Source organism: Cherax quadricarinatus, chromosome 50 (genome assembly GCF_038502225.1).
Source record: "Cherax quadricarinatus isolate ZL_2023a chromosome 50, ASM3850222v1, whole genome shotgun sequence".
In the NCBI taxonomy this organism is placed as follows: Eukaryota; Metazoa; Arthropoda; class Malacostraca; order Decapoda; family Parastacidae; genus Cherax; species Cherax quadricarinatus.
Window position 1 is genome coordinate 1,060,203 of NC_091341.1, and position 144,179 is coordinate 1,204,381.

At 40.0% G+C, this 144,179-nt stretch overlaps 2 protein-coding genes across 2 annotated transcripts; one reads left to right on the forward strand and one right to left on the reverse strand.

Annotated features, from left to right (window-relative positions):
• Window positions 1-25,383: 25,383 nt before the first annotated feature.
• On the forward strand, window positions 25,384-53,452 carry LOC128695352 (moesin/ezrin/radixin homolog 1). Its single transcript, XM_053785869.2, has 5 exons — window positions 25,384-25,550; window positions 26,411-26,671; window positions 28,778-29,135; window positions 37,069-37,438; window positions 50,799-53,452. The coding sequence occupies exons 1-5, from the start codon at window positions 25,414-25,416 to the stop codon at window positions 50,957-50,959; spliced, it is 1,287 nt and encodes a 428-aa protein (XP_053641844.2). The 5' UTR covers window positions 25,384-25,413; the 3' UTR covers window positions 50,960-53,452.
• A 12,358-nt stretch (window positions 53,453-65,810) lies between these two features.
• LOC128695354 (prostamide/prostaglandin F synthase) lies at window positions 65,811-91,729 on the reverse strand. Its single transcript, XM_070095331.1, has 6 exons — window positions 91,500-91,729; window positions 88,137-88,261; window positions 86,783-86,898; window positions 80,220-80,315; window positions 79,082-79,231; window positions 65,811-68,379 (listed from the first exon to the last, which is right to left on the reverse strand). The coding sequence occupies exons 1-6, from the start codon at window positions 91,727-91,729 to the stop codon at window positions 68,275-68,277; spliced, it is 822 nt and encodes a 273-aa protein (XP_069951432.1). The 3' UTR covers window positions 65,811-68,274.
• Between the last annotated feature and the right edge of the window lie 52,450 nt (window positions 91,730-144,179).

Below are 144,179 nucleotides of genomic sequence, written 5' to 3' on the forward strand. Positions count from 1 at the left end.
AGATGTTGTGTGTGCCACTAACAACAATTTTCAACACATCCAATGAAACTGGACAACTACCTAAAGGTATAGAAGACGGCAAATGTAGTCCCCATTTTTAAGAAAGGAGACAAACACGAGGCACTAAACTACAGACCAGTGTCACTGACGTGTATAGTACGCAAAGTCATGGAGATTATCAGGAGGAGAGTGGAGCACCTAGAACGGAACAAGCTTATAAACGACAACCAGCACGAATTCAAGGAAGGAAAATCCTGTGTCACAAACCTACTTGAGTTTTATGACAAGGTAACGGAAGTAAGACACAAGAGAGAGGGGTGGGTACATTGCATTTTCTTGGATACAGTTCCTCACAACAGATTAGTGTAAAAGCTAGAGGATCAGGCACACATAACAGGAAGGGCACTGCAATGGATCAGAGAATACCTGACAGGGAGGCAACAACAAATCATGGTACGCGACGAGGTGTCAGAGCGGGCGCCTGTGACGAGCGGGGTTCCACAGGGGTCAGTCGTAGGACCAGTGCTATTTTTGGTATATGTGAATGACATGATGGAAGGGATAGACTTTGAAGTGTCCCTGTTTGCAGATGATGTGAAGTTAATGAGGAGCATTAAATGGGATGAGGATCAGGCAGGACTACAAAGACTTGGACAGGCTGGAAGCCTGGTCCAGCAACTGGCTTCTCGAATTTAACCCCGCCAAATGTATAGTAATGAAGATCGGGGAAGGGCAAAGAAGACCGCAGACAGAGTATAGGCTAGGTAGCCAAAGACTGCAAACCTCACTCAAGGAAAAGGATCTTGGGGTGAGTATAATACCGAGCACATCTGAGGCACACATCTGAGGCGCACACCAACCAGACAAGTGCTGCAGCATATGGTCTCCTGGCAAACCTGAAAATAACGTTTCGATACCTCAGTAAGGAATCGTTCAAGACTCCGTACACCGTGTACGTCAAGCCCATACTGGAGTATGCAACACCAGTTTGGAATCCACACCTGGTCAAGCACGTCAAGAAATTTGAGAAAGTGCAAAGGTTTGCAACAAAACTAGTTCCAAAGCTAAGGAGAATGGCCTACGAAGCAAGGTTATGGGAAATCGGCCTGACGACACTGGAGGACAGGAGGGTTGGGGAAAACATGATAACGACATACAAAATACTGTGAGGAATTTACAAGGTGGAGAGAGACAGGATGTTCCAGAGATGGGACACAAAAACAAGGGGCCACAATTGGAAGTTGAAGACTCAGATGAATTAAAGGGATGTTAGGAAGCATTTCTTTAGTCATAGAAATGTCAGGAAGTGGAATAGTCTGGCAAGTGACATAGTGGAGGCAGGAACCATACATAGTTTTAAGGTGAGATTTGATAAAGCTCATGGAGCAGGGAGAGAGAGGACCTAGTGGTGATCAGTGAAGAGGCGGGGCCAGGAGTTATGACTCGATCCCTGCAACCACAAATAGGTGAGTACACGAAGTGTCTGTCGACAAGTGTCTTGGACAACTGGTAACTAAATATCGATGCTTGTCCCAATGTTTCCAATTTATATAAATTACTTGCCAAAGGAAACGATATTATGTAAATGTCTGTGAATGATAAATTTATTACATTTAAAATAAGTTGAGGGAGAATGTAAGGAAATCTAAAATCTTTGTGTTGGATAATGGGGAAGCAGGAGTGGAAGTGCTCATTTGTTAAGGGGAAAGCAAGGTCGGTGAAAATTTGTGGCATTTTGTAAAGCTAATGATAGGCGTCTTCGTGTGTAGTTAATTCGGTATATGTTCAAGGTTTAGGCCTTTTCCGGCAACATTATCCCTTCAGCAAAAGTTGACTGAATACTCTACTGTATAAGAGGTTCTTTTATGCATATGTATATTATCTTACGGGGCAAGTGGTAAAGCAAATCCAGGTGTGGGTGAAACTTCGTAAACTAAATGTTCTACATCTACAAGCATAAAATTTCTCTGCATTATCAAATTTAGGTAACGGAGTTGAAATTTTTATGTAAAACGCAGTATTGGTAGGGGTGGGTACATTGCCAACGAGGGAGCAATGGGGGTGGGGTTGATAACTAGATTTCTGGAAGCTGGCGTTGTATTTCTATAGATACTGGTGGTTCAGAATGGGGAATCTTCGAGGACAAGTATGTATTTAGAGTGGGGTGTATGGAAAGTTGTGCTTCCTATACATTGGAGAACTGGCAAGACTTCGCAGTTTTTGAAGGTGCTTCTAACGCTACCCCCTCATGGGAGGTTCCTTGACGCTGGTATTGGCTCTTTGATATAGGGAATTGGATCTGTGCTCAGGTTCCCTGAATTGAGCGTGAATACCTTCCATCCCCCACATGCGCTGTATATTATTATAATCAAGGGGAAGCGCTAAACCCGGAGGATTATACAGCGCCTGGGGGGGGATGGGGAAGGCATTCAGGCTTAATTCGGGGAACTGGAGCACAGATCCAATTCCCTAAATCAAGAGCCCCTCACCAACATCAAGGAACCTTCCTTGAGGGAATGCACTGTATAATCCTACGGGTTTAGCGCTCCCCCACGAGTTAGTTTAGCTTAAAATGTTTATTATGCACCCCATACCCATCCTGTGGGCGGTAGTCAAAAGATTACAGAGGGACATAATGGGTCCAGGGACAGGGCCCCAAAGTTTTTATACCTGAACAAGGTACAAAAGGTAATGAACTCATGATTACAATAATTATAACGCTACCAGAGCTAAGGTCCTGATTAAAAGCGGTGAATCATAATTGTTTAAGTTATTATATTCCATTTTTGCTGGTGAGAGCTGTTTTCTTGTACTGGAAGAGCGTTTCCTTGGCGGCGTTATGAGTATGGTGGAAGGGGAGGGAAGAGATGTAGAAGAGAATACGAAGTATCATTTGTACTTTTGTCACAGATTTTTTTGAAATACATCAATGAATAACCAGGGTGTTACCATGTACAAAGAATGGTTGCATTCATTTTAGGGGGCATTTCTACTGTAGCTGCCAAGGGAGCGGCGTATATTAAATGGAGTATATAGAGACTATGCAAGTCCTTGACAGAGTTCATTACTCGCAAATGATTAGCAGCAACCAAATTCTGCAGTAACTGGATGGTGCATGAAGGACTTCCAAGTTTCCGCGCCCTTACCAGGCAGGCGATGTGCGAGACATTTAGTAGCAGCATGACTTAGTGCCATGGGTGTGGCTTATGGTTATGGTTTCCGGTTAATGTCATGCGTGGCTCGGTAGCCTACTTAACGGTAGATGCGATGGGAAGTACTATTTATATCCCTTCATCTAGTGTCACTATTATGAGTGATTTATTGTCTTAAGGTAGCCTCTAATTTTGATGGAATGGGAGCCTCCTGGACCTATGGAATATATTTGCTTTCTTTTATTGATATTCAGCAACTATTATGTTAATGCAAGTGAGGTATAATTGTATTAGAGTTGTGGTGAAGCAAACCATACCACGGGCGGGGGAAGAACCCGCGATCGGTCTGGAGTTTGTGGTCACAGTGGTGCCTATGCTAACCTTCATATGGTATATAAATATACCTAGTTGGACGAATCTTGTAGCCACCTGGCCCAATGGCTAGCGCTTCCGTCAGGAGTTTTATGACTGATCGTGGGTTCTATCCCCGCCCGTGGTATGATTTGTTTCCAATCATGTTATTACGATTTCGTGAGTTTTAGAGGAGCAGTATGAAGGTTTTCGGTTTGTGTCCGTTCAGTATCCAATTTGTTATGCGCATTATGTAAATGACAGTCGATGTTGTGGATGGATCCATTTGAGTTTTATATTCTGTAATATGTATTTATCATACTTTATTCTATCATTTTATATTGTATTGTCTTCGGCAGTATCGAATGTTGGTGCGTGCCTGGTGAATTTCCGACACCAAAAATATTTTCTGAGAAATATGGACTCGATAGTCTGGGCCTAAGGCAGAGTGCATGGGCATATTATAATTGGCTTCATCAGTCAAATAGGACTGGGGTTATATTATAAATACTGGAGATATAGCAAAATTTTGAATCGTGCAAAATCAATTAGATTGTTGAAGCCAAAATATCCTAACCACCACCAAAACTTACCTAACACTTTTTTTATATTTTATTTAAAACTTTACGTACAAATGATATACATAGGTAGGTACATATGTTAATATGTAACAATGGTACTAGTTATAAGCAATAAATCAACACTGTTACTGCTCGGTAGACTAACTACACCAGACATAATGACACTTAAAATTAACCAAACACTCTACACCCTGCTTCTAAGTACAGTGCTACGCAGGCACAAAGACTTTTATAATATGATGATGCGAACACAGTATATCTTACAATCCTACACTCCACAAGTGAAAACTGTCCACTTTCACGTGGCTATACACAATATCAAAAACTCGTTCACTTAAACATGAATAATGAACGTATCATTACAGTCCTTTAATGGTAACTGAGGATGAGGCCATCCAGTCTACCACAGCCAGATCTGAGACTGAACCTCTGCAAAGTGTGCAAGAACCCCACCTCACTGCAAAGGATTCTGGTGATACCAGAATGCCATCACACACACCAGCTGTGGAGGAGCTAGCCATCCCTGCTAGCACATGTGGAACTACTGGTCTGCCACTGATACCTATGGCTACACCTGAATATGAGGATGAGTTTGTCATTTTTCCCAATACACACAACTACAACAGTCAGACGGACACCACACAGGTAACCCCCCCTGGAAATTGGAGATGAGTCAGATGCACAGGACCTACGTGCAATGAATGATGAAACAGACTTGCCACAGGCACCATCAGAGAACACTAATGTAACCATGGTACCTGTTAAGGTGATAGGTGTTAAAGAAAGCACTAACTCAGAAGTGCCATCCTCCGGAGAGGCATTGGATTCGCCTGACCTTCCTCATATTATAACAAATTTCCAGAAAAAAAATTGAGCATCTTGAACAGATCCTGACACGTTTAATAAATATATGTAATCAGGATGATGCTCTTGAGCATGGTGATGATGTCAAAAGTGCAGCAATCCCCGTTCAGTTTCCAGCAATTTGTAAGAAAGAAGCCCATGACTCTTGCCTTCAAAACTTGCCTTTTAACTGGCTGTCAAGATGCCGAAAAATGCTTAAAAATAAAGGTCCTGAAGATAAAGACGTACAAACTATGCTATTTGCTCTTAAGTGCCTGCACACTGTAGTCAAAGCCTAATAGTTTTACCATCTTATGAGCAAGAGATTGTAATAACTCACTACAATGGATACATACAAATCTTTTCATGGAACATTGCTTCCATCAGGAAGCTGTTGCCTGACTTACATCATATTAGTGCAATCAAGAATACTGATATCATCTGTTTGCAGGAATGTAGATTCAAAGATGGAGCACCTCCACCAACTTGCCTGGATATGCAGCCTATAACCTAAGGTCAACCAACTGTTGTGTGATGTATGTCAGAAAGAACTTGCCACATTTACTCCTTTCCTTGCAGAGTCGAGTTAACTTGCAGTATCATGGTGTCAAAGTATATGCAGGCGATTTTTCCATAAACATTTTTAATCTCTATGCCCCAGCGAACCAGCTTCGACCTGATGCTTTACCAAATCGCATCAATAGTGAACCTACCATCATTCTTGGAGATTTTAATGCCAGACATAAGAATATAACAAACACCAATAACAAACACCAATGGAACTAAACTAGTGAAATTGCTAAATGAGCATGATAATGTTCAAATTGTGGGCACTACTGAGCCTACTCACATATATGGTGGCATACTAGATCTGTGTCTTGGATTTAGTACATCATATACGATGCATGACTGTCATAGTTCATGATCTATCTGACCACTTCCCAAGACTAACAACTGTCAATCTTGATCACATCTCCAGCAATCAAGGAGCTAAATACAGAAGGAGGAAACTTATTCTCAAACCAGAACACAGAGACAACTTTATTAACCACTTGGATCAATGGTATAAGAATTACGAGCCCATTGGCACACAAAAATTTAATGATGATTTAATTACCACTATTGAGAGTGTTCTCACAGATCAAGTGGGCAGGAATAGGAAACAAAGACCCTCCACTATAAATAACAATAAAAACCAATGTAAATACTATAATGATCCACAGCTACGCAATCTAACACATGCAGCAGCTAGGAGGAGTGGTAAAGCATACCGTGAATGTAGAACCCCAGACCTGCTCAGAACGTTCCAAGCTGCACTAAGTAAGTAAGTAAATTTATTCAGGTATACACAATACAGTTACATAGAATATAAAGCAAGAACTTAGGCAACAGGAATGGGAACAGTTTGTTAGTTGATTAAATAGGTCCACCCCTTTAAGTTTGGCTTGGAAAGGTATAAATAAAATAACCAGGAAAAAGACTGGCAATGTTGCTCATCCCTTTCCTCATGAAAAAGCAAATGACCTCATAAATGACTGGTCCAAAACATCCAGGCATGAAAACCTTCCATCTCATATTAGAAAAAATTTAGAGAGTACTTCTGAAGAAATGTTGAAACTGATTAATTTTATGAGCCAAAATATTGATGAGAGTGATTGCCTCTTTACTGAGTATGAATTAGATAATGCATTAACTAAAGGTCGATCAACTGCTCCTGGAGAGGATGGTATAACCTATGATATTCTCAGAACTCTAGGCACGTGCCTGATAACCCTTTGTTGGCACTGTATAATCTCAGTTACATTGAGGACGTTCTTCCTACTTCCTGGACAAGTAGTCTCATTGTGCCTATCCCTAAGCCCCAACAGCCTGATACATTTAGACCGATCTCCTTAACTAGTTGTATTTGTAAAACTTTTGAAAGAATGATACTTAACAGACTGTACTACAGAATCAGACATCAACTTTCCCCCTACCTCTATGGGTTCATGAAAGGTAAAAGTGTGCAGAACTGTATTTCCACCTTTCTCACTGCACACACCTCTACTAGTTTTACCACTTTTCTTGATCTTAAATCTGCATTTGATAATGCGAACAGAACCGTTATACTACATGAACTAGCTAAAATGAATATTGGTGGTAGCTTACTCTGCTGGATAATAGGATACCTGTCAAATAGAGTATCCTCTGTCCTTTACCAAGGCTTCAGAAGTGATTCTAAAGAAATGTCTTTAGGTACACCGCAGGGAGGGGTTCTTAGTCCCATGCTATTTAATATTCTGATTAATGCTCTCCTAAATGCTCTACCTGCCTCACCTAAATATATAGCTATAAGCTATGCTGATGATATCATGATCCATACAACAGGGCATAAGAAGATGAATACCATTCTTAATGAAGTTCAAGCAATTTGTAATCGACTAGGCCTCATAATATCTTCTTCTAAAACAAAGATATTAACAAGCAAACGACATCCCCCACCCATCTATTTGCAGGGTGAAATCATTAGCTACGTTAAAACTTACAGATATCTTGGTGTAGATGCACCCTTTAACAAATCCACTATACCACAACTAAACAAGAAATGCAAAGCTAGGCTGAATGCTCTCAAAGCTATTGCTGACTACAACCCCAACTATGGTGCTAATGTTAGAATCGTGAGAATGATGTGCATAGCCTATGTTAGGTCCTTAATTGATTATGCTGCTCCCATGTTGATATTAGCTTGAGAAAGTTCTCTCCGACACTTGGAGTTAATGCAAAATGAAGCTCTCAGGATTATTCTTGGCTGTCCCAGATCTACAAAAGTTCTTAACATGAGGAAGGAGCTTGGTATTTCTAGTATCAGTGATAGGATTATTGAGATTAACACTGTACTAGGTATTAGAATGTTGAGAAACGAACCAGTCAAAATGAATCTTACCAAGTGTCTAGAGGTAAATACACACAGATCTAAATGGATTGTGAAAACGTGCAATTACATTAAGTTTTATAACCTGCATGAACTGTATCACTGTAGGCAACAAGAGCATTTCACCCCTCCGTGGAAGATGTGTTCATTTAATATCACATACCTGCAAGTCCCTCCCAAGAAGCTCATTGCTAGTAATCCCTTCCTTAAATCTCTTGTTAGAGCAACTGCTCAAGAAGAAATTTCTCACCTAGCTGGTAGTAATAAATTATCACAAGTTATATACACTGATGGATCTAAACAGGAGTCTTCTGGCAGGGCTGCATCTGCTCTTGTTGCCACCTCCCTTCTTAAAAACGATAATAAATTTGTTGAGTTAGGCATAAGAATTAACATCAAAATGGTATACAATACCGACAGGTTGTTAGGTAAGACACATATGCAACAGTTAGACAACTTTATTCCGAAACGTTTCGCCGAGGGACTGACAACCTCAAATTCTACGACTTCAAGGGTGATGGACTGATTACATCGTCTTCACATCTCTACTGTTCCTGCCTACTTTCTGTATTCGACTGAAGAAGCCTACTGTGTAGGCGAAACGTTTCGGAATAAAGTTGTCTAACTGTTGCATATGTGTCTTACCTAACAATAAGAATTAACAGTTACTAAAAGCAACAGACATAGCCCCACTCCACAAAGGGGGCAGTAAAGCAACAGCAAAGAACTACAGACCGATAGCACTAACATCCCATATCATAAAAATCTTTGAAAGGGTCCTAAGAAGCAAGATCACCACCCATCTAGAAACCCATCAGTTACACAACCCAGGGCAACATGGGTTTATAACGGGTCGCTCCTGTCTGTCTCAACTATTGGATCACTACAAGGTCCTAGATGCACTAGAAGACAAAAAGAATGCAGATGTAATATATACAGACTTTGCAAAAGCCTTCGACAAGTGTGACCATGGCGTAATAGCGCACAAAATGCGTGCTAAAGGAATAACAGGAAAAGTCGGTCGATGGATCTATAGTTTCCTCACTAACAGAACACAGAGAGTAGTAGTCAACAGAGTAAAGTCCGAGGCAGCTACGGTGAAAAGCTCTGTTCCACAAGGCACAGTACTTGCTCCCATCTTGTTCCTCATCCTCATATCTGACATAGACAAGGATGTCAGCCACAGCACTGTGTCTTCCTTTGCAGACGACACCCGAATCTGCATGACAGTGTCTTCCATTGCAGACACTGCAAGGCTCCAGGCGGACATCAACCAAATCTTTCAGTGGGCTGCAGAAAACAATATGAAGTTCAACGATGAGAAATTTCAATTACTCAGATATGGTAAACACGAGGAAATTAAATCTTCATCAGAGTACAAAACAAATTCTGGCCACAAAATAGAGCGAAACACCAACGTCAAAGACCTGGGAGTGATCATGTCGGAGGATCTCACCTTCAAGGACCATAACATTGTATCAATCGCATCTGCTAGAAAAATGACAGGATGGATAATGAGAACCTTCAAAACTAGGGAGGCCAAGCCCATGATGACACTCTTCAGGTCACTTGTTCTATCTAGGCTGGAATATTGCTGCACACTAACAGCACCTTTCAAGGCAGGTAAAATTGCTGACCTAGAAAATGTACAGAGAACCTTCACGGCGCGCATAACAGAGATAAAACACCTCAATTACTGGGAGCGCTTGAGGTTCCTAAACCTGTATTCCCTGGAACGCAGGCGGGAGAGATACATGATTATATACACCTGGAAAATCCTAGAGGGACTAGTACCGAACTTACACACGAAAATCACTCGCTACGAAAGCAAAAGACTTGGCAGACGATGCAACATCCCCCCAATGAAAAGCAGGGGTGTCACTAGCACGTTAAGAGACCATACAATAAGTGTCAGGGGTCCAAGACTGTTCAACTGCCTCCCAGCATACATAAGGGGGATTACCAACAGACCCCTGGCAGTCTTCAAGCAGTCACTGGACAAGCACCTAAAGTCGGTTCCTGACCAGCCGGGCTGTGGCTCGTACGTTGGTTTGCGTGCAGCCAGCAGTAACAGCCTGGTTGATCAGGCTCTGATCCACCAGGAGGCCTGGTCACAGACCGGGCCGCGGGGGCGTTGACCCCCGGAACTCTCTCCAGGTAAACCCCAGGGCGTCTACACTGCAAACTGAATTGTTTGCCATCCTAATGGCACTAAAGTTAACCTATGACACTGAGCTTGACTATCATCATTACTGATTCTATGTCATCATTGAAGGCTCTTGACTCATATAATGACTCCAACAACATGCTCATTGGAGAAGCCAGGTATAGATACTCAAAAATTAGGGACAAAGGAATTAATGTACAATTGCTATGGATCCCATCACACATTGGATTACTCTTTCATGATAAAGTTGATATGTTAGCCAAGAAGAGTACCCAGAAGGAGAATGTAGAATATAACTTTGGTATAACTGTGTCTAGCATTAAGAATAATATTAGGAGAGAAGTAAATAATGAAAATGATTGTTATAGGAATGCAGTTAGAAGCCTGAGTAGATCTATAACCCACTATGATAACATGAACGTAGATAAGTATGTTTATGGAGCAACGTGCAATGTGAACAGACTGACTGATGTTGTAGTGGCCAGGCTTAGTCTTGGTTACAAGTACATCTGGTAGTTTGGGAGACACACAGATGATGATCAAACTAAATGTAAATTATGTGATCAGGCTTAATTGTCCACTTATTGAGGAATACAGAGACAGACAGTATAATAACCTATGTGACATGTCAAGATATTAATGAAAATAAGATACCAGATATACTAAGCAAATTTCCTAAATTTGCTTGTAACAGATAAGTGAACTATAGATATGTAGATATAAATCCATATGTATTCCTGTTAACCCTTTGGGGCCTAGTTCCTAGGCCTTTTGTGTATCCATATGCTCTTGCACTACCGTCCACAGGATGGATATAGGGTGCACAATAAACTAGCCACTTCGGTGGCAAAATCTAATCTAAATCTATACACAATATCAAAAACTCGTTCACTTAAACATGAATAATGATCGTATCATTAAAACACCTGTAATACAATATATTAACAAGAAACTGCCTGGCATTACACAAGACATACCGTTACTCGAAAATAGTTAAAAATACCTCACTAATGTTACAATGATACATTTTTCATTTAAAATAAATCTACAAAACACATATATAGGTATTGTGTTAAATACTGTATATATTTTCCGGAAATACGGTAATTTATAGATAAATAGATGCCCTATATTGTATTTTTAAAAGAAGTATGTTATCGAAAATGGGAAACCTGTGGCTGGGGGGGCAGTCGCCGTTTTGTTTGAATTTGAATTAGAAACGTTGTTGTAATGGGAAGAATTTTTCGTGCTCTAGAGGTTAAAATTGGGCTGACACCTCTCAAATAGGAGGCGAAATTGGTGGATATGTATTCCTTCATAACTTGAGATATCAGGCGACTGGACAAGACCTCTCCAGGAACCTCAGATAAGCTCTCTAGATTTGTGTGTAATTCTGGCCAGCATTATTTTCATAGATTTAGTTAGAGTGAGGTTTTTTGAGTATGATACACATTAATCTCCAGTCAAATTGGTGAGTGATATGATTTTAAGATATTCTCCTTCTGTTATATAAATGTGTATATATATAATTCTTTATTAATTTAATATACAGTCCACAAATTTATATATTTACCAGCATTCCTGGTGATGTATTTTATTTATAATTAATAGGTCCAGCGCAACTTGTGGATATGACAGTGGTAGGTATCGAAGGGGGACATTTTTTGCGACCTAGGTGTCCCACATTCCTACTTGTCTAACTGATAAATAATAATTATCTTTGTTCATTTACTGTTATGTATATAATGATACATTCAGATAAATGCAATTTTCCACAGGTATAAACGTATAGTAACATGGAACAAGGATCTCCAGTGGCGCGATCCCAGTCCAGCAAATACATAAACCATATATAATGGCGCTATGCCAATCCCAACAACACAATCCACACCCTACTTCTAATACCCTATGCTACAGAGTCAAGATGTTCATGTTGCTGGTGCTAACACAATATAGCTCACACTTCTACCCTCCCCCCCCCCCACTCACACACGAACAGAAAATTAAGTCGACTGTCACCAACTGTGGAAAATTGCATTTACTTGGATGTATCATTATATACATAACAGTAAATGAACAATGATAATTATTATTTATCAGTTAGACAAGTAGGAATTTGGGACACCTAGGTCGCAAAAAATGTCCCTCTTCGATATCTACCACTGTCATATCCACAAGTTGCTCTGGACCTATTAATTAAATGAAATATACATCACCAGGAATGCTGGTAAATATATAAATTTGTGGACTGTATATTAAAATTAAAAAAGGATTATAGTATATACACACATTTACATAACAGAAGGAGAATATATCTTAATCATAACACTCACCAATTTGACTGGAGATTAATGTGTATCATACTCAGAAAACCTCACTGTCTATGAAAATAACACTGGCTAGGTTACTACATAAGACTTATCTGAGGTTCCTGGAGCTGTCTTGTCCAGTCGCCTGATATCTCAAGTTATGCAGGAATGCACATCCAACAATTTCGTCTCCTATTTGAGAGGTGTCAGCCCAATTTTAACCTCTAGAGCACGAAAAATTCTTCCCATTACACCAACATTTCTAATCCAAATTCAAACAAAATGGCGACTGTTCCTTCTCCCCAGGCTCAGTTTCCCATTTTCTATATGTTATTAAATACAGTATGGCCATCTATATACATATAAATACTGAATTTCTGGAAAATATATACAGTATTTTCCACACCAACCTTAACAAGCAAAACAATAATTAAACGTTAATCCAATAACGTATCCCGAATACGTTAACAACTTAAGTAATAAATACTGACAAGCATTGTAGTAAAATAAGACCATAGACAAGACATACATAAACATACCAATAACAAAAAGTATACCTAACACTATTATGATTAATTAGGGCTGATTTATACTACTTACCTTTTCTCGGTGGACTGCCGAGCCACAACGAATTCCATTGTTTACGCTGCACTAGTTACATGACTGCGTCTTGATCCACCAATATTCGTATATCACTTTTGAGTCCAGTTATTTCTGACTTTATATTTTCACACGTCTCCTTGAGAAAGGTGGCTGACCTATTGATGCATGGACACTGACGAGGATATGTGGTCATCCAACCAGTACTACTGTGACACCAAAACGGAAGCCATACTCTGGCACGAAACAAACTGAGAAGTGTAAATAATTTTATTGTTCGGTGTAATGGGGAACCCATTACTTCAGTTTCCTCCGTAAAATATCTGGGAATCTCTTGACCCATGCATGTCAGGAGAATTGATAGGAAACAGCGTAGTCAAGAAAGCGAATGCTAGACTGAAGTTCCTCTACAGACAAGTACAGTGTCTACCTACTGAGGCTCGCAGGACCCTATGTCTATCTCTCATACAATGTCATCTGGACTAAGCTTGCTATTCACAGTACTCTGCTTTAAGAGAAAAAAAAACTGAAAGAAACTGCAAATCACCCATAACAAAATGGTAAGATTCATCCTGGACCTGGGTCCAAGAAAACATACAGGCCAGGATGAATTACAATTCGATATGCTGAGTATTGAAGACAGTAAATTATTATAATCAAAAAGAAGCGCTAAGCCACAAGGGCTATACAGCGCTGATGAAGACAGTAAAACAACTGAAGTTTAATAAAGTTTGTAAAATTACTCAGTATCCAGAATATCTCGCTGCTAATTTTGTCAAGGCTGGGAACCAAAATAATCATAGTACTAGGGGAAGAGAGTACAACTTTGTAGTACCCACAGTCAGTGGCCAGGCTTCAAACACCTTTTATTGTACAGCAATAAAGGAGTGGAAAAGTTTGCCTCCACATGTCAAAGCCAATCACAGCATGAACCAGTTCAAGAAGAGAGCCACAAGGTACCTAATAAGTGTAGCGACAGAGAGGGAGGAGAATGATTTTTTTTTTTTTAGTAAACACATGTAAATGTAGATAACTTTTTTTTACCTTATTATACTATAAAGGATATGTGCAAGGAATAAGATATCCCCTACATTGTATAATAATAATGTATTAAGAGGACCCCAGTGGAAATAAGTCACTGATGTTTTTTGGGTGAGCCTAGGTTCTCTACACATATGCTGCTATGTATGATAATGTATGTAACTGTATTTGTGTATACCTAAATAAACTTAGTAAATAACCCTACGAGTGTTATTGTAACACTGGGGCAGGTAATAATTATACGGGTATTACTGTAACACTGGGGCAAGTAGTGACCCTACGAGTTATTGTAACAGACAGGTGGTAACCCTACGTGTGGTACTGTAACAGACAGGTGGTAACCCTACGTGTGGTACTGTAACAGACAGGTGGTAACCCTACGTGTGGTACTGTAACAGACAGGTGGTAACCCTACGTGTGGTACTGTAACACAGACAGGTGGTAACCCTACGTGTGGTACTGTAACACAGACAGGTGGTAACCCTACGTGTGGTACTGTAACACAGACAGGTGGTAACCCTACGTGTGGTACTGTAACATTAGACAGGTGGTAACCCTACGTGTGGTACTGTAACACAGACAGGTGGTAACCCTACGTGTGGTACTGTAACATTAGACAGGTGGTAACCCTACGTGTGGTACTGTAACACAGACAGGTGGTAACCCTACGTGTGGTACTGTAACACAGACAGGTGGTAACCCTACGTGTGGTACTGTAACAGGTGGTAACCCTACGTGTGGTACTGTAATAGACAGGTGGTAACCCTACGTGTGGTATTGTAACACCGAGACAGGTGGTCACCCCCATGAATGTCATAATAGACTGTGGGCATATTTTCCCCAACAGATATTACTGCAGCACCAACATCTTGACCCGTCATACTGGTCGGGATTAGCAGACGGAGGATCGAGCTTCTACCCTTCCATACTCTTAACGTCCCATACAAGTTTAACGCTTCGTTCACTGTAATAAATGCTAGTGACGTCGACTACAAGCTCACCCCGCCGAGGTTGTCAAGACACTGCCCTCCCCTCCCCGAACACTGACAATGTCAACTGTCAATATAACTTTTCCCGCCTATTTTATTTTGTTGTAATATTTCCTAAAATAGCCTTGTTTTCTCTACATCTTCAGCAATACCTGGCCATCTCCAAGTATAAAATATGAATCAAAAGAGCTACATTGGCTTGCCCGAAATGCATTACATATTAGTGACTTTCTTTTGTGGCTACTAAACTTTTATTGTGTGTAAACTACATTGTTTTTGTACCACAAAGAAATAAAAATTTGTATTGTTTTTCGTAAACGTAAACATTTTATTTTATTGTCTTGAATGTTTCATTCGTTATATTCTTTGAGTCTCTTCGTGTAGGTGAAGAGCTCTTCATCCAAGAAATTGGAGTTTTGATCAAACCTGATTATTACTTGTGTCCCAGACGCTGTAATAACAATTGCTTCTTGTCTTAAATTTTAAATAAGGTCAAATATATTTTAACTAATTTCAATATTTTGTTATTATTCTTGTATAAGACCCAAACACTACATATATTAGACATCCCTGTAGGGGTACCCTTAGTAGTTAACTTATTATCAGTATTATAATATTACTGTTTAAGGAAAAGCGCTAAAGCCGTAAGGTTCGTACAACACCTGGGGAATGGGAAGAAATCAAGTTTGATCCATGGACGGGAAGGACAGATCCAATTCTTTGCATCAAGAGCCCCTCACCGACATCAATTACTGCAACATCCCTCAAGGGAGGTTCCTCGACGCTGGTGAGGATTATTATTATAATCAAAAAGAAGCGCTAAGCCACAAGGACTATACAGCACGCTGGTGAGCTCTTGATCTAGGGAATTGGATCTGTGCTCTGGTTACCTGAATTGAGCCTGAATAATTTCCATCCCCGCCTACGTGCGCTGTATAATCCTACGAGTTTAGCGCTCCTCATGATTATAATAATAATTACAACAACAATTAAAACTAAACAAGGGCCATACAGCAGTACTCACCGACATAAGGAACCTCTCGAGGGGCAGTGTCTGCCTATTTACTTCTTCCTACAAGGCTTCTGATTTAGATTATATATTTAGGGGGAGAGTTAAACCTTTATCACAGGGAAGCGCTAAACCCGTAGGATTATACAGCGCATATGGGGGGATGGAAGGTATTCAGGCTCAATTCAGGGAACCGGAACACAGATCCAATTCCCTTGATCAAGAGCCCCTCACCAGCGCTAAACCCATAGGGGGTCATAAAATGCCAGGGGAATAACTTTATTAAGCGCGTCTTCAGATCAAAATCAAATTTCCAACGTTTGTTTATTACGAAAAGTTCGTGGAACTTTAAAACTTACAAAGCCTCTTCTGATCAACATCAGACTTGCAGCAGTAGTTAGCTGGTGATTGTAATTGTTAATGGAATATGTGGGTGTAAATTTGCTGATTTTATTTTTATAGTGTGGTATGACCCTTCTGAACAGCTTCAAACTTTAATGGCTGGTAGCCTGGTACATCTTATAACATGGATGATATCTTTCGGGCTTAGGCTGTATAGGTGATTATTATTATAATCAAAAAGAAGCGCTAAACCACAAGGGCTATACAGCTGTATAGGTGAAAATTTGTAAATTCAACAAAAACAAGAAGCACTAACTACTACTATTACCATCACCAAACCAACAGCAACAAAAACAACAGCCCTAAACTCATACAGGACATATTGGGTTGCATTATAATAAACTTAGAATTGTTGAATTCTGTGCGATAACTAAAGAACGCCTCTTCCAATTAGTTTCAATCTTAAACGCTGGTATATCTTGTAGGAAGATTTGAAGTGATTTTGGTCTGTGCCAATTTGAAGAACTATTTATTCATTATCATGTGATAATTTGCAAGTGCCTCAACTGATCAGCATCAATTATTATTATAATCAAAAAGAAGTGCTAAACCTACAAGGGTCATACAGCACAGAGATCAGCTTCAAAACTGATACCTTAAGAATGCAACCTTACCTAGTACTGGTGCACTGTGCAATATATTACTCTGATAACTAGATTATTGTTATTATTACATTCTCTATTATTATTGTAATCATTATTATTGTAATCAAAAAGAAGCGCTAAGCCACAAGGGCTATACAGCTATTACATTCTCTAGTTATCCTTATAACTAGAGAATGCCTTTTCTGATAGGCTTTAAATTTTAATTAGAAGATTTGAATAGGTTTTGGGTTGTTTAAGTGCCAGTTCTCCATTTTTTATTGAAGAGAACACGAAAAACACAGATACGCCACCTTTAGAAGGCAAATTAGCACTCTGAGGTGAAGTTCGAGAGATTACAACAGAAATCAATGGTGGGGTTGAAGGAAAGCATCAGGGTGAAGGGTTCAGAGGTTAAGGAAAGAGTTCAGGGGTGAAGGAAAGGGTTCAGGGGTGAAGGAAAGAGTTTAGGGGTGAAGGAGAGAGTTTAGGGGTGAAGGAAAGGGTTCTGGGGTGAAGGAAATGCATCAGCAGTGAAAGGGTTCAGGGGTGAAGTCAGGTGAGGGGGCCAGGAATGAGTATATATCATTTATAGTATGAGAATCATTGATGATATGAGCAGTGGGTTCAGTTAACATATACACTCCATTGTTCTACCTAATGATCTCAGCAAGATAAACAGAGCAGTGGAATGAACATCTTGGCTGAACCCACAGATCATCACATATTCAATTCTTAAAATAAAATTTTGACCCATTCTTGGTGCCTCACCCCTTACCCTACCTTTGACCTCCCTAGGGCAAATTTATCAATCCTATTTAAGAAAAATGTAATTTTTAAGGTGATAATTCAAGAATTCTTTCTCCAAACAGTGCCAAATTTGATACATCTAAAATTCTAAATCAAAGTTAGGTACATGAAGTTTTAGGTAGCCTAGGTCCAAATTTGATACTTTTATAAATTATAAATGTGGGGGACTATTGTTTGTGCACCATAACTGGAAATCTCTCTTGGTTGGCTTTAGTTATTATAATCACAACTAGGTAGTAGGTTGGTAGACAGCAACCACCCAGGGAAGTACTACCGTCCTGCCAGATGACTGTGAAACAAAAACCTGTAACTGTTTTGCATGATGGTAGGATTGCTGGTTTCTTTTTCTGTCTCATAAACACGCTAAGATAACAGGGATATCTTGCTACTCCTACTTACACTTTGGTCACACTTCACAGACACGCACATGCATATATATATATATACATACATCTAGGTTTTTCTCCTTTTTCTGAATAGCTCTTGTTCTTTTTTATTTCTTCTATTGTCCATGGGGAAGTGGAAAAGAATCTTTCCTCCGTAAGCCATGCGTGTCGTATGAGGCGACTAAAATGCCGGGAGCAATGGGCTAGTAACCCCTTCTCCTGTATACAATTACTAAAAAAGAGAAGAAGAAAAACTTTATAAAACTGGGTTGCTTAAATGTGCGTGGATGTAGTGCGGATGACAAGAAACAGATGATTGCTGATGTTATGAATGAAAAGAAGTTGGATGTCCTGGCCCTAAGCGAAACAAAGCTGAAGGGGGTAGGAGAGTTTCAGTGGGGGGAAATAAATGGGATTAAATCTGGAGTATCTGAGAGAGTTAGAGCAAAGGAAGGGGTAGCAGTAATGTTAAATGATCAGTTATGGAAGGAGAAAAGAGAATATGAATGTGTAAATTCAAGAATTATGTGGATTAAAGTAAAGGTTGGATGCGAGAAGTGGGTCATAATAAGCGTGTATGCACCTGGAGAAGAGAGGAATGCAGAGGAGAGAGAGAGATTTTGGGAGATGTTAAGTGAATGTATAGGAGCCTTTGAACCAAGTGAGAGAGTAATTGTGGTAGGGGACTTGAATGCTAAAGTAGGAGAAACTTTTAGAGAGGGTGTGGTAGGTAAGTTTGGGGTGCCAGGTGTAAATGATAATGGGAGCCCTTTGATTGAACTTTGTATAGAAAGGGGTTTAGTTATAGGTAATACATATTTTAAGAAAAAGAGGATAAATAAGTATACACGATATGATGTAGGGCGAAATGACAGTAGTTTGTTGGATTATGTATTGGTAGATAAAAGACTGTTGAGTAGACTTCAGGATGTACATGTTTATAGAGGGGCCACAGATATATCAGATCACTTTCTAGTTGTAGCTACACTGAGAGTAAAAGGTAGATGGGATACAAGGAGAATAGAAGCATCAGGGAAGAGAGAGGTGAAGGTTTATAAACTAAAAGAGGAGGCAGTTAGGGTAAGATATAAACAGCTATTGGAGGATAGATGGGCTAATGAGAGCATAGGCAATGGGGTCGAAGAGGTATGGGGTAGGTTTAAAAATGTAGTGTTAGAGTGTTCAGCAGAAGTTTGTGGTTACAGGAAAGTGGGTGCAGGAGGGAAGAGGAGCGATTGGTGGAATGATGATGTAAAGAGAGTAGTAAGGGAGAAAAAGTTAGCATATGAGAAGTTTTTACAAAGTAGAAGTGATGCAAGGAGGGAAGAGTATATGGAGAAAAAGAGAGAAGTTAAGAGAGTGGTGAAGCAATGTAAAAAGAGAGCAAATGAGAGAGTGGGTGAGATGTTATCAACAAATTTTGTTGAAAATAAGAAAAAGTTTTGGAGTGAGATTAACAAGTTAAGAAAGCCTAGAGAACAAATGGATTTGTCAGTTAAAAATAGGAGAGGAGAGTTATTAAATGGAGAGGTAGAGGTATTGGGAAGATGGAAGGAATATTTTGAGGAATTGTTAAATGTTGATGAAGATAGGGAAGCTGTGATTTCGTGTATAGGGCAAGGAGGAATAACATCTTGTAGGAGTGAGGAAGAGCCAGTTGTGAGTGTGGGGGAAGTTCGTGAGGCAGTAGGTAAAATGAAAGGGGGTAAGGCAGCCGGGATTGATGGGATAAAGATAGAAATGTTAAAAGCAGGTGGGGATATAGTTTTGGAGTGGTTGGTGCAATTATTTAATAAATGTATGGAAGAGGGTAAGGTACCTAGGGATTGGCAGAGAGCATGCATAGTTCCTTTGTATAAAGGCAAAGGGGATAAAAGAGAGTGCAAAAATTATAGGGGGATAAGTCTGTTGAGTGTACCTGGTAAAGTGTATGGTAGAGTTATAATTGAAAGAATTAAGAGTAAGACGGAGAATAGGATAGCAGATGAACAAGGAGGCTTTAGGAAAGGTAGGGGGTGTGTGGACCAGGTGTTTACAGTGAAACATATAAGTGAACAGTATTTAGATAAGGCTAAAGAGGTCTTTGTGGCATTTATGGATTTGGAAAAGGCGTATGACAGGGTGGATAGGGGGGCAATGTGGCAGATGTTGCAAGTGTATGGTGTAGGAGGTAGGTTACTGAAAGCAGTGAAGAGTTTTTACGAGGATAGTGAGGCTCAAGTTAGAGTATGTAGGAAAGAGGGAAATTTTTTCCCAGTAAAAGTAGGCCTTAGACAAGGATGTGTGATGTCACCGTGGTTGTTTAATATATTTATAGATGGGGTTGTAAGAGAAGTAAATGCGAGGGTCTTGGCAAGAGGCGTGGAGTTAAAAGATAAAGAATCACACACAAAGTGGGAGTTGTCACAGCTGCTCTTTGCTGATGACACTGTGCTCTTGGGAGATTCTGAAGAGAAGTTGCAGAGATTGGTGGATGAATTTGGTAGGGTGTGCAAAAGAAGAAAATTAAAGGTGAATACAGGAAAGAGTAAGGTTATGAGGATAACAAAAAGATTAGGTGATGAAAGATTGAATATCAGATTGGAGGGAGAGAGTATGGAGGAGGTGAATGTATTCAGATATTTGGGAGTGGACGTGTCAGCGGATGGGTCTATGAAAGATGAGGTGAATCATAGAATTGATGAGGGAAAAAGAGTGAGTGGTGCACTTAGGAGTCTGTGGAGACAAAGAACTTTGTCCTTGGAGGCAAAGAGGGGAATGTATGAGAGTATAGTTTTACCAACGCTCTTATATGGGTGTGAAGCGTGGGTGATGAATGTTGCAGCGAGGAGAAGGCTGGAGGCAGTGGAGATGTCATGTCTGAGGGCAATGTGTGGTGTGAATATAATGCAGAGAATTCGTAGTTTGGAAGTTAGGAGGAGGTGCGGGATTACCAAAACTGTTGTCCAGAGGGCTGAGGAAGGGTTGTTGAGGTGGTTCGGACATGTAGAGAGAATGGAGCGAAACAGAATGACTTCAAGAGTGTATCAGTCTGTAGTGGAAGGAAGGCGGGGTAGGGGTCGGCCTAGGAAGGGTTGGAGGGAGGGGGTAAAGGAGGTTTTGTGTGCGAGGGGCTTGGACTTCCAGCAGGCATGCGTGAGCGTGTTTGATAGGAGTGAATGGAGACAAATGGTTTTTAATACTTGACGTGCTGTTGGAGTGTGAGCAAAGTAACATTTATGAAGGGATTCAGGGAAACCGGCAGGCCGGACTTGAGTCCTGGAGATGGGAAGTACAGTGCCTGCACTCTGAAGGAGGGGTGTTAATGTTGCAGTTTAAAAACTGTAGTGTAAAGCACCCTTCTGGCAAGACAGTGATGGAGTGAATGATGGTGAAAGTTTTTCTTTTTCGGGCCACCCTGCCTTGGTGGGAATCGGCCGGTGTGATAATAATAAAATAAAAAAATCACAACTAAGCTTATGTAAACCCACAGGGGTCAGGTCGGCTTCAAACTTTCAGCTCTGGTGTACTTTTCTTAAAGAATTGATTTACTGGGTTGTGCAAGTCTCAATTTGTTAGTTTTATTAAAGTGTGATATTGATTTCCATATAATCACTGGAGATTATTATAAGCAAAACCGAGTGCTAAACCACCAGGGTCATACAGCTCAACAATCACTGGAGAATACCTCTTCTGATCCATTTCAAAGTCTAACATCATGCATCATATTAAGTGGAGATTTAGAGTGGTTTTGTCCTGTGTATGTTTTAATTTGACAATTTATTGAACAAAATGTAACACTGACTAATGTATAATTTCTCGAGTGCTGCTGTACATCGCCTTCAAACTTTCAGTGTCGGTGTGTCTTAAGTGAAGATTTTTGATGGGCTTTGAAGGTTTTGACTGGGTTGAGCTTCAGCTCCTGGTCCTCTGAATGGAGCTGATCTTCATCTGGACATCTTAGGAAGGTTTAATTATAGCTCTTGGATCTCTTGAAGGAGCTGCAGCTCTTCTACCTCTTCCGAGTTGAGCTTCCAGATTACAGTGGGCCCTCGTTTTTCGTAATTAATCCATTCCTGGAATTGTGACTATTATCGAAATCAACGATTTTCGAACCCATTTTCCCCATAAGAAAATGCATTAAAACAAAAAATTTTTTTACATGAAATATAGATGTAGTACATACACAATACAATGGGACATGACGAATGAAACATTAACAGCATAACACTTACCTTTATTGGTGATTCTTCTTAGTGTATGGAAGACTGGAGGAGGAGAGAGACCGGATTAGTTACTGTTTGGAAGGAAAATCCCCTTCCATCAACACCTCAAGTACCAAGTCCTTTTCTGGGGTTACTTCTCTTCTCTTTGTTTCTTAATGCCACTAGGACCAACTTGAGAGTCACTGTACACCTGTGGCAGTAAATACTTGTCCAGAGACCTCTGTTTCTGGCATCTCTTTAAAACTTCCCTAAAATGGGCCAAGACTTTGTCACTGTACAAGTTGCCAATATGGCTTGCAACAGCCTTGTCAGGGTGATGTTTCTCCATAAATCTTTCCATCCTACCCCACATTTCAAAAACCTCCTTAATTTCTGAAGGCAACTTCTTCCATCTCTCTTCCTCCTCTGCAGCAATATTCTGAGCTGTGGTCTGTTGCTGTTCCTGCTGAAGCTCTTGCAGCTCTTCAGTAGTTAGCTCTTCTTTGTGGTCCTCCACCAACTCTTCCACATCCTCCAAACTCACATCCAACCCCATGGAACTCCCCAATGCCACAATAGATTTCACAACTGTCATAGGCTCATCAGAGGTCAGCCCCCAAACCCTTCAAAATCCCTCGTGGACACAATCTGGCCACAATTTTCTCCAAGCAGAGTTCAAAGTCCTGGTAGTCAATCCCTCCAAACCCTTACCTATAAGGCTTATGCAATGGAGGATACTGAAGTGATCTTTCCGAAACTCTCTTAGGGTCAAGCGAGTGTCTGAGGTCACATTAAAGCACCTTTGAAACATTGCTTTGGTGTAGAGTTTTTTAAAGTTTGAAATGATCTGCTGGTCCATGAGCTGGAGGAGAGGAGTGGTATTAGGGGGCAAGAACTTTACTGTGATGAACCCAAACTCCTCCAGAATTAGGTCATCCAAGTTTGGAGGATGAACAGGTGCATCGGCCATCAGCAGGAGGCACCTGAGATCCAATTTCTTTTCCAGGAGGTAATTCACACTAGGGCCAAACACTTCGTTGAACCACTCGACGAAAATTTCCCTCGTGACCCATGCCTTATTATTAGCTTTCCAAAACATAACATTGTTTTTCCTGAACAGTCTGGGATTTTCAGAATGGTACACTAGTAACGGCTTCACTTTGAAATCCCCACTAGCATTAGCACAGAACATGAGCGTCAGCCTGTCTTTCATAGGCTTGTGTCCTGGCAGTCCCTTTTCCTCCTGAGTAATGTAGGTCCTCTTTGGCATTTTCTTCCAAAAGAGGCCTGTTTCGTCACAATTGAACACTTGTTCAGGTTTCAATCCTTCAGCCTCAATGTACTCCTTGAATTCACTTAGGAATTTTGTAGCTGCAATTTTGTCCGAATTGGCAGCCTTGCCATGCCTTATCACACTGTGTATGCCACTACGGTTCTTAAATCTCTCAAACCAGCCTTTGCTGGCCTTAAATTCAAACATCAGTACTCGTTTCAGGCAATTTCTTTACGAGATCATCATGCAACTGCCTAGCTTTTTCACAAATAAGCGACTGCATAAGACTATCTCCTGCTAATTGTTTCTCATTTATCCACACCAATAATAACTTCTCAACATCTTCGAGATGCTGCCTGCATCTCCACCACGCTGCCTGCATCTCCACCATGCTGCCTGCATCTCCACCATGCTGCCTGCATCTCCACCATGCTGCCTGCATCTCCACCATGCTGCCTGCATCTCCACCATGCTGCCTGCATCTCCACCATGCTGCCTGCATCTCCACCATGCTGCCTGCATCTCCACCATGCTGCCTGCATCTCCACCATGCTGCCTGCATCTCCACCATGCTGCCTGCATCTCCACCATGCTGCCTGCATCTCCACCATGCTGCCTGCATCTCCACCATGCTGCCTGCATCTTCATCATGCTGCCGGCATCTCATTTTTGTCAGCATATTTACCTCCTTTGCAACAACAGCTTCCTTGATTTCCTTTTTCTTGGCCACGATGGAAGCTATGGCTGTATGGGGGTTTCTCATACATCCTGGCCAGTTCAGCCACACGTATGCCACTTTCATATTGCTCAATGATGTTTTTCTTGAATTCAATCGTATTTCTCACCTTCTTTACCAAAGGCCTGGCACTAGGAGCTTTCTTTGGAGCCATGGTAGCTTATTTAGCAGTTGCAAGCACTAAAATGAATGGAATATTATGAAATATTTCGTATAAACAAGTGAGGGGACCGTCACTCACTGGTAAACAATGGCACACTGGCTGGGAAGGGAGAGCAAGGTGGCTTGGAGCCATGTGTACGCGTCCAGGACGAACGACTATTTGCGAGTCAAACGATGATTCGCGAGCCAATGTTTTGACGAAAATAATGTTACTATTTCCGAAAATTACGACTATCGAGCCTTACGATTATTGAGGATCCACTGCATTACAATTAAAGAAAGCGCTAAACCGACAAGGGTCATACAGCGCTACAGGGCAGAAAATAATGCTGATTCTATAACTAGGTGGAGAGGGGATCAGAGGCGAAGGGAGAAAAGGGCTGGTAGGGACACTAAGGGCTGTGTGTCAAAGTTCGTACAGTAAAGCAGTTACTGAAAAAAAGTCAAACAGTGAATATAAGTCAAAGGCTGGGCGTCTGCAAGAAGGGAAGATAAAGTAAGAGTGGCAGGTCGGTGGCGACGCTGGAGGTAATTCCTGAGAGCTCGCTGGTAAACCGGGCAATTGACAAAAATTGAGCTTCCAGAGTGCCAGGTTTATGATACAGGTTACAATGTAGCATAAATCATATGGATACCGAAGCAAGTCTAATATGAAGACTGAGACGCTTATGCAACACATGGGAATTTTTCTTGAGGAAACGTTTCACCACACAAAGATTCCCATTATGTTGCACAAGTGTCTCATTCTTCAACTTGTCGGTTTTCTAAACCATTTATCACAAGTGTAATATAAATAGTATTTTGGGTACCCTTACCACTTTATTCACTGCCTTAACTGCTCTCTTTTCTTCCACAAGTGTATACTATTTTTTTGCCAGTCAGGTTTTTCCTAAGTTTATGTTGGTGTTTCTTGCAGAGAGGAAGCCATGATGGAGTACCTGAAGCTGGCTCAAGACACTGAGATGTATGGTGTCAACTACTTTGATATTGAGAACAAGAAGGGCACAAAACTTACCTTGGGTATTGATGCACTTGGAATTAACGTCTATGACAGAGAGGACAAGTAAGTTACACATTAAATTGTTTTTGGAAACCTTTGATTTAGAGGTTAACACAATGTGGCTTCATGTAGTTAGGTAAAAAGGACACGTGCAACTAATGCAAAAATTTTTTGTGGCAATGTTTCGCTCTTCAGGAGCTCTGTCAATCCATTATGGCTTGACAAAACTCCTGGAAAGCAAAATGTTGCCACAATAAAATATCACATTAGTTGCACATGTGTCCTTTTACCTGACATATTGTTGGTAATTCTACCAACATTATTATATCTATATTGCTAATCTTCATCTTCATTAAAATATGCATTTAACTGAAGAGAAACAAATATTTTGACCTAAATTCACCTTAAATACTGTAATACACTTCCTTAGATTACATGTATTTTGTTTTATTTTCTTCAGCGGGAAGCACTATACCCGTAGGGGCCATATAGCACCTGGGGAATGGGAGGCATTCAGATTTGACCCAAAGAAAGGAAAAATATATCCACTTCCTTGGATCTACAGCCTCTCACTAGCATCAAGGCATAAAGGGTACAAAACACTGAGAGAGGGGGGACAAAGGGTGGAGAAGGGGCAGAGGGGGGAAAAAGAGAGAGAGAGAGAGAGAGAGAGAGAGAGAGAGAGAGAGAGAGAGAAAATGAGAATAAGATCAAAGTGGAGATAAATTCTCTTTGATATTTATCATGTTGTCAAAGTATAAGTATAGCATCACCTCACCTTTGAACAGATCCAAGAAACTAGTTAGCTGGATCTGTGGTTTACAAATGTGAGATTCAGTGACATCACTAATAAGTCTGGTAATACTGCTGCAGTTTGGTTGGTCATGCCTAACATAATACTCACAGTTTAATCTGTTTTATAGATTAACTCCCAAGATTGGCTTCCCTTGGTCTGAGATTCGCAACATCACATTCAACAACAGAAAATTCCTCATCAAACCTATTGAAAAGAAGTCCCCAGACTTCGTTTTCTTGGCATCCCACGTAAAAGTAAACAAACTCATTCTGAACTTGTGTATGGGTAACCATGACCTTTACATTCGTCGTCGCAAACCTGACTCTATTGATGTGCAGCAGATGAAAATTCAAGCCCGAGAAGAAAAAAATGCCAAGAAAAATGCCACGTAAGTGCTAATTTAAAAGTTGTATCATATAAATTTATATTTTTACACCCAAGTCAAAACTTGCAGAATCCTCAAGATAGTGACTGAAATTTCACCGAGACATTATTTTCTTTCAATAATAAAACTATTTTGGATTGTAAAGGTGTGCGAGATTTCAGCTCACACCATACAGCTACAATTTATTCCTTAAAATACACAGTGTATAGTACACACTTTTTCCAGTTTGAAGTGAATAAGTCATCCAAACAAAAGAAAGTATCTTTAATAAATTGCTCTTCAGCAAGTTACACTATGCATGTAAACCCTTGATTGAACAAACTTTTGGAAATGTGGACAAAATCTGCTGGGTCAACTGATTCAGAAACAATGGACAAAACAATTCCCTATTAGTCTACTAAATCAAGGTTGTGCTGTATGTACAGTTGACTCTGACTTAGTGACCTAGCTTGGGACCAGAAGAATGATTCATTAAGTGAATCTGATTTTTCCATAATAAACAGAACAATAACTAGGTAGTAGGTTGGTAGACAGCAACCGCCCAGGGAGATACTACCGTCCTGCCAGGTGAGTGTAAAACTGAAGCCTGTAATTGTTTTACATGATGGTAGGATTGCTGGTGTCTTTTTTTTTTTGTGTCTCATACACATGCAAGATTTCAGGTACGTCTTGCTACTTCTACTTACACTTAGGTCACACTACACATACATGTACAAGCATATATATACACACCCCTTTGGGTTTTCTTCTATTTTCTTTCTAGTTCTTGTTCTTGTTTATTTCCTCTTACCTTCAAGGGGAAGTGGAACAATTCTTCCTCCGTAAGCCATGCGTGTTGTAAGAGGTGACTAAAATGCCAGGAGCAAGGGGCTAGTAACCCCTTCTCCTGTATATATTACTAAATGTAAAAGGAGAAACCTTCGTTTTTCCTTTTGGGCCACCCCGCCTTGGTGGGATACGGCCAGTGTGTTGAAAGAAGAAGAAAGAGAACAATAATTTTCTGTATCTAATTCCTATTATTGTCTTGTTCTTGAAGAATGTTTACCTAAAAAAATATGAGCTAACCACACATACATACAAGAAATGAACTGGTCCCACAATGACTGAGGAAAAATAAAATACAAAATTCAGGTATGCATTATGTTTTTACCTGATGCAAGTTACTCAAACTGAGCAGCCAACCATAGGATTTTTTCAAAATATCCTCACTGAATTTCCATGCCCAAACCTGTTTTCACTTATTTAAGTTTTTCTTATGACCAGTTATAGCAATATTGATTCCACATTTTCTGAGAAATGTTTACCTTAAAATATAAGTTTACCACACACACATATATACCATGTCATCATAAAAAGTGAATGAATTTGGTCCAAAAAAAAAAAATTATTATAAAATTCAGTATTATATCCATTGATTAAGTATGATACCATATAATAAAAAAGTGCTAAGGCCATCCTGTTTTTTTTCTCAATATTTATCTCAATGACTGACCTAAGGTCTTGATGAAAAACTAGTACAGCATAATCATCCTTCCTCAGAAATCAGAAAAAGTAAGATCAGCTGAATCATTATCCTGGTATTCAGATATGTATACCCTAAAATTGTCTCTAATCTTGGTAGGCACTAAATATTACATGGGACACAATACTTGTGTAATATGATAGGGGTGCCCCATCCCAGTAACAAAGAAAAATAGCAGAAATTCCATATGAGTGACAAAGTCATTCATTTGTTTGCAACTCTGCTGCTTCTACTGGCTGTCATTAGTAACAGGGACTTATTAGGTACTTGTTCTGCTCACTTAGTTTCCTGAGAAACAGCATTCACATATTAAAATTTGAACACACTCGTACTGTTTTTAATGTGAAAATTTGCAAAATGTTGAAATCCTTAAACATATTTGGAAAGAGAATTAGACTTACATATTCTAGTGCTATAACAAGATGTATGTGAGAAGAGATTATTTGCTGAGATATATCAGCTCAGTTGATTTACAATGTAATTTTTAATGTATTAAAAATAAAGTTGAATGTTTGGCTAGTTATTTTTTAAGTGATAATTGTTACTGTTGAATGTGAACACTGCTAAATACAGTAGTTATTCAACAGGCAAAAGCTTGCTCGTGAGATGTCTTTACGAGAAGAAGCAGAAAAAAAGCAGAAAGAATATTTAGAACACCTTGAGGAAATGAAAAAAGAAATGGAGAAACGCCAGTCACAACTTCATGAAGCTCAGTACACAATACAGCGCTTAGAAGAACAACTTAAAGAACTGAAAGCTGCCAAGGTTGAGTTAGAACAAAATCAGCAAGAATTACATACAATGATGGTGCGCTTGGAGGAGGCTAAAGAGATGGAAGCTGGAGCAAAGGCAAGACTAGAAGAAGAAATACGTTCCAAGCAAGAGGAGGTTCTGCGTATTCAAGAGGAAGTCAATATTAAAGATGAAGAAACTAGGAAGCTCCAGGTATATATCTCTTGCTTTTATAAGACCTCTCAGTTGCAGTAACAAAAAAATCCAAATTATTCATCCAGTTAGTCATAACATCCAGGAAGTCATAACATCTTATAATAGGTATTGTAGTTTAAATCAACAACATAACTGGAATATGATATTAGCATTCTTTGCAGCAAAACATTAATCATTTAATGATATAGAAAACAAGCTTGTACGAGAAATGTCCAAGTCATGATATGTAGTAATATGGTGTGAAAAAGTATGAATATATATAGTGAAATGCATTTCCACATTATAACACACTTTTGGAATAACATAAATCTAAAAACAAACAATGGAGGTATTAAGTACCCATCATACAGTACCGGTAGTTCCAGTTCCTTTGGTTAAAAGCCCTTTTTCCAGTATAATGGCACTCCCCTTAAAGGGTATTTTGAAAATCTGAAATTGATGTTTTACAATCTAGAGACAGAGAGAGACAGACAGAGAAAGACAGAGAGAGAGACAGAGAGACACAGAGAGAGAGAGAGACAGAGAGAGAGAGACAGAGAGAGAGAGACACAGAGACAGACAGACAGAGAGACAGAGACAGAGACAGAGAGAGAGAGAGACAGAGAGAGACAACAGTTCACCAGTGTTTGCAAGTAGCACAAGTGGGTGTAGCATAAATCCTGGATATCATCAAACGTACTTTACATGTGGGAACAAAGCAATGTTCATTCTCATTAATAAATCTGCTGTGTGCTTCATTTTGACTACCGTTCAAACATGGAAACCAAACCTGCAGGCAAGGATTGCCCGCTCCCCTTTTTTTTAATACACTGGCTGTCTCCCACCACATAAGGGTAGCCCAAAATAGAGGAAACATTTTCACCGTTACTCATTCAATCACTGTCTTGCCAGAAGCATACTGATATTGCAGTTCAGATGGCCCTCTGAACTGTAACATTCACACCCCTCCTCCTGAGTGCAGGTACTGTACTTACCACCTCCTGGATTTAAAAAGCTGAAAACTGGAAAAAAAAAAATGAACCAAAGGAAAAATCTTTCATAAGCAACAGATTATATGCTTATTAAATTACATTGTGTGTTGACCATCAGAGTTCCTGGGACCCCCAAACTTGTACTACATTAAAAAAAATAAAAAATATATATACGCATACACACGTATATAATTTTGACAAAGTGCTACATCTGTATTTGACATTCAACGTTGAATGCTTGATGGGGTATCTAACACTAGTGTCTAAAAAGGCAGGAGTAAAGTGTGAGGCAGAGCAAGTATGGCAAAGTGCCCAAGGAGTAACAAATAGGATGAATGTGCCACACTTGGATATCATCATTTCTAATAATGTTGGTAGAATTACCGACAATATGTAAAGTAAAAGGACAAATGCAACTAATGTGACATTTTATTCTGGCAACATTTCGCTCTCCAGGAGCTTTGTCAAGCCGTTACAAACAGTACATGGACACAGAGGGTATATATAGGCTCAGAGTGAGGTGCAATACTAGAGGTAGTAGTGACACAAGTTGTAGTAGTAAATAACAATAAAGGCACAATACCGTGACTGGAACGACACACAAACAACCCGCACATAAAAGAGAAGCCCACGACGACGTTTCGGTCCGACTTGGACCATTGACAAAGTCACACTACCACCACCTCTTCCTGCCTATATATAGCCGTCCTGCTCCACCTCTGGTTAGTGTGACTGTCAATGGTCCAAGTCGGACCGAAACGTCGTCGTGGGCTTCTCTCTTTTATGTGCGGGTTGTTTGTGTGTGTTGTAGCAGTAGTAATAATACAATATGGTAGAGCAATTAACTCATACATGAGTAAAAGGATATAAAAGCTATTTGTCTAACTTATTTTATGTTACCCAAATAATAGCTTTTATATCCTTTTACTCATATACGAGTTAATTGCTCTACCATATTGTATTAGTACTACTACTACAACTTATGTCACTACTACTACTACTATCTCTAGTATTGCACCTCACTCTGAGCCTATATATACCCTCTGTGTCTATGTACTGTTTGTAACGGCTTGACAAAGCTCCTGGAGAGCGAAACGTTGCCAGAATAAAATGTCACATTAGTTGCACTTGTGTCCTTTTACTTTACATCATTTCTGCAAGTGAATATACCCAACTGCACCAAATGTCTTATTCATCAATTTTTGGGTGTTGTATATCAAACAGTATGATGCTCAAGAAGTGGTTGAAAGTGCCAGCAAACCCACTATTAAACAGGGAAATCTGTCAGAAGGTTGGACTATCATTACAAACTGGATAAGTCTTCAAGAATAGCTCATAGCCTCCCATAAGATGACCATGGATAAGCTAAGCATGACCTGTTATAAATCACAAGAACACTACTTTCTATATGGATAACCATAAACTCTGCATCATTTATTTAAAATAATTACCAATTCAGACAGACAAAATTGTTAACACCGGGCAATTTCAAAGTTTGAATAGGAAAACCACATAATACATGTTGTTAGGTCTTGAATTATGAATCTTACATTATTATTACATTCATGGAGAATACTAAACCTGTATGGATCATAATGCACCTAAGGAAATGATCAAAAAAAAAAAAAAAAAAAATCATGTGTAATTCCTTGGTCCATAAGCCTCTTGCTGACAGCAAAGAACTTCCCTTAAAGGAGAATCATTCAGAGGAATCAAAGTTTACTGCCCTGTTCACCATTATAGCTAAGGACCCAACATGCAGTGTGTTTACTGTTCATTTGACACAGCCAATGGTGAAAGCTAGTTTAATTGTGAACATTCTTGTACCTGGTTTGACATAATTTACTATCCTGATAGTGTCCAATATTAGATGAAAATAAGCATCCTAAGAACATGGTTTGCTGTCAGTTGCTTCTTGCCAGAATATTTGTACCTCATGCAAAATTGTGTTGGTTGCAGTCCTCATACGGCAATTCCAGATATGGTAATGTATCTATGTTGCGGAGCATTTTTCTGTGTTGTAGTTACCCTGGTATATCAGAGGTGTTCATGCTAATGTTAGTACATTTAGCATGAGAGTAATGTAGTTAGCATACACTTGACAGGGGTGCTTGTGTTATGAGCTCAGCCCAAGTCCAGTGGCAACATATACATGCAGTACAGCCTCTCCTCACTTAGCAACGTGCTTGTTTACCGACGACTCAGACTTACAACGGGCTCTCTGACCTGTGTGCATATCTATATAATGTATATTAGAGCTGATTTCCTCTATTCTGTTTATTAGAATACATAGTACACTACTGTATAAACATTTAAAAATATACTATCAGAAATGTTATAAATTGTGCAAAGGTGACATTAAAACAATATCAAGAAGGTTGACACAAACCCACTACCATTAGCGACGAATCTGTTTACCAACGTGGTCTTAGGAATGGAACTCCATCGTTAAGTGAGGAAAGGCTGCACAATATTTTAATAATTGTTTCAATTAAGACGATCAGCAGATGACTAACATACATCCTTTTCATATGCCACAGTTTTCTAGGCTGTGCTGTTTCTTTGGTATTAAATCATGATCCTTGTGATGTTGCATATTACAGAATTTCAGTTATTGGTGATTTGAAGTCTTCTCTGATTTCAACACATTCAAACCTCAGTTCAATTGAGTCTGCTGAAACTAAGCCAAAGGCATCAGTGTAGAGTATATCCATGTAGACCTTTGTGTCTTTACATCGAGTTTCATCCCTAAAGTATTGCCGAAGCAGTTAGTTGTACAGCACAACTCATTTAGCATTATTATTATAATCGAAAAGAAGCGCTAAACCAACTCGGGTCATACAGTGCTGGTATCTTATTTTGAGGCTTGTGTGGAGGCACTGTGAAGAATACAATAAATTATAGCCTGAGATAGGTTGGAAAACAGCCGAGTGTAATTTTGGTTCTTGTAAGCAAGCACCAACAGGGGAAAACCTGGAAAGCAACATCTGAAGCTCACCCCGATTACCCCTGAGGCCGCGGCTATTCCACTGTAAATAGGCCATGATTGGCGATGAAGAAAATATCAGGAATCTGTAGGTAAAGGCACCTACGGACTAGAGGGGTTAGAAAAGTCAACGTGTGGTGGCATTGGAAGACGTTCAAGTAGCGAAGGAACGGAGCGTTGCGAAGAATGGGGTTGTGAAGATGGAGGAGAGGGAAGAGAAGGAACAGGAAGTGAATCAGTGTCCATTGAAGGTTTAGTCTCTGCAATATATTCTGAAATGGCTTCAAGTGTTTCTGAATTCAAAGATGTATGGGAGACCATATTGGAGATAGAAGGAGGAGGGTGAGTAAAGATTGGGACAGTAATGGACTGTACCAAAGTAGAGGGGGAGGGAAGAGTGTAAGGGACTGGAGATGAAGTGTGGGGGGGGACAGAAGAGGCAGAAACCTGGGAGGTGGCAGAAGAGGGAGAAACTTGGGAGGGGACGGGGGTGGAAGGCATAGTACGAGGAGGAGGGTGAATCTCCACACTTGTAATAAAGCCAGAGAGAGGGGAAGAACTAGGTACAGAGACTGGAAAGGTAAAGTGTGGAGGTGGAAGAAGGGAAGGAAGGGGCAAAGAAGATTTGAGCAATGTGGATTTTTTGGACTTCTGAGTAGAGGGGCGATTGGTATTAGGTGCCGTACGAGGTCTTGTCGATACTGGGGCTTGTGAGGAAGGACGCGAAGATGTGAGAACAGACTGAGTTGTAGTCGGGATGTCAGAGCCAAGGACAGCAAAAGGATTAGATGCCGTAGTGGCTATGGGAGGGGTAACAACAGAGGAGGCTGCAGAAGATGGGACCCCAGAAGTGGGGGGATGTTTGGAAACACGAGAATAAGAAACACGGGGTAGTCTCCCTTGGAGGAGGAGATGAGTAACTGCCATAGCATGAGGGAGACCTTCTGCCTCTTTGAGGCAACGGATTTCACGTTCATTTAAATAGACCTGGCAACGGCGGGAGTACGAAGGGTGAGCTTCATTACAATTAAGGCAAGATGGAGGTTGACTGCAAGATGTATTAGAATGGTCGTCGGCACCACAGACTGGGCATTCGGCCATAGATCTGCAATATTTCGCTGGGTGACCAAAACGCCAGCAATTTCTACATTGTTGCGGTGTAGGTATCACCTTTCGAACTTGTAACCGATGTCCCGCGACACATACAGAGGAGTTCTCGGCTGTCAAAAGTTAAACGAGCCACATTGCAAGGGTAACGTCTCCGCCCCCGGGCAGGAAGGACATAAGTGTCTACTTTGAGGATTGGGAGATCCTGGAGTTCCAGCTGTTCAAAAATGTCATTGCCACATGACTGAAAATTCTGTTGGACTATGGTATGGGGCAGAATGACAGTACCACTACAAGAATTGAGAGAAAGATGTTTTTCAATAGTGACAGGAGTAGTATCAATATTCAAAAGGAGAGAAAGATCATGAGCTTGGGCAGCATTCTGGACAGTGACAATGCGCATACCGCTCTTGAGAGCATGAAATGAAATATCTCTACCAACATGACGCAGGAGCGCTTTGCCAATACTATGGTCAGAAAGGTAGGCAGAAGAAGAAGTCGGTCTTAAAGTAAAGAATTTAGTCCATTGTGTAGTCCGAAACTGAGCATGGAGAGGGAGTGCTTGACGTGTCGGTCTTTTCCGAGTAGAATGGGAAGGTAACGAAGGAGCATCATCAGGAGATTGACGTTGGCGTTTAGGAGTAGGACCGGAGTTGGTCCGGCGTGAAACGGGCGGGCGATTCGAAAATTGCCGTACCGTAGAGGGAGAAGCCGGAAGCATAGTCAAAGGAGAGCGGAGTTCAGACAAATCGAAGGAGTCAGTCGAAGCCCTGGTACCTGAAGCGGGTGAGGAAACAGCACCAGCAAGAGGTACAGGGGCATCAGGAGTGTCCGAAGAGTGGTCTAAACACAAGGCAGGGTCAGAATGGGGTGCGGTATCAAGAAGGGGCCCGGGGGTAGTGGGTTCATGGACTAGGGCTGCCATGGTTAGGTTACTCCTTTGCTTTTTGTTTTTAAGAAAAAAAAAGAAAGAAGAAAAGAAAATAAAAATAAAAAAAAGAATAAAAAAAGGGGGGAGCGGGGAGGAATAGTTCCCAGGAGGAATGAAAGGGCCGGAAATCTCCCTCCGCGCCCAAGAGGACCTCAACACCGCTAGTAGCGCAGATGCAGCATGGAACCCGTGCCATACCCTACCCTTCATGCCAGTAAACCAGCAATCCGGGATAGCAACCTCACATCTGCCGAGCTACCTCGGTGGACAAAAGAGAGGGCGGCCGGAAATCCGCCACAAAGCATACCTCCTTCGGCCACCACCCCCGGAATCCGAAAGGTGGCTTCCAGAGATATACCCGTCGCCCGAAAGACACCCAAAGCTACTCCGGGATACCGGAGAGGGATTGGGACATCCCCAGGCAATCCAGATTCCACGGCAAACTACGCCACCGCCAAGAACCTCAACGGAATGGGATGGATCCCGGTGTCCTTTCCCCTACCTAGGAACTAGCGCGCCTGTGGGAGAAATCCCAAAGGCCAAAAAGAGGAAGGGCAAAAGGGAGGGGTGAGGAGGAGGAGGAGGAATGGAGGATGGGATAGGGGAGGGGAGAATGGGGGGTAATTAGGTTCGGTCTAAGGAAGAAGACCGACAGGGCTAATTCCTCAGACCAAGAGCCTCTTCACCACGCCAAGGAGCCCCCCTTGAAGATGAGCAATATTCCAGCCTTGAGAGAGCAAGCGATTTGAAAAGAATCATCACTGGCTTGGCATCCCTAGTTTTGAAGGCTCTGATTATCCATCCTATCATTTTCCTAGCAGATGCGGTAGATACATTGTTGTGATCTTTGAAAGTGAGATCCTCTGACATTATCACTCCCTGGTGGATAGTCTTGTAGAATAAGAATAGTATTAGTAGTGCTTGATCTCTTACCATGTTACATTGTGCTTGCACATGCATATTTTTTTTTTTTTTTTTTTTACTTCAAGTCTGAAGTTAAATTTCCTAGGGGTTAGGGCAAAGGTCACAAGGTGCATAAAATAATTCATTTTCTAAAACTCATTACTTGCCACAATTCACAAGTTGGTCAAATATCCTTGGGTAAAAAAGGGGTATGGGGTGTTAAAGATATGATTCAAGGAGAGGACTAAAATATGCATTTTCCTCATATCAAGAGCCCTTCACCAAAATCAAGGGCATATGACATTAGGTGCGAAAGTCTTTCTATAACATTTTTGCACTCCAGCCTGTATTAAATGTTAAAAAAAAAAAAAAAAAAAAAAAAACTAACAAAATTTTAACATGGGATGTGTGAATTGAAAATGCTTTACTATACAGTATAAACTCATCAACCTCAAATAAGGTAGCTTGACCTGTGATATGAATTAATCGATATCTATTATAGGTAGAATAGATAACTCATTACTATTTATTATTACAGGAGTAGAAATACATTAGTGTTTCCTGTAATTTCCGACATGTACAGTACAGTACTTTTTTTTCTCAAGTCTGCGTGACTGTTGTACATACTGTATATACTATCTCCTCTTAGAGCCCATGCTGCCTCACCACCTCTATAGGTCAGGCAACAACTCTTATTGTCTTTTCTGCACTATTTTCATATCTAAAATAACACCATTGTTGCTGGTTTCAAATGATCTTCCCAGTACAAAACCATTTATGAATTTACATGTGGTTATTATTCTTCATATTTTTGTCTTCCACTAAGGGTACTTCCAGTGTCTTCAATTTCCCACAGTTGTAAAATTATCAAATATCTGTAATCTGAATGATGATTGTAAAATACTGCTAGTGCCAGCAGACTGACAAACCGCAAAGGAGAAGTGAAATATAAAAGCTTAAAATTTTTAACGAATCCTCAATCTCAACATATGTTCAGTGCAGTACCTCATACACTTTTTTTGCAACTTACAGGCAGAAGTGGAGGAAGCACGGCGTAAGGAAGAAGAAGCAACACTGGCTCTTCTTACTGCTTCAACTGTACGCAGGCTTTCGAAACAGTCGTCATCATCATCATCATCATCATCTGAGAGTGAACACGAAGCAAGGAGGAAGGATTTTCCAAGAATGGAAACCGCTGTGCAGCAGAGTTCGTACAATGGAGGGATAGGAACCATATATGATTATGAAGGGAAAGATAAAAGTCTCTCCAGCACCAACACTTCCAGGAGTGCAACCCCCAGTGCTGCATCCCATGCCATGGAAACAATTAGTGTGAATTCAGAAATTTTGGAACCAAAACAAGACAATTCTGCCTTTCGGAGGATGAAATTACTTGAGGCAAGTGCTTTATTGTTCATTCATGTCTATATTTATTAAAACTACTGCTGGTGAGGAGCTCTTGGTCTAGAGAAGTGGAATTATCCATCCCTTCTTTGGGTTGCCTTCAGCTGCCCTATAATTCCAATGACACTGTATAACCCCTGTTGCTTTTAGTACTTCCCCCAAGAAAATAATAATTAGATAGGTAGTAGATTGGTAGACAGCAACCACCCAGGGAGGTTCTACCGTCCAGCCAATTGAAGCACAAACCTGTAACTGTTTTACATGATGGTAGGATTGCTGGTGTCCCTCTTTTCTATCTCGTAAACATGCTGGATAACAGGATCACACTACACAGGCATGCACATGCATATATACAATGGTACCTTGACTTACAAGTTTAATTTGTTCTGTGACCGAGCTTGTAACTCAATTTGCTTGTATATCAAATCAATTTTCCTCACTGAAATTAACTGAAATGCCATTAATCTGTGTCAGCCCCCAAAAAACCTGAACCTCGAGGGGCAGGAGAAAATACTTCAATATAATGCTAATATCAACTCTACAGCTTATTTATCTATCAGAAGTGATCTAATATGACATAATAAACACCATAAGTAACAGAAACATATATACTCTAGAATGAATAAAATAGGTCACAATATGGCGAGTGTCCAGGACCAGTCCAAGCATATAAAATCATTACTGCTCCTTCCTGTAACATTCTTTGGTCCTGGGTAAGAGAAAACAGAGTTTTTGAGAGGCTAACTGTACTAGATCACTTGTTTCATAAGGAAAACACTGAAACAAAAGCGATTTTCTCGGAAAAAATGTGTGTGGATGATAAGAAAGAGATGACTGCTAATGTTATGAACGAAAAGAAGTTGGATGTCCTAGCACTCAGCAAAACAAAGCTGAAGCGGGTAGGCGAGTTTCAGTGGGGAGAAATAAACGGGATTAAGTTAGGAGTATCTGAGTGAGAACTAAGGAAGGGGTAGTAATAATGTTGAAGGATCAGTTATGGAAGGAGAAGAGGGAATATAAATGTATAAATTCGAGGATTATGTGGACTAAAATAAGGGTCGGATGCAAAAAGTGGGTTATAATAAGTGTGTATGCCCCTGGAGAAGAGAGGAGTGTAGAGGCGAGAGATTTTGGGAGACGTTAAGAGAGTGTGCAGGAACTTTTGAACCAAATGAGAGAGTAATTGTGGTAGGGGCCCTAAATATTAAAGTATGAGAAACATTTAGAGAGGGTGTGGTAGGTAAGTTCAGGGTGCCAGGTGTAAATGACAATGGGGGCCCTTTGATTGAACTTTGTATAGGAAGGGGTTTGGTTATAGGTAATACATATTTTAAGAAAAAGAGGATAAATAAGTATACAAGATATGATGTAGGGCATACTGAAAGTAGTTTGTTGGACTACATATTTGTAGATAAAAGACTTCAGGATGTACATGTTTAGAGAGGGGCCACAGATATATCAGATCACTTTTTAGTTGTAGCTACAGTGAGAATAAAAGGTAGATGGGAAACAAGGAAAATAGAAGCAGCAAGTAAGAAAGAGTTGAAGGTTTATAAACTAGAGGAGGAGGAGGCAGTTAGGGTAAGATATAAACAGCTATTGGAGGATAGATGGGCTAGTGAGAGTATGGGCAATGGGGTCAAAGACGTATGGGCTAGGTTTAAGAATGTACAGCAGAAGTTTGTGGTTACAGGAAAATAAGTCTAAGAGGGAAGAAGAGTTATTGGTGGAATGATTATGTAAAAATAGTAGTAAGGGAGAAAATGTTAGCATATGACAGGTTTTTACAAAGTAAAAGTGATGCAAGGAGGGAGGAGTATATGGAGAAAAAGAGAGAGGTTAAGAGAGTGGTGAAGCAATGTAAAAAGAGAGCAAATGAGAGAGTGGGTGAGATGTTATCAACAAATTTTGTTGAAAATAAGAAAGTTTTGGAATGAGAATAATAAGCTGAGGAAGCCGAGGGAATAAATGGATTTGATAGTTAAAAATAGGAGAGGAGAGTTATTAAATGGAGAGTTAGAGGTATCGGGAAGATGGAGGGAATATTTTGAGGAATTGTTAAATGTTGATGAAGATCGGGAAGCTGTGATTTCGTGTATAAGGAAAGGAGGAATAACATCTTGTAGGAGTAAGGAAGAGCCAGTTGTGAGTGTGAGAGAAGTTTGTGAGGCAGTGGGAATAATGAAAGGGGTAAGGCAGCTGAGATTGATGGGATAAAGACAGAAATGTTAAAAGCAGGTGGGAATATAGTTTTGGAGTGGTTGGTGCTTTTATTTAATAAATGTATGGAATTGGCAGAGACAATGCATAGTTCCTTTGTTTAAAGGCAAAGGGGACAAAAGAAAGTGCAAAAATTATAGGGGAATAAGTCTGTTGAGTATACCTGGTAAAGTGTATGGTAGAGTTGTTATTGAAAGAATCAAGAGTAAGACGGAGAGTAGGATAGCAGATGAACAAGGAGGCTTTAGGAATGATAGGGGAGTATGTAGACCAAGTGTATACAGTGAAACATATATGTGAACAGTGTTTAGATAAGGGTAAAGAGGTTTTTGTGGCATTTATGGATTTGGAAAAGGCGTATGACAGGGTGGATAGGGGGGCAATGTGGCAGATGTTGCAAATGTATGGAATAGGAGGTAGGTTACTTAAAGCAGTGAAGAGTTTTTACGAGGATAGTAAGGCTCAGGTTAGAGTATGTAGGAGAGAAGGAGATTATTTCCCAGTAAAATTAGGCCTTAGACAAGGTTGTGTGATGTCACCATGATTGTTCAATATATTTATAGATGGGATTGTATGAGAAGTGAATGCTCGGGTATTGGCAAAAGGTATGTGGTTAAAAGATAAAGAATCTAACAAAGTGGGAGTTGTCACAGTTGCTCTTTGCTGATGACACTGTGCTTTTGAGAGATTCTGAAGAGAATTTGCAAAGGTTGGTTGATGAGTTTGGTAGGGTATGTAAAAGAAGAAAATTAAAAGTGAATATAGGAAAGAATAAGGTGATGAGGATAATAAAAAAATTAGGTAACAAGAGATTGGATATCAGATTGGAGGGAGAGAGTATGGAGAAGGTGAATGTATTAAGATATTTAGGAGTGGACATATCAGCAGATGGGTCTATGAAAGATAAGGTGAATCATAGATTGGCGAGTTGAAAAAGGCAGGTGGTGCACTTAGGAATCTGTGGAGACCAAGAACTTTGTCCATAGGAGCAGAGGGGAATATATGAGAGTATAGTTATACCAACACTCTCATAAGGGTGTGAAGCATGGGTAGTGTATGTTGCAACAAGGAAAAGGCTGGAGGAGTGGAGATGTCATGTCTGATGAAAATGTGTGGTGTGAATATAATGCAGAGAATTTATAGTTTGGAAATTAGGAGGAGGTGCAGGATTACCAAAACCATTATCCAGAGGGCTGAGGAGGGGTTGTTGAGGTGGTTTGGACATATAGAGAGGATTGAAGAAAATAGAATGACTGAGAGTGTATAAATCTGTATTGGAGGAAAGATGGGGTAGGGGTAGGGGTAGAGTCCCCCATGGGAGGTTTTGCGTGCAAAGGGCTTGGATTTCCAGCAAGCATGTGTGAGCACGTTAGGAGTAAATGGAGGCAAATGGTTTTTATGGAGGGATTCACGGAAACCGGCAGGCCAGACTCGAGTCCTGGAGATGGAAGGGGGGTTGTTAATGTTGCAGTTTTATAACTGTAGTGTAAGCGCACCTCTGGCAAGACAGTGATGGAGTGAATGATGATGAAATTTTTCTTTTTCGGGCCTCCCTGCCTTAGTGGGATATGGCTGAAATAATTATTATAATTGAAAAAACTAAGCCCAAATAATCAGAGATGCAAGACATCAATAAAGTCAAATCAGGGAAAGGATTAGCAGCTAAAGGATGCAAATTATAAGCACAAAATAGGCCTAATCTATAGGATGCAAAGTACACTAAGGAATAACATTATTTAACTAGGCATACACTTCGCACTTCAGTGCACCATACAGACATAATGCCTCTATTTTCTAGTTATCTTTTCATGGTTAAGTTTTTGACACTCTACAAGATTATAATAACCAGAGTGAAGGTATAAAAAAAAGGGACCAGAAATGGATTTTTCAAAAAATTTCTTACATTCACCTTGAATATTGTAATAAAATAGAGCATGTATTTGCTCCTAAAATTAATTTGCACAAATGAAAGGAAAACTTTGCAACAGTTCAGTCCATTCTGGATGGACAAACTTTTACTGTTTTTCAAATCTGTGGGTGACTTGCAACATATATTACCCATAGTGTTACAACTAGTACTTTATTCGGAGAAAACAAGTTTAACCCTTTGACTGTTTTGGTTATATATATATACAGTGGAACCTCTACTTGCGAGCGCATCCACCTGTGAGTTTTTCCAAATACGAGCAGTCGATGGGTTGATTTTTTGCTTCCATACGCGAGCAAAATTTCCATAAGTGAGCAGACCTCAAGGGAGGTTCCTTGATGCTCGTGAGGAGCTCTTGTTCTTGATCTAGGGAATTGTATCTCATTTGTTTGTTGGACTAGCTTATTGAAACTTGGGCAATGTATGACAGAAAGACGCTTCTTAACGTTCACCAAAAATGAATTAAATCGGAGCATAAATAATGGAGTTCACTTCTCAACAATTAGCCACCCCTTAGCGGTATTTTCGTATGGTTTTTATGGTTGTATTCTCGTTTTTTTTTTGGTCTCATTTGATATAATGGAAGATACATTACAGAAATAGATATGATTTTGATTGCTTTCACGACAAAATGCACCTTGAAACTGAGCTCAACGAGGGAGAAATGCTCGTTTGCTTGACCATGTTCAGTTGAGTTGTGAATGGGTTGACATTATAGAATTATTGCAATAAGGCATAACAGTAAATCTTATATTTTTTGTGTGAATAAAAATTACGAATTATTTATATTGTAATAATAATAACAGTAATAATAATAATAATAATAATACGTATAATTATAATAATACAATAATAATACGTTTAATTATAATAATACAATAATAATAATAATACATATATAGGGGAAGGAAGGCGGGGTAGGGGTCGTCCTCGAAAGGGTTGGAGAGAGGGGGTAAAGGAGGTTTTGTGGGTAAGGAGCTTGGACTTCCAGCAAGCGTGCGTGAGCGTGTTAGATAGGAGTGAATGGAGACAAATGGTACTTGGGACCTGACGATCTGTTGGAGTGTGAGCAGGGTAATATTTAGTGAAGGGATTCAGGGAAACCGGTTATTTTCATATAGTCGGACTTGAGTCCTGGAAATGGGAAGTACAATGCCTGCACTTTAAAGGAGGGGTTTGGGATATTGGCAGTTTGGAGGGATATGTTGTGTATCTTTATATGTGTATGCTTCTAGACTGTTGTATTTTGAGCACCTCTGCAAAAACAGTGATAATGTGCGAGTGTGGTGAAAGTGTTGAATGATGATGAAAGTATTTTCTTTTTGGGGATTTTCTTTCTTTTTTGGGTCACCCTGCCTCGGTGGGAGACGGCCAACTTGTTGAAAAAAAAAAAAAAAAAAAAACATATAATAACACATATAATAATAATGTACTACATAATAATAATTATAATAATAAATGGCTTCAAAAGGCTGTCACTAGATGGCAGTGGCAGTTGTGGCCACATCCACCTGTTACATAATGACATATTTTATTCATTCTAGAGTATATATCAGGTTTCTATGTTATTTATATTGTTTATTATGTAATATTAGATCAAGTGAGATAGATAAATAAGCCGTGAAGTTGATATTAGCGAAATTGAAGGACAGAATTCCACTGGAACGGATTAATTGCATTTCAATTAATTTAAATGATAAAAATTGACTCTGCAAACGAGCAACTCCAGTTGCGAGCAAGGTCATGGAATGGATTAAACTCGCAAGCAGAGGTTCCACTGTACATCTTACGAGCCACCATGTTTGACGTATACATACTCAAAAATTCTAGCGGCTTCAAATCAAGCAGGAGAAAGCATGTGAGAGAATGGGTCTGTGTGGTCAAAGTGCACCATATAAAAAAATCCTGCAGCACGCAGTGCATAATGAGAAAAAAAAAAGAACTCCGACCATGTTTTTGAATTAAAACGCCGACTTTGTGGTGTATTTTCGTATAGTATTTATGGTTGTATTCTTGTTTTCTTGGTCTCATTTGACAGAATGGAAAACATATTATAGAAATAGAGGTGATTTTCATTGGTTTTACTAGGAAAAGAACTTGAAAATGGAGCTCAAACTAGGGGAAATGTTTGATTTTTGCCTATGTTCAAAAGTAAACAAATGATGTCATTGTCCAATAAATGTCCAACTAACCATTCTAATATGCAGTCATGAATGTGTTGACATTATTTATACAATTATTACAATATTGCAGTAGTCTGCATAACAGTAAATCTTCTATTTTTTGTTTGAATAAAAATTCAAAATAGAAAGCAAGAGTAATACCAGACGGACCTGGAGACGTGACTGATGAACAAAGAAAATGTTATTTTAGAGCCAGGAATGTCTGCATTGTTCATTCTAGACCCTATTTTGAAATTGGCATATTTTTTAATTTGCGTGAAATTGGCCAAATTGCAAATATCTGACCACGTTATTGGGTAGATGAAATCGGTAAATGGGCAGTTTCTTGTACTCAATCGATAAAACAAATCGTGTCCTAAAGAAATAGCTATAAGTTTGGAAGACTTGAACAATGAAATTAGCCGAAAATAGGGCTCAAAGTGGGTGAAATCTCCAATTCGTAAATATCGGCATGGTCACTAACTTCACGTGAGTGTAATTCCGTAAGTTTTCCATCAAATTTCATTCTTTTGGTGTCATTACCATCGGGAAAAGATTCTCTATCATTTTCTAAGAATTTTTTTCTTTTTTTTTCAAAAATTTTTCGACACCAAGAGACACCTCAGGATTTGGGGTTCCGACAGTCAAAGGGTTAAGTACAATGCAGTGTATAGTACTATATTTTCCATCACCTAAGAAATACCTCTGCATGAAATTCTCCCTAATTTGGGAAAAAAAAAATCAGCATATTTGTAGAGGCATCCCTACAAATTTGTGGGGTCTTGTATGTATTCCAAGAGCCACCTCAGAAGTTGAAATTACAAATAATATATTTAGTCTACATAAATTTTGTTTCAGATTTAGGTCCATTTTGAGTCAATATATCCAATACATCACTAGTTAATACTGACATTAACATGCAATAATAACCAAAATATTATTTAACCCCTTGACTGTCGCAACCCTCAATCCTGAGGTGTCTCCTGGTGTCGAAAAATTAAAAAAAAAAATTTATTTTTTCTTATGAAATGATAGCAAATCTTTTCCCGATTGTAATGACACCAAAAAAACGAAATTTGATGGAAAACTGACGGAATTACGCTCTCACGAAGTTAGTGACCTTGGCGATATTTACAAGTCGGTGTTTTCACCCACTTTGAGCCCTATTTTTGGCTAATTCCATTGTTCCAGTCGACCAGACTCATAGCTATTTCTTTAGAACTCCATTTGTTCTATTGATTGCCTATAAAGTTAGGAATCCTTAACCTGTAAATAGCTTGTCAATAAAGCTAGGGATCCTTAACCTTGTCAAACTGTGCATAAAAAAAAGGGAGGAGGGAAGAGAGGGAGGGGGGAAGAGAGGGAGGGGGGAAGAGTGGGAGGGGGGAAGAGTGGGAGGGGGGAAGAGAGGGAGGGGGGAAGAGAGGGAGGGGGGAAGAGAGGGAGGGGGGAAGAGAGGGAGGGAGGGGAAGAGAGGGAGGGAGGGAAAGAGGGAGGGAGGGGAAAGAGGGAGGGAGGGGAAAGAGGGAGGGAGGGGAAAGAGGGAGGGAGGGGAAAGAGGGAGGGAGGGGAAAGAGGGAGGGAGGGGAAAGAGGGAGGGAGGGGAAAGAGGGAGGGAGGGGAAAGAGGGAGGGAGGGGAAAGAGGGAGGTAGGGGAAAGAGGGAGGTAGGGGGAGAGGGAGGTAGGGGGAGAGGGAGGTAGGGGGAGAGGGAGGTAGGGGGAGAGGGAGGTAGGGGGAGAGAGAGGGGTAGAGAGAGAGGTAGAGAGAGAGAGAGAGGTAGAGAGAGAGAGAGAGAGAGAGAGAGAGAGAGAGAGAGAGAGAGAGAGAGAGAGAGAGAGGTAGAGAGAGAGAGAGAGAGAGAGAGAGGTAGAGAGAGAGAGAGGTAGAGAGAGAGAGAGAGAGAGAGGTAGAGAGAGAGAGAGAGAGAGAGAGAGAGAGAGAGAGGTAGAGAGAGGTAGAGAGAGAGAGAGAGAGAGAGAGAGAGAGAGAGAGAGAGAGAGAGAGAAAGAGAGAGGAAGAGAGAGGTAGAGAGAGAGAGAGAGAGAGAGAGAGAGAGAGAGAGAGAGAGAGAGAGAGAGAGAGAGAGAGAGAGAGAGAGAGAGAGAGAGAGAGAGAGAGAGAGATATATATATATATATATATATATATATATATATATATATATAGATATATATATATATATATATATATATATATACAGATATAGATATAGATATATATATATATATATGGTGTATGGTGTAGGAGGTAGGTTACTGAAAGCAGTGAAGAGTTTTACGAGGATAGTGAGGCTCAAGTTAGAGTATGTAGGAAAGAGGGAAATTTTTTCCCAGTAAAAGTAGGCCTTAGACAAGGATGTGTGATGTCACCGTGGTTGTTTAATATATTTATAGATGGGGTTGTAAGAGAAGTAAATGCGAGGGTCTTGGCAAGAGGCGTGGAGTTAAAAGATAAAGAATCACACACAAAGTGGGAGTTGTCACAGCTGCTCTTTGCCGATGACACTGTGCTCTTGGGAGATTCTGAAGAGAAGTTGCAGAGATTGGTGGATGAATTTGGTAGGGTGTGCAAAAGAAGAAAATTAAAGGTGAATACAGGAAAGAGTAAGGTTATGAGGATAACAAAAAGATTAGGTGATGAAAGATTGAATATCAGATTGGAGGGAGAGAGTATGGAGGAGGTGAACGTATTCAGATATTTGGGAGTGGACGTGTCAGCGGATGGGTCTATGAAAGATGAGGTGAATCATAGAATTGATGAGGAGGGAAAAAGAGTGAGTGGTGCACTTAGGAGTCTGTGGAGACAAAGAACTTTGTCCTTGGAGGCAAAGAGGGGAATGTATGAGAGTATAGTTTACCAACGCTCTTATATGGGTGTGAAGCGTGGGTGATGAATGTTGCAGCGAGGAGAAGGCTGGAGGCAGTGGAGATGTCATGTCTGAGGGCAATGTGTGGTGTGAATATAATGCAGAGAATTCGTAGTTTGGAAGTTAGGAGGACGTGCGGGATTACCAAAACTGTTGTCCAGAGGGCTGAGGAAGGGTTGTTGAGGTGGTTCGGACATGTAGAGAGAATGGAGCGAAACAGAATGACTTCAAGAGTGTATCAGTCTGTAGTGGAAGGAAGGCGGGGTAGGGGTCGGCCTAGGAAGGGTTGGAGGGAGGGGGTAAAGGAGGTTTTGTGTGCGAGGGGCTTGGACTTCCAGCAGGCATGCGTGAGCGTGTTTGATAGGAGTGAATGGAGACAAATGGTTTTTAATACTTGACGTGCTGTTGGAGTGTGAGCAAAGTAACATTTATGAAGGGATTCAGGGAAACCGGCAGGCCGGACTTGAGTCCTGGAGATGGGAAGTACAGTGCCTGCACTCTGAAGGAGGGGTGTTAATGTTGCAGTTTAAAAACTGTAGTGTAAAGCACCTTCTGGCAAGACAGTGATGGAGTGAATGATGGTGAGGGTTTTTCTTTTTCGGGCCACCCTGCCTTGGTGGGAATCGGCCGGTGTGATAATAAAAAAATAAATATAAAGGGAGAATTTTTTTTTTTTTTTTTTAAGTCGGCCGTCTCCCACCGAGGCAGGGTGACCCAAAAAGAAAGAAAAAATCCCCAAAAAGAAAATACTTTCATCATTATTCAACACTTTCACCTCACGCACACATAATCACTGTTTTTGCAGAGGTGATCAGAACACAACAGTTTAGAAGCATATACGTATAGAGAGAATCATCATATCCCTCCAAACTGCTAATATCCCGAAACCCCTCCTTTAGAGTGCAGGCATTGTACTTCCCATTTCCAGGACTCAAGTCCGGCTATATAAAAATAACCGGTTTCCCTGAATCCCTTCACTAAATATTACCCTGCTCACACTCCAACAGATCGTCAGGTCCCAAATACAATTTGTCTCCATTCAGTCCTATCTAACACGCTCATGCACGCCTGTTGGAAGTCCAAGCCCCTCGCCCACAAAACCTCTCTTACCCCTTTCTTCCAACTTTTTCGAGGACAGCCCCTACCCCGCCTTCCTTCTCCTACAGATTTAAATGCTCTCCATGTCATTCTACTTTGATCCATTCTCTCTAAATGACCAAACCACCTCAACAACCCCTCTTCAGCCCTCTGACTAATACTTTTATTAACTCCACACCTTCTCCTAATTTCCACACACTGAATTTTCTACATAATATTTACACCACACATTGCCCTTAGACAGGACATCCCCACTGTCTCCAACTGCCTCCTCACTGCTGCATTCACAACCCAAGCTTCACACCCATATAAGAGTGTTGGTACTACTATACTTTCATACATTCCCTTCTTTGCCTCCATAGATAATATTTTTTGTCTCCACATATGCCTCAACGCACCACTCGCCTTTTTTCCCTCATCAATTCTATGATTAACCTCATCCTTCATAAATCCATCCGCTGACACGTCAACTCCCAAGTATCTGAAAACATTCACTTCTTCCATACTCCTCCTCCCCAATTTGACATCCAATCTTTCTTTATCTAAATCATTTGATACCCTCATCACCTTACTCTTTTCTATGATCACTTTCAACTTTCTATCTTTACACACACTCCCAAACTCATCCACTAACCTTTGCAATTTTTCTTTAGAATCTCCCATAAGCATAGTATCATCAGCAAAAAGCAACTGTGTCAATTCCCATTTTGTATTCGATTCCCCATGATTTAATCCCACCCCACTCCCGAACACCCTAGCATTTACTTCTTTTACAACCCCATCTATAAATATATTAAACCATGGTGACATTACACATCCCTATCTAAGACCTACTTTTACCGGGAAGTAGTCTCCTCTCTTCTACACACCCTAACCTGAGCCTCACTATCCTCATAAAAACTCTTTACAGCATTTAGTAACTTACCACCTCCTATTTTTTTTTTTTTTGTGAATATTTTTGTCTTGAACAGATTAAATGTTTTTATTTTATTATCACACTGGCCGATTCCCACCAAGGCAGGGTGGCCCAAAAACGAAAAACTTTCACCATCATTCACTCCATCACTGTCTTGCCAGAAGGGTGCTTTACACTACAGCTTTTAAACTGCAACATTAACACCCCTCCTTCAGAGTGCAGGCACTGTACTTCCCATCTCCAGGACTCAAGTCCGGCCTGCCGGTTTCCCTGAACCCCTTCATAAATGTTACTTTGCTCACACTCCAACAGCACGTCAAGTATTAAAAACCACTTGTCTCCATTCACTCCTATCAAACACGCTCACGCATGCCTGCTGGAAGTCCAAGTCCCTCGCACACAAAACCTCCTTTACCCCCTCTCTCCAACCTTTCCTAGGCCGACCCCTACCCCGCCTTCCTTCCACTACAGACTGATACAGTCTTGAAGTCATTCTGTTTCGCTCCATTCTCTCTACATGTCCGAACCACCTCAACAACCCTTCCTCAGCCCTCTGGACAACAGTTTTGGTAATCCCGCACCTCCTCCTAACTTCCAAACTACGAATTCTCTGCATTATATTCACACCACACATTGCCCTCAGACATGACATCTCCACTGCCTCCAGCCTTCTCCTCGCTGCAACATTCATCACCCATGCTTCACACCCATATAAGAGCGTTGGTAAAACTATACTCTCATACATTCCCCTCTTTGCCTCCAAGGACAAAGTTCTTTGTCTCCACAGACTCCTAAATGCACCACTCACCCTTTTCCCCTCATCAATTCTATGATTCACCTCATCTTTCATAGACCCAAAGATTAAATGTCTTTACATTAATTCTTATGGGAAATATTATTTCGGTTTTTAGCCGACCGTCTGGAACGGATTATGGCCGATAACTGAGGGTCCACTGTATGCAGTTTTCTATTTCTACATTCACTTATTTTCCTTCTTTTACGCACCCTCCCAAATTCGTCCACCAGCCTTTGCAACTTCTCTTCAGAAACCCCCAAATTCAGTGTTGTTGGCAATAAGAAACTGTAATAGAAAGTGAGATGTCAGATTTTTTTTTTTTTGCTGATGACACTGTGCTATTGGGATGTTCTGAAGAGAAATTACAAAGGTTCTGAAGAGAAGTTGCAAAGGTTGGTAGATGTATTTGGGAGGCTGTGTGAAAGGAGGCAATTAAGTGAACATAGGAAAGAGCAAGGTGATGAGGGTAATAATCAATTTTGAAAATGGATATTTGGATACCAGATTTGAAGGAAGGAGTATGGATGAAGTGTGTGTGTTCAGATATTTGAGAGTGGACTTGTCAGCAGATGGGTCTTCATATATGAAAGATAAGGTGAACCACAGAATTGATGAGGGGTAAAAAAAAATGGGTGGTGCATTGAGAAGTCTGTGGAGACAAAACATTATCCATGGGGAAGGTATGAGAATATAGTGGTACCAACACTCTTATATGAGTGTGAAGCATGGGTTGTGAATGTTGCAACAATAAGGAAGTTGGAGGCAGTAGAGATGATGTGTCTGAGGACAATGTGTGGTGTAAATATTATGCAGAGAATTTGTAGCTTGGAGATTAGGAGGTACAATTCCTAAAAGTATTACCCAGAGGGGTGAGGGGGTTGAGGTGGTTTGAACATTTAAAAAGGGTGAAGCAAAATAGGATGACTTGGAGTGTGTATAAATCTGTAGTGAAGGAAAAGCAGGGTAGGGGTCATCCTAGGAAAGGTTAGCAGGGTGTAAAGTTTTGTGTGCGAGAGGCTTGGACATCCAGCAGGCATGCGTGAGCATGCCTGCTGTTAGATAGTAATGGAGGCAAATGGTTTTTGGGACTTGAGCTGTTGGAGTGTGAGCACTAACATTTTGTGTAAAGATTCAGGAAAACCAGTCAACTGGACTCAAATCTGTACTTTGAAGGAGGGGTGGGGATATCTGTAGTTTGGAGGGGCATGTGAACTGCAGTATCTGTGCACCTCTGGCAAGACAGTGATAGAGTGAATGATCATGAAGGTTTCTTCTTTTTCAGATTACTACCTCGGTGGGTGACAGCCAGTGTTAAAAAAAAAGTGTACTTGACGAGAAATACAGTAATTAATATTTGTTGTTCACAGGAAGTGAAGATGTCTTTAGCAATGGACCGAATGCCACGAGAAATGACCAACTTGGACAGGATTTACAACAGAAACATTAATGAAGGCAACACTAAGTACAAGACACTGCGAGAGGTGCGCAAAGGAAACACAAAACGAAGAGTTGATCAGTTTGAGAACTGGTAGAGCAACTTGTTCTTAGGGGTAAACTGCTTAGGTAGTAATAACTGCTAACTAAAAATTATTGCAATTTTTAACTATATTTGCACAACTGAACTTCATTTTATAGTGCTTGCAATGATTTACACAAATTGCTAAATGCACATTACTGTATAATACTGTATTTACAAAGGAACTAAACATGTATATAGGTGATTTAGTTTAAAAAATCTTTTGAATTATATTAATCAGTATAAAACTAATTATCTATGATACATAACTCAATATTTTGTAAGTATCCAAGAAAAACCCAAGTTCCTGGGAAATCTAAAGTGATTTAGAATTGAAGACTCTTGTAACATTTCACATGTATGAAAAGCAAGTGGTAAACCAGTATGGATCATATGGTGCATATGCTTTAACCCTTTGACTGTCACAACCCCCAATCCTGAGGTGTCTCCTGGTGTCGCAAAATTTAAAAAAAAAAAAAATTATTTTTTCTTATGAAATGATAGAAAATCGTTTCCCGATTGTAATGACACCAAAAAAACGAAATTTGATGGAAAACTGACGGAGTTATGCTCTCGCGAAGTTAGCGACCTCGGCGATGTTTACAAATCGGCGATTTCGCCCATTTTGAGCCCTATTTTCGGCTAATTCCATTGTTCCAGTCGACCAAACTCATAGCTATTTCTTTAGAACTCCATTTTTTCGATCGATTGAGTACAAGAAACTGCCCATTTACCGATTTCAACTACCCAATAACATGGTCAGAAATTTGCAATTTGGCCAATTTCACGAAAATTAAAAAACATGACAATTTCAAAATAAGGTCCAGAATGAACAATGCAGACATTCCTGGCTCTAAAATAACATTTTCTTTGTTCATCAGTCATGTCTCCAGGCCCCTCTGATATTACTCTTGCTTTCTATTTTGAATTTTTATTCAAACAAAAAATAGAAGACTTACTATTATGCAGACTACTGCAATACTGTAATAATTGTATAAATAACATCAACCCATTCATGACTGCATATTAGAATGGCTAGTTGGACATTTATTGGACAATGACATCATTTGTTTACTTTTGAACATTGGCAAAAATCAAACATTTTCCCTATTTTGAGCTCCATTTCCAGGTTCTTTTTATAGTAAAATCAATCAAAATCACCTCTATTTCCATAATATGTTTTCCATTCTATCAAATGAGACCAAGAAAATGAGAATACAACCATAAATACTATACGAAAATAGACCACAAAGTCGGCATTTTAATTAAAAAAATGGTCGGAGTTTTTTTTTCTCATTATGCACTGCGTGCTCCAGGATTTTTTTTATATGGTGCACACTGACCACACAGACCCATTCTCTCACATGTGGGCCTACCAGCTTTCTCCTGCTTGATTTGAAGCCGCTAGAATTTATGAGTATATATACGTCAAACACGGTACCTCGTAAGACGTATATATACGGCCGCGACAGTCAAAGGGTTAAAGGAATCTTAATGTTGCCACAACAATTTGTCATTAAGATGACATGAAACCTAAAAAGAATATGAAGCCCAGTGTTCCATGAAAAAGTAATAAAAATTTAATAAGATACGTAAAATTGCAGCAGGACTGGATCCAAATGACATGCTAATAACAACAGTGAAAAAATGCATGAATTTCACAAGCTTACAGTGCTTCCCATTAATAAAAAAAAAAATGAAGAGGGTGTATAAATTTGGGGTAGAAGGGTAAGAGTTCATCCCAGGAATGGTTGGAATGGGGGGTACAAGAGGCTTTGAGTTGAAGGGGCTTGAGCATCCAGCAGATTTGTATTGTATTAGCATCGTACCTAAGGGGTATTACCAAAAGACCCCTAACTGTCTTTAAGAGGGAAGTGGATAAGATGCTACTGTTGGAATGTGTAGGGCCAGCTCTAACAGCTTGGTTAATCAGACCCTGATTCACCAGAAGGCCTGGTCAGGACTAGGCTGTGGGGACATTAACCTTCAGAACACTCATCAGCCAGACTTCAGGTAGATTGGCCAAATTGAAAGCCCCCTTTTTTGTCCACAAGTATGATAAAATATAAAACAATTTAATCTTTTAGAAAAACATTCTCTATCATTTTAAAATGGCAAGATTTAATGTGATACGGTACCTAATTACAGAGGAGCAGAGTTGAAGGTCTGAGCCCACTTTGAGACTCAGACCGACCCAATTCCTGGCTATTTTACTAGTATGCTTTCCGTACTATCCATTTAATGAAAAGAACTGCCCATTCAATCATCAAAGCTATCCTATTAAGTACTTAAAAATTAGAAATGTACACTATTTACTACATATTCCAATTCAAAGAGGGTCCAAAACAGTGTTGGCACTCCAGCCACTTAAAAAAAATCTTCCCTCTGTTCATTAATCACATTCCCGAGCCTCTCCTATATAACACTTGCCTTCCACTTTGAATCCACCATAACACAAAGAAATTGTCTTTTACCCTATTTCTTAACTAATAAACTATAGCCAAGACTACCTGATTGTGGTTTATGCCATCCCAATAACTGATGCAGATGTAGTAAAAATACAAACTGGGGGAGGAAGAAGGACCCCTACCCTTTCCCAGGAACATCCAATACTCCTGCCACTTTGAGGCCTATTGCAGGTCACTTCCAGTGTTAAACCAACCAAAATTTTCTCCACATCGCTAATATGCATTCCAGTCTATTGCCACTAAGAAACAGCCAATAAAACCATGAAAACCATCCTAAAGAACTCTCCAAAGTTGTTATTTTAACTCACACACAGAGGTCAGAGATTAGTGGTTTCCCTCATGCACTTTGTGGGGCAGAATTTTTTTTTTTTTCATATATACTGCTCATAGCAAATCTGAGGACACTGTTAATTATGAGCATATATTAGTATGTCATTGACAATAATCGCTCTACTAGTGTGTGATGGACAGCCCATGGGTTTGTATTAATTAAAAAAGTAAACAAGAAAATACATTAGCAGGTGTAGGTTAAATATACAAATTGACAATTATAATCATACAGCACTGTACAAATTTACAGGGAAGGTTCCCTACCTAATTGGTCACAGGTACAAACTTAAGACTTCTCAAAAGAACACTAAGAGGTTTTCTTCATAAACAGTGGTAGATCATTGAAATAAAGTACAAGAGGCAGTGAGTGTTACAACCACTGGAGGTTTTAAAACCTTTACCACAGACAAAATACTGAAGATAGAACACCACAGGCCTACCTTAGCTTTTGTAACAACAAATAGGTAATAATAATGTATCTGGCATTTCATGAAGATTAGAAGTGGCATAAAGTTCTCGTTCTGTGATACATAGCTGGCTGGGTTTCAACGCATCATGAACATCTATATGCAGTACTGTGCAGTAGGGCCCTGCTTTACAGCATTCCGCTAATATGGACATTGCAAATTATGACCAAAACTAGCTATATGGCTCCTCCACCTGGCTTCCTAATACGGTCACTGCGCCCCTCCCGGTTTGTTTACATTCTCTGTAAGCTCTGCATCTCTCTATTATGTCTGGAAACTTTCCAAAATTTCAAGTGTTTTAAAGTTATTTCAATTTTATATATACTTTGATAATTGTATGTACTTATGTGTACCTGTACCTAAGTGAACTTACACACTGTGCTGGTGTGCAGGTACACAATAAAATTAGTAAGTGTGTCTTATGTCTTGAGGACGCCATATTAATAATGATAATACTCAATAATTCTAGGTAGTAGGTTGGTAGACAGCAACTGCCCAGGGAGATACTACCGTCCTGCCAAGTGAGTGCAAAACGAAAGCCTGTAATTGTTTTACATGATGGTAGGATTGCTGGTGTCCTTTTTTCTGTCTCATAAACATGCAAGATTTCAGGTACGTCTTGCTACTTCTACTTACACTTAGGTCACACTACACATACATGTACAAGCATATATATACACACCCCTCTGGGGTTTCTTCTATTTTCTTTCTAGTTCTTATTCTTGTTTATTTCCTCTTATCTCCATGGGGAAGTGGAACAGAATTCTTCCTCCATAAGCCATGTGTGTTGTAAGAGGTGACTAAAATGCTGGGAGCAAGGGGCTAGTAACCCTTTCTCCCGTATAAATTACTAAATTTAAAAAGAGAAACTTTCGTTTTTCTTTTTGGGCCACCCTGCCTTGGTGGGATACGGCCAGTTTGTTGAAAAAAAAAAATACTCAATAATAATCACTGAGGCCCATTAAATGTCACATATTACATTAATATACACATTTTTGTTAATCCATTATGATATTTTTTCAAAATTATATAAACACACTACGTAACATATCAACATGATAAATACACCCCACAGTAGAATAATTTAACAAATATGAGATGTTTTTCCAGTCATCTTTTCGGAAAGAAAAATGTCTTCTATAGTTCAACACCAAAGAAAATGTGTGCACAATAATATTACTGGGGGTAATTAGAAAATTATTCCTTTCATATGCCTTCAGAGTGTGTCTTCTTCTAAAAATGGTGTTACATGAGAATGGGAGTGTTGCTCTTTATTCTACTGTACCAGTGTGGAGACTACTTGTACACAATATAAAGTGTTTGTATTATGGTATAATATGAACTTGTATGAACCAAAACCAGACACGTTCATCTGTTTGTTTACGTACTCCTTGTCCCTGTCCTCTCTCATATACTCATTCTCATATTCACACACACACACACACACACACACACACACACACACACGAGCTTGGACTCGACCCCTGCAACCTCAACTAGGGGAGTACACACGTACGTACACACACACACACACACACACACACACACACACACACACACACACACACACACACACACACACACACACACACACACACACACACACACACACACTCTCGTTTATTTGTTTTATCTCATTTACTCACCTCTCACCCTATATTAAGACTACAAATATTTTAAGGTAAGTAATGAGTGAACTGTATATGCATTTTATCGCTCTGGGATGCTTTAAAAGTTGTAGTATATTACGTTTGGGTGGGGTGGCCTTGCTGGGTACCATACCTACCACACCTGATTTCTTAAAATAAATACTACTTATCTTACCCTACATTAAGACTACAAATATTTTAAGGTAAGTAATGAGTGTACTATATGTGTATTTTACTTTTTTATTATTGTTTTTTAATGCCTAGTCCTATTGCTAACTTAATATATGTTAGTGTAAACAGATCTAGCAATTATATGTGGGGAAAAAAAAGGGGTTCCATTTTACGGTGGTAGCCTGGGAACCTAACTTGCCGTATAAGTGGGGCCCGACTGTAGTAGTACAGTATTGTGCACAAAAGAATGAAAGAGCATGTGTATATTACAGAGTAAATTTACCTTACTTTAATTGAAAAACCTGTGTAGTATAGTATAGTAGTAACCTTTCTGAAAATTTTTGAACTACATTTCTCATACTATGCAGTATAGTGTGTATACTGCACTGAACACAATTGGCAACATTCCAGATATTGTGCACTGGTAAGCAATTATGTTGTATTAATCCGTAAACGGTCCAAACGTATATATACATTCACTACCGTACTGCCCCAACTTTTTTGAGAGAGAAAAAAAAAAGTGTTGTTTTTTAATAGGAAAAAAGAGCATATGGTACCCAGGCATCCCCAATTATTTTAATATGGTGCACATTGAGTGCTCACACCCATTTTCACATGTCTAGGCAACTCAGGCTTATCGTGGCAATGTTAAATGTAGGACACACAAAACGTACATATACGCTTGGGGCACTAGCGGTAAAAACGTATATATACATTTGGACCGTTTACAGGTTAAATATACATGCGACTTCTTATTTTGTTTGTTTACAGTATTTATGGATTGAAAGTTCATATTCCAGTAAATATGATTGATACAACAATTAATCCTTTCACTGTTCAGACCCCTGAAATGAAACTCTCTCAATAAAAAAAAAAAAAAAAAAAAAAAAAAAAAATCATCTGAAATGGTAGAGAATCTTTTTCTGGAGGTAATGACACCAAAAGTATGAAGTTTGATGGAAAATTACTGAATTACGCAGATGCAAGTTAGCTGTATCAGCGAAATTTGCACAATGGTAATTTCGCCCACTTTTGAGTCCTATTTTAAGCAAATTCCATTGTTCCAGTCGACCAAATTCTTACCTATTTCACTAGTATGCCTTCCAGTCTATCGACTGAGCACAAGAAACTGCCCATTGAACTATTGCAGCTAACCTGTAATCAATTTGGTAATTTGGCCAATTTCACCCAAAATTAAGAAAAAAAGAGCAATTTAAAAAGTGAGTCCATAATAAACAACAGACATTCCTGGCCATAAAACAATTTTTCTTTGTTAGTCACATCCCCAAGCCTCTCCTTTATTACACTTGCTTTCCTTTTTGAATTCTTATTCAAACAAAAATAGAAAATTTACTCTTTTATAATAAAATATAACCAGGAACGATTGGTCATAGTTTAAAAGCATCCCAATAATTGAATCAGACCATTAAAACTCCATAAAATAGACTGGAGGATGTAGGGGAGGCCTTACCAGTCCTCTGGAATATTGGGAAAAACAAATATTTCTACTACTTTAAGCTCAATTTCAAGCTACTTCCATTACTGAAACTTATCTAAATCATCTCTATTTCGGTAATGTCTTCCATTCTATGTAATGATACCAAGAGACAGCCAATAAAACCAGTCAAGAAAACACTGCAAATTCACTACGTTTTGTCTTCCCAATCATGCACCACGTGGGGCAGGATTTTTTTTATATAGTGTACAATCACACAGACCCAGTCTCGCATATCTAAGCCAAAATTTACCAATTGTTGTACATCATGAGCCAAGCTCATGACGTATAACAACTTCAGGGACCCTGGCCTCAATGACATAGTTCTAAGTGACGGACAGCGAAAAGGTTAAAGGAACAGGTTCTAATAAATATAAAAGGCATTTATTATAGCAATGCTGTAATGAATTTTTTATAAAATTTGTTAGAGCATTTGCATACCTACATATGCCATGCATTTCTTTGCTTTTAAAATAAAAATACATACACCCTCTCCACACTTGACGACGGAGTTCCATTCCAAAGACCACGACGGTCAACATATTCGTCGCTAAGTGAGAAAAATACTATAATGGTAGTGGGTTTGTGTCAACCATTTTTGATATTGTTTTAATGTCACCTTTGTCACATTTGATGTATCTTTTCTTGATTGTAATGACACCAAAAGAACGAAATTTGATGGAAAACTGATGGAATTATGCTCTCACAAAGTTAGTGACCTCGGCGATATTTACGAATCGGCGATTTCGCCCACTTTGAGCCCTATTTTCGGCTAATTCCATTGTTGCAGTTGACCAAACTCATAGCTATTTCTTTAGAACTCCATTTTTTCTATCAATTGTGTACAAGAACCTGCCCATTTACCGATTTCAACTACCCAATAACGTGGTCAGAAATTTGCAATTTGGCCAATTTCACTTATTAAAAAATATGAATTTCAAAAAAGGGTCCAAAATGAACAATGCAGATATTCCTGGCTCTAAAATAACATTGTCTTTGTTCATCAGTCACGTTTCCAGGCCCCTCTGATATTACTCTTGCTTTCTATTTTGAATTTTAATTCAAACAAAAAATAGAAGATTTACTGTTATGCAGATTACTGCAATATTGTAATAATTGTATAAATAATGTCAACCCATTCATAACTGCATATTAGAATGGCTACTTGGACATTTATTGGAAAATAACATCATTTGTTTACTTTTGAACATCGGCAAAAATCAAACATTTCCCCTACTTTGAGCTCCATTTCAAGGTTCTTTTCATAGTAAAACCAATCAAAATCACCTCTATTTCTATAATATGTTTTCCATTCTATAAAATGAGACCAAGAAAATGAGAATACAACCATAAATACTATACGAAAATAGACCACAAGTCGGCATTTTAATTAAAAAAAAAAAAAAACACCGGTCGGAGTTTTTTTTTCTCATTATGCACTGCGTGCTGCAGGATTTTTTTTATATGGTGCACACTGACTACACAGACCCATTCTCTCACATGTGGGCCTACCAGCTTTCTCCTACTTGATTTGAAGTCGCTAGAATTTACAAATATATATACGTCAAACACAATGGCTCGTAAGATGTATGTATATATACGACCGAAACAGTCAAAGGGTTAAGAGTAACTATAGTTTTTACACACAAAACAATGAAAACTAAATAACATGACTAATGAAATGGATAAACGAACATTTAACATCACATTTACCTTTATTAACCCTTTCAAGGTCGCCAGGCCTTCTCCGAGACTTGTTCTCAGGGTCGCCCAAATTCCAAAAAAAAAATTCTCATGAAAAAATAGAGAATTTTTTCCCGATCATAATGACACCAAAAGTATGAAATTTGATGAATAACTTACGGAATTATGCTCTCACGAAGTTAATGGTCTCGACGATTTTGGCGATTTTGCCCACTTTGAGCTCTATTTCTGAATAGAGCTCAATAGAGTTCTGAAGCTTGGGAGTGCCCATAACCCTAGTACTTATAAGTTAAATGATGTAGAACTTAGCCATACAGATTGCAAAAAGGACTTGGGGGTTATGGTGAGCAGCAACCTTAAACCAAGACAGCAATGCCTAAGCGTACGTAATAAGGCAAATAGATTACTGGGATTTATATCAAGAAGTGTAAGCAACAGAAGTCCAGAGGTCATACTGCAGCTTTACACATCATTAGTAAGGCCTCACCTAGATTATGCAGCTCAGTTCTGGTCTCCATATTACAGAATGGACATAAATTCGTTAGAAAACATTCAGCGTAGGATGACTAAATTAATACATAGCATTAGAAATCTTCCTTATGAAGAAAGATTGAAGACTCTTAAGTTACATTCACTTGTTAGACGAAGAATAAGGGGAGACCTGATCGAAGTGTTTAAGTGGAAGATAGGTATTAATAAAGGGGATATTAATAAGGTCTTGAGGATGTCTCTCCAAGAGAGAACCCGCAGTAATGGATTTAAATTAGATAAGTTTAGATTTAGAAAGGACATAGGAAAGTATTGGTTTGGAAATAGGGTAGCAGATGAGTGGAACAGTCTACCTAGTTGGGTTATTGAGGCTGGGACTTTGGGTAGTTTCAAATTTAGGTTGGATAAATACACGAGTGGGAGGGGTTGGATTTGAGTGGGACTGTCACATCAGAGCTTATTTCTTGGGTGGCATTGAAAATTGGGTTGGGCAAATGTTTTGTTAGTGGGATGAATTGTAAAGGACCTGCCTAGTATGGGCCAACAGGCCTCCTGCAGTGTTCCTCCTTTCTTATGTTCTTATGTTCTATTTTTGGCCAATTCCCATGTACTAGTCGACAAAAATTATAACTATTTCGCTAGAACTCCATTTTTTCTATCGAATGAGTACAAGAAACCACCCATTTACTGATTTCAACTATCCAATAAAGTGGTCAGAATTTAGCAATTCTACCAATTTCACACAAACTTCAAAAGATGCCAATTACCGAATAGGGTCCAGAATAAACAAGAAAGACATTCCTGGCACTAAAATAACAAGTTCTCTGCTCGTTATTCACATCCCCAGGCCCCTCTTGTATTTCTTTGGCTTTCCACTTTGAATTTTTATTCTTACAAAAAGTAGATGATTTACTGTTATGCAGACTACTGCATTAGTGTAAAAAATGGTATAAATAATATCAGCGCACTTATGAAAGAATATTAGACTCACCAGTTGACGTGTATTGGACGCTTGGCATGATTTGTTTACTTTTGAACTTTGGTAAAAATCGAGCATTTCTGCTACTTTGAGCTCAATTTCAAAGTACTTTTCATTGTAAAACCAGTCAAAATCATCTCAATTTCTGTAATATGTCTTCCATTCTATAAAATGAGACCAGGAAAACTAAAATACAACCATAAATACCATACGAAAATGCAGTGCAAAGTTGCTGTTTTAATCCAAAAACACGGTCAGTTTTTTTTTTCTCATTACACAATGTCTGCTGCAGGATTTTTTTTATACTGCACACACTGACCACATAAACCCATTCTTTTATATGTAGGCCTACCAGCTTTCTCACTAGATTTGAGGGCGCTAGAATTTAGGCATACTAGTACGTCAAAAACCCTGGGGCGTAAGCCGTACTAGTACGTCCGAAACCCTGAAAGGGTTAAAGATTCTTGTTGGCATATGCCTTTTTACAAACGAGAGACTCCACAGCATTATCTCCTGCTAACTGTTTATCGTTGGTCCACACTAACAACTTTCCCACATCTTCGAATGTTTGCGATCTTTGTTTCGTTATCTTATTTACCCCTTTCGCAACATTAGCTTCCTTGATTTCCACTTTCTTTGCCAGGATGGAAGTGATTGATTTTAAGATGGCTACGAATTGCTTTGGCAATTGATTCCATAAATTTTCCCACTATGGAGGTAAGGCTTATTGGTCTATAGTTCAAAGCTAAGGACCTGTCACCTGCCTGTAAATAGGTATTACATTTGCCATTTTCCACTGATCTGGCACTATGCCAGTTTGTAGTGATATGTTGAAAAGTTTTGCTAAGTTCCTCTACATTCCTTTAAAATTCTTCCAAACAATTCATCAGGGCCTAGGGATTTGTTAGGTTTTAATTTCTCTACTTGTCTGAGGACCATGTCACTAGTTACCCCAATCGTGCAGAGTTTATTATCGTCCTGTTCTACATAATTTATTATTTCTGGAATTTCGTTAGTACAGTGGACCCTCGGGTAACATCATCGGATAATGAAAAAATTGGATAGCGACACTTTTTGCGTCAAAATATTGGCTTGGTTACTGAAAAAGAACTCGGTTAAGGACATTCATCTTGAATGTGTCAGCGCGGAGTGAGTGGCCTGGACACTCCATGTACAGCCAGTGTGCCATTGTTTACAAGCCAGTGAGGACGATTCCACAAGTACATGTGATATACTTTGTATTATTCCGTTGTTTTTAGTGCTTGTAACTGCTAAATAAGCCACCATGGGCCCAAAGAAAGCTAGTGCCAGCCCTGTGGTAAAGAGGATGAGAAATACTATAGAATTCAAGAAAAAGTTCGTAAAAAGATACAAAAGTGGTAGTGATAGAGGGTGGTAGTGATGGTGGTAGTATGGGCCAACAGATCTGCTGCAGTGTTCCTGCTTTCTTACATACACCAGCGAGGGTGCTTCACACACACCAGCCAGGGTACTTCCCCACATATCAGACAGGGTACTTCTCCCCCACACTCGCCTTGATTTGATTGAGACTTGCACTTGACTGAACAGAATTATCAAAGCTTATTGCTTGGGAAGCATTGAAAATTGGGTTGGACAAATACAATTCTGTTAGTGGGATGGTATGTGAAGGCCCTGCCTAGTATGGGCCAACAGGCCTGCTGCAGTGTTCCTGCTTTATGTGCAAATATTTATGGATGAGCTAGGTAGTAGGTTGGTAGACAGCAGCCACCCAGGGAGGTACTACCATCCTGCCAAGTGAATGTAAAATGAAAGCCTGTAATTGTTTTACATGATGGTAGGATTGCTGGTGTTTTTTGTCTCAAACATGCAAGGTTTCAGGTACATCTTGCTACTTCTACTTACACTTAGGTCACACTACACATGCATGTACAAGCATATATATACACACCACTCTGGGTTTGCTTCTATTTTCTTACTAGTTCTTGTTTATTTCCTCTTATCTCCATGGGGAAGTGGAACAGAATTCTTCCTCCGTAAGCTATGCGTGTTGTAAGAGGCGACTAAAATGCCAGGAGCAAGGGGCTAGTAACCCCTTCTCCTATATATATTACTAAATGTGAAAGGAGAAACTTGTGTTTTTCCTTTTGGGCCACCCCGCCTCGGTGGGATATGGCTGGTGTGTTGAAAGAAAGAAAGATTTATAGATGAATATCACCCTGACACAGCTGTTGCAGGCCATGCTGGCAATACAGTGGACCCCCGCATAACGATGGCATCACATAGCGATTTTTCCGCATACCGCTTACTTTTATCGCAAAATTTTTGCCGCGCATACCGATTAAAAACCCGCTCACTGATTTTCGTCCGAGACGCGTCCAATGTGCCCTCACATGTGCCGCCCGTCCCATTGTTTACCAGCCAGCCTCCGCGGTAACATCCAAGCATACACTCGGAATATTTCGTATTATTACAGTGTTTTCGGTGCTGTTTCTGGAAAATAAGTGACCATGGGCCCCAAGAAAGCTTCTAGTGCCAACCCTGTGGTAAAAAGGGTGAGAATTAGTATGGAAATTAAGAAAGATTTTGAAGGGTTTGGGGCTAACCCTGAGAAGCCTATGCCAGTTGTGGAATCCATTGTGCCTACTTCAAAGATTAAGGAAATGTGTGCACAGTGGGTTGAACTGCAAACCTTTATAGATGAAAATCACCCTGACACAGCTGTTGCAAGCCGTGCTGGTGACTATTTCAATGACAATGTTGTGGCCCATTTTAGACAAATCGTAAAGGAACGGGAGGTACAGAGCTCTATGGACAGATTTGTTGTGCAACAGAGGTCCAGTGACTCTCAAGCTGGTCCTAGTGGCATTAAAAGAAGAAGGGAAGTAACCCCGGAAAAGGACTTGCTACCTCAAGTCGTAATGGAAGGGGATTCCCCTTCTAAACAGTAAGAAGATAATGCTCTCCCCTCCTCCCATCCCATCAATCATCACCAGATCTTCAATAAAAGTAAGTGTCATGTAATTGTGCATGCCTTTTTCAGTTTGTGTGTATTAAAATTAACATTTCATGTGGTAAAAAAAAAATTTTTTCATACTTTTGGGCGTCTTGCACGGATTAATTTTATTTCCATTATTTCTTATGGGGAAAATTCATTCGCATAACGATTATTTCGCATAACAATTATCCCTCTTGCACGGATTAAAATCGTTAACCGGGGGTCCACTGTATCTACAATGACAATGTTGTGCCCTATTTTGGGGAAATCTTGAAGAGACGCCAGAAACAGGGCTCTCTAGACAGATTTTTGGTGTGACAGGGGTCCAATGACAAGCTGGTCCTAGTGGCATTAAAAAAAAAAAAAAAAGGGAGGTAACCCCAGAAAAGGACTTGTTAGCTGAAGTCTTTGTAGATGAATGGTTCAGAGAACCGACATGTTGAATTAGACACATGTGCAACTCTTGGGTATCTTCATTGTGTCTAATTCAACAGCTGAAGTCTTTATGGAAGGGGATTCCCCTTCCAAACAATTGCAAACTCCTCCATCCTCTGCCCTCCTCCCATCTCATCACTCATCAATACATCTTCAATAAAGGTAAGTGTCATTTCAGTATTGTTTATTCTGCATGTCTCATTGTTTTCTGTGTAGGGAAATGTATATTTCAAGTAAAAAATTATTTTATTTAATACTTTGGGTGTCTGGAATGGATTAATTGGATTTCTGTTATTTCTCATGGGGAAAATTAATTCGGATAACGAAAAAATCAGTTAACCCTTTGAGGGTTTCGGCCGTACTAGTACGGCTTACGACCCAGGGTTTTTGACGTACTAGTATGCCTAAATTCTAGCGCCCTCAAATCTAGTGGAAGAAAGCTGGTAGGCCTACATATGAAAGAATGGGTCTATGTGGTCAGTGTGCACAGTATAAAAAAATCCTTCAGCACACAGTGCATAATGAGAAAAAAAAACTTTGACCGTGTTTTTGGAATAAAGCAGCGACTTTGCACTGTATTTTCGTATGGTATTTATTGTTGTATTCTAGTTTTCTTGGTCTCATTTCATAGAATGGAAGACATATTACAGAAACTGGGATGATTTTGACTGGTTTTACAATGAAAAGTACCTTGAATTGTTCGATTTTTACCAAAGTTCAAAAGTAAACAAATCATGCCAAGCGTCCAATACACGTCAACTGGCAAGTCTAATATTCTTTTGCAAGTGCGCCAATATTATTTATACCATTTTTTACACTAATGCAGTAGTCTGCATAACAGTAAATCTTCTATTTTTTGAGAATAAAAATTCAAAGTGGAAAGCAAAAGAATGCAAGAGGGGCCTTGAGATGTGACTAATGAACAAAGGAAATGTCATTTTAGGGCCAGGAATGTCTTTCTTGTTTATTCTGGACCCTATTCGGAAATTGGCATCTTTTGAAATTTGTGTGAAATTGGCAAAATTGCTAAATTCTGACCACTGTACTGGATAGTTGCAATTGGTAAATGGGTGGTTTCTTGCACTCATTCGATAGAAAAAAATGGAGTTCTAGCGAAATATTCATGTTTTTTGTCGACTAGTGCAGTGGAATTGGCTGAAAATGGGGCTCAAAGTGGGCAAAATTGCCGATGCGTAAACATCGCTGAGACCGCTAACTTCGCAAGAGCATAATTCTGTAAGTTTTCCATCAAAATTCATAATTTTGGTGTCATTATGATCGGGAAAAGATTCTCTATCTTTTCTTAAGAGAAAATGAGTTTTTTTTTTTTTTTAAATTTGGCCGACCCTGAGAACGAGTCTCGGAAAGGGCCTGTCAACCCTCAAAGGGTTAAAGACAAGCTTTCTGGAACTAAATGTTGTTACCTGAGGGTCCACTGTATCTTCCTGGGTAAGAACTGAGAGGAAGTAAGTATTGAAAATTTCACACATCTTTATCAGGTTTGATCCAATGGAAGGGAAGAACAGACAATTCCTCTGAACAAAAGCCTCACCATCATCAAGCAATCTCCCCTGAGGGATCATGAACACACAATTTCTTAATTCAAAGGCCTTCTGAAAGGCTGGAATTGAGATGCAATAGTAACTCAGCTCCTCTACTATCTATTTGTTTATGAACTCACCACTGTATAATAAAATAAAATGGTTTCAATGCACATTTATTCTTCCATTAATTTTAATTTACAGTGGAGTAACATTCACCTGACACAGTAGCTTCATAACATCCATCTTGTAGCCTGTCAAAACATTTTATAACAAGACTTCATAAAGGTGAACTATTTATGTTCAAGTGAATATTACCACAAGAAATATTTAAACTCAAATAATGATAATTGGCAATATAAAGAAAAATAGTGCTTACAAATCATTCATTTTTGCATTTATGTTGACATATACCAGTAGCCATTCTCCAAAATATTTGTGCCAAAACTCCTATTTTTTTTTTTTTTTTTTTTTTTTTTTTTCAAGAGAAAGTATGCCAAACAGAGTTCGATTTTTTTTTTTTCATAACCAGAGATAGAGGACTTGTCAATATTAATTTATACCAGTCATCTCACAACCTCAATACATCACCCATATAAATATGAAGTATATAATTAAAACACAGCTACCAATTAGTCTCCATCAGATTGACTGTACTTCACAATTAGTACATTAACAGCTTTCTCTAACCAAATAATTTTTACACGTATTTTACACAGCATGGTCTATCCCAAATTTGTTTCTGTTCTTTATCTCTTAACCAATTACCCATGCTGTAATGATTAAGAAGAATCCCCTATGGAGGAATGCCAAGTACACATTCTTTTAGCAACTGTTATCGTTCCCCCCCCCCCCCACACACCGAAATACATAATTTGCATCGTTTTGAAGTACACCTTTGTGCCATGCATTAATCACATTCAACAATTTAATTGATTTCAACATTGCAACCACATTAAGAAACTAATGCTATTTTATCCACATATACCATTTCTAAACATTTCTTAGTTCTCTCAGATGAATAAACAAAGATGCACAGCTGACTAGCACACTTCATTGTATGACACCATATTCAGGAATATTATATGCCTTATAAGTACTCAAATCTTGCACAACTTCAGAAAATATATACTTTCTACCTTAGACCTAATGTTACAGGTGTCATTCCTGACTGACTTGGCTGAAGCTTCGAAATGTGTTTACGTGCAATACAGTCTTAGGGACGGGGCTTGAAGTAGCCTTAACATTTGCTGTGTAAGATCATCAGAAGCTAAATCATCATAGGAATCAACCAGGGTTAGCCAGAAGATCCAGAGGATATATTAGAAACCACATGCTCTCTTCATGATTACCCTTGAAAGATTGTACGTAAATGGTTCAGAGAACCAACAATTTTGATGAATTAAACATGTGCAATACTTGGGTATCTATTGTGTAAATGTTTCACCACACAGTGGCTTCATCAGTCCAATACAAAGAATAGTAAAGATCAGAAAGGGTTTGAGGTAATCAGTCCCTAAGCCTAGAGTCAATGTAATCAGTCCATCAATCTTGACTGATGGCATGGGACATCTGGTTCTGATTGACTGATTGTGTCGACTCTAGGCTGAGGGACTGATTATTTACCTCAAACTTTTTCTGATCTTTACCATTCTTTGCACTGAACTGATAAAGCCACAGTGTGGCAAAACATTTCCACAAAGATACTCAAGCACTGCACACATGCCTAATTTAACCACCCTTGAAAGAGCATGAATAATGTGGTTCTTAATATATTCTCTCTATCTGGCTAACCCTGGTTGCTTCCTCCAATGATCTAACTTCTGATGACAGTCTTGTGCTACAAGCACCTAAGCTACTTTAATCTCCCTCTCCACGGTTGTACTGCACATAGTACTCTCTTCCATGTTGAAATATTTTTGCATAGAGCAATATAAGATCTTTCATAGACAAGTCTCGTTAATAAATTTAAGATGCTCACTATGGAAGACTTCCTGCAAGATACAATATTTACATATTTGCTAATAATGTACAGTATATATCCACTAAAAATGCTCTTTCTTAAAGTTGATTTTATACAGTATTAAAATAATATATATAGTACATATATTGTACAAAGATAAAAATGTTACTACATTCTATACTCCTCCATATATAAACATATACATACAGTATATAGAAAAATGATTAAATTGTTATGCAGATTTTGTTAGGCTGTAGTTTTTACAACTCCAACATTCTTCTACCTAAGTATATACTCTATATAAATACTAGTACAGGTATCCCTCACTTTAAGTGGATTTGCTTTATGAGTGTGCTTTATGCAGATTTGCTATTACGCTGCTTTATTTCTATCAGCCATTCAATGCGTAATAATTAGCAATGTGCGATCAGTGCTATTTGTAAAGCCTGTTGATTCTCATTATATGGAATTTAGTGTTTATGATCTGAATTCGTTCAATACAGCTGCCAAAGGCGTGGAACACAACTACAAAATCAAGCGAGGGACACCTGTACTCTGCATTTATTCATTGAATGTTGAAGACAGACTGCTGAACAAGTTTAAAGATAACATACACAGATGCCAACAAAAGAAACTAGCAACATTTGGGGACACTTACACAAATTACTTTTTGGATGGCATGGCACAAACTTCTTCACATTCCAGGTCAGTTAGATTCGTGCCATCTGCTACTTTACCAGCTTCTGGAGTTATTTCTAATCCCAGAGCCTAAAAAATAAATATATGTAAGCCAAATTACTAAAAGTGCTTCTGTATTATAGCTGTTAATAGCAATGAAACCATGGAAGATGAAACATATACAGTTATAACATTTATTAAAGGAAACTTTTCGCCTCTAGTGTTTTCCTCAAAATAAGCCACTCAAGGTGAAACATTTTCCAAAATAAATGTCATAACTGTACTTACGAGTCTTTCATATCTTGTTGGTATCAACATGTCAGTACACACAGCAATAAAGTCCTAAAAGAATAGGGATCTTAAACTATTAAATAATTTATTTATTTATTTCTTATTTGGACATGATACATAGTTGTACAAAGAAATATACTGATTGGGTGTACATGCCAAAATCCCCTTGTATGCAGAGCATTGTGGGCAGGCTTAAAATTAAATTAAGATTAACTAAGCAATGATACATTCAGTGGTAAAAATTACAGTAAGCAAAGTTTTACAAATTTGTAGCATAACAATGTATAATAGAATCAAATCAAGTAAAATCAACGATTTGTAGTGCAGAAACAGGTCATATAGTCATTAGATGAGTTACTGTGCATTCAAGAGAATGGAGTATTCTATTAGGTAATTATTTTTTTTTTTTTTTATTATCACACCGGCCGATTCCCACCAAGGCAGGGTGGCCCGAAAAAGAAAAACTTTCACCATCATTCACTCCATCACTGTCTTGCCAGAAGGGTGCTTTACACTACAGTTTTTAAACTGCAACATTAACACCCCTCCTTCAGAGTGCAGGCACTGTACTTCCCATCTCCAGGACTCAAGTCCGGCCTGCCGGTTTCCCTGAATCCCTTCATAAATGTTACTTTGCTCACACTCCAACAGCACGTCAAGTATTAAAAACCATTTGTCTCCATTCACTCCTATCAAACACGCTCACGCATGCCTGCTGGAAGTCCAAGCCCCTCGCACACAAAACCTCCTTTACCCCCTCCCTCCAACCCTCCCTAGGCCGACCCCTACCCCGCCTTCCTTCCACTACAGACTGATACACTCTTGAAGTCATTCTGTTTCGCTCCATTCTCTCTACATGTCCGAACCACCTCAACAACCCTTCCTCAGCCCTCTGGACAACAGTTTTGGTAATCCCGCACCTCCTCCTAACTTCCAAACTACGAATTCTCTGCATTATATTCACACCACACATTGCCCTCAGACATGACATCTCCACTGCCTCCAGCCTTCTCCTCGCTGCAACATTCATCACCCACGCTTCACACCCATATAAGAGCGTTGGTAAAACTATACTCTCATACATTCCCCTCTTTGCCTCCAAGGACAAAGTTCTTTGTCTCCACAGACTCCTAAGTGCACCACTCACTCTTTTTCCCTCATCAATTCTATGATTCACCTCATCTTTCATAGACCCATCCGCTGACACGTCCACTCCCAAATATCTGAATACGTTCACCTCCTCCATACTCTCTCCCTCCAATCTGATATTCAATCTTTCATCACCTAATCTTTTTGTTATCCTCATAACCTTACTCTTTCCTGTATTCACCTTTAATTTTCTTCTTTCGCACACCCTACCAAATTCATCCACCAATCTCTGCAACTTCTCTTCAGAATCTCCCAAGAGCACAGTGTCATCAGCAAAGAGCAGCTGTGACAACTCCCACTTTGTGTGTGATTCTTTATCTTTTAACTCCACGCCTCTTGCCAAGACCCTCGCATTTACTTCTCTTACAACCCTATCTATAAATATATTAAACAACCACGGTGACATCACACATCCTTGTCTAAGGCCTACTTTTACTGGGAAAAAATTTCCCTCTTTCCTACATACTCTAACTTGAGCCTCACTATCCTCGTAAAAACTCTTCACTGCTTTCAGTAACCTACCTCCTACACCATACACTTGCAACATCTGCGACATTGCCCCCCTATCCACCCTGTCATACGCCTTTTCCAAATCCATAAATGCCACAAAGACCTCTTTAGCCTTATCTAAATACTGTTCACTTATATGTTTCACTGTAAACACCTGGTCCACACATCCCCTACCTTTCCTAAAGCCTCCTTGTTCATCTGCTATCCTATTCTCCGTCTTACTCTTAATTCTTTCAATTATAACTCTACCATACACTTTACCAGGTACACTCAACAGACTTATCCCCCTATAATTTTTGCACTCTCTTTTATCCCCTTTGCCTTTATACAAAGGAACTATGCATGCTCTCTGCCAATCCCTAGGTACCTTACCCTCTTCCATACATTTATTAAATAATTGCACCAACCACTCCAAAACTATATCCCCACCTGCTTTTAACATTTCTATCTTTATCCCATCAATCCCGGCTGCCTTACCCCCTTTCATTTTACCTACTGCCTCACGAACTTCCCCCACACTCACAACTGGCTCTTCCTCACTCCTACAAGATGTTATTCCTCCTTGCCCTATACACGAAATCACAGCTTCCCTATCTTCATCAACATTTAACAAATCCTCAAAATATTCCTTCCATCTTCCCAATACCTCTAACTCTCCATTTAATAACTCTCCTCTCCTATTTTTAACTGACAAATCCATTTGTTCTCTAGGCTTTCTTAACTTGTTAATCTCACTCCAAAACTTTTTCTTATTTTCAACAAAATTTGTTGATAACATCTCACCCACTCTCTCATTTGCTCTCTTTTTACATTGCTTCACCACTCTCTTAACTTCTCTCTTTTTCTCCATATACTCTTCCCTCCTTGCATCACTTCTACTTTGTAAAAACTTCTCATATGCTAACTTTTTCTCCCTTACTACTCTCTTTACATCATCATTCCACCAATCGCTCCTCTTCCCTCCTGCACCCACTTTCCTGTAACCACAAACTTCTGCTGAACACTCTAACACTACATTTTTAAACCTACCCCATACCTCTTCGACCCCATTGCCTATGCTCTCATTAGCCCATCTATCCTCCAATAGCTGTTTATATCTTACCCTAACTGCCTCCTCTTTTAGTTTATAAACCTTCACCTCTCTCTTCCCTGATGCTTCTATTCTCCTTGTATCCCATCTACCTTTTACTCTCAGTGTAGCTACAACTAGAAAGTGATCTGATATATCTGTGGCCCCTCTATAAACATGTACATCCTGAAGTCTACTCAACAGTCTTTTATCTACCAATACATAATCCAACAAACTACTGTCATTTCGCCCTACATCATATCGTGTATACTTATTTATCCTCTTTTTCTTAAAATATGTATTACCTATAACTAAACCCCTTTCTATACAAAGTTCAATCAAAGGGCTCCCATTATCATTTACACCTGGCACCCCAAACTTACCTACCACACCCTCTCTAAAAGTTTCTCCTACTTTAGCATTCAAGTCCCCTACCACAATTACTCTCTCACTTGGTTCAAAGGCTCCTATACATTCACTTAACATCTCCCAAAATCTCTCTCTCTCTCCTCTGCATTCCTCTCTTCTCCAGGTGCATACACGCTTATTATGACCCACTTCTCGCATCCAACCTTTACTTTAATCCACATAATTCTTGAATTTACACATTCATATTCTCTTTTCTCCTTCCATAACTGATCATTTAACATTACTGCTACCCCTTCCTTTGCTCTAACTCTCTCAGATACTCCAGATTTAATCCCATTTATTTCCCCCCACTGAAACTCTCCTACCCCCTTCAGCTTTGTTTCGCTTAGGGCCAGGACATCCAACTTCTTTTCATTCATAACATCAGCAATCATCTGTTTCTTGTCATCCGCACTACATCCACGCACATTTAAGCAACCCAGTTTTATAAAGTTTTTCTTCTTCTCTTTTTTAGTAATTGTATACAGGAGAAGGGGTTACTAGCCCATTGCTCCCGGCATTTTAGTCGCCTCATACGACACGCATGGCTTACGGAGGAAAGATTCTTTTCCACTTCCCCATGGACAATAGAAGAAATAAAAAAGAACAAGAGCTATTTAGAAAAAGGAGAAAAACCTAGATGTATGTATATATATATATGCATGTGCGTGTCTGTGAAGTGTGACCAAAGTGTAAGTAGGAGTAGCAAGATATCCCTGTTATCTTAGCGTAATTAAAAAAAAACAGTTAGATAGGGTCACAGGTTATACATTAATGAGATTCAGTTACTCAGTATTTATTTAGTTGTGGTTGAGTAACTGGTTTTTAAGAAGTCTTGAATTGATAAACAGGCAGTATTTCTTTTATATTCACAGGTAATGAATTCCAGATTTTTGGGCCTTTTATGTGAATTGAGTTTTTACATAGTGAGAGATGGACACGGGGAACATCAAAGAGTGATCTGTGCCTTGTGTTATGGTCATGTGTTCTGTTGAGGTTGGTAAGGAGAAGTTTGAGGGGAGGGTTTATATCCGAGTTTAGTGTTCTACGTATGTAGCAGGCACAATAATAAGTATTGATGTTTTGTATGGTAAGTTTAGAGTTTTGAATATTGGTGGAGTATGCTGCCTGGTGTAAGAATTTATCATCATTCTGACAGTGTTAATATGTATTTAGAAAATTTATTCTTGACACTTTCTCAACAAAAATATGTGCTGCTCTGTGATAGTGCCAAAGTAACACTAAGATTGTCCAGGACCAAAATGAAATAAGCAAAAAAGGAAGTAACCATGGAACAAGATAAAGAAAATTAGTGAATAATGTGAAGCCACCAGAATATTTACAACAGGATGGATAGAGAGGCAGTCTGGAAGAAAATTCCCTCACCTACTTACAACACTGATTTTTCATGGTAAGTTAATTACTGAAAAATATATTAAGATTTTCTTATGATTAAACCCACATACTTAACTCAGGGTAATCCACAAAAAATAAGTAGGGGTTATTTCTACTGAGCCCCTTACCTTGTCTTTCCTAGGTATCCATTTATTTTTAGTTAATAATAATGATAAAATCAAAGTGCTGAACCCAAAGGGTCATACAGTGCTGCAGAGAGGTATGTGCTATGAGTGGAATATGCAGAGGTTAGAGAGAGGGGCAGGAGTGTGCAAAGGTAAGGATTAGTGGGGGTATGAGGGAGTAAGAAGTAAAATGAAATAAAAATTAGTTCATTTAATTAGTTTCTGCTAAAAAGTCAGTCTGAGTTAAAGGTGGGACTCTCAGCATGGAGGTCAGGGAGTAAGTTAATGAATTGTGTGTGCCTACTAACAGACAGGACACACTAAGATATGGCAAACTGACAATGGAACTGAGTCTCCACACAGCAGTGCTGGGCATTTTTCCATCACTTGTCTGTGAATGAGGTGTGTGGCTAATGCAGAGATAGGAGAGAGTACCCTCAAACATGACAGTGGTGAGAAAAATCACCAGAAACCCAAAAGTGGCTTGAAAAATTATGGACTAACTCAGATCATACCTGTTGCCAGTGGTTGCAAAGTTTTTTATTTTTTTTTTTATTATTATTAGCACATCGGTCATTTCCCACCAAGATAGGGTGGGGAGCACTGCCTATTCCCGAAGATATGGGAATAGGCAGTGCTCCCCACCAACTCTCAGGAATTCTCGCAAAACACCTCTCCAAACTCTTGGGCACTATCAGTCCAGCACATCTCAAACACTCGGGTGATCTTCTCAATCGCATTCGCAACATCAACATCAGGAACAAGAAACTTTCCAGCCTTGACGTAACTTCCCTATTCACTAAAGTACCTACTACACAAGCCATCGATATCCTGCGCAGAAAAATTGACGATTCACTTGATCTTCCTATTCCAGCCAGCGATTTCATCGACCTCGTTGAACTATGTGTCGGCTTTACGTGTTTCTCTTTCGAAAATCGCCTCTTTCAACAGACCTTTGGTCTACCCATGGGCTCGCCACTCAGTGCCATCCTGGCAAACTTATACATGGAACATCTGGAAGCCGAGCGTTTCTCCACCATTATTCCTTCGACTGTCACCTTTCTCCGTTATGTTGACGACATTCTCCTCATAACTCCCAGGCGCTTCAACATTCAAGCTCTCCAAGACAAGCTCAACCAGGTCGAGCCCTCAATCCAGTTCACACTTGAAGTCGACAACACTCTTCCTTTCCTTGATGTTTCTTCTCTGCAAAACTGACCATGAACTTCGTTTTAAAGTCTATCGAAAACCAACCAACCAAAACGATCTTCTCCACTTCTACTCTCACCACGACACCAAAACTAAACGTAGTGTAATTATAGGTTTCTTCCTGCGCGCACTCAGAATCTGCAGCAATGAGTTCCTTGAGGAAGAATGCATTATAATTGAACAAGTATTTTTCTAAACTCCACTATCCTCGTCACTTCATCAGAGACTGCAGACGGCGGGCATTAAACATCTTCAACACGCCCAGAGAAGACACTGCCGAGAAGAGATACATAGTCCTCCCCACCAACTCCATTGCCAAACAAATTTCCAACATCTTTTCCAATACATCATTCCAAGTATCTACCTCCACAACCACGACCATCAAGGGCATCACCAGTAGTAGACAGGACAAGCTTCCATCCTCTGCAGGAGTATACATAATCCCTTGTAATGACTGCAACAAATTATACGTGGGCGAAACATCAAGAGACCTCCAAACACGTATTTCAGAACACCAATACGCAAGCAGGACTGACGATACAAGGAATGCCTGTGTACAACATCGCAATTCACACAACCATTTAATTAACTACAGAAACTCAAGACTTATCGCCACAGAAGACAACACTCAATACTGAAGAATCCTGGAATCATCGCTTATCTCTATAACCAACAATTTCAACCAGAACAATGGCTTCTATAACATAGCTGAACCACTTGCAAAGAAACTTCTTCATCGCTATCCCACATAAGAACATAGAACACTGCAGAAGGTCTACTCACAACTTGTCCAATACCCCTGCCAAGCTACCCAAGACTCTATAAGCCCACCCGGTAGATCATCAGATGCAGCATTCTTCACCTGACCTCAACATTCTGAATCTGACTATAAATACTCCCGTACCTTCCACCCCAGGTAGATCTGTGTATGACTTGAAAAAGCCCACTGTGTGGGCGAAACGTTGTCAATAAAGGATCACATTAAACTGCATATGTGTTTATGTTTACAGGTGTCGGTATTTTATACCATTTATTTACCATACACTTTACATAAGAGCATAAGAATGGAGGAACACTGCAGAAGGCCTACCGGCCCATGCAAGGCAGGTCCTTATCAAAACGACCTCTACGTAAAGCTACCCAAAAAATAACTCCCGTACCCACTGACACCAATCAATCCCAGCCCCTTCCACTCATATATTTGTCCAATCTCTTCTTAACCCCTTGACTGTCGCAACCCCCAATCCTGAGGTGTCTCCTGGTGTTGCAAAATTTAAAAAAAAAAATTATTTTTTATTATGAAATGATAGAGAATCTTTTCCTGATTGTAATGACACCAAAAAAAACGAAATTTGATGGAGAACTGACGGAATTATGCTCTCGCAAAGTTAGCGACCTCGGTGATATTTACAAATCAGCAATTTCGCTCACTTTGAGCCCTATTTTCGGCTAATTCCGTTGTTCCAGCCGACCAAACTCTCAGCTATTTCTATAGAACTCCATCTTTTCTATCGATTGAGTACAAGAAACTGCCCATTTACCAATTTCAACTACCCAATAATGTGGTCAAAAATTTGCAATTTGGCCAATTTTGCGAAAATTAAAAAATATGACAATTTCAAAATAAAGTCCAGAATGAACAATGCAGACATTCCTGGCTCTAAAATAGCATTTTCTTTGTTCACCAGTCACATCTCCAGGCCCCTCTCATATTACTCTTGCTTTCTATTTTGAATTTTTATTCAAACAAAAAAATAGAAGATTTACTGTCATGCAGACTACTGCAATACTGTAATAATTGTATAAATAACATCAACCCATTCATGACTGCATATCAGAATGGCTAGTTGGACACTGATTGGACAACGACATCATTTGTTTACTTTTGAACATTGGCAAAAATCAAACATTTCCCAAACTTTGAGCTCCATTTGCAAGTTCTTTTTATAGTAAAATCAATCAAAATCACTATTTCTATATGTTTACGATTCTATCAAATGAGACCAAGAAAACGAGAATACAACCATTAATATTATACGAAAATAGACCATAAATTCGGCATTTTAATTAAAAAAACGGTCGGAGTTTTTTTTCCTCATTGTGCACTGCGTGCTGCAGGATTTTTTTTACATGGTGCACACTGACCACACAGACCCATTCTCTCACATGTGGGCCTACCAGCTTTCTCCTGCTTGATTTGAAGCCACTAGAATTTATGAGTATATATACATCAAACACGGTACCTCGTAAGATGTATATATACGACCGAAACAGTCAAAGGGTTAAAGCTACCCAAGGTATACGCAACAGACTTATTCCCCTATAATTTTTGCACTCTTTTATCCCCTTTGCCTTTATACAAAGGAACTAACTATGCACACTCTCTGCCAATCCCTAGATACCTTACCCTCTTCCATACATTTATTAAATAATAGCACCAACCACTCCAAAACTATATCCCCTGCTTTTAACATTTCTATCTTTATCCCATCAGTCCCAGCTGCCTTACCCCCTTTCATTCTACCCACTGCCTCATGAACTTCCCCCATACTCACAACTGTCTCTTCCTCACTCCTAGATGATGTTATTCCTCCTTGCCCTATACATGAAATCACAGCTTCCCTATAAGTAAGTAAGTTTATTCAGGTATACACAAATACAGCTACATAGAATTACCATACATAGCAGCATATGTGTAGAGAACCTAGGATAACCCAAAAAAGTCAGACAGTGACTTTTCCATTGGGGTCCTTTTACCTTATTATAATATAAAGGTTATAATATTTTCTTATTATTCTATAATGAAGATAACATCTTATTATCATACTAAAAAGACTATCTACTACATGAGGGTCATTAAGACTATCTACAATACGAGGGTCATTACTAGGAATAAGGTAAAATTTACACGTATGTTAGCTAAAAAACAGAAAATCATTCCCCTCCCTTTCTGTGGCTACATTCATCAGACACCTTTTGGCACTCTTCTTGAACTGGTTCATGCTATGACTGGCTTTGACATGTGCGGGTAGTCTGTTCCATTCCTTTATTGTTGTACAATAAAAGGTGTTTGAAGCCTGGCCAATGACTGTGGGTACTACAAAGTTGTGCTCTCTCCCCCTAGTACTATGATTGCTTTGGTTCCCAACCTTGACAAAATTGACAGCAAGATATTCTGGACACTGTGAGCAATTTTATAAACATGATTTAGCCTCAGTTGTTTTATCATCTATCTTCATCAACATTTAACAATTCCTCAAAATATTCCCTCCATCATCCCGATACCTCTAGCTCTTCATTTAATAACTCTTCTCTCCTATTTTTAACTGTCAAATCCATTTGTTCCCTAGGCTTCCTCAACTTATTAATCTCACTCCAAAACTTTTTCTTATTTTCAACAAAATTTGTTGATAACATCTCACCCACTCTCTCATTTGCTCTCTTTTTACACTGCTTCACCACTCTTTTAACCTCTCTTTCTCTCCATGTACTCTTCCCTCCTTGTATCACTTCTACTTTGTAAAAACATCTCATATTCTAACTTTTTCTCCCTTACTACTCTCTTTACATCATTATTCCACCAATCGTTCTTCTTCCCTCCTGCACCCACTTTCCTGTAACCACAAACTTCTGCTGAACACTAACACTACATTCTTAAACCTACCCCATACATCTTCAATACCATTGCCTATACTCTCACTAGCCCATCTATCCTCCAACAGTTGTTTATATCTTACTTTAACTGCCTACTCTTTTAGTTTATACACCTTCACCTCTCTCTTACTTGCTGCTTCTGTTCTCCTTGTATCCCATCTACCTTTTACTCTCAGTGTAGCTACAACTAGAAAGTGATCTGATATATCTGTGGCCCCTCTATAAACATGTACATCCTGAAGTCTACTCAACAGTTTTTTATCTACAAATACATAGTACAACAAACTATACTGTCATTACGCCCTACGACAAATACTTTTAGTTATACAGTATTTTACTAAGTACATTCTCATTCATACATAGGATAAAATTAAAGATTGTGAAAAAGAAACTGTACTTAGAGTAAAAAAAAATCTGACTTCTAAGCCGAGAAGTATACACAAAAATTTTAAAAATTTATATGAAGTAGACTGTTCACATGAGCACAACTGTTGGAGGATATTTTTTCACTGATTGTTCAAGGGCTGCATACATTCAGTGCCTTGTATTATAATTTTCCCCAACCCCACCTATTATGTTAACCATAGCTTTTTCATTATATCACGCTTTGTAATAAAGCCAACTCCTCAACTCTGGTAACTTACATTCCTACATGATCTAGTGGATCTAAGCAAGAACAAGCTATTGACCTTTTCTTCAATAAAACACCAATATCTCAGCAAACATACAAATCACTCAAGACAAATTAGTTTTTACAATTTGTGTTCGGACAACCTTAGAAGAGCAACATACACCCTGTTACAGGCAAAAATGCTACTGTGACTGACTTGCCTGTCACTGCAATGTCAGGATAACTGACAAATGTTAGATCAATGTCATTATCCAGCTCTAAAGAAACATGGAATTTTACAGTATTTATACAATAATCCAACTTCAGATCAAATTATAATGTAATGCTTTACTATACTGTACTCATTTTTACCTTAGCAATAGCAGAATTCTCAGCATGCTCAGCAGGATTCTCTTGTTTAAATTCATAGAGAACCTTCTCTCCTTTTGGGCCCACAACCAGCAGTCCTCCATTCTGGAAGCCATCTCCTTTCATGTCTCCTCCAACTGCCCACTCCTTACTCTGTATGTAAACATCATGACATTCCAGTAACCAAACTTTCTTGGTACACTTTCATAAATATTCTTTTATTACACTTAAAATAATCTTAAAATAGTGCTAACTAAAGATTCAGCCAATAATAAATTTATAACTTAGTGTTGCAATTACTAAAAACACAGGAAATAAGAGAGGGCTTTAAGTTTATTATATTCAAACTATTCATTACAAGACACAGAAATACAAGAGAAGGACGAGTTAATTATTTAGACTGATGAACTAAAATATTACTAAAAAATTTTGCACATCATTCGTCATTACACAAACAATACCTTACCTTTTTAAGGAAACTGCCACCAGATCAACTATAAGTGTGTTATAGTCATTTAGTGACCGTGTATTTGCTTTGTGCATAGAATGCAGCAATTAGCCAATCTATATTATTTGCTAAAAGCACGTACAGTGGAACCTTGACTTATGAGTTTAACCTGTTCCGTGACCTAGCTCGTAACTCAAGTTGCTCGTATATCAAATAAATTTTCCTTATTTAAATTAACTGAAATGCCATTAATCCGTTCCTGCTCTCTGGAGGCAAGACAAAATACTTGAATATGACGCTATTATCAACTGTACGGCTTATTTATCTATCTATCACAATTCATCTAATATGACATAATAAACAATATACGTAATTAACACAGAAATAAGATATATACTCTAGAATGAATAAAATAGGCCATAATATGGCGAGCGATGGTGGCAGAGGCAGCTGCGGAAGCGTCCGCCATTTCCTGTCCCACTTTGACTATAGTATCTTCCCATGCTCTTACTGTAAGAGAAAAATGGAGTGTTTGTGAGGCTAACTACAGTAGATCACTAGTTTTCTAAGGAAAACATTGAAACAATGTATTTATAAATTAGAAATATCGTATATAAAAACATAACAAATCATAATACACTACAGAATGTAAAGAAACATTAAACTGCTTATATAAAATGTATATGTACTTACAAACTTCGAGCAGAGATGTTGGTGGAGGTTGAGGGTGGGCAAGGCTGAGGGTGGGAGATTGACAGTGCGGCGTATGATGTCAGTGGCCCTGTAAACCTCCAACAACAACATTGTTTTGTTTGATCGCCGAACTCGACTGATACAATTTGTTTTGTATAATCACTGAACATAACTGATACAGCTTTAGTATCGTACATATCGTAGATGTACTACGCTGGTATTGCCTGGCTAAGTCCACAACTCGTGCACCTTGCTTAGGTTTATCTATGATTTCATGCTTTAATTCCATGGAAATTGTCATTTTCTTAGCACTGTCCTTTGCACTTATTTTCTTAGGACCCATGGTTAGGAAAAAGAAATTTGGCCAAATGACTTTAAAAAAATGCAAGCAAGCACAAGAGAACTGCTCCCACAACGATGTAAACGTGTACTGCTTACCAGATGTTTTGGCATCAGCTGTGCCAACTAGTGGCAGCATTCTGAATTACGTATTATGTAGGTACTATGTATTATTATTAATTTAGGGAACTGGAGCACAGATCCAATTCCCTAGATCAAGAGCCCCTCACCAGCATCAAGGTTCCTTGACACTGGTGAGGGGCTCTTGATCTAGGGAATTGGATTTGTGTTTTAGTTCCCTATACAGTGGACCCCGGTTCCCGATGCTATCGGTATCCGATAAATCCGGTAGCCAATGCATTTGATCGAAAAAAATTTGCCTCGCTTCCTGATACAAAACCCGGTATGCGATACAATGTGTACGAGACGTGTCCACGTGTGGCCTGAACTGCCCTGTGTGCGCCAGTGTTTACAAGCCAGCCAGTGTGCGCGCATCTAAGCATACATTCGGTACATTCCATATTATCCATATTATCACTGTTTTTGATGCTTGTTTCTGCAAAATAAGTCACCATGGGCCCCAAGAAAGCTCCTAGTGCCAATCCTTCGAGACCAAGGGTGCTAATGACTGTTGAAATGAAGAAAGAGATAATTGCAAAGTATGAAAGTGGAGTGTGTGTGTTGGAACTGGTCAGGTTGTATAGTAAACCCCAATCAACCATCTCTACTATAGTGAGCAGGAAAATGGCAATCAAGGAAGCTGTTCTTGCAAAAGGTGCAACTGTGATTACGAAACAGCGACCGCAAGTGTTAGAAAATGTTGAGAGACTGTTACTGGTGTGGATAAATGAAAAACATAGCAGGAGATAGCATCTCTCAAGCGATCATTTGTGAACAGGGTGATGAAAATCACCCTCACACAGCTATTGCAAGCCATGCCGGTGACTATTACACTGACAATGTTGTGAAACTCTTTAGGAAAGTCATAAAGGAACAAGAGGTACAGGCCTCTATGGACAGATATGTTGTGCGACAGAAGTCCAGTGACTCAAGCTGGTCCTAGTGGCATTAAAAGAAGAGGGGAAGTAACCCCAGAAAAGGACTTGCTACCTCAAGTCCTAATGGAAGGGGATTCCCCTTCTAAACACTAAGACCATCCACACTCTCCCCTCCTCCCATCCCATCAATCATCACCAGATCTTCAATAAAGGTAAGTGTCATGTAACTGTGCATGTCTTCTTCAGTATGTGTATTAAAATTAATATTTCATGTGATAAAATTTTTTTTTTTTTCATACTTTTGGGTGTCTTGCACGGATTAATTTGATTTCCATTATTTCTGATGGGGAAAATTGATTCGCTTACCGATAATTTTGGTTTACGATGAGCTCTCAGGAATGGATTAATATCGTGAACCGGGGGTCCACTGTATTATTAATAATAATAAATTATTATTCTTTCTTTCAACACACCGGCCATATCCCACTGAGGCGGGGTGGCCCAAAAGGATAAACGAAAGTTTCTCCTTTTACATTTAGTAATATATACAGGAGAAGGGGTTACTAGCCCCTTGCTCCTGGCATTCTATTCGCCTCTTACAACACGCATGGCTTACGGAGGAAGAATTCTGTTCCACTTCCCCATGGAGGTAAGAGGAAATAAACAAGAACTAGTAAGAAAATAGAAGAAAACCCAGAGGTGGTGTATATATATATATATGCTTGTACATGTATGTGTATAGGTAGTAGGTTGGTAGACAGCAACCACCCAGGGAGGTACTACCGTCCTACCAAGTGAGTGTAAAACGAAGCCTGTGATTGTTTTACATGATGGTAGGATTGCTGATGTCTTTTGTCTGTCTCATAAATATGCAAGATTACAGGCATGTCTTGCTACTTCTACTTACACTTAGGTCACACTACACATACATGTACACATTTATTTATACACACTCATCTGAGTTTTCTTTGATTTTATCTTAATAGTTCTTGGTCTTATTAATTTTCCTTTTATATCCATGGGGAAGTGGAATAAGAATCTTTCCTCCGTAAGCCATGCGTGTTGTAAAAGTCAACTAAAATGCCGGGAACAATGGGCTAGTAACCCCTTTTCCTGTAAAGATTACTAAAAAGAATAAGAAGAAGAAAATTGTCAAAGTGGGAAGTCTGAATGTGCGTGGATGTTGTGCAGATGATAAGAAAGAGATGATTGTGGATGTTATGAATGAGAAAAAGCTGGATGTCCTGGCTTTAAGTGAAACAAAGCTGAAGGGGGTGGGAGAGTTTCAGTGGAGAGGAATAAATGGGATTAGGTCAGGGGTTTCAAATAGAGTTAGAGCTAAAGAAGGAGTAGCAATAATGTTGAAGGATAAGCTATGGCAGGAAAAGAGGGACTATAAATGTATTAATTCAAGGATTATGTGGAGCAAAATAAAGATTGGATGTGAAAAGTGGGTTATAATAAGCGTGTATGCACCTGGAGAAGAGAGAAGTGTAGAGGAGAGAGAGAGATTTTGGGAAATGTTGAGTGAATGCGTGGGGAGTTTTGAATCAAGTGTGAGAGTAATGGTGGTTGGGGATTTTAATGCTAAAGTGGGTAAAAATGTTATGGAGGGAGTAGTAGGTAAATTTGGGGTGCCAGGGGTAAATGTAAATGGGGAGCCTTTAATTGAGCTATGTGTAGAAAGAAATTTGGTAATAAGTAATACATATTTTATGAAAAAGAGGATAAATAAATATACAAGGTATGATGTAGCACGTAATGAAAGTAGTTTATTAGATTATGTATTGGTGGATAAAAGGTTGATGGGTAGGCTCCAGGATGTACATGTTTATAGAGGGGCAACTGATATATCGGATCATTATTTAGTTGTAGCTACAGTTAGAGTAAGAGGTAGATGGGAAAAGAGGAAGGTGGCAACAACAAGTAAGAGGGAGGTGAAAGTGTATAAACTAAGGGAGGAGGAAGTTCGGGTGAGATATAAGCGACTATTGGCAGAAAGGTGGGCTAGTGCAAAGATGAGTAGTGGGGGGGTTGAAGAGGGTTGGAATAGTTTTAAAAATGCAGTATTAGAATGTGGGGCAGAAGTTTGTGGTTATAGGAGGGTGGGGGCAGGAGGAAAGAGGAGTGATTGGTGGAATGATGAAGTAAAGGGTGTGATAAAAGAGAAAAAGGTAGCTTATGAGAGGTTTTTACAAAGCAGAAGTGTTATAAGAAGAGCAGAGTATATGGAGAGTAAAAGAAAGGTAAAGAGAGTGGTGAGAGAGTGCAAAAGGAGAGCAGATGATAGAGTGGGAGAGGCACTGTCAAGAAATTTTAATGAAAATAAGAAAAAATTTTGGAGCGAGTTAAACAAGTTAAGAAAGCCTAGGGAAAATATGGATTTGTCAGTTAAAAACAGAGTAGGGGAGTTAGTAGATGGGGAGATGGAGGTATTGGGTAGATGGCGAGAATATTTTGAGGAACTTTTAAATGTTAAGGAAGAAACAGAGGCAGTAATTTCATGCACTGGTCAGGGAGGTATACCATCTTTTAGGAGTGAAGAAGAGCAGAATGTAAGTGTGGGGGAGGTACGTGAGGCATTACGTAAAATGAAAGGGGGTAAAGCAGCTGGAACTGATGGGATCATGACAGAAATGTTAAAAGCAGGGGGGGATATAGTGTTGGAGTGGTTGGTACTTTTGTTTAATAAATGTATGAAAGAGGGGAAGGTACCTAGGGATTGGCAGAGAGCATGTATAGTCCCTTTATATAAAGGGAAAGGGGACAAAAGAGACTGTAAAAATTACAGAGGAATAAGCTTACTGAGTATACCAGGAAAAGTGTACGGTAGGGTTATAATTGAAAGAATTAGAGGTAAGACAGAATGTAGGATTGCGGATGAGCAAGGAGGTTTTAGAGTGGGTAGGGGATGTGTAGATCAGGTGTTTACATTGAAGCATATATGTGAACAGTATTTAGATAAAGATAGGGAGGTTTTTATTGCATTTATGGATTTAGAAAAGGCATATGATAGAGTGGATAGAGGAGCAATGTGGCAGATGTTGCAAGTATATGGAATAGGTGGTAAGTTATTAAATGCTGTAAAGAGTTTTTATGAGGATAGTGAGGCTCAGGTTAGGGTGTGTAGAAGAGAGGGAGACTACTTCCCGGTAAAAGTAGGTCTTAGACAGGGATGTGTAATGTCACCATGGTTGTTTAATATATTTATAGATGGGGTTGTAAAGGAAGTAAATGCTAGGGTGTTTGGGAGAGGGGTGGGATTAAATTATGGGGAATCAAATTCAAAATGGGAATTGACACAGTTACTTTTTGCTGATGATACTGTGCTTATGGGAGATTCTAAAGAAAAATTGCAAAGGTTAGTGGATGAGTTTGGGAATGTGTGTAAAGGTAGAAAGTTGAAAGTGAACATAGAAAAGAGTAAGGTGATGAGGGTGTCAAATGATTTAGATAAAGAAAAATTGGATATCAAATTGGGGAGGAGGAGTATGGAAGAAGTGAATGTTTTCAGATACTTGGGAGTTGACGTGTCGGCGGATGGATTTATGAAGGATGAGGTTAATCATAGAATTGATGAGGGAAAAAAGGTGAGTGGTGCGTTGAGGTATATGTGGAGTCAAAAAACGTTATCTATGGAGGCAAAGAAGGGAATGTATGAAAGTATAGTAGTAACAACACTCTTATATGGGTGTGAAGCTTGGGTGGTAAATGCAGCAGCAAGGAGACGGTTGGAGGCAGCAGAGATGTCCTGTCTAAGGGCAATGTGTGGTGTAAATATTATGCAAAAAATTCGGAGTGTGGAAATTAGGAGAAGGTGTGGAGTTAATAAAAGTATTAGTCAGAGGGCAGAAGAGGGGTTGTTGAGGTGGTTTGGTCATTTAGAGAGAATGGATCACAGTAGAATGACATGGAAAGCATATAAATCTATAGGGGAAGGAAGGCGGGGTAGGGGTCGTCCTCGAAAGGGTTGGAGAGAGGGGGTAAAGGAGGTTTTGTGGGTAAGGGGCTTGGATTTCCAGCAAGCGTGCGTGAGCGTGTTAGATAGGAGTGAATGGAGACGAATGGTACTTGGGACCTGACGATCTGTTGGAGTGTGAGCAGGGTAATATTTAGTGAAGGGATTCAGGGAAACCGGTTATTTTCATATAGTCGGACTTGAGTCCTGGAAATGGGAAGTACAATGCCTGCACTTTAAAGGAGGGGTTTGGGATATTGGCAGTTTGGAGGGATATGTTGTGTATCTTTATATGTGTATGCTTCTAGACTGTTGTATTCTGAGCACCTCTGCAAAAACAGTGATAATGTGCGAGTGTGGTGAAAGTGTTGAATGATGATGAAAGTATTTTCTTTTTGGGGATTTTCTTTCTTTTTTGGGTCACCCTGCCTCGGTGGGAGACGGCCGACTTGTTGAAAAAAAAAAAAAAAAAAAAAAAAAAAAAAAAAAAAAAAAAAAAAAACATGTATGTGTAGTGTGACCTAAGTGTAAGCAGAAGTAGCAAGACGTACCTGAAACCTTGCATGTTTATGAGACAGAAAAATGGACACCAGCAATCCTACCATCATGTAAAACAATTAAAAGCTTTCGTTTTACACTCACTTAGCAGGACGATAGTACCTCCCTGGGCGGCTGCTGTCTACCAACCTACTACCTAAATAAATTATTATAATAATAATAATAACGAATGCCGCCAACTCGGTGCACTGTTTACCTCGCTGTGGGAGCAGTTCTCTCATGCTTTGCTTACATTTTTGACAGTCATTTGGCTAAATTTCATTTTCTAAGCATGGGTCCTAAGAAAGTAAATGTAAAGGACAGTGCTGAGAAGAAAAAGAGGATGATTTCCATGGAATTAAAGCATGAAATCATAGATAAACAAGGGTTGAGGGGAAAGCAGGGGGTAGCTGGCTCGTAACTCAGAGCAAAAAAACTAACCAAGTGACGGCTCATATCGCAAAAAACTCATACGTTGGAACACTCTTAAGTCAAGGTTCCACTATATAGTATACAGTATTATTAACTAATGCACTGGCCATGTGTACAAGCAAGATTAATTCTACAGACTTTCTAATACTTAGAATTTTCACTTAAATCTAAAAATGCATAGTTTTATATACAGTTATTTCCAGATCTGAGAGAATTGCAGGTACTAAAGTATATAGATGACTGAACAAGAGAAATTAAGCAACAGTGTCTAGCTAATACTAAATAAAATGAACCTGTACCTTCCTCATAGCTTCTCTTGCTACTCTTGAGAGAAGAGCAGGGATTAAACTAAGATACCCAAGCTTCTTGTAGTTGAGGTCTTTAAAACTTTTCTTCTCAGTGTCAATATACAACTCTGCAAACAAATTCAAGGTGTATAAGCAGTACTAACAAGGGACACAAACACATTATGGAATAAACAGGCACAATACCATGACTGGAACAATACAAAAATAACCCCCCATACAGGAAAATCAAACTTGTGATGATAAGTTGGTCTGACTTGGACCATTAATTATTCATATTAACTGTGTGACTACTTAGTGGCCCCAAGTCGAACCAAAACATCATCGTAAGTTTCATTCTCCTGTGTAGGTTGTGTATTTCATTACAGACTTTCATTCAGAATTACAAAATCACAAAACAATTTTGAAAAGCTTGAGAAAAACCTATGCTTATGCATCCGGGCAGACTAAAACAGATTTAATTAATGCTAATACAGTTGAACTGATGATTACATTTAGATTTCAAGTTTACTACAATTATCTGAAGATTAGTACTGATAGACTGACTTTATTTTTGTGTATGCCAGCAAGAGCTATCGACTTCAAAACAATAAAAGAACAATATTTATTTATATTACTGTACATTCCTAATTATTATTTTTTTTTGTATTTATGAATAATAATGTGTACATAGAGCAACTAGTAAGGATAAAGATTTCCTTTAGAATGTTACAATGTATTACTCACCAGTCAAAGAGTGCCAGCAGGCCCACTAAAGGGGGTACTGTTGTTGCCCAAGGATGGTTCACCAAAAATAACCAAGAAAGGCTTAGCATATCTGCTATTTTTATTTTCTAATAAAAAAAAAAAACTCAATACCTGGATGTCATGTGTCCAACCATGCACAGTTTAAAGATTAAAAGATATGGTTAAATTTCTAGAAGCAAGTAACGAGTCTTTGGGTGCAACAGTGGAAAGATTGTAAAAAAAAATTTAGTACAGCCTCTCCTCACTTAACGATGGAGTTCCATTCCTAAGACCACGTCGGTAAACGAATTCGTCGCTAAGTGAGGAGCATACTATAATGGTAGTGGGTTTGTGTCACCCATCTTTGATATTGTTTTAGTGTCACCTTTGCACCATTTATAACATTTCTGGTATATTTTTAAATATTTACACAATAGTATACTGTATATTGTATAAACAATAGAGGAAATCAGCTCTAATATACATTATTTAGGTATGCATACTGGTTAGAGAGCCTGCAGTAAGTGAGTCATTGGTAAATGAGTACATCACTAAGTGAGGAGAGACTGTATTTAAAACAGCCCTATTTTACCAAATTTACAGACGATCCACTGTTACTTACCCCCATCAAAGAATTTACCAGCTACGAAATCCTCTAAACCGGTTTCCTCTAGTCCAATGCCAATGAGTCTAACATTAGCTTGGACAAGTTGTGGCGATAAGAGACTTAACTCTTTAGCCGCCACCCTGCAGAATGCTCATCCAAACCGTCTCATAAAGAACAGAATACATCCACTTTCAGACCAAAATGTGCTCATCTTTACTTCCTGAAAACAAGTAAAAATACTTTTTAGTATACTGGTATACAGTAAAGAAATTTGTTATTTACAGAAATTTAAGTCCTCAAATACAGTATATGTACTGCACAATCCTAAATGGCAAGCAATAACTAACAAGATAAAAACTGAAGCAACCAAAAAACTTAGATGGATTACATTATACAGAACAGCATTTTTAAACAAAGGCTCTACCACTTAGTAAAATGATTAAAAAAGTTGAAACCTTGCCAAAACTCAAAAAATTTCATATCAAAACATATGGCCCTTCAATGAAATATTTGGATATACCCTTTGATCCTTTCATGTCAGGAGAGCTGATAGTGAATAATGTAGTAAAGAAGCACAGTGCTTCCTTAATGGGGTTTGCAGGACCCTATGTCTAGCATTTATATAATGTCTTGTAGATGATTCCTGTTCATGCTACTTTGCTCTTAAAACAAAATTATTTCTACAAGTACATGTACAATGTATACAAGCATTGCCAATATTACTGACATACATAGGAAGCCCCTTGTTGTGCAGAGCATTTTGGGCAAATTAGGCCAATTTTCTCCCCAGAATGTGACTCACACCAGTTGGCTAACCACCCAGGGAGCTATTTTATTGCTAGGGGAACAAGGACAGCAGGTGTCTTAAGGAAACATGTTCTCATGTTACTACCCGTACCTGGAATCAAACCACGGAACTCTGTGTGAGCTCAGTGGTAGCAATTGAGCTATGAAACACCAGCAAGTACTGGATGAAATTAACACAATTTTGTAGTACAGTACCTACAATAGGTGATCAAGTCTTAAACATTTATTATATAGCGACAAATGTGTGGAATGGGTTGCCTGACATTGGCAAGGCCAGTCTTAGCATAAACCAAAATAGGAAGAAAGCTAAATAAGTCAGGGATGTTAAAAACAAACCTGGGTTTTACCTTTCCATTTTTAATTTTTTTTTTATTATTTTTTACTTTACTAATTAAACCCTTCACTGTTCAAACTCCTGAAATTAATATTGCTCTCAGTGTTCACTTTAAAAACAACTGTTTTCTTCTGAAATGGGAGAATCTTTTCCTGAAAGTAATTACACCACATGCACGAAATTTGAAAGAAAACTTATGGACTTGTGCTGGTACAAAAATCAGCAGACGCTACGCAATTTATGCATTAGCAATTTTGCCAACTTCAAGTCCTATTTTAAGTCAGTTTCATTGTTCCACTTGACCAAATTCTCAGCTAAAAAAAAAAAAAAAAAAAAAAAAAAACAGGTGAGGTTAGATAGATTGATGACAAGAAACCACTTCATGAACTATTACAACTCTGAAAGTGCACAGAAGTCCGTATTTGGACAATTTTACACAATTAAAAAATACCAATTTAAAAATAGTGCAAAATAAACAATAGAAATATTCCAGGCACTTTAAAGCATTTCCTCTATCCATTAGTCATCTCCCCAGGCCTCTCTATTAAGCTTGCCTTCCATTTTCAATTCATAGTCTCATAAATCTCAGATTTTACTCTCATTCCCAGATAATAAAATATAACCAATTATGATTTGTCATGGTTTGCAGCTTCCCCATAACTGAATCAGACCTATTAAAAACCCATTAAACTGAGAGGCCATAGTTGTCCTCAGGAAAATTGGCAAAATTCAAATATTTCTGCTACTTTGAGGAATTTCAAGCTACTTTTGGTCCTGAAACCATCAACCAAAATTATGTAATTCAATAGTATGACTTACATTTTATCAAATGATACAAAGAAACTGCCAATAAAACCATCAAAGAAAACAACTCAAAGTTGCTATTTTAAACAAAACAGGGAAAGTTTTGTTTTTACCACCACGCACTGTGTGGGCAGGATTCTTTTTTTTATACTGTGCACCACAAAGACCTATTCTCTCATATCTAAGTCAAAATTTACCATTAACAGGTTATCTGAGTGAGCAGAGCTCATGACGTAGAACTATGTGAAAGACCCTGACCTCAATGACGTAGTTTTACACGATGGTCACTGAAAGGGTTAAGAACGTCCATACACTTGTTCCAGCTTTGTTTCTGATATCTACTGGCAAGATGTTAAAAAGTCAGGAACCATGTATGCTGACAAAATGTTCTCTTATTGTGCCCATAGCAATGTGTCAAAGATTCCAATTGAATTCATACACATTACCCTGATCCCATTGTAGTACAGGTTACATACAACACACATGATGAAATCCAGAGAAGGCATTTGTGTTTAGATTTGTTAAAGAATAAATACTCCATTCATCAGGAACGTTTAAAAAAAAAAAAAAAAAAAAATACATACTATACTGTATAGTACAGATAGTTTCCTACTTTTTTCATATTTATGATCAGTACATTGTCATTTTGTACTAATTTGAAATACTGTACTGTAACATGTTCACAGTTTATGTAAAAATTCAATACAAATACATACTTCCCTACTTACGAACAGGTTTGGTTCCGGGTGGTCGTTCCCAAATCCATTTGTTCACAAGTCTAACATATGTATGTATACAGTATTGTACAGTAATGTAGTACAGTGGACCCCCGCATAACGATCACCTCCGAATGCGACCAATTATGTAAGTGTATTTATGTAAGTGCATTTGTACGTGTATGTTTGGGGGTCTGAAATGGACTAATGTACTTCACAATATTCCTTATGGGAACAAATTCGGTCAGTACTGGCACCTGAACATACTTCTGGAGTGAAAAAATATCGTTAACCGGGGGTCCACTGTATATGTATGTATGAACAAGTAACCTAGAAGTGTACACAGATTTAACATACAGTGGAACTCCGGTTTTCGTACTTGCTCTGTTCCAGGTCAGTCTAAAACCGAAACGTACGAAAATCAAATTAATATTTCCCATAAGAAATAATGTAAATACAATTAATTCGTTCCAGACACCCAAAAATGTTAAAAAGAAAAAAATACATTTTTTAAAAGAATAACTATAGTTTTACATAAAGAAAACTATGAGAAATAAATATAAATGAAGTTTTAATGATAAACGAACATTATGTACCTTTATTGGATTCTTGTTGGTGTATTGAAGAAGGCGAGGAGGGGAGAGGGAGTTCTGGTTGTTTTTAAGGGGAATCCCTCTCCATAAGGACTTCAGTTATCAAATCCTTCTCTGGGGTTACTTCCCTTCTTTGTTTTTTACTGGCACTGGACCCGTCACACTAAAAATCTGTCCAGAGAGCTGTTTCTTTGCCAGAATGGAACAGATTGTTGATTTCAATTTCCCATACATCCTGGCAAGCTCAGCTAAACGTACGCTACTTTCGTATTTTTCTACAATCTCTTTCTTGAATTCTATCGTGTTTCTCACCTTTACCATAGGGCTGGCACTAGGAACTTTCTTTTGGCCCATGGTGGCTTATTTGGCAACCGCAATCAATAAAAAATTGCGAAATATTTCGGATGAATGCTCACTCAACCAGTGACAAAGCCAGACTGACAGCGTTCCCGGGCGGGTGGACGCATATGATACGTACGATTTCCAGACCGAGGTACGAAATCTGGACCAAAATTTCCCCCCAAAAAGTGTTCTAAATCTGAATTGTACGATATGCGGACCATACGAAAACCGGAGATCCACTGTACAGTATATGTTTTTATGTCACCTTTCCACGATTTTTAACACTTCTGGTATATTTTTAAATGGTTATACAGTAGTGTACTGTATATTGAAATAAACATAATAGATGAAATAAGCTCTAATATACATTATGTATGAATACTGGTCAGAGCGCCCACTGTAAGTCCGAGGCGTCGTTAAACGAGTGTGTCACAAAGTGAGGAGAGGTTGTATACATGTTTAAAAATATACTAGCAATGTTATAAATGGTGCAAAGGTGACATTAAAATAATATCAAAGATGACTGACACAAACCCACTACCATTACAGTATGCTCCTCACTTAGCAACGAATTTGTTTACTGACATGGTCTTAGTAACGAAACTCCATTCTTAACCTTTAAACTGTCCAAGCAGATCTACATTCACATGTGTAGTGCTCCAAAAGTAGATCTACATTTTTTTACATATTTTCAAATATAACAAAAAAAAAAAAAAGATCAGTTTTTTTACACGTTTTCAAATGTAAAAAAAAAAAAAAAAGATGTACTTTTTTTACATACTTTCAAATGTTGAAAAAAACGTAGATCTACGTTTGGACAGTTTAAGGGTTAAGTGAGGAGAGGCTGTACTTAGTTTTACTTTCATGTATTTCTTAACCCTTTCACTGTCAAGTAGAACTCTGTTACTGAGGCAGTGACTCAAGCTGGTCCTAGTGGCATTAAAATACAAAGGGATGTAACCCTGGAAAAGGACTTTGTACCTGAAGTCTTTATGGAAGGGGATTCCCCTTCCAAACAATAGTACACCTCCATCCTCTCCCCTCGGTCCCATCTCATCACTCATCAATAAGGCTTCAATAAAGGCAAGTGTCATTTTAGTAATGTTTTACTCTGCATTTCTCTGTTTTCTGAGTAGAGAAATGTATATTTCACGTAAAAAATTATTTTGTTTAATATTTTGGTTGTCTGGAATGGATTAATTGGATTTCCATTATTTTTTATGGGGAAAATTAATTTGGATTAAGTCAGATTCAGTATAAGACTCTGGAACGGTTTAATTACGTTATCCGGGGGTCCTCTGTATAAGAGGAGCCTGGAGACATGACTAATGAACAGAGAAAATGTTATTTTAGTGCCAGGAATGTCTGCACTGTTTATTCAGGACCCTATTTTGAAATTGACATCTCTTGAAATTTGTGTGATATTGGCCAAATTACCGATTTCTGACCACTTTATCGAGTAGCTGAAATAGGTAAATGGGCAGTTTTTTGTACTCAATCGACAGAATAGAAGGAATACTAGCAAAATAGCTATGACTTTGGTAGAATGGAACAATGGAATGGGTTAAAAATAGGGCGTTAAGTGGGTCAAATCACAGATGCATAAATATCGCCGTTGGGTTAAGTGTATTCTAACATAACCACTCTGCAATCCGGCAAAATCACTAATCTGGCACCCTACAGGTCCAGATGGTGCTGAATTAGTGATAGTCAACCTGTACAATATTTGTATGATTTAAGGAGCCTTCCTTGAGTCTATAGACTTTTTTGGGCAAACTAGAATAAGTATATAAGTTTATTTAGGTATAGGTACATATAAGTACAATTAGGATAAAAAAAAAAAAATGACATTTCCACTGGGGTCCTTGATTATTTCCAGAAATTAGTGAACTTCCAAACTACTTAAATACAGTACTATTACAGGCTGTCTTGTACTTAAATATCAAAATGGTATACAATACTGACAAGTTGGTAAGTAAGACACACAGGCAACATTTAGGCATCTTTATTCTGAAACATTTCGCCTAAACAGTAAGCTTCTTCAATCGAAAGTAGGCAGGAGCAGTAGAGATGTGAAGATGGTGTAATCAGTCTATTACCCTTAAAGATGCAGATGTGAGGTTGTCAGTCCCTCAGCCTGGAGAAGGGTGATGGACTGATTACATCATCTTCACATCTCTACTGCTCCTGCCTATTTTCTGTACTCAATTTAAGAAGCCTCCTGTGTAAGCGAAACGTTTCAGAATAAAGATGCCTAAATGTTGCCTATGTGTCTTACCAACCTGTCAGTATTGTATACCATTTTGATATTCACTGCCAGACACTGCAACACAATGTCATCTTGGTACAGAAGACTTTCTTCTACTACTATACACCTCTCCTGCCGACAGTATGTCTCTACACTGTCGCTTGTTCTTAGTGTTGTTTCAGACTATGAAACAGAATTCTTCTCCAGGCTAAGCGACTGACAACCTCTAATCTACATCTTCAAGGGTGATGGACTGATTACATCGTCTTCGCATCTCTTCTGCTCCTGCCTATTTTCTGTACTCGACTGAAGAAGCCTACTGTGTAGGCGAAACATCTGGGAATAAAGATGCCTAACTGTTGCCTATGTGTCTTACTAACCAACCTGTCTTGTACTTATCCAGCAACTCTTCTCAACTGTGTTTCCCCAACATCACTGCCTCTAGCAATGAGGCAGATAATGGGTTGTTCCCATTACTTAACATGTTAACTACATCACCCCATACCTGCTCCTGAGAAGAGATAGGATTTTGTTTGGAGTTTTAATCCAGAAGGTTAACTACCCAGGATAACCCAATAAAGACAGTGCATCATTGGGGACTGTCTTATTTTTGTTGTGGTCCTTTGATCTTGTACCCCAGGATGCAACCCATAATTTCACTAACACCCAGGTACCTACTTACTGCTAGGTGAACAGGGACAGCAAATGTAAGAAAATGCCCAATGTTTCCACCCATGCCAGAGATCAAACCACGAACACTCAGTATGGGAGATGAATGCGCTATCAACTGAGCCACAGGACACCCTAATATTTTAGTAAAAGTATCTAAGTTGCAAGTCTCCATTACCTGGAGGTTACCTGGAGGTTATTCCGGGGATCAACGCCCCCGCGGCCCGGTCCACGACCAGGCCTCCCGATGGATCAGGGCCTGATCAACTAGGCTGTTACTGCTGGCCGCACGCAGTCCAACGTACGAGCCACAGCCCGGCTGATCCGGCACTGACTTTAGGTATCTGTCCAGCTCTCTCTTGAAGGCAGCCAGGGGTTTATTGGCAATTCCCCTAATGCTTCGATTAGTAAGTACTTTTTTTTTTTTGTGCATGTCAAGGCACTCATTGTCTCTCTGTCTATTAGGTATTGATAAATTTACTAAAAGGTAATGAATTTCATTTCCAGAGCTTACAATAATTGTGTCTGCCCAAAGATAAGATAAGATAAGATTTCGTTCGGTTTTTTAACCCCGGAGGGTTAGCCACCCAGGATAACCCAAGAAAGTCAGTGCGTCATCGAGGACTGTCTAACTTATTTCCATTGGGGTCCTTAATCTTGTCCCCCAGGATGCGACCCACACCAGTCGACTAACACCCAGGTACCTATTTGCTGCTAGGTGAACAGGACAATAGGTGTAAGGAAACGTGTCGGAATTTCCACCCGCCGGGAATCGAACCCGGGCCCTCCGTGTGTGAAGCGGGAGCTTTAGCCACCAGACCACTCTAAATGCCCCAGCATGATAGTGGCTTTCTTTGTACTTAACTAATAAAAATTGTCATTACACACTAATGTCTAGGCATAATAGAGGCTCTCTTTGCATTGAAACCCACTATTGTATATACACAATCTCAATGTACTGTTTGCAAAGACATTAAATAAATAAATAAATAAATAAATAAATAAATCTTTGCAAAGAAATAATATTTATCTGTATAAAGGTATTACAAGGACCACAATAAGTCAATTTGACATTTTTGGATAAATTTAGGTAAAATACAACTATTCAAGGGAATGTGTTGAAAAAAATTGTGGGACTATACATAAATAACTTTAATTACTTAAGTTATTAGTAAAGCCACTAATTATGTCGAGCATTTCAGGCGTAATTACCCTTATAACAACGATTATCTCAAGGCAAGCAAAGTAGAAACTTTACCAACTGTATAATAGCAACTATATATTAAACTTCAATAAAGCTTACAGTAGAGTGTTATTACAATGATAGCAGAGGTGGCTGGTCAGCCATTATCATATTGACTTATGTCACGCATCAACTGCTGCCACATTGTCATACCATCGCAAAACGGAAATGCCTTCAATAAAAATGAATTTTGACAAATTCATGACCCCCACACACATATCTCGGGAGAGCTAAACCCGTATTATGCATATAGTAAATGAAGTATTCAGGACTAATTGAAGGACACGGGTATGTCTACCCAGACTGGGCATCCTACTAATATTCAATGCCATGTAACTAAGCAAAATCATGTAACTTGTATATTATATACATGTTCGTGCTAATAGACTAATTCAAGCACTCTCACACACAAACCTCTTTCGTGTCAGCCTTTTTGACGATATTGTCAGCAATTTTGTTCAACACAGTCATCTTGAGGAAAACTTAAGTCTTGATAACGCAATCCCTGAAGGCCGCTTATTTTTATAATAGGAATGTAGAGTGAGGTGATGGTGTAACACGTCTGCTGCTGCCATCTACCAACCTTCAACATTACCATTATCATAGAAAATCTCTCGTATATCTGCACTAACTCATTCAATTTCTTCCGCTGACACGCCACTCAGAATAATGGAAAAACTTAGTGCAGACAAAACTTTTATCTATAGACTCTTAGAAAACTTTATTAAGTCACGTCAGTAACTTTAATAAAGCTCTTCTTACAGCGAAATAAATACCATTAATAAAGATTTGCTCTGCTCCAGGACCCCAATGGAAATAAGACATTTTATCTGACTTATCTGGGTTATCCTCGGTAATTTACACATATGCACTTAAACAAACATCAAAAGTAACTCAGAGAGACATAAGAACATACAATTTCCAAGACCGTAGGCATACTATCGAAGATACGGTACTACGTTCCACAGTCAGCCCTCCTGGCCCTGTATCACTCTTTTTACCCCTATCTCACCTATGGAATTTGTGCATGGGGCTCAACAACAATAAACCATCTCAGACCACTAATTACCCAACAAAAGGCTGCAGTTAGAATGATAACAAATTCTCACTACAGGCAGCACACTCCACCAATATTCAATACACTAAACCTACTCACCATACAAAACATCCATACTTATTACTGCACCTATTACATACATAGAACATTTAACTCTGATATTAACCCTCCCCTCAAACATCTCCTTGCCAACCTCAACAGAACACATGACCATAATACAAGGCACAGATCACTCTTTAATGTTCCTCGTGTCCATTTCATGCTATGCAAAAACTCAATGCACATAAAAGGCCCTAAAATCTGGAATTCATTACCTGTAAATATAAAAGAAACACTACCTGTTTATATATTCAAGTCTCTTCTCAAAGATCACTTACTCACTCAAAACCAAATAAATACTGAATAACTGAACCTTATAAATTGTATATCTTAAATGTTTCTCACAATTATATCACACAAATGTTAAACCTAAGACTCAATCTAACTTAGTTATTTTTTTAAATACACTACCTAACAGAATACTCCATTCTACTGAATGTACAGCAATGCAAGCAACCATATGACCTGTCTTTGTAATACTCATTTGTGCTTTATTGTTATCTGTTTACAATAATGTTTTATCACTGATTACATCATTGCTTAGTTAATCTTAAGTTAAATTTAAGCCTGCCCGTAATGCTATGCATATAAGTGGCTTTGGCATGCTGCTCTTACCTGTATTTTTTTGTACCTCTGTATGTATGTTCAAATTATTAAATAAATAAATAAATCACTGCAGTAGGCCTGCTGGTCAGTGCCGGATTTAGATAAAGTGAGGCCCTAGGCCTCTCCCAGTCCCCCACCATCACCACTACAGGCAGATGGAACATTGTTTTAAACAAAATTTAGTGGATGATGTCGGGTGTTTCAAATTCCGTAATTCACAATTCCTCCTTTAAAGTGTGCTGGCAAATTAATGTCTGCATAAGAAAAAATAAGACTTCGTTCGGGTTTTTAACCCCGGAGGGTTAGCCACCCAGGATAACCCAAGAAAGTCAGTGCGTCATATAGGACTGTTTGTCTTATTTCCATTGTGGTCCTCAATCTTGTTCCCCAGGATACAACCCACACCCAGGTACCTATTTGCTGCTAGGTGAACAGGAAACGCGTCGAAATGTTTTCAACCCGCCGGGATTCGAACCCGGGCCTTCAGTGTGTAAAGCGAGAGCTTTAGCCACCAGGCCACCGAGGCCACCCATGAACAATTCATTACGATTGTTATCTGTTATGAACACGTAAATAGGTTATTACCACGACTCGTGAAATCGTAATGACACGATTGCAAACAAAGCATACCACCGGTGAGGATAGAACCCGCAACTAGAGAGAAAACTCCAGACCGACGCACTACCCACTGGGCCAGTTGAATGAATCTTATTGTAGCCAGCTGGCCCAATGGCTAGCGCGTCCCTCCGGAGTTTTATGATTGATCGAGGGTTGTATCCCCGCTCGTGGTATGGCTTCATTACCACTGTTACTTGTTCTGCTATCAGAACTCTACGGTCCAGTCCCTGGACCCAGTATATACCTCTGTTATCCCTTTGACTACCACCCACAGGATGGATATGGGATGCATAATAAAGATGTCAGACTAAGTCCTCAAAAGGACATAAGATGTTATTCTTAAATACCGTAATGATTGAAAAAGCATAAATGTTAAAATTAACACTATGAAAAACTTTTGCAATAACCAAACTTTGTAAACATTTTGTGAATAAGCAGGAATTTATAGGAAAATGAAATTCTAAGTTTACTGTTATATTCTTTAAAATATATATATTCTCTTAAAAGACATAGTATTAAGAAATAAAGAAACTACAACCATCAAATACACGATGACTAAAAAAAGTTTTTTTAGCCTTCCTTATAGCAAAATCATCCAAAAGTTCTTCCAAATTTGTTTGTCAAAGTTTGTCACTGTCAATGCACAGAATGATCAGTGCGGACCGCTCTTGAAACACTATGGCTCTTAATTCATTTTTAATTCTTTTGAGGCTTGAAAAGGAACTCTCTCCCGAGCAGTTAGTGACCCTTAAGGGGGCAGTAGGGGAAATTTCCGCGCGCGCTCACCGAAATATCGAAAACATATGGATATTGAGTTATATATACTGAAAAATAGCTCAACTCTTTGGCAACACAATGGTACCAGAATGAATGTTCTACGACGTTTCTACAAGAAATTACAGTCATTTATATGAGGTAAGGTGACGGTGATATTGGTAGCGAGTCTGCTCACAGCCCATATATATTTTTGAAATTTTTCCTTGTTTTTTATCGCTTTTTCTTGCATTATACTTTCTAATATAATAACTGACTACTTGGCATCATAAAACTGAAGGCGGAGCTTATCCCTAGATTCAGCAACAGTCATTAATCATATCATAATGCGCGGAAGGGTTGCCGCGCCAGGAGAAATTACTTCATTATTACGCTTATATCAGCTTATATATCAACTCTACAGCTTATTTATCTATCAGAATTGATCTAATATGATATAATAAACACTCTAAATAACATACAAACATGCTATATACTCTAGACTGAAAAAAAATAGGCCATAATATGGCGAAAGATTATCGGGAATATTTCGATAGAGTTACTGCTCTCCATGTCTTCTCCGTGTCGTATTCTTTGGTCTCTGAGTAAGAGAAAACGGTGTTTTGAAGAGGATAACTGCACTAGAACATCAGTTTACTAAGAAATACACCCAAACAAACGCGATTTTCGCGAAAAAAAAAAAATTTTTTTTGAGACGGTGGGCCGGCCGGCGTTCTAGGCCTATATCTCGGAAGTAACTTATTCACCTTCAGTTCCTATTTCTGCATTTATTACTTAATTAAATGGAATAATATTCACAGAAATTGTAGAATAATGATTTCTCTAATTGTGTGTAACGTAATTTGGAAATATTCCAAATACTTTCGGAGTTATGTGGGAGTAAAGGGCAGATTTTTTGCAGTATTCCAGGAACTAAAAAAATTTTTTTTTTTTTAAATAAAGATACGTTATTTAGAGAAAAGGCGTTGCCTAAACTTCGAATAAGCATTGCTCTCTCGGCACCAAGTGTCCAAACAACCTTACGATGTCCCATATAGGAATAAATAGTCCCCAAAGGGCATTTTTCAGCAAATCAGCCCTTTTCAGTCTTTTCTCAGTTGTCGTTTGAGGTATATTTTTGATAAATATTTTCAAGAAAGAGTGAAAACACTTTGTCTTGTGTACCAAAACTGGAGGAAATCGGACGGTAAACAAAAAAGCTACATTTTTGGGCCCGAGGCAAGATTACTTCCACATTACGGAAGGCATCTGAATTGTTTTCCAACATCTGGGCATGCTACCATCAACATCTGGGCATGCTACCATCAACATCTGGGCATGCTACCATCAACATCTGGGCATGCTACCATCAACATCTGGGCATGCTACCATCAACATCTGGGCATGCTACCATCAACATCTGGGCATGCTACCATCAACATCTGGGCATGCTACCATCAACATCTGGGCATGCTGCCATCAACATCTGGGCATGCTGCCATCAACATCCGGGCATGCTGTCATCAACATCTGGGCATGCTACCATCATCTGGGCATGCTGTCATCAACATCTGGGCATGCTGTCATCAACATCTGGGCATGCTGTCATCAACATCTGGGCATGCTGCCATCAACATCTGGGCATGCTGTCATCAACATCTGGGCATGCTACCATCATCTGGGCATGCTGTCATCAACATCTGGGCATGCTGTCATCAACATCTGGGCATGCTGTCATCAACATCTGGGCATGCTGCCATCAACATCTGGGCATGCTGCCATCAACATCTGGGCATGCTGCCATCAACATCTGGGCATGCTGCCATCAACATCTGGGCATGCTGTCATCAACATCTGGGCATGGTACCATCATCTGGGCATGCTGTCATCAACATCTGGGCATGCTACCATCATCTGGGCATGCTGTCATCAACATCTGGGCATGCTGTCATCAACATCTGGGCATGCTGTCATCAACATCTGGGCATGCTGTCATCAACATCTGGGCATGCTGTCATCAACATCTGGGCATGCTGTCATCAACATCTGGGCATGCTGTCATCAACATCTGGGCATGCTACCATCAACATCTAGGCATGCTACCATCAACATCTGGGCATGCTGCCATCAACATCTGGGCATGCTGTCATCAACATCTGGGCATGCTACCATCATCTGGGCATGCTGTCATCAACATCTGGGCATGCTACCATCAACATCTGGGCATGCTACCATCAACATCTGGGCATGCTGCCATCAACATCTGGGCATGCTGCCATCAACATCTGGGCATGCTGCCATCATCTGGGCATGCTGCCATCAACATCTGGGCATGCTGCCATCAACATCGGCATGCTGTCATCAACATCTTGGCATGCTACCATCATCTGGGCATGCTGTCATCAACATCTGGGCATGCTACCATCAACATCTGGGCATGCTACCATCAACATCTGGGCATGCTGCCATCAACATCTGGGCATGCTGTCATCAACATCTGGGCATGCTACCATCATCTGGGCATGCTGTCATCAACATCTGGGCATGCTACCATCAACATCTGGGCATGCTACCATCAACATCTGGGCATGCTGCCATCAACATCTGGGCATGCTGCCATCAACATCTGGGCATGCTGCCATCATCTGGGCATGCTGCCATCAACATCTGGGCATGCTGCCATCAACATCTGGGCATGCTGTCATCAACATCTTGGCATGCTACCATCATCTGGGCATGCTGTCATCAACATCTGAGCATGCTACCATCAACATCTGGGCATGCTACCATCAACATCTGGGCATGCTGCCATCAACATCTGGGCATGCTGTCATCAACATCTGGGCATGCTACCATCATCTGGGCATGCTGTCATCAACATCTGGGCATGCTACCATCAACATCTGGGCATGCTACCATCAACATCTGGGCATGCTGCCATCAACATCTGGGCATGCTGCCATCAACATCTGGGCATGCTGTCATCAACATCTGGGCATGCTGTCATCAACATCTGGGCATGCTACCATCATCTGGGCATGCTGTCATCAACATCTGGGCATGCTACCATCAACATCTGGGCATGCTACCATCAACATCTGGGCATGCTGCCATCAACATCTGGGCATGCTGCCATCAACATCTGGGCATGCTGCCATCAACATCTGGGCATGCTGCCATCATCTGGGCATGCTGCCATCAACATCTGGGCATGCTGCCATCAACATCTGGGCATGCTGTCATCAACATCTGGGCATGCTGCCATCAACATCTGGGCATGCTGTCATCAACATCTGGGCATGCTGCCTGTGGAAAATACTGTATATATTTTCCAGAAATTCAATATTTATGTGTAAATAGATGGCCATACTGTATTTAATAATATTTATGTCATAGAAAATGGAAAGCCTGCGTCTGCGCAGACGAGACTCGCCATCTTGGTTTTGAATTGGATACAACGTTAATGTAATGGGAAGAATTTTTCGTGCTCTAGAGGTTAAAATTGAATTGACACCTCTCAAATAGGAGACGAAAATGTTGGATGTGCATTCCTGCATAACTTGAGATATCAGGCGACTGGACAAGACAGTTCCAGGAACCCCAGCTAAGTCATGTCTGTATTATGTTTATAGTTCTGGCCAGTATTATTATCATGAATGTAGACAGGGGGGTTTTCTGAGTACGATACACCTTAATCTCCAGTCAAATTGGTGAGTGATATTAAGATATATTTTCCTTCTGTTATGTAATTGTGTATATATATAACCATTTATTATTTTTAATACTGTACAACTATGATAAAATCCTTAGTGTTAAGTAGTCTGTAAACCAATAATGTTAAGTTGGCCCATAATGCCTAGGCATAATAGAGGCTCTCTCTGCACTGCAACCCACTATTGTAAATATAAAATCTCAATGTACTGTTTGCAAAGACATAAAATAAATAAAAAAATAAAATAAAATAAAACAGTCTCAGCCTAATGAACTACTAGGGCTGTGATAAATTCATCAAATAATGGAACTGATCCGACTAGAAAATAACCTCGACCTAATAACCAATGATGAAGGATCTGGTATGAAACACAGTGGTAATAAATACAGGAAGCTTAGAACACTAATTGAAGTTCAAACCTACATACACGCTGATCTTGAACAGCAACATTCAGTTATGAGGGTACATTCAATAAATTCATCATTAACAATAAATACATGAACCAGGATCAAATAATTATAACTTTACCGAAATGTGCTGGGAAGATAGTATGAGTAATGTGGAAAATACTGTATATATTTTCAAGAAATACAGTAGTTATATGTAAATAGATGGCCATACTGTATTTAAAATTTATGTAATGAAAAACGGGAAACTGCGCCTGCGCAGAAGAAGAGTCGCCATTTTGTTTGAAGTTGGATTAGAAACGGTGTAATGGGAAGAATTTTTCGTGCTCTAGAGGTTAAAATTGGGCTGATACCTCTCAAATAGGAGACGAAATTGTTGGATGTGCATTCCTGCATAACTTGAGATATCAGGCGACTGGACAAGACAGCTCCAGGAACCCCAGCTAAGTCATGTCTGTATTATGTTTATAGTTCTGGCCAGTATTATTATCATGAATGTAGATAGGGGGGTTTTCTGAGTATGATACACCTTAATCTCCAGTCAAATTGGTGAGTGATATTAAGATATATTTTCCTTCTGTTATGTAATTGTGTATATATATAACCATTTATTATTTTTAATATACAGTCCACACAATTTATATATTTACCAGTATTCCTGGTGTATGTATATTTCATTTAATTAATAGGTCCAGAGCAACTTGTGGTTATGACAGTGGTAGGTATCGAAGGGGGACATTTTTTGCGACCTAGGTGTCCCAAATTCCTACTTGTCTATGTAACATTGATAAATAATAATTATCTTTGTTATCATTTACTGTTATGTACATAATTAGTTACATTCAGATAAATGCAATTTTCCATACTGCCATCAACATCTGGGCATGCTACCATCATCTGGGCATGCTGTCATCAACATCTGGGCATGCTGCCATCAACATCTGGGCATGCTACCATCAACATCTGGGCATGCTGTCATCAACATCTGGGCATGCTGCCATCAACATCTGGGCATGCTACCATCAACATCTGGGCATGCTGTCATCAACATCTGGGCATGCTGCCATCAACATCTGGGCATGCTACCATCAACATCTTGGTATGCTGCCATCAACAGTTCAACACTTTGCCGAATTTCTTGCTTAGATGCTGTCAGATTAGCAAGAAAGGAAAACATTTGTGCAACATCACTACACAGTAGCTCTTCTTAAATTGACTAAGTGAATCTAGTATATAAATAAAAGATTTTATCTTAAACTTATTTCTTGAAGAGAGTTCATCTAAGGCATCATGACCAAGTCCATGTCAGTCATTTTCTTGCGCTTTGTCACCTTGTGGCAGTTCTAATAAACAGAAATATTGCTGAGAATGTTCCAAAAAAATAGGTAAGTCTCCCTTTCGTTAAATTAAAAAAAAAATCATAAATCCGCTGAATTTTATTGTTGTTCAGTTTGTTTCTTATATTTACATTCTATTTAAAATTCTCTACAGTCCTGCAAAAAAAAAAAAAAAAAAAATTATTTATATATTTTTTTGAAAATCTAATTTGATAAAATTGTCAAATTAGATTTGGTAGGTGGATCTATAATTTCCTAACAAAAAGAACACAAAGTGTTGTAATAAACAGAGTAAAGTTCGAGGCAGTTCGGTGAAAAGCTCTGTTCCACAAGGCACAGTACTCGCTCCCATCCTGTTCCTCATCCTCATATCTGACATAGACAAGAATGTAAGCCACAGCACCGTGTCTTCCTTTACAGCTGACACCCGAATTTGCATGACAGTGTCCTCCATTAAAGACACCGCAAGACTCCAGCCGGACATCAACAATATGAAATTCAATGATGAGAAATTTCAATTACTCCGATATAGAAAATGTGAGGAAATTAAAACTACATCGGAGTATAAAACAAATTCGAACAACACAATAGAGCGAGTGATCATGTCAGAGGTTCTCACCTTCAAAGACCATAACATTGTTTCAATCGCATTTGCTAGAAAAATGACAGGATGGTTAATGAGAACCTTCAAAACTAGGGATGCCTCCAAGCATACATAAGGGGGATTACCAATAGACCCCTCGCTGTCTTCAAGAAGGCTCTGGATAGGCACCTAAAGTGAGTACCTGATCAGCCGGGCTGTGGTTTGTACGTTAGTACGTTGTGGCAACATTTCGCTCTCCGGTTATATATAGGCTTTGAGTGAGGTGTAGCGGTAGTAGTAGTAATACATGTGGTAGAACAATCAACTTGCACATGAGTAAAAAGTTATAAAAGCTATTATTACTAAGGTAGCATAAAAATAGGTTAGACAAATATTTCTGTTAGTACACAAATAAACGGCACGTAGAAGAGTAGGACCGAAACGTCGTAAGCTTCTCTCTTTTATGTGTGGGTTATTTGAGTATTGTTCCAGTCACGGTATTGTGCCTTTTTTTTTTTTCTTATTTCTGTTAGTGGTTGGATTTAAGAAGACCTGTTTCTCCTCTGTTATGGTCTTCTCAAATCCAACCACTAACAGAAATATTTGTCTAACTTATTTTTATGTTACACAAGTGATAGCTTTTTTAATCTTTTACTCATGTGCAAATTCATTGCTCTACTGCATGTATCATTACTACTACTACTACAACTAATATTACTACTGCAGCTAATATTACTACTACTACTATAAATAATATTACTACTGTGGAAAATTGCACTTATCTGAATGTATCATTATATACATAACAGTAAATGAACATAGATAATTATTATTTATCAGTTAGACAAGTAGGAATTTGGGACACCTAGGTCACAAAAATGTCCCCCTTCGATACCTACAACTGTCATATCCACAAGTTGCTCTGGACCTATTAATTAAATGAAATATACATCACCAGGAATGCTGGTAAATATATAAATTTGTGGACTGTATATTAAAATTAAAAAATGATTATATATAAACACATTTACATAACAGAAGGAGAATATCTTAAAAACCCACCAATTTGACTGGAGATTAAGGTGTATCATACTCAGAAAACCCCCCTGTCTACATTCATGATAATAATACTGGCCAGAACTATAAACATAATATAGACATGACTTAGCTGGGGTTCCTGGAGCTGTCTTGTCCAGTCGCCTGATATCTCAAGTTATGCAGGAATGCACATCCAACAATTTCGTCTCCTATTTGAGAGGTATCAGCCCAATTTTAACCTCTAGAGCACGAAAAATTCTTCCCATTACACCGTTTCTAATCCAACTTCAAACAAAATGGCGACTCTTCTTCTGCGCAGGCGCAGTTTCCCGTTTTTCATTACATAAATTTTAAATACAGTATGGCCATCTATTTACATATAACTACTGTATTTCTTGAAAATATATACAGTATTTTCCACATTACTCATACTATCTTCCCAGCACATTTCGGTAAAGTTATAATTATTTGATCCTGGTTCATGTATTTATTGTTAATGATGAATTTATTGAATGTACCCTCATAACTGAATGTTGCTGTTCAAGATCAGCGTGTATGTAGGTTTGAACTTCAATTAGTGTTCTAAGCTTCCTGTATTTATTACCACTGTGTTTCATACCAGATCCTTCATCATTGGATATTAGGTCGAGGTTATTTTCTAGTCGGATCAGTTCCATTATTTGATGACTTAAGGTGAATTTATCACAGCCCTAGTAGTTCATTAGGCTGAGACTGTTTTATTTTATTTTATTTTTTTATTTATTTTATGTCTTTGCAAACAGTACATTGAGATTTTATATTTACAATAGTGGGTTGCAGTGCAGAGAGAGCCTCTATTATGCCTAGGCATTATGGGCCAACTTAACATTATTGGTTTACAGACTACTTAACACTAAGGATTTTATCATAGTTGTACAGTATGACAATAATTATTTCATAGTTGAGCAGTAGATTATTAATTATAAGTGAATTAAATTTGTAGAAGAAAAAGGATATATTCTTTCAGTCTAAAATGCTTTTTGTGGAAAACAATGGTTCAATTATATTCCTGTCCTATGGTGTAGAAATATACCTAGTTGGACGAATCTTATTGTGGCTAGCTGGTCCAGTGGCTAACGCGACGGTCTGGAGTTTTAAGACTCTCTGATCGCAGGTTCTATCCCCACCCGTGGTATGGTTTATTTGCAATCGTATCATTACGATTTCGTGAGTCATGATAAAAGGTTCAAAGTGATTGTTGAAGTTATGATGTGGGAGTACATAGGTGTCACCGTATGTGAGTACTGAGTATTTAGCGTTTAGTCTAGGGTGATTAAGTGGCTTTTGAGAAGAGTCTTAAACTGGTTTTCAGACTGGGATACTTTAGTATCTTCTGGTAATGAATTCCATATTTTAGGGCCCTTTATGTGCATAGAGTTTTTACACAGTGTGGTAAGGATACGGGGTATATCAAAAAGAGATGTGTGTCTTGTGATGTGGTCATGTGTCCTGTTTAAATTGGTGAGGAGAAGTTTGAGTGGAGGGTTTATATTTGCGTGTATTGTTCTGTGTATGTAGTAGGCACATGAACGAGTATGGATGTTCTTAATGGTGAGCAGATTCAGACTTTTGAAAATTGGTGGAGTGTGCTGGCGGGAGTGGGAATTCGTTATCATTCTTACTGCTGCCTTTTGCTGGGTTATTAGGGGTTTTAGGTGATTGGATGTTGTTGATCCCCATGCACAAATTCCATATGTAAGATAAGGGTATATGAGTGTATGGTACAGTGCCAGGAGAGCTGATTGTGGAACGTAGTACCTTATCTTTGATAGTATGCCTACAGTCTTGGAGATTTTCTTGGTGATTTGTTGTATGTGTGTCCGGAACTTAAGGCTACTGTCAAGGTGGATACCTAGGAATTTTCCCTCTGTGAGTCTTGTGACTGATGATCCATTTAGCGTTATGTTAATCGGATCATTTGCAGCTTTATTTCCAAACTGAATGAAATAGGTTTTATCAGTATTCAGGGTAAGTTTATTAGTCATCATCCAGGCAGATATTTTCTGCAATTTGTCACTGACTGTGTTTGCTAGTATGCCCGTGTTTGGGTGGGAAAAGACATATGTAGTGTCATCTGCAAATAATATGGGTTTGAGTAGCTGTGATGTATTCGGTAGATCATTGATGTAGATGAGAAAGAGGAGTGGTCCAAGGACGCTTCCTCGTGGGACTCTTACTGTGATTGCATGGGTGGAAGAGTTTGCATCATTTGCATACACATATTGAGTTCTGTTACTAAGGTATGATTTTAGGTAGTTGAGGGAGTGGCCTCTGATACCATAGTGTGTTAATTGTGAGTACAGCAGTTCATGGTCGACTGTATCGAAAGCTTTACGTAAATCAATGAAAATGCCCAGCGGGACTTCTTTCTTTTCGAGTGCGGTATATATTAGTTCTAGCATGTGTATGATAGCATCATTCGTGCTTTTATTATTCCTGAATCCAAACTGACAAGGGTTTAATATGTTGTGTGAGACGTGGTAGAATTAGATCCGTCTATGCATTAATTTTTCAAATATTTTAGAAAGCAGTGGTAAGTTAGATATTGGTCTATAGTTATTCAAGTCAGCTTGGTCATGCAAACTGCTTATTTTTTTTCTAGTAAGGGGAAGCATTAAACCCACAGGGGCTGTATAGTACCTGGGGAATGAGATGTAATCCTGTTCAGTCCAAGGAGAGGGAGGTAAGTCGATGGTATAAATACCTAGGTAACTAAAACAGCTAAGTGATTTTAAAAAGACATGTAAGCAAATACTAAGACACATGAGACAACGTTTCAGTGCTGGGATCTTGATCAAGGTCTCAGGACCGAAACATTTTTCTAATAAATATGTCCAAGTGTTTTCTCATGTGTCTTTTTAAAGGTCTTTTTGAAGATCTCACCATTATCAAGTCACCTCCTTTGAGGTGTGGTATTTTCTCTGCCATTAGAACATTTGCTGTTCCTCCAATTTAGATGTCTCAAATTTAAATTACCAAGCAACAATATGTTTGGGGCCAGGTTAGAAAGATTTTCAAGACTAATCGATTTTCAATAGCTGGTCTTCAAACGGTCTGAAAGCGGTATCAGGTGGTTTATGTGTACAAGTACAATAACTAGATTGTTTCGATACTTACTACCAAAACTTTGATATTTGTGGTGTTACATAATTTGATGCATAATACGGTAACATATTACGTACTGGGATTTATATATTAGGAAGCATAAGCAATAGGAGTCCAGATTATTCTACAGCTCTATATATCACAAGGCGAAACTTAGGTTATACATCTTAGTTCTTGTCTCTGTACTACGTTCCACTTCTTGACTACTCTGACATGGAAGAAATACTTCCTAACATCCCTGTGGATCATCTGTGTCTAACTTCCAGCTGTCTCCAGAGAACACTTCTTTCTCACCTCTTAAACAGCCTGGCTGGCAAGATGCCAAAGAAAGCTTAAAGTAAAAGGTTCTGAAGATAAACATGTACAAGCTATGCTATTTGCTCTTAAGTGTCTGCACACTGTAGCCAAAGCATAATAGTCTTACCACCTTATGAGCAAGAGATTGTAATAACTCACTTCAATGGATAGATTACAAATCTTTTCATGGAACATTGCTTTCATCAGGAAGCGGTTGCCTAACTTACATCATATTAGTGCAACCAAGAATATTGATGACGTCTGTTTGCAGGAATGTAGACGTATGTCAGAAAGAACTTCCCACGTTCACTCCTTGCTCTGCAGAGTCGAGTAAACATGCAGTATCATGGTGTCAAAGTACACACAGGCGATTTTTCCATAAACATTTTTAATCTTTATGCCCCAGCGAACCAGCTTCGACTTGATGCTTTACCAGATCGCATCAATAGTGAACCTACCCTCATTCTTGGAGACTTTAATGCCAGACATAAGAATATTGGTGGGTCTATAACAAACACCAATGGAACAAAACTAGTGAAATTTCTAAACGAGCATGATAATGTTCGATTTGTGGGCACTACTGGGCCTACTCACTTATGTGGTGGAATACTAGATCTGTACCTTGGATTTAATACATCATATACGATGCATGACTCGGTCATAGTTGTTGATCTTCTATCTGATCACTTCCCAAGACACAACTGTAAATCTTGATCACGTCTCCAGTAATCAAGGAGCTAGATACAGAAGGAGGAAACTTATTCTCAACCCAGACCACAGAAATAACTTTATTAACCGCTTATATCAATGGTATAAGAATTACGAGCCCATTGGCACACAAAAATTCAATGATAATTTAGTTGCCACTATTGAGACTGTCCTCAGATCAAGTGGGCAGGAAAAGAAAACATAGACCTTCCACTATAAATGACAATAAAAACCAATGTAAACACTATAATGATCCACAGCTACGTAATCTAACACATGCAGCTAGGAGGATTGGTAAAGCATACCGTGAATGTAGAACCCCAGACCTGCTCAGAACGTTCCAAGCTGCACTAACAAATGCAAGGAATAGAGAGCAAGAACTTAGGCAACAGGAATGGGAACAATTTGTTAGTGGATTAAATATATCCACCCCTTTAAGATTGGCTTGGAAAGGTATAAATAAAATAGGAAAAAGACTGGCAATGTTGCTCATCCCTTTCCTCTTGAAAAAGCAAATGACCTCATAAACATCCCCAAAACATCCAGGCATGAAAACCTTCCATCTCATATTAGAAAGAGTGCTTCTGATGAAATGTTGAAACTGATTAATTTTACGAGCCAAAATACTTATGAGAGTGGTTGCCTCTTCACTACGACAAGGTCCTGGATGCAGTAGAAGACAAAAAGAATGCAGATGTAATATACAAAGACTTTGCAAAAGCCTTCGACAAGTGTGACCATGGCGTAATAGCGCACAAAATGCATGCTAAAGGAATAACAGGAAAAGATGGTAGATGGATCTATAATTTCCTGACAAATAGAACACAAAGAGTAGTAGTCAACAGCGGCTACAGTGAAAAGCTCTGTTCCACAAGGCACAGTACTCGCTCCCATCTTGTTCCTCATCCTCATATCAGACATAGACAGGGATATAAGCCACAGTGCCGTGTCTTCCTTTGCAGATGACACCCGAATCTGCATGACAGTGTCTTCAACTGAAGACACTGCAAGGCTCCAAGCGGACATCAACCAAATCTTTCAATGGGCTGCAGAAAACAATATGAAGTTTAACGATGAGAAATTTCAATTACTCTGAAATGATAAACGTGAGGAAATTAAAACTTCATCAGAGTATAAAACAAATTCCAGCCACACAGTAGAGCGAAAAACTAACATCAAAGACCTGGGAGTTATCATGTTGGAGGATCTCACCTTCAAGGACCATAACATTGTATCAATCGCATCTGCTAGAAAAATGACAGGATGGATAATGAGAACCTTCAAAACTAGGGATGCCAAGCCCATGATGACACTTTTCAGGTCGCTTTTTCTATCTAGGCGGAAATATTGCTGCACAATAACAGCACTGTGAGGGAAAAGTTCAATAGATAGGAGTAGCAAGGGAGTGTATGTTTACCTGGAGTTTACCTGGAGAGAGTTTCGGGGGTCAATGCCCCCGCGGCCCGGTCTGTGACCAGGCCTCCTGGTGGATCAGCGCCTGATCAACCAGGCTGTTGCTGCTGGCTGCACGCAAACCAACGTACGAGCCACAGCCCGGCTGATCAGGAACTGACTTTAGGTGCTTGTCCAGTGCCAGCTTGAAGACTGCCAGGGGTCTGTTGGTAATCCCCCTTATGTGTGCTGGGAGGCAGTTGAACAGTCTCGGGCCCCTGACACTTATTGTATGGTCTCTTAACGTGCTAGTGACACCCCTGCTTTTCATTGGGGGGATGGTGCATCGTCTGCCAAGTCTTTTGCTTTCGTAGTGAGTGATTTTCGTGTGCAAGTTCGGTACTAGTCACTCTAGGATTTTCCAGGTGTATATAATCATGTATCTCTCCCTCCTGCGTTCCAGGGAATACAGGTTTAGAAACCTCAAGCGCTCCCAGTAATTGAGGTGTTTTATCTCCGTTATGCGCGCCGTGAAAGTTCTCTGTACATTTTCTAGGTCGGCAATTTCACCTGCCTTGAAAGGTGCTGTTAGAGTGCAGCAATATTCCAGTCTAGATAGAACAAGTGACCTGAAGAGTGTCATCATGGGCTTGGCCTCCCTAGTTTTGAAGGTTCTCATTATCCATCCTGTCATTTTTCTAGCAGATGCGATTGATACAATGTTATGGTCCTTGAAGGTGAGATCCTCCGACATAATCACTCCCAGGTCTTTGACGTTGGTGTTTCGCTCTATTTTGTGGCCAGAATTTGTTTTGTACTCTGATGAAGATTTAATTTCCTCATGTTTACCATATCTGAGTAATTGAAATTTCTCATCGTTGAACTTCATATTGTTTTCTGCAGCCCACTGAAAGATTTGGTTGATGTCCGCCTGGAGCCTTGCAGTGTATAGTAACAATAGTTTCATTGCCGGCTACTTGTTAAGGTAGGGTAAGTCCAGCTCCCGCTATTCCCCCCCCTTTTCCCCCTCCCCAAAAGTGATAGTTTGATTGCCGGCTGCTTGTTAAGGTAGGGTCAGTCTAGCTCCCGCTATCCCTTCCCCTCCCTCTTCCCCCCCCCGAAAGGTGACGTGTGGGGCTCCGGTCAAACAGTAAATCACTCGACTCACAGCTCCCAACACTACTGTAAGTACACGCCTGATCATATTTTAGTGGACTTAATGGTTGAAAGCTTCACTTTTGACCAATAATTAACTTAGTCCTTTCAGTCTTTATCTGTTAAATGTTTTAATAATCACATCTTTTAGGTATTGTACTTATCATGGAGAGTGATTCTTAAGCAGTGGGTAATCTGTCTCTCTTTACAGCTTGGAATGACAGAGAGGGTCACCTGCCAACCAACGAGAAGAATAGGAGGAGACGGACTAACGTCCTGAGACATCCCATGTTTAATCTACTTACCTGTTATGTAAGCCAACACAGGACCTAACCCCTCATCATAGCAGTGGTAACGAACCTGTTTACCTGTCATCTGAAGTACTTACTCACGGCTATACTCTGTGAAGAACGAGCCGGTGGTGGTCACCAACACCTGCTACCCCCCCACATCAGCAACGGCTACGATTTCAACAACACAGTGTCACCAACACCTGACACCCCATTACCACGATATACCTATATTAGCATTGAGTTCAAATGTAATTTTTTTCATTTCATTTTTCTTTCAATGAGGATACCCATTCATGTTTTATTTTACATTTTCCATTTCTAAATAATAGTGTTTATCATTGTCTGTCATTTGTTTTTCTATTCATTAATTTTCCTGAGGAGCCAGCCTTGGTAATACTGACTGAAGTTGTTACAGGGCTGAGTAAGCCTTCACAAGCACCTTTCAAGGCAGGTGAAATTGCTGACCTAGAAAATGTACAGAGAACCTTCATGGAACACATAACTGAGATAAAACACTTCAGTTACTGGAAGTGCTTGAAGTTCCTGAACCTGTACTCCCTGGAACACAGGCGAGAGCGATACATGATTATATACACCTGGAAAAATCCTAGAGACTAGTACCAAACTTGCACACGAAAATCATTCCCTACGAAAGCAAAAGACTCGGTAGACGATGCAACATCCCCCCAATGAAAAGCAGGGATGCCACTAGCACATTAACAGACAACACAGTAAGTGTCAGGGGCCCAAGACTGCCTCCCAGCATACATAAGGGGGATTACCAATAGAGCCCTGGCTGTCTTCAAGCAAGCACTGGACAAGCGCCTAAAGTTGGTACCTGACCAGCCGGGCTGTAGTTCGTACGTTGGATTCCGTGCAGCCAGCAGTAACAGCCTGGTTGATCAGGCCCTGGTCCACCATGAGGCCTGGTCACAGACCGGGCCGGGGGGGCGTTGAACCCCGGAACTCTCTCCAGGTAAACTCCAGGTTCACCGAGTATGAACTAGATAACGCAGTAACTAAAGGTAGATCAACTGCTCCTGGAGAGGATGGTATAACCTATGATATTCTTAGAACTCTAAGGCACGTGCCTGATAATTCTTTGTTGGCACTATATAATACCAGTTACATTGAGGGACTTCTTCCTGGACCAATAGTCTCCTTGTGCCTATCCCTAAGCCCCAACAGCCTAATACATTTAGATCGATTTCCTTAACCAGTTGTCTTTGTAAAACTTTTGAAAGAATGATACTTAACAGACTGTACCACAGAATCAGACATCAACTTTCCCCCTACCTCTATGGGTTCATGAAAGGTAAAAGTGTGCAGAACTGTATTTCCACCTTTCTCACTGCACACACATCTAGTTTTACCACATTTCTTGATCTAAAATCTGCATATGTCGCGAACAGGACCGTTATACTACATGAACTAGCTAAAATGAATATTGGTGGTAGCCTGTTCTGCTGGATAATAGGATACCTGTCAAATAGAGTATCCTCTGTTCTCTACCAAGGCTTTAGAAGCAAGTCTAAAGAAATGTCCCTAGGTACACCGCAGGGAGGAGTTCTCAGTCCCATGCTATTTAATATTCTGATTAATGCTCTTAAATGCTCTACCTGCCTCACCTAAACATATAGCTATAAGATATGCTGATGACATCATGATCCATACAACAGGGAATAAGAAGATGAGTACCATTCTTAATGAAGTTCAATCGATTTGTAATCGACTAAGTCTCATAATATCATCCTCTAAATCAAAGATATTAACAAGCAAACGACATCCCCCACCCATTTACTTGCAGGGTGAAAACATTAGCTACGTTAAAACTTTCAGATATCTTGGTGTAGATGCACCCTTTAACAAATCGACTATACCACAACTAAATAAGAAATGCAAATATAGGATAAATGCTCTCATAGCTGTTGTTGGCTACAACCCCAACTATGGTGCTAATGTGAGAATCGTGAGAATGATGTACATAGCCTTATGTTAGATTCCTAACTGATTATGCTTCTTCCATGTTGATATTACCTAGAGAAAATTCTCTCCGACCCTTGGAGTTAATGCAAAATGAAGCTCTCAGAATTATTCTTGGATGTTCCAAATCTACAAAGGTTCTTAATATGGGGAAGGAGCTAGGTATTTCTAGTATCAGCGATGGGATTGTTGATATTAACACTGTACTCAGTATTAGAATGCTAAGAAATGAACCAGACACTGTCACAATGAATCTTACTAAATGTCTAGAAGTAAATACACACAGATCTAGATGAATTGTGAAAACGTGCAATTACATTAAGTTTTATAACCTGCATGAACTGTATCACTGTAGACAACAAGAGCATTTCACTACTCCATGGAAGATGTGTTCATTTAATATCACATACCTGTAAGCCCCTCCCAAGAAGCTCATTGCTAGTAATCCCTTCCTTAAATCACGTGTTAAAGTAACTGCTCAAGAAGAAAGTTCTCGCCTAGCTGGTAGTAATAAATTATCACAAGTTATATACACTGATGGATCTAAACAGGAGTCTTCTGGCAGGGCTGCATCTGCTCTTGTTGCCAGCTCCCTAGTTATGAACGGTAATAAATTTGTCGAACTTGGCATAAGAATTAACAACTGGGCGTCTACACTACAAACTGTATTGTTTGTGATCCTAATGGCACTAAAGCTAACTTATGACACTGAGCTTGAATCTCTCATCATTACTGATTCTATGTCATCACTGAAGGCTCTTGACTCATATAATGACTAACAAAATGCACATTGGAGAAGCCAGGTATAGATACTCAAAAATCTGCGACAAAGGAATTAATGTACAATTGCTATGTATCCCATCACACATTGGATTACTCTTTCATGATAAAGTTGATATGTTAGCCAAGACGAGTACCCAGAAGGAGAATGTAGAATATAACTTTGGTATATCTGTGTCTAGCATTAGGAATAATATTAGGAGAGAAGTAAATAATGAAAATGATTGTTATTGGAATGCAGTTAGAAGCCTGAGTAGATCTATAACCCACTATCATAACATGAACGTAGATAAATATGTTTATGGAGCAACTTGCAATGTGAACAGACTCACGGATGTTGTAGTGGCCAGGCTTAGGCTTGGTTACAAGTACTTCTGGCAGTTTGGGAGAGACAAAAACTAAATGCAAAAAATTATGTGATCAGGAATATGGTCACTGTCTTGAACACTATGTGCTTAATTGTCCAGTTATTGAGGAATACAGAGATAGACAGTATAATAACCTATGTGACATGTCAAGATATCTTATTAATGAAAATAAGATACCAGATATACTAAGCAAATTTCCTAAATTTGCTTGTAACAGATAAGTGAACTGCAGATATGTAGATATACATAAATTCATATGTACGGCCTAGGAAAGGTTGGAGGGAGGGGGTAAAGGAGGTTTTGTGTGCGAGGGGCTTGGACTTCCAGCGGGCATTCGTGAGCATGTTTGATAGGAGTGAATGGACACAAATGGTTTTTAATACTTGACGTGCTGTTGGAGTGTGAGCAAAGTAACATTTATGAAGGGATTCAGGGAAACCGGCAGGCCGGACTTGAGTCCTGGAGATGAGAAGTACAGTGCCTGCACTCTGAAGGAGGGGTGTTAATGTTGCAGTTTAAAAACTGTAGTGTAAAGCACCCTTCTGGCAAGACAGTGATGGAGTGAATGATGGTGAAAGTTTTTCTTTTTTGGGCCACCCTGCCTTGGTGGGAATCGGCCCGTGTGCTAATAAAAAAAAAATATACATCTGTTAACCCTTTTGGGGCCTAGTTCCTAGGCCTTTTGTGTATCCATATGCTCTTGTGCTACCGTCCACAGGATGAATATGGGGTGCACAATAAACTAGCCACTTCGGTGGCAAAATCTATTCTAAATCTAAACAGCCTGTCCCTGTGTACAGTATAAATTTCCCTGAGCATTTTCAGTTTCGTTATCTTGTCTACCCTGGTCCTTCTGTCCTCCAATGTCATTATTATTACAATCAAAACTAAACACTAAACCCACAAGGGTCATACAGCTTGAGGGTGGAGAGTATAACAGAGGTTAGAGCTAGTAAGGGCAGTGAGGAGTGCTAAAGGAAATAGTATAATAAAAATATGTGTAATAAATCTGTTGCTGTCAAAAAGTTAAAGAGGGAGTCTGTGTCAAAGGTGAGGCCATCAGTGAGGAGGGATAAAGAATGGATGTTGGAGCAATGACAACATTGGAGGTAAATTCTGTGTGCCTGCTGGTAGACACAACAGTCTAATAGAATATGGCAAACTGAAATTGGAACCTGACAATTCTCGGTGGTACTGGGTGCCTCTCCATGAGATACCCATGAGTGAGACACGTGTGGCAGATGGGAAAACGTAGTCTCCCAACCACGAAATCAATAAGACCAGAATCTTAAACATGGCTTGATACAATATAATGTGTTACGAATCAACTGAGATGGTTGTGAAGGTAGCTAGAGAATACGGCAAAATAGTCTGAGAATAGAATACAGTGGTCCCTCGATAATCGTAAGGCTCGATAGTCATAATTTTCGAAAATCGTAATGTTATTTTCGTCAAAACATTGGCTCGCTAATCGTAGTTTGACTCACGAATAGTCATTAGTATGGGATGCGTACACACGGCTCTGAGCCGTTCCCAGCCAGTGTGCCATTGTTTACCAGTGAGTGACGGTCCCCTCGCTTGCTCATATGAAATATTTCATAATATTCCATTCATTTTAGTGCTTGCAACTACTAAATAAGCTACCATGGCTCCAAAGAAAGCTCCTAGTGCCAAGCCTTTGGTAAAGAAAGTGAGAAATACGATTGAATTTAAGAAAATCATCATTGAACAATATGAAAGTGGCGTATGTGTGATCGAACTGGCCAGGATGTATAACAAACCCCATACAACCATAGCTTCCATCATGGCCAAGAAAAAGGAAATCAAGGAAGCTGTTGTTGCAAAGGGGGTAAATATGCTGACAAAAATGAGATCACCAGTACTCGAAGATGTTGAGAAGTTATTATTGGTGTGGATAAACGAGAAACAATCAGCAGGAGTTAGTCTTATGACGTCGATTATTTGTGAAAAGGATAGGCAGTTGCACGACGATCTGGTAAATAAATTGCCTGCAACGAGTACTGATATTTGTGAATTTAAGGCCAGCAAAGGTTGGTTTGAGAGATTTAAGAACTGTAGTGGCATACACAGTGTGATAAGGCATGGCAAGGCTGCCAGTTCAGACCAAAAAGCGGCTGAAAAATATGTGCAGGAATTCAAGGAGTACATAGAGGCTGAAGGACTGAAACCTGAACAAGTGTTCAGTTGTGACGAAACAGGCCTCTTTTGGAAGAAAATGCCAAAGAGGACCTACATTACTCAGGAGGAAAAGGGACTGCCAGGACACAAGCCTATGAAAGACAGGCTGACGCTCATGTTCTGTGCAAATGCTAGTGGGGATTTTACAGTGAAGCCGTTACTAGTGTACCACTCTGAAAATCCCAGAGTGTTCAGGAAAAACAATGTTATGAAGAGTAAATTGTGTGTTTTGGAAATCTAATAGTAAGGCATGGGTCATGAGGGAAATTTTCGTCGAGTAGTTCAATGAAATGTTTGGCCCTAGTGTGAAGAATTACCTCCTGGAAAAGAAATTGGATCTCAAGTGCCTCCTAGTAATGGACAAGGCACCTGCTCATCCTCCATTGGATGACCTAATTTTGGAGGAGTTTGGGTTCATCACAGTAAAGTTTTTGCCCCCAAATACCACTCCTCTCCTCCAGCCCATGGACCAGCAGGTCATTTCAAACTTTAAAAAGCTCTACACCAAAGCAATGTTTCAAAGGTGCTTTAATGTGACCTCAGACACTCACTTGACCCTAAGAGAGTTTTGGAAAGATCACTTCAGTATCCTCCATTGCATAAGCCTTATAGGTAAGGCTTTGGAGGGATTGACTACCAGGACTTTGAACTCTGCTTGGAGAAAATTGTGGCCAGATTGTGTCCACAAGAGGGATTTTGAAGGGTTTGGGGCTGACCCTGATGAGCCTATGACAGTTATGAAATCTATTGTGGCACTGGGGAGTTCCATGGGGTTGGATGTGAGTTTGGAGGATGTGGAAGAGTTGGTGGAAGACTACAACGAAGAGCTCACCACTGAGGAGCTGCAAGAGCTTCAGCAGGAACAGGAACAGATTGCAGCTCAGAATCTTGCTGCAGAGGAGGAGGAAGAGAGATGGAAGAAGTTGCCTTCTTCAGAAATTAAGGAGATTTTTGAAATGTGGGGTAAGATGGAAAGATTTATGGAGAAACATCACCCTGACAAGGCTGTTGCAAGCCATGTTGGCAACATGTACAGTGACAAAGTCTTGGCCCATTTTAGGGAAGTGTTAAAGAGATGCCAGAAACAGAGCTCTCTGGACAGTTTTTTTGCGAAACAGGACTCCAGTGATTCTCAAGCTGGTCCTAGTGGCATTAAGAAACAGAGAAGAGAAGTAATCCCAGAAAAGCACTTGGTACCTGAGGTGTTGATGGAAGGGGATTCCCCTTCCAAAGAGTAACTAATGCAATCTGTCTCCTCCTCCAATCTTCCATACCCTAAGAAGAATCGCCAATAAAAGTACGTGTTATGCTGTTAATGTTTCATTCATCATGTCCCATTGTATTATGTACTACATCTATATTTCATGTAAAAAATTTTTTTGTTTTAATACTTCTGGGTGTCAGGAATGGATTAATTGAATTTACATTATTTCTTATGGGGAAAATTGATTCGAAAATCGTAAATTTCGATAATAGTCACACTTCCGGGAGCAGATTAATTACGAAAAACGAGGGACCACTGTATTCCTATATGAAATGTGGTCCCTATTCCTATATGAAATGTGAAAGTCATCAACAGCTGACTGCACAGCAGAGTCTGCCTGCTTATTGCCCTGAACATCCACAAGAAAATGATTTCTTTGTTTTTGCTTGAAATGTGGCACAACCAAAGTTGTATATGAAGAACTAAGGAGTGAGGCGAATAAAATTTTTTGATGGCCTACAAAGCACTAAATGAGTCTGAAACTTCCACGAATGTTGAGGTAGGCCTATACGTAATACATGTAATCACTGTGAGAATTGCATACAGTTCAGCTGTGAAAATGCTAGCCGTGTCTAATGACCTCACACAACACTGTCCAGGAACACTGCTACAGACCAGACACCTTCAGAGGATTTAGAATCATCAGTGTAAACTGAAACAGCTTGAAAATGAGACAAGAAGTGGTTAAGAAAAAGGGAGGGAGAGGCAACTGTATATCTGAGCTTTTGCAAATTCGAAATTCAAAACATTTCTTTTCATATGTCAAAAACAAGGCAAATACCACATCTAGTATCGGGCCCTTACTCAGACAGGATGGGACTTACACAGATGACAACAAGGAAATGAGTGAAATACTGAAATCCCAGTACGACTCTGTGTTTAGTGAGCCACTAATCAGTCTGAGGATCGACGACCCAGATGATTTCTTCATGAATGAGCCTCAAAACTCCATAAATGTATGCCAGTTTTCTGACATTACCCTAATTCCCATAGACTTTGAAAAAGCCATTGACAACATGCCCATGCACTCAGCCCCAGGCCCAGACTCTTGGAACTCTGTGTTCATTAAGAACTGCAAGAAACCCCTCTCACATGCCCCAAGTACACTATGGGTGAAATTCCAGTCACTTGAAAAACGGATATAGCCCCACTCCAAAAAGGTGGCAGCAAAGCATTAGGTAAGAGCTATAGACCAATAGCTCTTAACGTTCCACATCATAAAAATCTTTGAAAGAGTGCTAAGAAGCAGGATTGCAAACCACCTGGATTCCCAAAAACTGCACAATCCAGGGCGATATGGGTTCAGGGCAGGTCGCTCCTGCCTCTCACAACTACTGGATCACTATGATATGGCCTTGGATGCACTGGAAGAAAATCAGATGCAGATGAAATATACACAGCGTTTGACAAGTGCGATCATGGCGTAATAGCACACAAAGTAGGTGCTAAAGAAATAACTGGCAAAGTGGGGAGATGGATCTTCAACTTCCTAACAAATCGAACACAAAGAGTAGTGGTCAACAGGGTTAAATCGGAGGCTGCCATAGTGAAGAACTCTGTTCCACAAGGCACAGTACTTGCCCCCATCCTGTTCCTCATCCTCACATCAGACATAGACAGAGATGTAACCCACAGCAATGTATCATCCTTTGCAGATGATACTAGGATCTGCATGAGGCTGTCATCTATTGAGGACACGGTTAATCTTCAAGAAGACATAAAAAGTTTTCCAGTGGGCAACGGAAAACAATATGATGTTCAATGAGGACAAATTCCAACTACTCCGTTATGGAAAACTGGAGGGGATAATAACTAGAACAGAGTATACTATAAACTCTGGCCACACAATAGAGTGGAAAAATAATGTAAGGGACCTGGGAGTAGTAATGTCTGAGGATCTCACTTTCAAGGATCACAACAGTGCCACGATTACAAGTGCAAAGAAAATGATAGGATGGATAATGAGAACGTTCAAAACGAGAGATGTCAAGCCAATGATGATTCTTTTCAAATCACTTGTTCTCTCTAGGCTGGAATACTGCTGTACATTAACATCTCCATTCAAAGCAGGTGAAATTGCAGATCTAGAGAGTGTACAGAGAACCTTTACTGCACATATAAGTTCTGTCAAGCACCTTAACTACTGGGAATGCTTGGAAGCACTTGACTTGTACTCGTTGGAATGCAGGAGAGAGAGATATGTATATCATAATCTACACTAAGAAAATCCTGGAAGGAATGGTCTCGAATCTGCACACAGAAATCACTCCCTACAAAAGTAAAAGACTGGGCAGGCAATGCAAAATGCCCCAAATTAAAAGTAGGGGCGCCATTGGTACACTAAGAGAAAACACCATAAGTGTCCGTGGCCCAAAACTGTTCATCAGCCTCCCACCAAGCATAAGGGGAATTACCAATAAACCCTTGGCTGCCTTCAAGAGAGAGCTGGACAGATACCTAAAGTCAGTGCCGGATCAGCCAGGCTGTGGTTTGTACATTGGACTGTGTGCGGCCAGCAGTAACAGCCTGGTTAATCAGGCCCTGATCCACTGGGAGGCCTGGTCATGGACCGGGCCGCGGGGGCGTTGATCCCCGGAATAACCTTCAGGTAGACTCCAGGTAGACATGGCAATGGAAAGAACAGAGTCGAACTGTTGGAACCTCCAAAGACGAAGAGACAAGTTAGATGACAGGTCAACATATACAGGGGCAATTGAAGAGAAGCTAAGAGCGAGTGAATAAAAAAAGAAAAGGGACAGAGTAAACAGGGGTGGCGATCAAATAATGGACCTCTACTAACATCTACAAGGGTCATACAGTGCTTTCCTATATCATAAGATTTGATCCTCTTAGCTTCTCCTCAGAGCTCACACTCCTTGGCTCTCAAATAAGCCTTGTTACATACTTCTGTATGTACTTTCTCATGTTTCTTAACATGCTTTTTTTTATAGGAATGGGTTCAATACTGTTGTTGCATATTCTAAGATTAGCCTGATGTTTACCTGGAGAGGGTTTCGGGGGTAAACGCCCCCGTGGCTCTGTCTGAGACCAGGCCTCATGGTGGGGCCAGGGTTTGATCAACAAGGCTGTTACTTATGGCAAAACGCAAGCTGACGTACGAACCACAGCCCGGTTGGTCAGGTACTGACTTTAGGTGCCTGTCCAGTGCCTTCTTGAAGACAGCCAGGAGTCTATTGGTAATCCCCTTTATGTATGCTGGGAGGCAATTGAACAGTCTTGGACTCCGGACACTTATTGTGTTGTCTCTCAGTGTACTCATTGCACCCGCTTTTCATCGAGGAACGTTGCATCTCCTGCCGAGTCTTATGCTTTCACAAGGAGTGATTTTCGTGTGCAGGTTTGGTACCAATCTCTCCAGGACCTTCCAAGTGTATATTATCATGTATCTCTCTCGCCTACGTTCGAAGGAATACAGATCAAGGACCTTCAACCGTTCCCAGTAGTTTAGGTGCTTTATCGTACTGATATGTGCCGTGAAAGTCCTTTGTACACTCTCCAGGTCTGCAATGTCGCCAGCCTTGAAGGGGGCCATTAGTGTACAGCAGTATTCCAGCCTAAAAGAGGTCAATATATCTGAAATGCGTAGGGAGACACTGGTCAGAGAAATAGCAAGCATCGAACTTAAGCTAAAAGAATCCTTTAGGAGTCAGGAATCGCGGGAAGAACTAAAAGCCATAAATGAAATCGAAAGAAACCCCAAGTATTTCTTCTCCTATGCCAAATCAAAATCGAGAACAACGTCCAGTATTGGGCCCCTACTTAAACAAGATGGGTCCTACACAGATGACAGCAAGGAAATGAGTGAGCTACTCAAGTCCCAATATGACTCAGTTTTTAGCAAGCCGCTAACCAGACTGAGAGTCGAAGATCAAAATGAATTTTTTATGAGAGAGCCACAAAATTTGATTAACACAAGCCTATCCGATGTTATCCTGATGCCAAATGACTTCGAACAGGCGATAAATGACATGCCCATGCACTCTGCCCCAGGGCCAGACTCATGGAACTCTGTGTTCATCAAGAACTGCAAGAAGCCCCTATCACGAGCCTTTTCCATCCTATGGAGAGGGAGCATGGACACGGGGGTCGTCCCACAGTTACTAAAAACAACAGACATAGCCCCACTCCACAAAGGGGGCAGTAAAGCAACAGCAAAGAACTACAGACCAATAGCACTAACATCCCATATCATAAAAATCTTTGAAAGGGTCCTAAGAAGCAAGATCACCACCCATCTAGAAACCCATCAGTTACACAACCCAGGGCAACATGGGTTTAGAACAGGTCGCTCCTGTCTGTCTCAACTATTGGATCACTACGACAAGGTCCTAAATGCACTAGAAGACAAAAAGAATGCAGATGTAATATATACAGACTTTGCAAAAGCCTTCGACAAGTGTGACCATGGCGTAATAGCGCACAAAATGCGTGCTAAAGGAATAACAGGAAAATTCGGTCGATGGATCTATAATTTCCTCACTAACAGAACACAGAGAGTAGTTGTCAACAGAGTAAAGTCCGAGGCAGCTACGGTGAAAAGCTCTGTTCCACAAGGCACAGTACTCGCTCCCATCTTGTTCCTCATCCTTATATCCGACATAGACAAGGATGTCAGCCACAGCACCGTGTCTTCCTTTGCAGATGACACCCGAATCTGCATGACAGTGTCTTCCATTGCAGACACTGCAAAGCTCCAGGCAGACATCAACCAAATCTTTCAGTGGGCTGCAGAAAACAATATGAAGTTCAACGATGAGAAATTTCAATTACTCAGATATGGTAAACATGAGGAAATTAAATCTTCATCAGAGTACAAAACAAATTCTGGCCACAAAATAGAGCGAAACACCAACGTCAAAGACCTGGGAGTGATCATGTCGGAGGATCTCACCTTCAAGGACCATAACATTGTATCAATTGCATCTGCTAGAAAAATGACAGGATGGATAATGAGAACCTTCAAAACTAGGGAGGCCAAGCCCATGATGACACTCTTCAGGTCACTTGTTCTATCTAGGCTGGAATATTGCTGCACACTAACAGCACCTTTCAAGGCAGGTGAAATTGCCGACCTAGAAAATGTACAGAGAACTTTCACGGCGCGCATAACGGAGATAAAACACCTCAATTATTGGGAGCGCTTGAGGTTCCTAAACCTGTATTCCCTGGAATGCAGGAGGGAAAGATACATGATTATATACACCTGGAAAATCCTAGAGGGACTAGTACCGAACTTGCACACGAAAATCACTCACTACGAAAGCAAAAGACTTGGCAGACGATGCACCATCCCCCCAATGAAAAGCAGGGGTGTCACTAGCACGTTAAGAGACCATACAATAAGTGTCAGGGGCCCGAGACTGTTCAACTGCCTCCCAGCACACATAAGGGGGATTACCAACAGACCCCTGGCAGTCTTCAAGCTGGCACTGGACAAGCACCTAAAGTCAGTTCCGGATCAGCCGGGCTGTGGCTCGTACGTTGGTTTGCGTGCAGCCAGCAGCAACAGCCTGGTTGATCAGGCTCTGATCCACCAGGAGGCCTGGTCTCAGACCGGGCCCCGGGGGCGTTGACCCCCGGAACTCTCTCCAGGTGAACTCCAGGTAAACCTACAGAGCACAAGCGATTTGAAGAGAATCATCATGGGCTTGGCATCCTTAGTTCTGAAGGTTCTCATTATCCATCCTATCATTTTCCTAGCGGATGAGGTAGATACTTTGTTGTGGTCTTTGAAGGCGAGATCCTCTGACATTATCACTCCCTTCAAGTTTCCTATATCTGAGCATTTGAAATTTCTCCTCGTTGAACTTCATATTGTTTTGAGTGGCCCATTTGAAGATTTGGTTGATGTCCGTTTGGAGTCTCGTGGTGTCTTTGATGGAGGTCACTGCCATGGTAATCCGGGTGTCATCCACAAAGGAAAACACGGAGCTATGGCTTACATCTCTATGTCAAAAATGAGGATAAGGAATATTATTATTATTATTATAATCAAAAAGAAGCACTAAGCCACAAGGGCTATACAGCGCTGCAGGGGAGGGAAGGAAGCGAGGGTATTGGATGGCAGAAGGAAGGAGGGATGATCAGTAGGTTACAGAAAACAGCGGGGCAGGGGATAGTACGGGGGTAGAGGGTAGCAAGAGATTGAAGTAGAAAGGGCTGAAGGTATCAGAATTTGTGAAGTAAGTCAGTTGTTGTCAAAAAGTCAATGAGAGAGTCCAGACGAAAGGTGGGTCCATCAGCGAGAAGGGAAGGTAAAGAGAGAGCAGCGGAGCGAAGACGACGACGGAGGTAAATTCTGCGTGCTCGTTGATAAAGTGGGCAGTCCAACAGAATGTGGCTGACTGATAATGGAGCTTGGCAATTCTCACAGAGAGGAGCAGGGCACCTCTCCATGAGATATCCATGAGTAAGACGAGTATGGCCAATGCGAAGACGGGAGGGAGTAGTCTCCCAACCTCGACACTGGTGATAAGAAGATGGCCAGTAACCTATACTTGGTTTAATAGATTGAAGTTTGTTGCCGAGCATAGTAGACCAACGGTGTTGCCAATGGGTGTGAAGGTGGGAAGATATTGCAGCAAAATAGTCCGTAAATGGAATACCTCTATATGAAACTGGTAGGTCATGTACTGCTGACCGCGCAGCAGTGTCTGCCTGTTCATTGCCCTGTACGTCAACATGACCAGGGACCCAACAAAAAACTATCTTTATGCTTGGTAAAGATGCGGCATAGCCAAAGTTGGATACGGAGGACTAAGGGGTGAGGTGTATCAAATTTCTGTATAGCCTGTAAAGCACTAAGGGAGTCTGAGACAACCACAAATGATGACACAGGCATAGATGCAATACGGATAAGTGCTGCAAGGATGGCATACAATTCAGCAGTAAAAATACTAGCCGAAGATAGTAAATGCCCTCATACGACGCTGTCCGGAAACACTGCTGCGAATCCTATGTTGTCAGAAGACTTAGAGCCATCTGTGTACACAGCAATGGCATGAGAATGAGAGTGAAAGTGGTCAAGAAAAAGAGAGCGGGAAGCGACCGTAGACAGTTGGGCTTTCGAGCAAGGGAGAGAGAAAGAACAGACTCGAACAGCTGGAACTTCCCAGGGGGGTAGGGAAAAGTGAGATGCTACATGAACATAGAAAGGTGGTAATTGAAGAGAAGGCAAGATCGAATGAAGGCGAAGAGAGAAGGGACGGAGTAAACAGGGGCGGCGAACAAATAAAGAATGTCTACTAATATCAGTGACCATTCTATAAATGGAAGGATTGCGGAGATCATGACAGTGTACGTAGTAGCGAAGGCAATGGGCATCGCAGCGATCGGATAAGGATGGAACGTTCGCTTCTGCATAGAAGCTCTCGACAGGGGAAGAGCGAAAAGCACCAAGGCATAAACGTAATCCTTGGTGATGAATGGGGTTAAGGCTAGAGAGAGTAGCAGGAGATGCCGCTGAATAGATCTGGTCACCATAATCAAGTTTCGATAAAATAAGGGTGGAATGTAGGCGAAGGAGGGCTCGACGATCAGCTCCCCATGAAAGATGAGCAAGGGTTTTAAGAAGGTTCAGCCGGCTGTGACAAGTTGCCTTCAGAGAGGTAATGTGAGGTTTCCAGGATAACCTATGATCAAAGAGGAGGCCCAGAAACTTGACTGTATCACGTTCAGGGATACGGGAGCCATAGAGGTACAAAGGATGATCTGAGATGACAGAGCGTCTAGTGAAAGTAATTTGGTGGGTTTTAGTGCTGGAAAATTTAAACCCACGTGTGGTGGCCCAATTGGAAACACGGTCGACTGCATGCTGGAGAGAAACTGTAATGAGGTGACAGTCAGCGCCTGCACAGGCAATAGCGAAGTCATCAACATAGAGTGATGACCAAATATTTGATGGAAGACTAGAGGCCAAATCATTAATAGAAAGAAGAAAAAGTGTTGTGCTCAGAACACATCCCTGGGGGACACCTTCAGCTTGGATAAAGTCCGGGGAGAGCACATTATTAACCCGAACACGGAAATGCCTGTCAGTTAAAAAGTTCTTAAGGAAGGATGTAGATTGCCTCGAAGGCCTAAGGAGTGGGCTTGGGCTAAAATATTATACCTCCAAGTTGTGTCACATACCTTCTCAAGGTCAAAAAATATGGCAATAACTGTGTGGTTATTCGCAAAGGCATTACGAACATACGTATCCAAGCATAGTAAGGGGTCTATGGTAGAACGTCCCTTACGAAAGCCATATTGATGAATGGAGAGACTGTTGTGTGTCTCTAAATACCACACTAAACGTCTATTTACTAGGCGTTCCATCACTTTGCAAACTGCACTGGTAAGAGCAATGGGACGATAGTGGGAGGTTTCATGTCCCGTAGTGCCTGGTTTGTGGAAAGGGAGAACAATGGCGGATTTCCACAGCTGTGGAAGAACTCCTTGTGACCAAATAAGATTGTAAAGGCGTAATAGGACTGCAAGGGCTGACTGATGTAAATGTTGTAGCATACGAATATGAATGTCATCGGGCCCAGCTGCCGATGATCAGCAAGCTGAGAGTGTTGCCTCCAGTTCTTGAAGTGTAAAAGGCACATTATACTGTTCTTCTCTGAGAGAAGAAAAGTCCAAGGGTGCTAACTCTCTGGCAGACTTTGAGGAAAGAAATGAGGGGCATAGATGGAGTCCCTGAGAAATACAGACCAGATGATTGCCAATTTCACTGGCAACATCTAGTGGGTTTGCTATATCAACACCGGCAACCCGCAGAACAGGAGCCGCGTCAGGAGAATATTTACCACTCAGTTTTCGTACTTTTTTCCAGACTGCACTCATAGAGGAAGCAGAGGTGATGGAGACATAATCTCGCCAGCAAGTGCGTTTAGCATCACGGATGACACGGCGAGCGATCGCACGCTTCTGCTTAAAATCAAGAAGTCTCTCTGTGGTTCTATTGTACCGGTACCTGCCCCATGCAGCGCTTTTCAAACGTACTGCACAAGCACAAGCAGGAGACCACCAAGGCACGCATTTCTTAGAATGCCTGCCCGAAGTTTGGGGTATAGAATGAGAAGCTGTGGTTAAAACGGAGGACGAGAAGAGGTGTAAAAGCTCACCGATGGAGGACGAAGAAGGAACCTCTCTAAAAACAGTTAGGTGTGAGTAAAGGTTCCAATTTGCCTGATCAAATTGCCAGCGTGGGATGCGAAGAGGTGGTGAATATGAAGGGGAAGTAAGAATGACTGGGAAATGATCGCTGTCATGTAAGTCCAGGAGAACAGACCAAGTGAAGTCTAATGCGGCGGAGGAAGAGCAGACTGAGAGATCGATGCAAGAGAGAGTGCGAGTCCGAGGATCAAAATGGGTGTGAGTACCTGTATTTAAAAGATGGAGGGGGTGGGTGGCAAGAAAAGCTTCTAACTGAATGCCACGGGAATCACAGTGAGACCCCCCCAGAGGAAATGGTGGGCATTAAAATCACCAAGTAACAGGTTCAGTGGCAGTAATGACGAAACAAGAAAGGCAATATCCGGAATAGATAATGCCCGAGAAGGAGAGAGATATAAAGAATAGAGCGTATACCACCTATGCAAGTGGATACGGGCTGCTGTGTAATGCAGCGAAGTACGAACAAATAGCTGATGGTACGGAATATCAGTGCGTAGAAGAAGGGCACTTTCATTAAAGGTCCCATCAGGAAAAGGATCTGAAGAATACAATAAATTATAGCCTGAGATGGGAGAGATAACAGCAGAGTGTAATTTTGGTTCCTGTAAGCAAACACCAACAGGGGAAAACTGGGAGAGTAACATCTGAAGCTCACCCCGATTACCCCTGAGGCCGCGTATATTCCACTGTAAATAGGCCATGAATGGCAATGATAAAGATACCTGAAATCCGCAGGTAAGGGTTCCTACGGACTAGAGGGGTTAGAAAAGTCCACATGCGGAGGCAGTGGAAAACGTTCAAGCAGTGAAGGAACGGTGCGCTGTGAAGAAAGGAGTTGCGCAGATGGAGCAGAGGAGAGAGAAGGAGCGGAGGGTGGATCAGTGTCCATTGATGGTTTGGTCTCTGCAATATATTCAGAGATTGCTTCAAGTGTTTCAGAATTCAGAGATGTCGTATGGGAGACAATATTGGAAATGGTAGGGGGAGGATGAATAAAGATTGGAACTGTATTGGACTCTACCAAGGTAGGGGGGGGGCGAAAGGGTGGAGGGAACTGGAGAAGCGTGGAAGGGGACAGAAGAGGCAGAAACCTGGGAGGTGGCAGAAGAGGAAGAAACTTGGGAGGGAACAGGGGAGGAAGGTATAGTACGAGGAGGAGGGTGAACCTCTACACTTGTAACAGAGCCAGTGAGAGGGGAAGAACCAGGTACAGAGACAGGGAATGTAAAATGAGGAGGTGGAAGATGGGTAGGAGGTGTTAACGGACCTTTTTTTGACTTTTGAGAAGTAGAGGGACGATTGGGAGGTGTCATACGAGATCTCGTCGCTACTGAGGCTTGTGAGAGAGAACACGAAGAAGCGAGATCAGACTGAGGCGTTGAAGTAGGGACGTCTGAGCCGAGGACAGCAAAAGAATTAGATACAGGAGTGACTATGGGAGAGGTAACCACAGAGGTGGGTGCAGAAGATGGGATACCAGAAGTGGGGGGACGTTTTGAAACACGGGAATAAGAAACACGAGGTAGTCTCCCTTGGAGGCGGAGATGAGAAACTGCCATGGCATAAGGGAGACCTTCTGCCTCTTTGAGGTAATGGATTTCCCGCTCGTTTAAGTAGACTTGACAACGGCGAGAGTACGAAGGGTGAGCCTCATGACAATTAAGGCAAGAGGGAGGTCGATTGCAAGACGTATTAGAATGGTCATCGGCACCACAGACTGGGCATTCGGCGATAGATCTGCAATATTTCGCTGGATGGCCAAATCGCCAGCAATTTCTACACTGTTGCTGTGTAGGGATCACCTTTCGAACTTGTAACCGATGTCCTGCTACATAAACTGAGGATGGGAGTTCACGGCTGTCAAAAGTTAAATGAGCCACATTGCTAGGGTATCGTCTCCGCCCACGGGCAGGAAGAACGTAAGTGTCTACCTTGAGGATTGGGAGATCTTGGAGTTCCAGCTGTTCAAGAATGTCAGTGCCACATATCTGGAAATTTTGTTGAACTATGGTATGGGGCAGAATGACGGTACCACTACAAGAATTGAGGGAATGATGTTTTTCAATAGTGACAGGAACAGTATCGATATGAGAAAGACGAGAAAGCTCATGAGCCTGGGTAGCATTCTGCACGGTGATGATGCGCTTACCGCTCTTAAGAGCATGAAAAGAAATATCTTTACCAACATGGCGTAGGAGTGCCTTGCCAATACTGTGGTCAGAAAGATTGGCAGTAGAGGAAGTCGGTCGTAAAGTGAAGAATTTAGTCCATTGTGCAGTCTGAAACTGAGCGTGGAAAGGTAGTGAAGGACATGTCGATCTTTTCTGAGAAGAACGAGAAGGTGGAGAAGTATCATCAGCAGGTAATTGTCGTTGGTGTTTAGGCGTGGGACCAGAGTTGGTCCGACGTGGAATGGGTCGGCAATTCAAAAATTGCCGCACCATAGAGGGAGAGGCCGGAAGCATAGTCAGAGGAGAGCGAAGGTCAGATAAATCGAAGGAGTCAGTTGAGGCCTCAGTACCTGAAGCGGGTGAGGAAACAGCACCGGCAAGAGGTACAGAGGCATGAGGAGTGTCCGAAGAGTGGTCCAAAGATGAGGCGGGGTCAGAATGGGGTGCGGTATCAAGAAAGGGCCCGGGGGTAGCAGGTTCATGGACTAGGGCTGCCATGGTTAGGTTACTTCTTTCTTTTTGTTAAGAAAAAGAAAGAAAGAAAAGAAAATAAAAATAAAAAAAGAATAAAAAAAGGGGGGACCGGGGAGGGATAGTTCCTAGGAGGAATGAAAGGGCCAGAAATCTCCCTCCGCGCCCAAGAGGACCTCAGCACCGCAAGTAGCGCAGATGCAGCATGGAACCCGTGCCATACCCTACCCATCATGCCAGTAAACCAGCAATCCAGGATAGCAACCTCACATCTGCCGAGCTACCTCGGTGGACAAAAGAGAGGGCGGCCGGAAATCCGCCACAAAGCATACCTCCTTCGGCCACCACCCCCGGAATCTGAAAGGTGGCTTCCAGAGATACACCCGTCGCCCGAGAGACACCCAAAGCCACCCTCCAGGATACAGGAGAGGGATCGGGACATCCCCAGGCAATCCAGATTCCACGGCAAACTACGCCACCGCCAAGAACCTCAACGGAATGGGATGGACCCCGGTACCCTTTCCCCTACCTAGGAACTAGCGTGCCTGTGGAAAAGAAAAAAAAAACCAAAGGCCAAAAAGGAAGGGCAAAAGGGAGGGGTGGGGAGGAGGAGGAGGAAAGGAAAAAGGGGAGGATGGGATAGGGAACGGGGGATTGGGGGGTAATTAGGTTCGGTCTGAGGAAGGAGACCGACAGGTCTAATTCCTCAGACCAAGAGCCTCTTCACGACGCCAAGGAGCCCCCCTTGAAGAGGAGGATAAGGAATAGAATGGGAGTGGAACAGAACTTATTACCGTGGCTGCCTGGGACTATACTCTGTTTCCTATTACTCCTTGTGTTTTTTTGTCAGGAAGTTGTAGATCAGTCTACCAACTTTTCCCGTTATCGTTTATCACACATTTTGTGTGCTATTACACCGTGGTCACACTTGCCAAAAGCTTTTGCAAAGTCTTTGTATACTACATCTGTATTTTGTTTATCCTCTACAGCATCCAGTACCTTGTCGTAGTGGTCCAGTAGCTGGGACAGGCAGGAGCGACCTGCTCTAAACCCATGTTACCCTGGGTTGTGTAATTGATGGGTATCTAGGTCGTGGGCTATCTTGCTTCTTAGAACCCTCTCAAAGATTTTTATGGTATGGGATGTTAGTGCTATCAGTCTGTAGTTCTTTGCAATTGCTTTACTGCCACCTTTGTGGAGTGGGGCTATGTCTGTTGTTTTTAGTGTGTGTGTGTGGGATGACCCCTGTGTCCATGCTCCCTCTCCATAAAATGCTGAAGGCATGCGATAGGGGCTTCTTACAATTCTTGATGAACATGGAGTTCCACGAGTCTGTACAAGATGTGGCGTCCACAAACTAGACAACTCCAGGTGTACTGAAATTGCAAAAGAAAAAACAAATTATTTTAAATCATAAGGAAGAGCTCAATCCATAATATTTAGAGGGAGTGCTAAACCCACAGGGGGTCAAACAGCACCAAGGGGAATGGGAGGCATTCAGATTCAAGCCAAAGGGACTGCAGGTTCAATTCATTGTATTAAGAGCCCCTTACCAGGAATCTCCTTTAAGGGATACTAAATCCATAAAGATCTTTTAGCTCATTATTATTATTATTATTTTGTTTAGGGATGGAGATGGACAGCTAATGCAAATGTATAAATCTGGGGCAGATTCATTACATTCATTTGGGGGAAGTGCTAAACCATAGGGTTTAAAGGGCCTAGGGAATGGAAGGTATTTAGATGCTGTCCAAAGGAGGGGACCACCAGTCCACTTGTGGAGAGGAGGGGTAAAAACAGTTGGAGGGGTGAAAAACGATTTGAGTTTTAGGCTCTAGGGCATTCAGTGGGCTTGTATGAGCGTGTTAGACAGGAATGAATGGAGACCTATGTCTTTTTAATGGATGTGCTGTTGGAGTGTGAGCAAGGTAATTTTTATGAAGGAAGCCTTGGAAACTGGTTAGTTGTACTTAACTGCTGGAAGTGGTAGGGGTGGTGCCTGCATTGAAAGATGGACAGGAAATGTTAGTCAGAGGGTAATCTGCTTGTGTCATCACACTTCTGAAAAGGCGGGAGTTGAGTAAATGTTTTCTTCGAGTTACCCAGCCTTGGCAGAATATAGCCATTTGAGTTAAAGAAAATATATTCAGGGCAAAGCACTAAGTTCAAACAGTTCATAGTGCCTGGGAAATGGGGATCAATCCAGTGGGAGGATAGGTCCAATCCCCTGGGTCAAGAGCCCCTCACCAGTGTAAAGGAACCTCCCATACAACATGAAGTTCAATGAAGAGAAATTTCAATTACTTCGATATGGAAAACTCAAGGAAATTAAAACCATATCAGAGTATAAAACAAATTCCAACCACACAGTAGAGTGAAAAACTAATGTGAAGGACCTGGGAGTGATAGTGTCAGAGGATTTCACTTTCAAAGATCAAAGTAATGTATCTAACACATCTGCTAGGAAAATGATAAGACGGATAATGAGAACCTTCAAAACTAGGGATGCCAAGCCCACGATGGTTGTCTTTAAATCGTTTCTTCTCTCTAGGCTGGAATATTGCTGTACATTGACGACCCCTTTCATGGCAGGTGAAATTGCAGACCTGGAGAATGTAGAGAATTTCCACGGCACACATAAATACAATAAAGCACCTAAACTACTGGGAAGCAGTTGAAGTCCCTTGATTTGTATTCCCTGGAATGCAGGTGAGAAAGATGCATGATAATATACACTTGGAAAATCCTAGAGGGACTAGTCCCAAATTTGCACACGAAAACCACTCCATACAAAAGCAAAAGACAGGGCAGGAGAAGCAACATCCCCCCAATGAAAAACAGGGGCTCCACAAGTACACTAAGAGACAATACAATGTGTTAGGAGCCCAAAACTGTTCAACTGCCTCCCAGCATACATAAGGGGGATTACCAACAGACCCCTGGCTGTCTTCAAGACAGAGTTGGATGAACACCTAAAGTCAGTATCTGATCGACTGGACTGTAGTTCATGCCAGGTTGCGTGTAGCCAGCAGTAACAGCCAGGTTGATCAGACCCTGATCCGCCAGGCGTCCTGGTCACAGATTGGGCCGCAGGGGCGTTGATCCCTGAAACCCTCTCCAGGTATACTCCAGGTATAGGAAGAATACTTCTTTAGGAGAAGATACAGGTTTGATCGGAGGACAACTAGCTTAACCCTTAAACTGTCCAAGCAGATCTATGTTCACATGCATAGTGCTCCAAAAGTAGATCTACATTTTTTTTTACATATTTTCAAATATAACAAAAAAAAAAACGTAGATCAAAGTTTTTTTACACGTTTTCAAATGTAAAAAAAGAAAAGAAGATCTACTTTTTTTACATACTTTCAAATGTCGAAAAAACGTAGATCTACGTTTGGACAGTTTAAGGATTAAGTATTCTTGGATCAGAAGCCCTTTACTGGAATTATAGCACCCACCCCCTTTTTGAAGATAATTTATTTGCATTATATTTCAGTTTAGGGATTATTTAGCATCTGGGGAAAGAGGTCTTCAGGTTCAATCTAAGGAAAAAAAATAGTTCCTTGGATCAGGAGCCATTAACCATCAAGGAGGAGCTTGCAGGCATCCAAGGCTACCTGCAGGAAAAGTACAATCATCATGAGTAGTGTCATACAGGGCATGGAAGCAATCATGATCAATGAAAGGGAACAGTAAGTCCACTTCTCTCGAGGGGCATAGTGAAAAATACCCCATTATTATTATTATAATCAAAACCAAGCACTAAACCCACTAGGGTCATACAGTGCTGAAAAAATACCCTGACAATGCAGTCAAAGGTATCCATGAAAATCATAATCCTCAAACCATAGAAACATGTCTATTTTCAAGATGAGAAAGGGTGAAGTAGACATAGCTACATAATATAAAAGGATGTATACATTAATACATTCACTAATAAGAACATAAGAAAGGAGGAACACTGCAGGAGGCCTGTTGGCCCATACTAGGCAGGTCCTTTACAATTCATCCCACTAACAAAACATTTGCCCAACCCAATTTTCAGTGCCACCCAAGAAATAAGCTCTGATGTGAAAGTCCCACTCAAATCCAACCCCTCCCACTCATGTACTCATCCAACCTAAATTTGAAACTACCCAAAGTCCCAGCCTCAATAACCCAACTAGGTAGACTGTTCCACTCATCAACTACCCTATTTCCAAACCAATACTTTCCTATGTCCTTTCTAAATCTAAACTTATCTAATTTAAATCCATTACTGCGGGTTCTCTCTTGGAGAGATATCCTCAAGACCTTATTAATATCCCCTTTATTAATACCTATCTTCCACTTATACACTTCGATCAGGTCTCCCCTCATTCTTCGTCTAACAAGTGAATGTAACTTAAGAGTCTTCAATCTTTCTTCATAAGGAAGATTTCTAATGCTATGTATTAATTTAGTCATCCTACGCTGAATGTTTTCTAACGAATTTATGTCCATTCTGTAATATGGAGACCAGAATTGAGCTGCATAATCTAGGTGAGGCCTTACTAATGATGTATAAAGCTTCAGTATGACCTCTGGACTTCTGTTGCTTACACTTCTTGATATAAATCCCAGTAATCTATTTGCCTTATTACGTACGCTTAGGCATTGCTGTCTTGGTTTAAGGTTGCTGCTCACCATAACCCCCAAGTCCTTTTCGCAGTCTGTATGGCTAAGTTCTATATCATTTAACTTATAAGTACTAGGGTTATGGGCACTCCCAAGCTTCAAAAACTTGCATTTATTTACATTGAACTGCATCTGCCACTTTTCTGACCAAGAATAGAGTTTGTTTAAATCCTCCTGAAGTTCCATAACATCTACGTTTGAATCAATTATCCTACCTATCTTTGTGTCATCGGCGAATTTGCTCATATCACTAGTAATTCCCTCATCAAGATCATTGATATATATTATAAACAACAATGGGCCCAAGACTGATCCCTGTGGAACGCCACTTGTTACAGATCCCCACTCGGATTTAACCCCATTTATGGACACTCTCTGCTTCCTGTCAGTGAGCCATGACTCGATCCACGAGAGCACTTTTTCCCCAATGCCATGAGCTGCCACTTTCTTTAACAGTCTTTGGTGCGGAACTCTATCAAAAGCCTTACTAAAATCTAAGTAAATAATATCAAATTCTTTATCGTGGTCAACAGTCTCAAAAGCTTTACTGAAGAAAGTTAACAAATTAGTTAGACAAGACCGGCCTCTTGTGAATCCATGCTGAGTATCATTAATCAAGCTATGCTTATCGAGATGGCTTCTTATAATCTCAGCTATAATTGACTCTAGTAATTTGCCTACAATTGAGGTCAGGCTTATTGGGCGGTAATTTGACGGTAACGACTTGTCCCCTGTTTTAAAAATAGGAATTACATTAGCCATCTTCCACATATCAGACACTACACCTGTTTGAAGAGATAAATTAAAAATATTAGTTAATGGTTCACAGAGTTCCATTTTGCATTCCTTAAGAACCCTTGAAAAAACCTCATCAGGACCCGGCGACTTATTTTGCTTCAGTCTGTCTATCTGCTTCACAACCATTTCACTAGTGACTGTGATGTTACATAATTTATCTTCTTCTAGCCCACTATAAAAATTAATTACTGGAATATTGTTAGTGTCTTCCTGTGTAAAAACTGAGATAAAATAATTATTAAAAATCGAGCACATTTCATTCTCTTTGTCAGTAAGGTGCCCATAGTTATTTTTAAGGGGACCTATCTTATCTCTAACTTTTGTTCTATAGACCTGGAAAAAACTTTTTGGGTTAGTTTTAGAATCCCTAGCAACTTTAATTTCATAGTCCCTTTTAGCTTTTCTTATCCCCTTTTTAATGTCCCTCTTAATGTCAATATACTGATTCATAAGATGACCCTCACCTCTTTTGATACGCCTATAAATTCCTTTCTTATGCCCTAGTAGATATTTGAGCCTATTATTCATCCATTTTGGGTCATTTCTATTTGATCTAATTTCTTTATATGGGATAAACGTTCTTTGAGCAGCATGTATAGTGTTCAGAAAACTGTCATATTGATAGCTCTCTTCGTTACCCCAGTCAACAGATGATAAGTGTTCTCTAAGCCCATCGTAATCTGCTAAGTGAAAATCTGGGACTGTTACTGAGTTATCGCTACTATCGTACTTCCATTCAATGCTAAATGTAATTGATTTGTGGTCGCTAGCACCCAGTTCCTCTGAAATTTCTAAATTATTAACAAGGGATTCATTGTTTGCCATAACTAAGTCAAGCAGGTTATTTCCCCTTGTAGGTTCTGTCACAAACTGCTTCAAAAAACAATCCTGAACTACTTCTAAGAAGTCATATGATTCTAAATTCCCAGTCAAGAAATTCCAATCAATATGACTAAAGTTAAAGTCTCCTAGAATTACTACATTATTGTGCCTTGTGGCCTTAACAATTTCCTCCCATAGTAGTCTCCCTTGGTCCCTATCTAAGTTTGGGGGACGGTATATCACTCCTAAAATCAGTTTTTCATGCCCCTCTGAAAATTCTATCCAGACAGACTCTGTATGTGTTACTTCAGACTTAATACCCGTTTTTATGCAACAGTTCAAGCGATCTCGGACATACAATGCCACCCCACCCCCCTTCCCGATACTTCTATCTACTTGGAACAATTTAAAGCCCTGAATATGACATTCCGCAGGCATGTCCCGACTTTTTGAATTAAACCACGTCTCAGTTAAGGCAAATACATCAATGTTACCTGCACTAGCAACTAATCTCAACTCGTCCATCTTATTCCTAGCACTACGGCAATTAGCATAATAAACATTGAAAGACTCTCCTTTCTCTTTACCCTTCCTGCTCATTTCTGTTTTTCTACTAAACCTATTACTGTCCTTATCACCCAAAGTCCCTGGCTTTTCAATATCTACCTCGTTCTGCTTATTACTAGTTCCCCTAGAACTCGTAATATTACTACGCTGGGACTTCACTGTTTTCCTGCCAAAACCCATACCACTAACTATTCCTAGTTTAAAGTCCTAACTGCTCCCTCCACTGCAGTTGCCAGTGCTACCACCCCAGACCTAGATAAGTGAACCCCATCCCTGGCATACATGTCATTTCTGCCATAGAAGAGGTCCCAGTTGTCAATGAATGTTACCCCATTTTCCTTACAGTATTTGTCCAGCCAGCAATTGACACCAATTGCCCTGGACAACCATTCATTTCCAACTCCTCTCCTTGGCAAAATACCACATATGACAGGGTTCCCACCCTTACTCCTAATTATTTCTTTTGCTGACCTATACCTGCTAATCAGGTCTTCACTCCTACGTCTGCCAACATCGTTGCCTCCAGCACTGAGACAGATAATAGGATTGCTCCCATTACCTCTCATGATGTCATCCAGACAGCTAACAATATCCTCCATCCCAGCCCCAGGAAAGCAAACTCTCTGTCTCCTATTCCTGTCCTTCAAGCAGAATGCCCTATCCATATACCTAACTTGGCTATCCCCAACAACAATATTCTTACCTTCCTTAATGTCTTTCGTCGTGACGTTCCCAGTAGTCGACTCACATTCGTCGGGTAGCACTGAGAATGTATTAGATGTTTCCACAACAGTTTCCACAGCAGTCTCTTTCTTCTTCATCGTTTCTACCTTTCCAGTCATCTTCTTGATCGTCAACTTCATTCCCTGCTGTCCAGCCACTGACCAGTTTCCCTTCTTGACCTGAGGACTCAAAACAGGAGGACTACTACGAATCTTCTTGTTTTCCTCGGTCAGTTGCCGAATTTCCATCTTTGCCATCCTCAATTCTTCCTTAAGCTGTTGGTAAAGTTGCTCAATGGAGGGCATCTTGCTTCAATTCGTAGAGAGCGCGCAAACAGGTCTTCACAGAGCTAAGTACACGTCACCACTGCGCAAAAGCCAACTCAATCAGGAGCTACTGCGCAGCACGTCTGCACGGCCCAATGGCGATGCGAACAATGTATTTAAACTTTATTCAAAAGTGATTTATATTTACCTCATCAGTAAGATACTAGGAATTCTTATCAAAGGTTATTTTAATAGATGCAATCAGTGAGGCTTCCATTGCAGGACTTGTCTATACAACCTCAATGCCAATGAGGTGAACTATATCTATAATGTCCCCTGCACGGCTTACATGCCCGAAAATGAATAGTGAAGCTATGAATCAATCTTTTATTTATTTGTTTATATATATAGATATTTTATTTTTTTTTATTATTAACACACTGGCCAATTCCCACCAAGGCAGGGTGGCCCAAAAAAGAAAAACTTTCACCATCATTCACTCCATCACTGTCTTGCCAGAAGGGTGCTTTACACTACAGTTTTTAAACTGCAACATTAACGCCCCTCCTTCAGAGCGCAGGTAATGCCCTTCTCATCTCCAGGACTCAAGTCCGGCCTGCCGGTTTCCCTGAATCCCTTCATAAATATTACATTTGCTCACACTCCAACAGCACGTCAAGTATTAAAAACCATTTGTCTCCATTCACTCCTATCAAACACGCTCACACATGCCTGCTGGAAGTCCAAGCCCCTCGCACACAAAACCTCCTTTACCCCCTCCCTCCAACCTTTCCTAGGCCGACCCCTACCCCGCCTTCCTTCCACTACAGACTGATACACTCTTGAAGTCATTCTGTTTCGCTCCATTCTCTCTACATGTCCGAACCACCTCAACAACCCTTCCTCAGCCCTCTGGACAACAGTTTTGGTAATCCCGCACCTCCTCCTAACTTCCAAACTACGAATTCTCTGCATTATATTCACATCACACATTGCCCTCAGACATGACATCTCCACTGCCTCCAGCCTTCTCCTCGCTGCAACATTCATCACCCATGCTTCACACCCATATAAGAGCGTTGGTAAAACTATACTCTCATACATTCCCCTCTTTGCCTCCAAGGACAAAGTTCTTTGTCTCCACAGACTCCTAAGTGCACCACTCACTCTTTTCCCCTCATCAATTCTATGATTCACCTCATCTTTCATAGACCCATCCGCTGACACGTCCACTCCCAAATATCTGAATACATTTACCTCCTCCATACTCTCTCCCTCCAATCTGATATTCAATCTTTCATCACCTAATCTTTTTGTTATCCTCATAACCTTACTCTTTCCTGTATTCACCTTTAATTTTCTTCTTTTGCACACCCTACCAAATTCATCCACCAATCTCTGCAACTTCTCTTCAGAATCTCCCAAGAGCACAGTGTCATCAGCAAAGAGCAGCTGTGACAACTCCCACTTTGTGTGTGATTCTTTATCTTTTAACTCCACGCCTCTTGCCAAGACCCTCGCATTTACTTCTCTTACAACCCCATCTATAAATATATTAAACAACCACGGTGACATCACACATCCTTGTCTAAGGCCTACTTTTACTGGGAAAAAATTTCCCTCTTTCCTACATACTCTAACTTGAGCCTCACTATCCTCGTAAAAACTCTTCACTGCTTTCAGTAACCTACCTCCTACACCATACACTTGCAACATCTGCCACATTGCCCCCCTATCCACCCTGTCATACGCCTTTTCCAAATCCATAAATGCCACAAAGACCTCTTTAGCCTTATCTAAATACTGTTCACTTATATGTTTCACTGTAAACACCTGGTCCACACACCCCCTACCTTTCCTAAAGCCTCCTTGTTCATCTGCTATCCTATTCTCCGTCTTACTCTTAATTCTTTCAATAATAACTCTACCATACACTTTACCAGGTATACTCAGCAGACTTATCCCCCTATAATTTTTGCACTCTCTTTTATCCCCTTTGCCTTTATACAAAGGAACTATGCATGCTCTCTGCCAATCCCTAGGTACCTTACCCTCTTCCATACATTTATTAAATAATTGCACCAACCACTCCAAAACTATATCCCCACCTGCTTTTAACATTTCTATCTTTATCCCATCAATCCCGGCTGCCTTACCCCCTTTCATTTTACCTACTGCCTCACGAACTTCCCCCACACTCACAACTGGCTCTTCCTCACTCCTACAAGATGTTATTCCTCCTTGTCCTATACACGAAATCACAGCTTCCCTATCTTCATCAACATTTAACAATTCCTCAAAATATTCCCTCCATCTTCCCAATACCTCTAACTCTCCATTTAATAACTCTCCTCTCCTATTTTTAACTGACAAATCCATTTGTTCTCTAGGCTTTCTTAACTTGTTAATCTCACTCCAAAACTTTTTCTTATTTTCAACAAAATTTGTTGATAACATCTCACCCACTCTCTCATTTGCTCTCTTTTTACATTGCTTCACCACTCTCTTAACCTCTCTCTTTTTCTCCATATACTCTTCCCTCCTTGCATCACTTCTACTTTGTAAAAACTTCTCATATGCTAACTTTTTCTCCCTTACTACTCTCTTTACATCATCATTCCACCAATCGCTCCTCTTCCCTCCCGCACCCACTTTCTTGTAACCACAAACTTCTGCTGAACACTCTAACACTACATTCTTAAACCTACCCCATACCTCTTCGACCCCATTGCCTATGCTCTCATTAGCCCATCTATCCTCCAATAGCTGTTTATATCTTACCCTAACTGCCTCCTCTTTTAGTTTATAAACCTTCACCTCTCTCTTCCCTGATGCTTCTATTCTCCTTGTATCCCATCTACCTTTTACTCTCAGTGTAGCTACAACTAGAAAGTGATCTGATATATCTGTGGCCCCTCTATAAACATGTACATCCTGAAGTCTACTCAACAGTCTTTTATCTACCAATACATAATCCAACAAACTACTGTCATTTCGCCCTACATCATATCTTGTATACTTATTTATCCTCTTTTTCTTAAAATATGTATTACCTATAACTAAACCCCTTTCTATACAAAGTTCAATCAAAGGGCTCCCATTATCATTTACACCTGGCACCCCAAACTTACCTACCACACCCTCTCTAAAAGTTTCTCCTACGTTAGCATTCAGGTCCCCTACCACAATTACTCTCTCACTTGGTTCAAAGGCTCCTATACATTCACTTAACATCTCCCAAAATCTCTCTCTCTCCTCTGCATTCCTCTCTTCTCCAGGTGCATACACGCTTATTATGACCCACTTCTCGCATCCAACCTTTACTTTAATCCACATAATTCTTGAATTTACACATTCATATTCTCTTTTCTCCTTCCATAACTGATCATTCAACATTACTGCTACCCCTTCCTTTGCTCTAACTCTCTCAGATACTCCAGATTTAATCCCATTTATTTCCCCCCACTGAAACTCCCCTACCCCTTTCAGCTTTGTTTCGCTTAGGGCCAGGACATCCAACTTCTTTTCATTCATAACATCAGCAATCATCTGTTTCTTGTCATCCGCACTACATCCACGCACATTTAAGCATCCCAGTTTTATAAAGTTTTTCTTCTTCTCTTTTTTAGTAAATGTCTACAGGAGAAGGGGTTACTAGCCCATTGCTCCCGGCATTTTAGTCGCCTCATACGACACGCATGGCTTACGGAGGAAAGATTCTTTTCCACTTCCCAATGGACAATAGAAGAAATAAAGAAGAACAAGAGCTATTTAGAAAAAGGAGAAAAACCTAGATGTATGTATATATATATGCATGTGCGTGTCTGTGAAGTGTGACGTAAGTGTAAGTAGGAGTAGCAAGATATCCCTGTTATCTAGTGTGTTTATGAGACAGAAAAAGAAAACAGCAATCCTACCATCATGCAAAACAGTTACAGGTTTCTGTTTCACAGTCATCTGGCAGGACAGTAGTACTTCCCTGGGTGGTTGCTGTCTACCAACCTACTACCTGATATATATACAGTGGACCCCCGGTTAACGATTACCTCCGAATGCGACCAATTATGTTAGTGTATTTATGTAAGTGCGTTTGTACGTGTATGTTTGGGGGTCTGAAATGGACTAATCTACTTCACAATATTCCTTATGGGAATAAATTCGGTCAGTACTGGCACCTGAACATACTTATGGAGTGAAAAAATATCGTTAACCGGGGGTCCACTGTATATATATATATATATATATATATATATATATATATATATATATATATAAAACTATATACTGGCAACGAGGAGCCAATAACAAGGATTTTAACGTCAGTATGAACGTACATATATATATATATATATATATATATGTGCTTCAGGAAGAAATCCAAATATTCTTCCTTGAAGCCTTTTTATCCACTTCTCCGAAGCTATGGGTCCCACAATTTACACCAGAGGTGGACCCCTAATTATATGAAAAAAAAAAAAAAATATATATATATATATATATATATACACACACACACACACACCAAGTCGGCCGTCTCCCACCGAGGCAGGGTGACCCAATAAAGAAAGAAAATCCCCAAAAAGAAAATACTTTCATCATTCAACTCTTTCACCACACTCACACATTATCACTGTTTTTGCAGAGGTGCTCAGAACACAACAGTTTAGAAGCATATACGTATAAAGATACACAACATATCCCTCCAAACTGCCAATATCTCAAACCCCTCCTTTAAAGCACAGGCATTGTACTTCCCGTTTCCAGGACTCAAGTCCGACTATATGAAAATAACCGTTTCCCTGAATCCCTTCATTAAATATTACCCTGCTCACACTCCAACAGCTCGTCAGGT

What these genes read in the sequence shown, in the direction of transcription:
- LOC128695354 (XM_070095331.1), bottom strand. Translation starts at nt 91,729, where the DNA reads ATGGGCCAAAAGAAAGTTCCTAGTGCCAGCCCTATGGTAAAGGTGAGA. An exon ending in TGGTAAATTCTTTGATGGGG is followed by an intron (nt 86,899 to 88,136) that starts GTAAGTAACAGT and finishes ATTTGTTTGCAG; the next exon opens with AGTTGTATATTGACACTGAG. An exon ending in AACATCTCTGCTCGAAGTTT is followed by an intron (nt 79,232 to 80,219) that starts GTAAGTACATAT and finishes GTTTACATACAG; the next exon opens with AGTAAGGAGTGGGCAGTTGG.
- LOC128695352 (XM_053785869.2), top strand. Translation starts at nt 25,414, where the DNA reads ATGATGGAGTACCTGAAGCTGGCTCAAGACACTGAGATGTATGGTGTC. An exon ending in GTCTATGACAGAGAGGACAA is followed by an intron (nt 25,551 to 26,410) that starts GTAAGTTACACA and finishes TCTGTTTTATAG; the next exon opens with ATTAACTCCCAAGATTGGCT. An exon ending in AAGAAACTAGGAAGCTCCAG is followed by an intron (nt 29,136 to 37,068) that starts GTATATATCTCT and finishes TGCAACTTACAG; the next exon opens with GCAGAAGTGGAGGAAGCACG.